Genomic DNA, 143,082 nt, shown 5'->3' with positions numbered 1-143,082 from the left:
AGTGGTTCAGGGACACGGATGCCGAGTTTGTCGACATAGATGGCAAGTCGCACCTGATCCTGTCCAGCCGCTCGCAGGTCCCCATCATCCTGCAGTGGAATAAGAGCTCTAAGAAGTTCGTCCCCCACGGCGACATCCCCAACATGGAAGACGTGCTGGCCGTGAAGAGCTTCCGAATGCAGAACGCCCTCTACCTGTCGCTCACCCGCTTCATCGGGGACTCCCGGGTCATGAGGTGGAACAGTAAGCAGTTCGTGGAGGTGCAGGCTCTCCCGTCCCGGGGGGCCATGACCCTGCAGCCCTTCTCTTTTAAGGAGAACCACTACCTGGCCCTGGGGAGCGACTACACGTTCTCGCAGATCTACCAGTGGGATAAAGAGAAGCAGCTGTTCAAGAAGTTTAAGGAGATCTACGTGCAGGCCCCGCGCTCCTTCACCGCCGTCTCCACGGACAGGAGAGATTTCTTTTTTGCGTCCAGTTTCAAAGGGAAAACGAAGATTTTTGAGCACATAGTCGTTGACTTAAGCCTGTGAAGGTGTGCTAGGTGAATGTACAAGACACGCAGCACTGGCTCGCACGCGAGAGGACCGAGAAAATACATTTCAAAAGAAGCCAGGTGCAGAGGCCTGACGTTAAAACGGCCTTGGGGAAACGTTAGACGGTTTCGAACTTTTAGAACTCACATTTTAATCAGGGATTGCACTTATTGGCTAACTGCATGACATGTCCATCTTCCCATTTCAAATGACGTCGTAAAGCCTGTAATTCCTGACAAAGAGGACAGTAGTGACTTACCATCTAGAAAGCAATGCGCTTTTTTTTTTTTTTTTTAATGAAGGAGAAAATCAGATAAGATGGGGCAGCTCTTATAATGAAATTTTTTAAAAGACCAAACAAACTATGGGCCCTTATCCCATTTTAGCAATCTTTCTGGTAAGGACTCTTAAAGCCAAGGTCAGCTGAAAAGATTTGCTGATGGTAAGTTGAAAAATCGGGTAACACTCAGCATTGCTATTTTGAGCCATCCCAGTTTCCTGACCCCCCCTCACTGGCAGAACCCTGGCTATTCCATTGGCTCATATGGATGCTTGTCATGAGCGTGTCAGCCAAATAATGTTTGACACACTGCTTCCTCTGCTACAAAGAAAATATTCTGCTGACACATGTCTAGGCCCAGCAATGGGCTGTGGGCCCAGGAGGGAGACAAAGGAGTTTCTCTTCTTCTGATGGTTCAGAGCTGACCCTCGTGGCGGCCGGAGCAGCGATGCCTGTTGGATGCCCTTCTGTGACTCATCCACTTCTCTGAACCCATCCTTGGAGCGTGCGGGTCACCAGCAGACAGCCCAAAGACCGAATGGTGCTTTTTACTCTGTCCTTTCGAGCAATAGAACAGGTGTCACCATCTGATGAGAATTTCTGCAGTAAGTCTGGAGCCAAGGAGGACTTGACACACACCTCGATGCACTTTGAAACCTGGAGATGGCCCTTGGGTTGATGCATGCCTTTGCCCTCTGGGCGACTTAATATTTCAAGTAATTGAATAGCAACCTACCTACCTGCCCACTGCCTACCTCCCTGCTCATGTAACAGCCTGCTTTGTTGATTTGCTGATATTGCCGCTGCCAGCGTAGCGCTTTCAAAGGCGCTGTAGCACCAAACTGTAGAAGCCGGGGTTCTCAGGACCGCGCACTCCTCCCTCTCCCTGTTCCTTGCTCCCTCGGGCCATGTGCTGCAAGGGGTCTCATCCTGCACAGGATGTGGGGGGGACCACTGACCAGTAGGGACCAGCTTTGGAGCCAGACACTCTGAATCCCTCGGACCGGGTCTGCACTGAGGGGCCCAGATGGCCTGTTCCAAATGGGCCTCTCTGGTGTGGACCATCAGGAAGAGCGTGGGGGTGGGAGGATTTGGTTTTGTCGAAGGTCCAGGTGGATGCTCTGCCTGGTTAGCTGGTTTTCTTCAGAGAGTATGGAATGAATGCTTTGAGGAGTGGCTCTCAAAGAGGAATCCCACAACCTCTCTTCTAGCCATGAACGTAGCATAATCATTGTACTGTATTATTTTTTTTTAATGATTTTTGTTTGCCAAGTCTTGAGTAGGTAGATGTTTTGCCACAAATATGAATGTGTTTGTTGTTTCTAGACTTTAAGCAACGCGGATCGAGGCAATAAATAGCACTTAGAGAACAACGCGTTGATGTCACAGCAGCTCTCTTGGGTACATTCTGGGACAGGCTGAGGGCTTCCAGCCTAGGACACCAGGGACTTCAGTGAACTAGCTGGTCCACAGTGGTGGTGGTGTTACTTAAGACGTCCTACTAAGCACCAAGTGAACCGGGGGAAAGTGGTGTTTTCATTTTTTAAGCACAGATGGCTTTCTCACCCATGTTTGTTTGCCTTCCTGGTTATTTGAGCTGATTGAAATGCCCAGATCCCTGCATTGGAGGCTGAAAGTGGGACAGCTTCACCATTCCTCGGGCTGTCAAGATGGGCAAACTATTCTTTCTGGCACGTGGGTCCCCTCCGATAAGGCTGGGTGGGAAAACAGCACTTGGCAATAGCCGAGTAGGAGACATTTAGACAGCCCCAGCACTGGGCCAGATCAGAATGATGCTCCTGATTCAGACGTTCGCAGAGAAGGTGACTGGGCCGTTACAGTGCTGCCTCTATGGAGCGGCGCACCAGCTTCCCAGCTTCACCTCCAAGGATGAAATCAGGGCTAACCACGTGCAGTCACCACCCTGGTAACCACTGTCTAGAATCTGGGAACCCAAGGATCACAGGGTGCCAGCTGGGCACGCGGGGCTTGCTGAGTCCAGGGGAGACAGGATGAAAGAAAAATCTAAAGCTTATGATGAAGGTGGGGGTTAGAGGGTGAGAGGGCGGGGAAGCCACCCAGCTGCAATCAGGATTTCTTCTCTTTTTCGTTTTAAAAACTTTTAGACAAGATCCGAGTCTGCAGCCTGTAGAATCCCCACCCTGAGGGAGGAGGTATTTGTTCTGGCCGACTTACTTAAGGAGTGTAGATGTTATTGGCACGAGGTGATGGAAGCTTTGCTTCACTAATCTTACTGCTCCATCCCAAGGGTCGCTCAAGTTTTAAACAATTTCTGCCAGAAGATTTCTTTCAGTAATAATGTAAGAGAAGAAAACCAAGTAACAACAAAAGTCCAAAGCAGAGAGTCCTGGGAGACCATCCCCGTGTAGATAGCTTTAGGAGGGGCTGGGTTCTTCCTCCATTCCTTCCATCACCCACTGGTTGATCATCTCAGCTGCTTTCTTCTTTACAGTCTTGGTGGCTAGGTTCCCAGTCCCTCTACATAGCCATGTGGCCAAGACACACAGTCTTCAAGTGAGAACTTGTCCCCAAACTCTGAGGAATCAGGAATAGATCTCTTATGAAGACTCTAAAAATAAGCCTTCGGTGTGAGTGGCGCTGTGTTCTTGGGCAGTGGATAATAGACTTCCTTGCATTTCAGCAAAACTTTGTATTTTTTTCAATGTACATTTATGTTTATCTCATTTGTTCATAAACAGTTCTTCAGTTTATTGGAGGGCAGATATTATTCCATTTTCCATGAGAAGGAAATAGACACAAATTCGAAGTCATTTGTCTGCGCTAGATTAGTGAGTAGTTTGTGGCAAAACCAGACCTTTCCCTCTGACCAGCAGGCTTTGTATTTTCTTTCCATGGCTCTGCCATGCCCTCCAAATGAAAATGTTTTAATCATGATTTTGAAGATAGCAGCGCCTTGAGAGAATAAAAAAAATGCAACAAAACGTGCACAGCCAGAATGAAAAGAGTGCTGGCTAGGCACCATCCAATCAGCCGGGCCATTTAACAATTAACCACCACAGAACTGCCGTTACACTCGAGGCCCCACTCTTGAAAGTCTTCCAGAAGTTTCAGATAATTTTCTGTTCTAAAGAGGGTTTCGAGTTGCCTCTCCCCCCACACAGCTACGGGAAGGATGCTGAGGTTGAGACGCATCTGGTTCTTGTCACAATGGCCACAAGATAAACAAGAACAGTTCCGGGAGGGAAAAACTGAAAACCTGAGTGCAGGAGTGATGATGAATTGCTCCGGGCCACAGTCAGCCTTCGGGGAGCACACGGGAAATGGCAGGGTTGCATTTTCTTCCCCACAGAGTGAGAGGCTGTGTATTTTTAGGAAAGAAATCAGCGTGGGATGCTGGAGGTTTGGCTGCCAGGAACACTCACGATGGAAATTTCTCCACCGGGGTGTAATGAAAGAGAGATGAAGGTCTGCGGGAGGGAGCCTATTTGCATGCTTCGTAAAGAAAATCTCTCGAGCCGGCTTCCTGATTCTTCTGCACAAGTTTCAGCCCCTCACCCCCGGCTTTAGAAGAGTTCTGTAATTAGGCAGTGACCGGAGATCCTGTTCAATAGCACCCTGGAATAGAATGCAGTGATCCAGCTCCTGACACCGTGAGTAAGATGGTCCAGACTTGGGGGAAAGGGAAAGGAAATGGGCAGAAAAGCAGGGCAGATGGCTGTGGGGAAAACTCTTTGGGGAAAGTGGAAATGAACTGGAAGAAAAGAAAAAGTCATAATGATTTCCTTTGCCTCAGCCAGGCAAGTAGACAGTGGAAAGACCAGGCACATGAACAGCATCCCAATTATTAACGAAGAGAACCAATTATAACGCTAATTAGAATAATTATCTGGGAAAGCTACTGAAATCCAAACAGAGACACTCTTATCCTTCCACGATTCCATTGCCTGTATCAGAACCCTCCTTTTTTCTAGTAGGAGACTCATTCCCATCACGCCCTTTGACTATCAGGAATGAATAAGACCTGTGATAAAATACGCCAGTATGCCATTTGGTACCATTTTAATGTATTTTAAATGCATAACTTAGGCAAAATAAGAATAGTTTATATGTATATGAAAGCAAATTTTGCAGTATGCAAGCTATGATGAATGCATTTAAGGCTGAACACATATTTAGCTCTTTTTGGTAAATAGAGTTAAATGATATGCCTCTTAATTCACTATATTCTGTAAACCTATCAATAAAAAGTAGCTCCTGCCTATTCTGGCTTTGATCTCTGGTCTGCTTGAATACGGATACGTCCACCTGAGCCGTAGAGTTGAAGGGATGCCCACTCCTGGCTGCTGAGGAAGAGTGGGTTGTGCCCATGTATCTTATGGCTCGCTCCCTGTTTAAACGGAAGATGGGCACCACAAGGGCCCTGTGGGTCTTCTACTTGCAAACTAAAAAGTCACAAAATGTCACTGAAGAACTTTCCAGTTGCACCTTTACCTGACCCGTGGAAGCAGAATTTGACGGACTCACCAAAAACTAGGAATCTTTGGGTGTCTCCCGATTCTGCAGGTAAGGAAATGAGATCACAAGATCTCACTGGTTAGATTGAACCATGAACAACTAGAGGGCAGGATTTTTGACTCGCTCTCTGCGTGTCTGGGGGATAACCAGGTACACAGTAGGCGTTCAGTAAAACTTTGCTGCACACCTCTATGTCTTTAATCTAAGGTCCATTTAGTTTAGTTGGACAAATGAAGGGTCAAACACTCAAATTACATATGACCTCATCCCTACTGTGTGCCAAGGACTTTGATGTGCTGTGCTCATTAGAGTTCTTGCTCTCCTGGGACTTACAATCCAGTGAAGAGGAAAAGTCATAATCGCCCAAGGCTATAGTCACAGCACAAGGTCCAGGTAACATTCTGTGTCACAAAGCGGTGTGTGGCTAATTGTGCAATGAATGAAACAGGGGTGATAGCAAATATTTAACTACGGGTATGGCATGTGCACTGAATTTGGTTTTTATTGCTGTGTAACAAATGACCACAAATGTAGTGGCTTAAAACAAAACATGTTCATGAGCTCACCGTTCTGGTGGGCGAGGGGTCCTGGCGCAGCTCAGCTGGGCCCTCTGCTCAGGGTCTCACAGGCTGCAGTCAGGGTGTCAACCAGACTCATTCTCATTTGGATCCTCAACCAGGGAGAGATCGGCTTCCAAGCTCATTCGGGTAGTTGGTAGAATTCATTTCCTTGTGACTATAGGGCTGAGGGCCTTGATTGTCTTTTGTTTTACGGCAGTGAAATTTTTTTTTAATTTACTTTTAATTGTAGTTGGTATACAATATTATATTAGTTCAGGTTTACAACACAGTGATTCAACATTTATATATTTACAAAATGATCACAATAATTCTGGTACCCATCTGTCACTGTACATAGTTATGAAATTATTGGCTCTATACTTTACATCCCCATGACTTATTTTATATCTGGAAGTTTGTCCTTCTTAATTGAGGGCCTCCTTTTCTTGCTGGCTATTGGTCAGGGGGCCTCTTTCAGCTTCTGGAGACTACCCACCCACAGCTCCATGCCAGTGGCCTTCTCCATAAGCCCTCTTACAACATAACTGTGGGCTTCTTCAAGGTCATCGGAGTCGTTGGTATGACATCCCATCACCTTTGCCCTAGTCTGTTGTTTTGAAGCAGGTCACAGGTTCTGCTTTCACTCAACAGATGGAATTATAAGGAAGCCCAGCTGGCGTGGCTCAGCGGCTGAGCATCCACCTAGGATCCAGGACATGGCAGTCCGATTCCTGGTCAGGGCACATGCCCGGGTTGCAGGCTTGGCCCCTGTGTGGGAGGCAGCTGGTCGGTGATGACTCTCTCATCATCGATGTTTCAGCTCTCTCTCCCTCTTCCTTCCTCTCTCTGAAATCAATAAAGATATATTAAAAAAAAAAAAAGAAAAGAGGAAACCGTGGTCTCTCTCTGCTTTCTGTCATGTGAGGATATAAGGGGAAGGTTGCCATCTGCAAGCCAGGAAGTGGGCTGTCATCAGACACTGAATCTGCCAGCACCTTGGTCTTGGACTTCCAGCCTCCAGAACTCTGAGAAATAAATTTCTGTTGTTTATAAGTCACCCAATCTGTGGTATTCTGTGATAGCAGCCTGAACTGACCAAGACACAAGCCCCTATTCTTTAAAGACTCCACCTATTGAGAAATGGGGAAATGCCAAAATAGCACCTTTATTATTGATAAGGGTTATTTTGGAGACTATGACTTATTACCTGCAGCAACTGGGTTTCCTAACACTGAACCCGGAACACAGACAGACATGCCTGGTCGCAGACTTACAGTATGGAGGAGCAGGGGACACTCTTGTGCTCTGCGTGCAGACCCGGAGGGGGAGGGGGAGACTTGCTCTAGCATGTGCAGGTTCTCTGTCCTAACTCACCAGTCACACTAGGACATCCCATTGGCTCAGGTGGAGAGAGGAGCATGCAGGTTGGCACTGGGATTATGTTCTTGGGATCTCCTCCACGTGGAAGGAGATATCAAGAGTAGGAAGGAAGACTTTTTTCCCTTGAACATCAACAACTCAGGTGAAGGCAATGTGTCTTTATATTTGAGCAGGTCTGGGGAGCCCAAGCTTCCTATTTCTTAATGTCTATTGGTAAGTTGTCCACAGAGACCAGAGAAATGCATCTCAACTACTTGGAAAAGATCTTTTTGGGATGAAAGAGACCAGATGACAAGGGAAATTTGCCAGCACTGAGAGAGGACCTGTTTTGCAGGTGACACGAGTTGATAGAATTCAGCTCTGTTCTTTTCCACAACCCCTTTCTAGATTTTTATTTGCTATTTTATCTTTTCACATTGAATATAATGAACTATAATGTCATTTCAGGATCCTGAAGAAGAAACAGGTCAACTTTAAATTTCTTTCAGTAACACAGAAAATCAGGAGAATCTTCTGGCATTTCTTATTTTCAGCAAAGTGGAGTGCCTGCTCTACTTACTAAAAATGACACTTTCTCCTGCCCCCTCCAATCTGCATTTACGTTCTGCGAGGACTGCTGAGGTAGCTTTTCCCCCTTATGTTTACTGCCAGTGTATTTGCATCTCGGTCACAATAACTAACCCAGTAAAACCCTCCAATGAATAGGTTCCAGAATGGCTCTTCCTAAGCATGGAAGTAAGGACAATGGCTTATAGTCATGATGGCTCAGAGGAAGAAAATAGTGGACATTTGCAAAGAAAAAATAAATTAATTCAAAGAAATGTTCACTGAACTTCTGTTAGGAAATTAAAGATGAAATTGATGTGGAATTTCTATAACCAATAGAAATGGGTGTGGAAAGAGGCCACAGCAGGAGGAAACTCATTCCAGAGGCTGTACATGTGTCCATCACCACTGTTTCCCTAGCACCCAATATGTGGCCTAGCCCAAGAGGGTTCCCCAATTAATATTCTCTGAAAGGATGTGATTGAATGAATGGTTGGCACTAGGTAGGTGGTGTTACATCTCTTAACTCACTTATTCTCACAACTATTCCATGAAGCAGGCACTCTCATATCCCCATTTCACAGATGAGGAAATGGAGGCGCAAAGAGGTTGAGGGATTCCCTGGGTCATGCAGTTAAAGATCAGCAAAGCCAGGAAACTGTGGCTTAGAGCTGTCAGGTAACTTGCTCAAGTTCGTGGAGTGAGTAAGACCTGGGATAGGAACACATCTAGTGGAACTCCAGAAGATGGTGGAAAATGTAGGATGCCCTGTTAAATTTGATTTCAGATAAATAACAAAAATTTAAAGCATAAGGATGTCCTAGCTATTGCATGGGATATACTTATGCTTAAAAATTATTCCTCCTTCTAATATTCAAATGTTAACAGATACAGCATCCTGTATTTTTATTTGCTAAACCTGGAGACTCTAATCCAGAACCCACACTTAGTACATGTGAAGAAAAGGAAGCCGTCGAGGGCTAAGCAAGTTGTTCAAAGTCAAGTAGCAAGTGGGTAGCTCAGCAGGAATTTGAACAGAGCTATCTGACTCTCAAGTTGAGACCAAATAATGCTTTCGACAGGCCAGGCTAAGAAATAAAGTCAAGTTATACATTGACTTCCACACTATTCAAACAGGTAAAAAAATAAGCTTCTGTACTTGTCCTCTGATTAACCTAATATTTTTTATGGACTCGACCCCGCTGGGTAATGAGTAGATGAAATGTAGGCCAATCCAGTAAACTCAGTCTAATGGAACAATTTAAATACTCTCTTTAGATCATCCAGGCTGTGTTAAGTTAAACGTACCATTTTTCAGATTCCCTCCCTCTGGGTGTCTCCTTCAGGAGGCTTTTCAGGGTCCTTGTGGCAGATGGAGTGGGGTAGGATTTTCTAGATACTCCCTGGCCTTTACCCTGCCCTGGTTTGGTATCTGGCCTTGGGGCCACTAAGATCTGGCTGATCCTATATAATCTCCTGAGGGAGATTTCCTTGGGTAGGTTTCCTCATCTGAAAAATTGTGGTTGTAATGGTACCGACCTCACAAGCTGAATTCAAAGATTAAATGAGATAATAAATGGAAAGCACTTCAAGCAAAGCCCCACATTTAGCAACTGTTCAATACGTCACATGTTGCTGTGTTGGCCAGGCCCATCACTGGATCTTGGCCATGTGCCCCAGTCCTAAGCATTTACCTGCAGTGGCCTTTTTGTTCCCCTTGCAGTCCACTCTGCCAGCCCTCTCAGCACCTGCGATCACCTCACCAGGGCGCACAAATGGTGGGATCCCCCAGGGCCAGAAGTGCTGCTTTGCCAGGGCTGTTGTCCCTCACCTTGTGCCATGTAGGAAGAGGCCTCTTGGTGCTCCCCCTAGACCTGGCAGCCTCTGCAGTGGCCCTGTAGAACCCTTGGCCCTCCCCTCAACCTCTGCAGCACCCCCGCTCCCCCTCCAGGGCCTTGCCCCTGTTTCTCTCCTCTTCCTTCCACAATTCCCAAAGTAGAAGGCATGGGCTTCTTTCTCCTCTGTCTCATGGTAAAACTATGATCCAGTTGGCCAATGAAACCAGAGGAATTAAGAAAATTTTTCCCTTTTGACAGCGCCTAGTCGTCAGACTATTGTCTTGCTAGAGAGGTCAAGGAAGGCAGTTTAGAGATTCAGGTTGATGAATGGTCTCTTTCTTCAGGGTGGACCTTGCCCTTGCCTTCCCTGGGGCAACTGTGAGTTGTTATTATCCCCAGGAGAAGCACTCCGGCAGGTCCACTAGGTGGGGATGTTGTAGAAGGGAATCGAGCCTCAGATGCCTGAATGTCCCAAGGTCCTTCCTGCCTGGGGGCACCCGAGAGGGTGACCTGGCTGACAGGGCTCTGAGGGCACCTCTGGGATTCCAGCCTGGGGCCAGGGCTCTGGATTTTTGCTTTCTCATGACGACCCCATGAGCAGTGCAAGTCCAGACTGGGGGTTTCTCAGAGCATGTACACCCCTGAGAACTGGCAGCGTGAATCTAATTTAGGGGCCACGTCACAAGGTGCCGAGACTCACTTCTAGTTGGCGCACTACGCTTGTGCTTCCCCAGGCTCGGCCAGTTGAATCAGCCACCAGGAGCAGCAAAGGTGAGTGAGGGAATAGCTATAAAAGGAAATAAATGTTTCTACCTATTAAACGAGAATGTGCCTGACTGAAGAGTTATCAAGAGTGGAGAGCATGTTCTGAAAAGCCTGCTTTCTAATAGTATTGTGTAGGTTGGGGGCTGTTCAGAGGGACAGAGAGGCTCAATCAGGCCTCAGTAGAAGACCAAGGAGTGGGCATGTGGTGTACATGACAATGATGTAAATGCAGAAAGCAAGCTAGGGTTTCGATTATGAGCCACAAATTAAAATTCAATTATGTAGGTGACACAGGCTGTATTTTCCAGATTTGGCCGCTGCAATACCTCCCATCCAAGGTTGGATTGGGGTGGGCTTACGGCTTACTTGCACCCAATAAAACGCAGCAGAAGTGGTGCTGTGACTTTCAAGGCTGAATCATAAAAGATGAGCTAGGTTTCTCTGTTGCATGACAAATGACTACACACGTCGTGGTTTGTCACGACACTATCATCGCACGCTGTGGGTCTCATGTTCGGTATGGCTTAGCTGGGTCTCTCAAGGATGAAATCAAGGTAGTGAATGAGCCGTGTCCTTTGCAGGAGGCTCAAGTGGGGAAGGATACACTTCTGAGCTTCCTTGGATTTTTGGCAGAATTTACTTCCTTGTGACTGTAGACTTCACGGCAGTTGACTTCAAGGCAAGTGTATTAGTTTGCTAGAGCTGCTATAACAAAATACCACAGATCAGGTGGCTTAAACAACAAAAATTTATTTTCTCACAGTTCTGGGGGCTAAAGCTTGAGATCAAGGTGCCCACAGGTTTGGTTCCTTCTGAGGTCTGGCTTGCAGATGGAGGCCTTCTTGCTGTCCTTGTCCTCACATGGTCCTTTCTCTGTGTACACACATCTCTGATGTTTGTCTGTATGTCCTAATTTCCTGTTCTTGTAAGGTCACCAGTTGGATTGGCTGAGAGGCCACTGTAATGGTCTTCTTTTAACTTAATCATCTATTTAAAGGCACTATCTCCAAATAGTCACATTCTAAGGGTTAGGGCTTTGACATAGGAATTTAGAGGAGACACAGTTCACCCCATAACAGCAAGCAATGGACAGAGGGAGTCTCTGCCTCTTGGAGCCTCTCACTTCAGGAAAGGTCTAGACCTTCTTTCATTCAGGATCATGAACTCAAAGTTCAATGATTAGAGACATTAACTGCATCTGAAAAATCTTCACATGTTTGCCATTTACATAATCATGGGAGTGGCAGCTCATTGCCCTACCATAGTCTATTGGTTAGAATTAGGTCACACTTCCTGCCAATCTCAAGGGGAGGGAATTCCACAGAGTGCAGATATTAGGGGACAAGAATCATGGGGCTTCTCTAGGGACCATCCACCACAAAAGATGTTACAGCTTCTGTCTGGTTGCTGGGGCACCCACCTGGAGCTCTGTGCCATGCTGTGAGGAAGCTCAAACTACTCCATGTAGGGAGACCCCCTAGAGAAACCCTGAGCCTACATGAAGAGAAAGACATGTCCCGCACCCCAGCTGCTGCAGCCTCCCTCTCTTGCAGCTCTAGCCCCCATATGACTGCACTGCAGGAGAGACCCCAAGCCAAAGCCACCTAGTCATGCACTTTCCAAATTCCTGGCCAATGGAAACAATGTGAGAGGGTGAAATAATCATTGTTTTAAGTTACTACATGTTGGGGCCATTGTTCATGCAGCAATAGTAACTGGAATAGCAGGCATTCCAAATGGGAAAGAGTTCATGTATAACTCTCTGAGATCAACATCATACAGGATATATCTATTCAGCAACCCTCCCTGGCCTCCTGCATCCTGGCCTCCTAGCCTCTCTGTCCCCTGGACCCCCCCATGTAAATTCCACAATAACAGGGCTTTGTTTTTAAAAAATTTATCTTTATTGTTGAAAGTATTACAGATGTCCCACTTTTTCCCCTGAATTGACCCTTTCCACCTTGCTCCCACCCCCACCCCAGGCCTTCACCCAGTTATTGACTGTGTCCATGGGTTATGCATATATGCATATAACTTCTTTGTTTAATCCCCCCCCCCTTCCCTTTTCCCTCTGAAATATGATTGTCTGTTGCATGCGTCAATGTCTCTGGATCTATTTAGTTCGTCAGATTCTTTTGTTCATTAGCTTCTTCTTAAAGAAGACCCTTCAACATTTCCTGTAGTGCTGGTCTGGTGGAGATGAACTCCTTTAGCTTTTTCTTATCTGTGAAGCTCTTTATCTGACCTTCAGTTCTAAATGATAGCTTTGCTGGGTAGAGCAATCTTGGTTGAAGTTCCATGTTTTTCATCACTTTGAATATTTCTTGCCACTCCCTTCTGGCCTGCAAGGTTTCTGTTGAGAAATCAGCTGACAGTCATATGGGTGCTCCCTTGTAGGTAACTAACTGCTTTTCTCTTGCCACTTTTAAGATTCTCTCTTTGTCTTTAACCTTTGGCATTTTAATGATGATGTGTCTTGCTGTGGGCCTCTTTGGGTTCCTCTTGTTTGGGACCCTCTGTGCTTCCTGGACTTGTAAGTCTATTTCTTTCCCCAGGTAGGGGAAGTTTTCTGTAATTATTTTTTCAAATAGGTTTTCAATTTCTTGCTCTCTTTCTTCCTTCTGGCACCCTAATAATACGAATGTTGGGCCTCTTGAAGTTGTCCCAAAGGCTCCTTATACTATCTTCATACTTCTGGATTCTTTTTTCTTTTTGCTCTTCTGGTTGGGTGTTTTTTGTTTCCTCATATTCCAAATTGCTGATTTGATTCTCAGCATCCTCTACTCTACTGTTGATTCCCTGTAAATTATTCTTCATTTCAGTTCCTGTAGCCTTCCTTTCAAGTTGGTACTTTATTATGTCATTGATTTTCTCAGTTGTTTTTGTAATACTCTTACTAATACGGTTGAGCATCCTTATAAACAAAATTCTGAACTCTGAATCTGTTAGCTTGCTTGGTTCTATTTCATTTAGTTCCTCTTCTAGAGATTCCTTCTGTTCTTTCCTTTGTGACATCTTTCTTTGCCTCCACATTTTGGCTGCTTCCAGGTGTTTGTTTCTATGTATTAGGTAGAGCTGCTATGTCTCCTGGAATTTGTAGAATGGCTCTGTGTAGTAGGTGTCCTGTAGGGTCCAGTGGCTCAGCCTCCCCAGTCACCTGAGCTGGGCCTTCTAGGTGCTCCCCTGTGTGGGCTGTGTGCCCTGTCCTGTTGTAGCTGAGCCTTGGTTGCTCTTGGCGTCCCTGGGAGGAACTGACCCCCAGGCCAATCGGCTGTGAGGACCAGCTGCAACTACAGCCAAAGAGCTACTGTGCTGGAGACACCCCTATGGAGCAGGATTTACTTCAGTGGAGCTTTGGTGTTCACCAAGTGCACCCCTTGAGTGTCACTCATGGGTGTGGTAGGGTTGTAATCCAGCGTGGTCAAGTCTGACCACCAGGTGCACTGCCTCTGGGGCCTCCCGGGAGGTGCAAAGTCAGCCTGTGCCAGTGCCTTGCCCAGGGCCCCCCAACTACACAGCAAACCGTAGTTGGCTGCTCCTTGTGCTGGGCTTGGAGGAGCCCAGGAGAGGCCAAGCTATGAGCCAGTGCAGCTGCCGCTAGTGCCAGGCCTGGGCCACTTATCAAGGTGTATGGGGCCCGCTGCTGCTTGTTTGAGAGATTTTAGGAAAGTCCTAAGCATGGGGCTCGAGAGGCCACGTGCACAGAAAAGCCCCTGGAAATGGGCTGGATGAGCTGCAGGTGTGGGGGCGGGGCCTCCGGGAATCACGGGGCGGGGCCAAAGGTGCGAGTCAGGTGCTGGCGACTCAAACATGGCGCCTGCTGCCGGCTGTGCGGTGAGGACTCGCCACAGGAGCCATGGCCTCCGCCAGCCCTTCTGCCTGGGAGGAAGCCGCCCTCCGCCTCTCGCCCGGATCTCAGGCAGGTTAGTTCCCCCCGAGTGTCCCGGGTCCTTTCAGGCTGCTGCCCGGCGCTGGGCTCAGAGGGAGCGTCCGAGTGAGTCCGTGCCGGGCCCTTTAGAGGAGCTGCTGGGGCTCCCGCAGCCTCCGCGACCCTCAGGGACAGTCCCCGCTGGTTTCACAGCCCGGAGTTGTGGGGACGTCTCTTCCCGGCCTGGAGCCCGGCCTGGGGGCTGCTGTGGGGCTGGGACCCCTCGCTCCTCCGGGAAACCTCCACCGCCGAGATTCCCTCCCGGGTTTAACCTGTGGCACCGGGTGTGGGCCGCGGCCTAGTCTCTGCGATTCAGCCCCGACCCGCCTGCGTCTCCACCCCTCCTACCAGTCTCTGTGCTGCTTCAGCTCCCTGGTTGTGGGGCTTCTGTTCATCCAGATTCCAGGAGGCTCTGAGTGATGGTGGTTCTGTGTTAGTTGTAATTTTGATGCGATTGCAGAAGGCGGCGGGTATGCGGTTACCTCCGCCACCATCTTGTTTCCTCTCCAGGGCTTTGACTCTTCTATCAGTGTCTGCAAGGGTTGGGTCCTCAGTGTGCATGCATTATTTTAACTATCCACGGCTGCTCTAACAGCTGGAGGGAGACCAGAGTAGAAAAAACAAGCGTTCCGGGAAGGCCAGAAGGTCAGAAAACCACACAGAAATAGAGCCGAGCTGGACCTTGGCGAGCGCACAGTTCAATGCCACGTTTAATCCTTGAGGAAACGGGGCCCAGAGTAAAGGACTCCAATGACACCAGGGTTAACGGTAGAGCCCTGCCTGGAGCCAGGTCCCTGAGCCTCCTAGGGTCCTGACCGCTAGGTCACATCCACACAAAGGTGCCCACATCCACGCTGCTCCCATGGTCTTCCGCAGGAGCTTTGCCTGAACTTGTACACATTGCAAGATGTTTTATTTTTATAGGCTGCTCCTATTATTTCTCCATTAAGATACAGTTAGGGCATTATATTGATTTTTAAAAACTGTGTGGATGTAGGTTTTTATGAATGAGTTTCATCTCAGGAGAGTCATGGGATTGTCTTGGCTGGGTCCCCCGGCAAGTGGGACCTGAGCCACAGGCTTTGTTGGAAGGGGTTGCTGTTGGGGAGTGTGATCCATGGGGCAGGAGTGAGGATCAGGAGGAAGAAGTGGGGTGGCTGGTGCGATGGGGGCTGCCTCCCGATCCCACTAGGACAGTCTAAGTGGCCGTGTGGACTGGGTTTCTGAGCTGCCTGCAGAGGGATGAAAGGGAAGAATTGATCCTTTAGCTCTCATCTCCCTCTGGCCATAGTTGGCCTTGCAGACATTCACTGTTGCCCACTTCTGGATTGGATAGCCTCTGGGGGTGCCCTGTAGGGTGGCGTCAGGATGTACGTTCTCCCAAGGCAGGACAGAGGTGCGTGTCCCACACAGCATGTTCTGTCACCCCTGCGTAAAGCTGGGCAGGGTCTGCCTGGAGCTGGTCCCAGCAGAAGTGGCTGGAATTAGAGGTGAGGCCCAAGGACTTTAAGGGGCAGTCACGAATAGTCTGCCTGACCCCAGTCCTCAGTTCTTTCCAGTGCAGACAGGTGTCTGCAGTTCAGACAAGGGAGGCAGCTCAGAGCCTCTGCAATGAGCCTGTGGCATTTCTGACTAATCACGTGGTCTGGATTTCTCATCTAGGAAACTCCATCTGCAGCATCAAAGTCAGAGGAGAAGTTCAATGGGCTTTTCTATTGGGAAAGAACTGAACCAAAATTCATTCACCTCTGGGAATGAATTCTTAGTTGCCCAGGGTTTCCCACTTCCTCGGTGCTGCAGTGGGTGTCATATGTGTTCCCCCATGGGCCCTGAATATATAGAGGTTAGAGCGGGACCTGGGAGCTTCGCCTGTCAGGGAAGATGCCACAGAAAATGAGCGGTTATCATTTGCTGAGAACGTAATGTTTCCAGGCACCAGGCTAAGCACATTAGACCCATTTTCTCACTTAATTCTCACCGCAAATCTTTCAGGTAAATATTATTCCCATCTTCTAAAGGAAAAGGCCTGGCTCAAAACCTTTCCACAATATCCCACTGTCTACACCAGCACCATCCAATAGAAATGTAACACAAACTACAAATGCTCGCTACGGCTGGACTTTCCCACTTCCTAGTAGCCACATTTTAAAAAGTACCAAAAAACAGGTGAAATTAATTAAAACATCTTACTTAACACAATATATCTAAGGTGTTATCATCGCATCATCTAACACTATGTAATCAATATAAAAAATATTCACGAGATTTCTTCTGTGTGTGCGTGTGGCGAAAATTTAAAGCCCAGTGTGCAGTATTTCACACTTCTGGTGCATCTCAGTCCGACTAGCCTTCTTGCCAGCGCTCCAGGTCTGCATGTGGCCGATAGCTTCCATCCTGGACAGCACCGGCCTAGGAAACGTGCTCAGCTGGGTATTTGAAAAAGTACAGGGGAGTCGGGCTGTCATATGACTGAGGGATCACCAGTTGTTCTCAGTGGGCAGAGATGCTGAGGTCCTGCAAGACCCTTGACAACCATGCAATGACCAGGACAGTCCCAAAGAGGGTGAAGAACTGTCCTGCCCGAACGCCAATATGCTCCTATTGAGAATCACTCCTTTGATTCATGGAAAGTGCTCAAAGCAGTGCATGGCTCATAGGAAGCACTCAATGCAAGTTTATCATTATTATTGTTAGGCAGTCAAGTCCAGACTTCATCTGGCATATAGTTGTTATAGCTACTATTCTACTATATAGGTTGTGTGTGTGTGTGTATGTGTGTGTGTGTTGGGGCTCTTTATGTTTCATTTCATTGGTACTCAGATTTGCCATTGGAGTAGGAGATAAGTATTATTAGTCCCATTGTACAGATGAGAAAACTAAGGCCAGAGGAGTTGAACTGCTTGCATAAGTTCACACAGCTAGTGAGGGCCGAGCCATGACTTCATCTGTCTTGGTTAGAGATTATTTGTAACTCTGGGAGCCAAACCAATACCAAGGCCACAGGCATCATGGTGGAAGCAGACCCATCTTCCATTTCCAAAGAGCTGCCAAGCCCTTCCATGGGTGACACACCAGAAAACAATTCTCCCCGCCCTAGGCCTCAGGCTCACCGCACAGTTTCCCTCCTGTCCTAGAAACGAGCTTGGAGCAGCCGACAGAGAGAAACATACCGTGCAATTGCAGCCTCAACAATGACAACTGATGAGGCACAATAGCAGGATCTGGCCTGTAATCAGCCTCAAGCTATACTCAGCTATTTAGGCGTCCATTCTGCTGGCTCTGAGAGAGTGCGGGAGAGGCACACACCCCTCAACTTCCGCGCACCACGCGGAAGAAGGACCCCTTTGTGACAGCAGCACAAATTACAGCCCCAGCAATCTGGAGTCTCAGCCAGAGCAGATTCTTCCCTCCCCCAAAAGAAAAATCTGTTTCAGGCTTAATTATAGTCTGTCATTACCCACAATCTTGTAATGACCCAAAGTCCCTAGCAAAATGATAATAATAATAAAAAAGATAAAGAGAGAGAGAGAGAGAGAGAAGGAGAGAGAATCAATTCAAATATCAGCTGAAAAGACTCAGACAAGTGCTGGGAAGGTTGGTGATGGTGGCATTCTTCAGAAATAATTGTGGAATGAGGATCGGAGCTTCAGAATGGCAAATAGTCATTCTGGCTCTATTGTTAATTTAGCAGGCCCAAGGGCTCAGTGTTAACTTTACTCACTTTCTGAAGCTTTAATCTTGTTGCTCCAAAATTCACCCGGTAAAATGTAGGAGCAGCTCCCAAGATAAACCGATGCCCAAAATCGAATGACCTAGATTTAATAGGATAATGCTTCTTACTTAGATCCTGAGAGGATGCACTGAACAGACTAGAAGTGTTCAGTGATAGTTATTGGCATGTTAGCAAGAAGATGCTGAGGTCTATCAGAAGACACCTTTTAAATCAAGTTTTCTTTGTCACTTTCTATGGACTGGACTGTAATTTCCTTTCAGGTACAGCCAACCACTGGGGGCTCCCTCTTGTGGCCATATCAGGAATGGAACTGTATCAATCCCCCCCGCCCCCCCCCCATTCACCCCCAAAAGCAAAACTGAGAAGACCAAGCTGGTGGGTCTGGGATTGGATACTAGAGAGGCAGGTGTTTGGAGAGTCTCAGATATTATGCTAAATCTTCCTGGAGCCTGGATGTCCTTCTGAATTCATGACATTTTGTGAAATGATGTGAATGGCAGGAGAAATTTCTTCTCCTGTTTAAATTCTTCCTTAGGTATTTTTCGTAAGTTATTGTGGAAATAATTATTTTATATTGTATATAAAATATATGTATTTATATTGTATGGAACATGGTATTTTCCATTTATTGCTCTGTGAGAATTCTTCGAGCATCAAAGAAACATTTTAAACTTTGTATTTCCACAGGAAGGTTTTTGATGTGATTCTGGGATAAACACCAATGCATTGGACGTAGAGTTTGGTTTGGAACATGGAGCTGACAGAGAGAGTTGAGTGAGTTCCCAGCGAGGTCCCCTTCACTGGAAAGGCTGCTGGGTCACAAAACTTGGCCACCATTTCATGCAGCTCCTCATTTTCGTACCATTGCTCTCTGGTTCCAGGAATGAAATGATGGCATGACTTACCCATCAGCCCTGTTCCCTGATTTTGAAACCACAGGGAGTCTTCTAGGTAGTGGGAACAAGGTTAGGAAAGAAATGAGTTAGGAATCATTATGCTGCAAATAACAGAAAAGTCAACTCAAACTAACTTAAACAGTACATGGAATTTATAGGTGCAGATAAATGAGAAGACTGGGTAGGCTTCAGGTAAGGCTTGATCCAGTAGATCAGAACCATCGCCAAGGATCCCATTTCTCCCTATCACTCCTCTCTGTCTTCGAAGGTGTAGCCAGCACTATCTGTGCTTTTCCCATTTCCCCTCAGCCCTTCTTGAAGCTCACTTGTAAACATTCTCCATATACTTTAAGGAGTCCCTACATCTTTCTTACTGAGGGAATTCTCTGTCCCCAGAAGTATACTCAACACACTGGAAATACCAGAGAGTTAATACCTCCAAACTGACCGTCAATTTTAAAAAATAAATGGAAGTTAGTGAATAAATAGCTAGCCTACTAACTCCTAGTGGGATGATTATGGTATGTGCTTCACTCCATGTCTCAAAGTCCCCCAAGGAGCTGAGACCCCCGATGCCCACAGTGGTCTTATCAACCCACCCTTTATTGGTTTCCATCCTTTCCCTGTGTCACATCCCTACTACTTCAAAGTGCTTTTTGGGGTTACCTCCCCCCAAATCGCTTGTACCCAAATCCTTGTCTCAGGATCTTTCTGGGGTAACCTTGCTTCCAGAAAGGGGGCAATGGACATTGGACAGCAGACCACAGAGGTCACCCTATTGAGAAATCCAGAGGACATACCCCACTCAGAGAAGCCAGAAGAGCTCCTTTCTGGATGTGGTCCTTTGAGGGAAGGAAAGCAGTGAGCAAAGTAGATTAGAATCTGCCTCCAGATTGCCAGAGGTTTCACCATGACCATTGTATAGGATGTGGAACCCATTCGATTCTGTAGAGTATGGTGGGGGGTGAATGGCAGGAGACAGGATGGGAAAAGGGAAGACATTCCTTTTTATTCACAGGGAATTAGACACAACCACCGAGCAACCAAAGCAGACTGTTTTCAAATGCTGTCCCTCCCCACCCCCATGGCCTGATCTGAGGTTTACTCCGGACTCACAGATCTCCCACACCAACACACCACCCCTCAAATGTAGACCAGCAGTGTGCAATAGAAATATAACGCTAGCTCCAAATGCAAGTCGCATATGCAACTTACAATTTTCTAGTATTCACATCAAACGAGTGAAATGAAATGGGAAATTAGTTTGTGATATATTTTACTAAACCCAATGATCACAGATAGCATCCTTTCAACAGGTAATCAATATCAAAATTATTAATGTGATATATGCATTATTTAAAAAAAATGCTAAAAGCCTTCAAAAGCTAGTGTGCATTTGCACAGAGCATATTTCAGTGTAGATTAGCCATATTTCAAGCGCTTAGTGGTTACATGGAGCTGGTGGCTACTGTGTTGGGCAGCACAGTTTGGAACATAGCTTGTTGCTATGTAAGTTCATAATGCTTTCATGTGCTTATTTCCATTTGGTCAACATTCCTAAGAGGCAGACCCCTTGGTATTATCATCCCCACACTGATACGACCTTAGGGGGGTAGGTATTATCAGGGGATGTTTAGCTATTTTATACCCCTTGGGGGTAGCAGGGGTGGGGCTTGAGCTAGATTTTAGTTCTGTGTGCCTTCCATCATATGACGTGTATTTCACCTGGATTCATATCATCTTTTTTATCCCCTTCAGTTTCTAGTAGCTGCTAGACAAGGCGACATCTCCTGGAATAGCTGACAGGGAAGTAGTGAGGGATCCCTTGGTGGAATTCAAGGAATTTTCATCCCTCTGGGTTCTGAGTTGTGTGGGGATACATCCATGTGGAAGTGGGGGCATGGAGCCCACAGAGTCCCATGGCTCCTCCAGGCCTGTGAGTCTCAAATCACAGATGGCTGATTGGTGGGTACAGGAGTCGCACCTGCAGGTCACCTTCGGGAGCAAACTGTCACAAGCAGTCGTGCCTGAGGCTGACCTAGTTTGACAGTGGGCCGCACACAGGTGCTCCCCTTTTCAAAGATTTGTTCCAGGTGTTGTTTTCTCACAAACCATTCTATTTGCCACTAAAAATACTCCTCCAAAACAGATGTGCAACTGACCGTGACTCTCAGCAACAGCAGCCCAGCCCAGGAGCTAGGGAGCACTGAAGCCTCCCCTTGGGCCTCTGGCTCAGGGGCCACATGGGAGCAGGGCTCCACCTTCCTGTCCTAAGACAGGCAGCGCTGGTCACTCCCATCGCCCCCAAACAAATCCCTCTCCAAGATATGTGCCCGCCTGTGAAGAAGGGCCTTTCACTCTCCCTGGCTGGCTGTGAACAGTATACATGCAACTCTTCAGTTGCGACAGAGAAAACTCCATTCAGATGGAGTTAATCTCTCTCTCTCTCTCTCTCTCTCTCTCTCTCTCTCTCTCTCCCCCACACACACACACACACACACACACACACACTCTCATGCGCGTGTGTTGCCTCAATGAGCAAAAATTCAAGGGATAGCTTCAGGCACAGTTGGATCCAGGTGTTCAGTGGCTCACCAGAATCTGGGCTTTTCCTGCTCTTCTTTTGGTTCTGTTCCCTCTGTGTTGGCTTCACTCTCAAGCAGGTTTTCTCCTTAAAATGTCAAGACGGCTGCCAGTAGCCTCAGGCTTCCATACTCTTACTCTGAGTTCAACTCAAAGAGTGTTGCTTTTCTCTGATAATTTGTAAACAGTTTTATTGGGGTATGATTGATATATAGTAAACTGTCTGTATTTAGAGCGTACAATGTGATAAATGTTGATGCCCATATACACCCATGTAGCCATCACCACAGTCAGGAGAGTGAGTATATCCATGACCAAAACCTTCCTTTCTAATTCCCCCTGCTCACTCCTTTTCTTCCATCCCAAGTAACTACTGATCTGCTCTCTGTCATGTTATATTGCTGCATATTCTAGAGTTGTACGCACATGGAGTCGTCCAGTATGTATGGGGGGGGTCCTGGATTTTCTAGTTTAATTAGCTCTTATTACTTCCTATTGAGGCGGCTGACAGTCTTCTTGTCCTTAATTTCTTGGTAATGCACATTAAATGGTACCCTTGCTGTCTGTTCATAGGTCTTGCCTTTAGAAATACCAGGTCCTATGAGCCAGGGGGTGGTGGTGGAGGCCTGGCGTAGCTGTGAGTGTGGGGGTGTGAGTGTGGGGTGTGTACTGTGAAGAACTGAACTAACAGATTACCAAAATAATTCGCATGAATAGCCTGAAATGGCCTAGAGCCGGTTCAGTCCACAGATTCAGCCTGGAGAAGGGAGTCAGAGGCTGTCAGCAGCCTTTAAACAAAACAGGACAGCTTTAGAAGTCACTTTGAAAGTCTTTACATATGTTAATAGAGGGTCACCCAGGGGGTGAGTTGGGACCATCAGGCCTGGGGCAAGTTCAGAGAAATCCTTGTTATGGGGTCAGGCTGGGTTAACTAGGTTTTCCGTCATCTCACAAGAAGCACTCCGCTTCTCCCAGCAAAGGGAGAAATGACTCAGCACAGGTCCAATTAATGTGGTAGAAGACACATGAACACTTTGAGGTTTATATTTTTGCCTCTCAACATTCTAACAATTGCGCCCCAATTTTTTCAGAGCCACCTCTAGAGTCTCAGACATTCATTAAGCTTCCTGTCATCTTAGGGGAAGATGAAAGCAGAAACGGTTTTCCTCTATTTTTAAATTAAATGCATTGGGGTGACATTGGTTAATAACACCATATAGGTTTCAGGTGTACAATTCTATGATACAGAATCTGTAAATAGCATTGTGTGCTCACCACTCAAAGTCTACTCTCCCTCTGTGACCATATATTTGACCCCCTTTCCTGCCCTGCACCCCATTTTTCTCTGTTTTGGGAGGGGGTGATGTCGTGTAACTGAAGTTTCTAGAAGAATTTTATCTTTGTTTCTTCAAAATGCCTCCTTCAAATGTAATCTAGGTATGACGCTCCCCCCTCCTTTCCTTTCCACCAGGGGGATTTGATTTAACTGTCTCTCATGCCCGGAAGAAGTTACCTCGCCACTGCGGAGCCATGGGCCTCCCAGGGCTGACGGAGACCTGCGACAGCCCCTTCAGTCGGAGGTTGACTCCAATGGCCCTCCAACCAGACGCTCCAGCAGCGGTCCTTAGTCTTTGCCCAGCTGCCACCCACTTGCCAGTCCTTTCCATGGACTGGGCAACAGTAGGAAGGGGGACAAGCTCTGTCAATGGGGACGTGAGCCCTTTGCTGGAAGGCCGGGCGGATCTCACGGAGTGTCACAGAAGGATCAGTTACACCTCCAGTGACCACAACTGTCTCCTAACAGAAATTCTCAAATCCAATCTCCTTATAAGAAGTCGTTACAAAAAGACAAATACTCTATGAGTCCACCAATTTGGGGTGTCTGAAGTAGTGAAATTTATAGGAACAGGAAGTCGAATGGTGGTCACCCCGGGAATGGGGAGTTATTGTTTTGGGGAATAGAGTTTCAGTTACAAGATGAGATGGGGGTTGGGGTGGGGGGCTGAGTAGCAGAGCACAGAGGACTTTTAGGGCAGTGAAAATGCTGTGTTGGACACTGTAGTGACAGGTACATATCATTACACATTTCTCCAAGCCCATAGAATGTACACCACCAAAGAGGGAACAGTGCTATAAACTATGGTCTTTGGGTGACAATGATGTGTCAATGTAGGTTCATCACTTGTAAGAAATGGACCTTCTGGTGAAGGAATGTTGATGATGGGGGAGGCTATGCATGTGTGGGAACAGGAGGTGTAGAGGGAATCTCTGTACCTTCCTCTGAATTTTACTGTAAACCTAAAACTGCTCTAAAAAGTCTTCATTCACCCACCCCCTAAGTTCTGGAGATCTGTCTCACAGCAATGTGAACACCCCTAGCACTACTGTACTAAAAAAGTGGTTACGATGGTAAACTTTATGTTATGTGTTTTTACTACAATAGAAAATACTCTTAAAAAGCCATTTACATTTCACCAACTTCCAAACCCAGTGGCCCCAGACAGCTTCTAACAGAGTATGCGTACCTATAGATAAAGCCAGATGTTCAAGGGGTGGACACATGTACACACCACACGTGGATGTGAACACAGATGCCCCATAATACGGTTAGGAGGGTGGAACTGTGATCTTCTTAAGCCCAATGGAGAAAAATTGTTGGGGACCCTGGGAATCAGTGGTCCTGAACCCTAAGTGATGAGAAAGGGGAGGCTCTAAGCCAAGGGTGGTCTAGTTGAGCTGAACCACTGAAACAGAGGGAAATGGGCACCCCCGGAGGAGAGGATTGTTGCAAAGGGAGAAAGGAAAGACCTTGCCCTTCATGGAAGCTCGTTGTCCTCCAGTGTCCAGGAGCCACATCTGAATACAGCGCCGACCCTCTGTGAAGACCTGGACTGTTAAGATGCAGACTAATCATCATAATGCCTGGCCCTTAAGTGGCACCTCTTCCAGAAAGGCTTCAAAGAGCTTTACCAAGTACTGTTCCAAACACAATGCTGCCTCTCCAATAACACTGTGTGGTATAAACAGCCACAAAAATGATAGAAAATGAAACATTTAAACACAGCCACCATCGCAGGTGCATTTGGGATGGGAAGTGTACTTGGTCGGAGAAATCATTATCAACGAGCCTTTCCCTCCTTTTCTCCCCTTTAAGCCACCATAAAAACCAGGGTAAGTTACCATGAAAAGCTATAATAATGCTAATTTTGTTCCCATTTCCTGGCTTTTTCCACTAGACTTGAGGCTGTTTAATATGACTTTAAAATTTTCTTCCATTAATAATAACCTTTCTTCTTGGCCTCTGCTCTTTTGAAGTTGTATTATTATTTCCCTCTGTGACTGACTGCAGCATATTTGCTGTTCAAAATCAACTCCCAGTGCATGAAAGCACATTCCCAAGGGCCACGCTGTCCACCTGAAGTTTAAACACTTCCAGAGATGAGTGGGGAGGCATCATTCTGAATGAACATTCAGGGCAGCTCGCCCTGAAACCTCCCCGGGACCAGGCAGATCTGGAGCACGGGGGTGCATCTGAATGGGGAGGCGTGCGTCTGATCTGTCACTCACTGCCTGTAGTCCTGGTGACTGCAGGCAGGAGTGTTACCCACACATGCGGTAATCACCCAGCAGGGGCAGCAATTTCCCGCACACTCTTGCCCCCGGTCCCTTTCCTTCCTCCCCAGCGGGCACAGCTGCTTTTTCTCCAGAAGGGGTCCCTGAGCGTCCATAGGTGCTGAGCTGGGGTGTCAAGGGAGTCTGAGTTCTTGAAGGCTGGAGCTGAGAAGCACGGGTCACACTCTACTCAGAACCGAGAGTTAGGTCAAGTTCCCGTGGCAACGTAGGCCTGGTCCTTCTTATCTGAGGCCCCAAGGGGCTGTTATATGTGCCTCAGACCCATCCTCAAATTGTGAAACAAGTTTGTCACTTTAATAAACACAGCTTGCATAGCGGAACAAACCTGTTTAGTGAATCATTGAGTAAATGAGTCAATAAAAAAATAAAGGAATGGTTTTCATTAAGCCCCACTGTAACCCTAGGAGGTAAACACTATCGGTATCCCCATTTTATAGATGAGAAAACTAAGGATTGGAGGAGGTAAGCCCTTGCCTGGATCTCAGACCAGGTTTATGGCAGAGCTGAGATCCAAATATTTCTCGTCTTCCAAAGCCTGAGGTGCTCCACCTCCCTTCCAGCCTTGTGCCCATTGGCCACACTTCCACCTGTAAGCCCAGTTGGTTGGGGGCCGTCTTGAAGTATTTTTACAATGCGGCCACCAGGAAATGAAAACAGTGAAGGGCATGGATGTAGCGCATACTCTGTGCCAGGCACTGCTCTCAGTCCTTTGTGTCTGTTAATTAATTAAATCTTCACAACACTCCTCTCAGGTAGGGTTAGAATCTGCCTCTACAGATGAGGAGACTGAAGATAAATATATTCCTCGTCAGCAAGTGGCACAGACTGGACTCAGACCTGGGCAGTGTGGCTGCGGAGGTCGTGCTCACAGCTTTGCGCTGTCCCCTGGAATGAGGGCGATGCGCCTGCACATCCCCCTCTGCCTCGTGGGGCCGAGGAATGTTGGGACCATCCTTGTCTCCCCATTAGGAGGAACACGCTCCCTTCTTGTCTCCCCAGGTGGAGAGAGACCACCCAGAAGAGTGGTCCTGACATGCAGCTGGTGCCTCTCTGATCCTTGGCATAACCCATTGACTCTGTCACCCATCCTGCTCATAGCCACTTCTGCCATCCTCTCTATGGACATGCAGGTTTCTAAAGCAACCATCCACCTCAGCCGAGAGCCCTGGGGTGTCTGTACCTGGGTCCCTGACAGCATCTTGGGGGCAAGGCCATGTCCGTCTCATCCTTCTGCCTCCTCCCCCTTCCTCCAGACGGTGTTGGGTCCTAACTGCACAACTGACTGTTTTTGCTTGGAGGTGGGGCTTCCCTGCTGCCACGGCAGTTGACAGAGCCAGAGCCCCCATTTGGCGACTTCGGTGCAGGCAGGAATGAGAGCTGTCTACAGGGCCCCCTCTCCCAGGCCGTGAATCACACAAAAAGTATTTGGTTTTTGTGTCTGTGGAATGTGTGAGCTCCCTGAGACCAGGAATCACATCCTATTTATCTCTTAACCTCAGAACATAGCACAGATTCTGGCCCATTGAGGTGTTCTGTTGATGACAGTTAATAAGTGAATAAATGAATATAGGCACTCAATCTATTTTGATTACATTGGATAAGGGGCCCCCCACCCCCACCCCCCAGGTGATGACTTGGAAAGGAACAGTTTGGAAGTTCCTTCCTGCACGAGACAACCCAGCCTGGGGGGTGGGACATATTGCGTGCCTGCCCCAACTGGAGCAGCTTCTCCCTCATCTGTTTTACCTAAGAAATTTCTGTAAAGCATCAGTTCAGGCGGGAAAGAGATGTGACATTTCCATGGGGTCACTGGGGAGAATTCAATGAAGAGGTTATCTACAGAGGTAGAGTTCAAGGAAACCCCTAAGAGATGATGAAGCTCTTGAGACTAACAAGAGCAGTTGCTGCCCACGTCTGAAGGGATAAGGTTGGGGGATGGTTCTGGAACCCAAAGGGTCAGAAAGAGAGGTGGGGCTGAAGGAGAAGGCCACCAGGCAGGGACGTGGCCACTGCCAACCAGTGACCTGGCAGGGAGAGAGCTGGGGGAATATATACCTTCATCTCTCACTTCTCCCATCCTTCTGGGTTCTCCTGCTGGGTTCTCCTACTGGCTGACACTGAGTTCTCATAGGGAGCCTTTGATGATGTAGTCTCAGCATCCTGGAGCTCGGGGCAGGGTGAAGAAGGCTGGTGTCTTAGTCCATATGAGCTGCTATAACAACAACAAAACAGTCAACCCATAGGCTGGGTGGCTTAAACGGCAAACATTTATGTCTCACAGTTCTAGAGGCTGGGAAGCCCAAGATCAAGATTCCAGCTGATTCAGTGTCTGGTGAGGACCCTCTTCCTGGTTCACAGACCACTCTTCTCACCGTGACCTCACATGGTCTAAGGGGAACAGGAGAGCCCTCTGGGGTCTTTTTTGTAAAGGCATAAATCCCATTCATGAGAGCTCCATTCTCACAGCCCTATCATCTCCCAAAGGCCCCACCTCCAAATACCATCACATTGGGGGTTAGGTCTCAATACATGAATCTCGGGGGATCACAAGCATTCAGTCCATAGTGACTAAAGTATAGGTCTGGAGAAGCAGACCAAACATCCAACACTGTAAGAAGAATCCGTTGATTAAAAGCCTCCCACTATTAACAAGACAAGACAAAACAAAACGTTGAAAATCATGGCTCTCATCCATCCCCCTTATTTCACAGTGAGGTAGAACATAGGGTCTTGAATTGATCCAAACTGCAAACCTAGAACCCTAGCCACCTGATTGCATATCCCTCATTTGCCCACAAGAAAATCCTTCTAGCTTTTTCCTGCAGACATACTTCAGAGTCACATGCTTCTCTAAGCATTGGTGTTTGCAACCACTTGCTGATTTTTTGTGATAGGTCTCTTAAATCACCTGCTATAACCCACTGCCTGGCCACTCCGATGCCTCTGAATTTACAGTCCCACTTAGTCACATCCAGGAAAGGGGCTCCCCCCATCCCTTCAAGCCCCCAGATTGATTTGGTGCTCACAGTCACTGTTATATTTTATACTGAGCCTTCTGAATCAGTTCATTGAATTTCAGCTGGAGCTATATAAAATCTTCTCCACTGAAATTATTTGGCCATATTGCGGATGGTTCTGCCATGATCTATCAATGCCACTAACTATCAGCAAAAAGAAAAAAATTATCCTTCTTTTCTTGCATTGTAATGAATTTTCTAAACTCGGATTGAAACTTGGAAGGTGCTTTACTGGATTTTTAATTTTTAAAAGGTAGCATTCTGTATTTTAGATGAAATACGCAAGGTGGGCGGTGGCAAATTTTGGGTATTTGCTGTGCTGTAGAGAGCTGCTGGGGAAAGCTTGGCTGGGATTTCTTGGGAAGAAAGGATGGGCTTGGGGCAGGCTCGTGGGAGTGAGGTTTGACTTAAACACGTGCGATTTGGTGCAGTTCAGGAGAATGGAGCTTGTGAGGCAAAGAGCAGGTATGAAAACCTGGCTGAGGTTATTTCAATGCATTCATGCACTGATAAAAAGAAAAGAAGTTGCCATAATCTATCTGAAGGTTTGAAACAATACATGATCATCTTGCACAGGACCCTGATTTCCAGGTCAGGCAGGAAGCTATTGGCGCCGACTTTATAATAAATGGCATTGCAAAGTGGCTTAGGTGGAGGGAACAGATGGTGTCCCAAAGAGGAGGAAATTTACAGTTCAGGGGGAAAAGCTATGCGTGCATATGAATTCTTAGATACCACCGATGACTGTGTATGAGAAACCCAAGTCTTAAACTCTAAGAGTACATCTGGAGTTAATATAAATGAGAGTTTTACGGCAAATCTTAGATTGATGACAGAGTTGGAGTTAATATTAAGTCGCCTAATAGTATAACAGAGAGGAAATTCTCACCTCCTGGTAGGATGGCGTCACCTCATATTCACCAGGACTGTGGTCTTTTTAGACAGTCACTTAATATGAGTTCCCTCCTCAGGGGAAAGCCTGTTAGTTCATCAACACTGTGTCTTCTCACCGTCTCTACCATGGGATAGACAAGGGCATTTTAACCAATGGAAGACAAGCAAAAGTATTTTAAAAATACCACTTCAGAAAGCACACTGCTTTTATTGTAACATGTGCATTACTTTTATAATTAGGGAAAAAACACCAAGATACTTTAATTGAAAAATTGTTATGTTTGAGTGATAAAAAATTGAAGAAAAAGGTTAAGGACTCATTCCTCTTCTACCCAACTAAGCGTGGACCACTTCCAGGACACACATGAAGGCTCTAAGGCAGAACCCCTCCTGGTCTCCTCCTCGTTTCTGGCGGTTGCTGGCGATCCTGGCGTTCCACTGTTGGCAGATGCACCCACCACTCAGTCTCTGCGTCTGTGGTCACGTGGCTTTCTTCCTCTGTGTCTCTTCACTTCTCAGAAAGACACCAGTCATCCTGGGTTTAGGGGTCACCCTGATTCAGTATGACCTCATCTTCGCTAATTACATTTGCCAAGACCCCACTTCCAAATAAGGTCTGGGGTTCTGGGCTTCTGGGGTTCTGGGTGGACAGGAACCTCGTGTGTGAGGTGGGGAACACTATTTAACTCAGAAGACTCATGAAATGTAAATTCTCAGGCCCTACCCTAGACCTATTGAGTCACAAACTGTGGGAGTGGAGCCGAGCCATCTGTGTTTCAGCAAGACCTCTGGGGGACTTGAAGTCCTTCACAGTGTGAGAACCAATGTTCCAGAAGGAGCTGCACATGCATCTCCCAATGTCAGCATTCAGGCTTCATAGAAAACATATAGAAAGCTATCACTTTAAGGAGAAAGCTCTCATGAATGGGATTCATGTCCTTATAAAAGAGACCCCAGAGCCATCTTGTTCCCCTTGTGCCACGTGAGGGCACAGCAAGATGATGGCATCTATACTCCAGAAAGTGGGCTCTCACCAGGCATCAAATCTGCCAGTACTTGCTCTTGGACTTCCCAGCCTCCAGAGCTACGAGAAATACATTTCTCTTCTGCATAAGCCACCCAGCCTATAGTATTTTGTTATGACATATTTTTATGGTATTTTGTTTTAGTAGCCTGAACAGACTCAGACACTGTTTGTTTTTTCCTTCACAGCAATTATCTCAGTAAGAAATCACACAATTATTAGTTCAGCTGCGTACTGTTCATTATCTGTCTCTCACTCTGGAATATAAACTCTGCGAGGAGCAGGACTTGGTCCTGTCCACCACACCATTCCCAGGGATTGCTTGGAACAATCCCTGGCCTATTTTAGGACTCAGTAAATATCTGTCATGGGACACCTGGCTGCAAAATAAATAAGTGAATAAAAACTTGTGCGATATAAAAATAAATACTTGTCGAATAAATTAAAATACCAAGAACCCTAACTGATACGTGAGCCTTACTTTTCTGCAAAAATCATGTCCATCTTCGTGGAAACATTTTTCTTTAAATCCAGCAGCCTTTTAAACCAGAGATCTCTATCAAGGTACTAGGAAAACTTTAGACTTTTTGTTTGTTTAGAAAATACTTCGGGTCAAGACCTGGAGTGCATTTTAAGGCGACTCGGGCATTATTACCATACACTAGGTAGTGCAGAGCAATCCTGCGGGCAGGTTAATGACAAAGTACCACTTAGTCCGAGTCCTTTCAGGACAGACTTCTCCTGCCGCCCAGCTCCTCCCATTTAAATACATACAAATCTCCACTGTAACTATAGAGCGTCTAAGCAGGGGCTGACAGTTCCTTATTAATTCCTGAGATCCCACCAATTTTTCCATCATGGCAACCCAAGAACAGTCCCCCCCCCCTTGTTAGTCATGGAAGGAGGTCATTTTCTAGTATTTTTCCTCCCCGACTCACTGGCCCTCATTCGCGTAAGACACCAGCCACGCCACAGCCACACTGGGGAACGCCCTCCCCTGACACAGGTCGACTGCGCTTTCATTCATGCCTGGTTGGACCACAGAGCCATACTTAGAGTGAGGCTCCTCTCCCTGCTCGCCCAATCCCAGTTCTCTCTAAGTGAACAGGATCTTTGCCTTTCTGACTGTGGACATGGGAGACTGTCCACTGCGTTCCTGACACATCCCTCTCACTACCATCTCCCTGGTGTCTCAGGTACTCTCCCCTATATGTTTCATTTGGGGAGCCACATTGCTAGGTTGTCATTTAATTTTCCTAAATTTAGTCTGTAGAAGGCTCAAGGCCAGTGGAAGGGGATTACAGCTTACCAGGAATCCACATTTAAGCAAAGGGAAGTCCTCTCCGGGGATCTGGATTTATTTACAAAGTTTGGGGACTCAAATGAAGACCAAATAGATTGAGCGGCCACACTTCCCTATTGCAACTTAACAGTCTCTTAAGCACAAAATCAAACACAATGTAAATAAAGTGGCTCAAGTCTTTCCTCACTGTCTTACCTTAACTTCTGCTGCCTCCTGTCTTGTTATCCCCTAGATGTCCCCAAAGACCCCATTTTATCTTTTTGAAGACCTGCAGCTTTTTAAGGAGAAACAATCGTATCTCCAAAAATGCTTCCTGATACTTCAGAAGCAATCTGCAATGCAGAAGGTTGTATTACTGAAAGATCAGATCTGTAATCGTGTGTAATACCTTTCAGAAAACCTGTTGTGTACCTAACACTGTACTTGGCATTATGGGAAATAAAGCAATAAATCAATTTTATATCTTAATCTCTGCTAATAAGGGACTTAAAAAGACAAGCCGTAATGTAGTGGAGTAGTTTGGAGCATGCACTGTGGAAGTGAACTGGCTGCACTAGAATCCTGGCTGGAATCCGGTTGGAATACTTAGCCTCTGTGCCCCAGTTTCCTCATCTATAAGTTGGACACAGTAAGAGTAACTACCTGGCCAGGGCTTATTGTGGGGTTTTAAATAAGTTAATACATGAAAACAGGGGAGTGGTCTATAGTGGTCCTTATCTATTTTACATAGGTAAGGGTGTGTGTGTGTTCATACAATGTAAAAAATACCTATTATAAGGAAGGGGCACAGAGAGTGCTATCAGAATCCAGAGGCAGGAGACAGTGTTTGCAGCTGGAGGGAACCTGGGAGGCGTTCTAGAAAAGTAGCAAAGGCGGAAATGCTCACTAAATACTACATTTGATTCTCCTGTTTCCCAGCTCTTTCTTCAGGGTCGCATGACAAGTTCTGGCCAATGGGATGAACGGGGAAGAGCTGGGCTTATGTGGCCCCTCCTGTTGCAGCGAATGAGAAGGCCACCGCTCCCAGATATTGTAGCTACAAATGGTAAAAAGGCCTTCAGCCTGGGTACCTGAGTGTCAGCGTGGAGCAGAGACCTCCTTTGACTCAAACACACACACACATAAAACCCAACAATGGATATGCAGCAGGAGCAAAATAAAACCCTTTCATATGTAAAACCATTGGGACTTCAGGCTTAATTTGTCACTGTTGTGTAACCTTACCTGTCTTGACTAATATAAAATTTTATATACATTATAAGAAAACCAAAAATCATGGCTTTTGCACCTTTTCCCAGAAATACTAAAACCTGTTATATCGGTGAAGGTAATCCTAGCTACTGGAACAAACCCAAAACTGTGTAATGACTCCAATATGGTAGACATTTATTTCTTATACAACATCCTAAATGGTATTCCTGACTGGTTGGTGGCTCCTCTCCATGTGATGACTCAAGGGCCCAGGCTCTTTCTATTTTGTGACTTTGTCATCTTGCAGACGTAGTCCCCAAGGACACCAGGCTGACCGGTATCAAGCTGGAGAGAGTGTGGGAGGTCATGTATGTAGGTGCCATGGGCCAGGCCTTGGTGCAGTACCGATCATTCCTGCTCACTTCCCTTTGGCCAGAACACACTTTAGGCTCTCCTTTAACTGCAAAAGAGGCAGGTCAATGCCTGTGCCTCCAGGAAGGAGAGGACAGATGTTCGGGGAGTAATAGCAGGCTCTGCCACACCTGCTGCTGTCCCCAAACACTTTCCTCTTGCTATATGTCTATCAAAGAGCAAGTTAGTAACCCTCTAGTTTCTCGATCTTTCAATAGACATCAAACACCTGCTCTGTTCAAAGCATGTGCTTGGCAGCTGGGGTGTGAGGGATGTAGAAAAGAATGCAACGGAAGGTCTCCCTCGGGGAGTTTATAATCTAGTAGAAGAAAAAAGATATACACGTGTGTGTGTGTGTGTGTGTGTGTGTGTGTGTGTGTGTGTGTATGACACAATCTCCATGAGAGGTAAGGCTTCTGGGAGAGGGGTCGATGGAGGCTTCTGTGATGGGAGGGGTTGCTGCAGGCACAGAGGAAGGGAATCAGGGAGTGTTTATGGCAAGAAGTCAGATTCAATCAGCTGGAGTGAAGGGCGTCAGAGGGGAGGGCAGGTTTAAGCTGGAAGTGTGTTGGGTGCAATGGCCTCACGCTCACTCATCACACACCAGGAGTGCATTTCCGAGAGAGGCTGTTCAATCACCTATCTCCACAGTTTCTACCCCCTGCCCCCCGCCTATTTTTCATTAAGCAGGTAACCTGCTCTCTTTCCACTTCAAATAATTAGGAAGATGATTGTGGAAATGATAGTGGTGGCGATGCTGGTGATTAGGAGGGAGAAGAGATTTGGGGAAATTTCCTAATCTACCCAGAAGTCTTCCTGACTCACCCTGAGAAGAGGCCTCGAGCTCCATTCAGGAGCTGCCCTGGGCCGGGTTCCGCTCCAGGGAGCCCACCCGAGAAAAAGTGCAGCAGATTACAGGCTGCTTTTGAGAACGAGAGGAGCAGGGCTGTGGGACACTCAGTTTGGAGCACACAGAAGTCACCAAGCAGCACATTTAGGCCAGCTCTGAATGGGACCAAATATTATCGCCAGACCCCAGGGCTGAAAACCACCCGGGTTGGGACTGCTTTTCTGCACCCTCAGCTTTTCCAAGAAGCATCGATGGATACGAGTCAGAGCACCACGCTAACAAGGGCGCTGCTTCTTCATTTAAACCAGGCCGGCGGACCAGCTAAGTGCGTGACACTGTAGCAACCTGGCAGACGAAGGTGAGCAATAATTCTGGTTCGCCTTAGTTGAAATGTCCCCTAAAAATGGGACGTGTGCTGCCCAGCCCATCACACGGAGTGCTACCTGCGCCTCTTACTCTGTTCCTTCCTTACCTCCCAGACTCATTTCAGCCCCCAGACCCATCAGGAATGACAGGGAAACACCTCTACTCTATGAAGACCATGGCACATCTCCACTGGTGTCCTGGGGCTGCCACAACAAAGCACCACAAACTTGCTGGTTGAAAACAACAGCTACTTACTCTCTTGGAGTTTTGGAAGAGCTTTCAAAGCAGAAGGAACCATAATTGCGGAGGCTCTGAAGTGGGAGGGCACCTGGCCAGTGTCGTTAGAGCAGAGAAAGCGAGGTTAAGGGCAGTGGGAGCTGAGATGAGAGTTTTGGACAGCCTAGTAATGGTCAAGGTCACACATTATCCGTGGTGAGGAGGCAGCGGGTTAATTAAGAAAGTGAGAGAGACACACATCCATTCTTTTGGAATTCCTAGGCATCCTTCCAAACCACCTTGTGTCCCTTTTCCCTGACTCTACCCCCCCTTCCATCTTGGACAGCTGCCCCATCTACACACATTACTAATCTTGACCTCTTTTGTGCCAAACCATACACTGTACGTCTCCCTAGAAAAGCACTTAGCATGTTGCTTTGGACACTGTAAGTACTGAGTGGTATTTCCTTCTTTAGCTCTTAAAATCCTTACGACAACTTTAGGGATTTCCACTGCAAATCAAATTCGAACTGAGTTTTTAGAGAAGACCTAGTTTATGTACAAAGACATAAAGATGGACTAGAATCCTCTCAAAGAGCTCTCTTGCCGATGCTGACTTGTAGGAACAACGCGTTCCTGACATTTTCAGATTTGCAAACCAGAGAAAGAATCTGATCAAAGGGGGAAAGGGTGAGGATTTTATAAAGTTTCCGTGGTGCCATCTCTCTCCAGATTGTGTTTTTATTCATGGGGCGAAAGGAAGGAATTCACGTAGAGTACAATCAACTTCGAATCAACTTGGGCATGGGTTCCTACTTTTTGTCCAAGTCAAGCCTTAGCTATAGAAAATATACCTGTTCTGTACAAGAAATCTAAGGAACTCTAAAGGAATCCAGAGGGATGCAGGAAATTTTGTGTAGTGTGTGTGTGAATGTGTGTGTGCATGTGTGTGGGAGAGAGAGAGAGACTGAACTCGTGTATGTTGGAGACAGGAGGGAGTGGTTGATCAAGTTGACTTGAGAAAGTGTAATGAGCATTTGACTGCTTAGACAAATATAGAAATAGTACCTAGAGAATGACATCATTATATGGGAAGGGGCCGTTTATAAGCCGGACACTTCAGGGTAGGAGAAGGTCTCAGCACCTGCTTTAATAAACCTTACAACTATGTTTATGAAGATTTACACATATAGAAGTTTCGGTAGTTTTCTCAAGTTCCTTCCCTTTGCTTACAGTTTGTCATTTTTCCATGTTTTTGGACGCAAATAAATGCAGCTGTTTGCTCTGTGAGAGCTATGGAAAACGCATTTATGCTGCATTTAAGCTAGAGAATGTTCAATTGAGACTGAATTTGGCTCCTTGCCTTATGTTTCTTTTTTTTTTTTTCCTAATAACATAAGGTCCTTCATTGATGCAAATGATGCTATTGACTCATCAGCATGGTATAGCAAAGAAACAGGGGTCTGGGCATAAAAACAACTGTGTTTCAGTTCTGCTTCAGCAGTAATGACCTTCCTGGATGAGGCAGGTTATATTTTCCAAAGGTGACCTCAAAAATCTCTCAACCCACATTCTTCTTTCAGGAGGAAGAGTCTATGTCCCCTCCTCCAGAATCCAAATCGGCTTGTGACTTTCATGCAACTAATGGGATGTGGCAGAAGTGGCCATGCATGACTTCTGAGGCTGAGTCATAAAGGGCATGTAGCTTCTGACTTCTTGACCAGAATTTCACACTGGGGGCCGGGCTGCCATGTGAGAAGCCTGACTATTCTGAGGGCACCATGCTGCGAGGAAGCAAGCAGAGCGGAGGAGCGGGGCACAGGCGCCCCAGTCAGGAGCCTCGCCTCCGAGGTCTCCCAGGCCAGGCGCCAGGCTGATTGAAAAGCCTTCAGATAATCCAAACTTGCAGTTGTGGCGTCACTTCCAACCTTCAAGTATTTCCAGCTGAAGCTCCAGACGGGGCATACACAAGCTTTCCCTGCTATGTTCTTTCTGAATTCCCGATCCACATAATCTGTTAGCATAATATTTTATGCCACTAAGTTTGGAAGCAATAGGAATGGAACTGGCAGCAACAGAAACAGAAAATCTGGAGTCTAGAAGTGGGGCAGCTACTGTAACAAAAATCTAAAACATGGCATTAGCTTAGGGACCCAGCGGCAGGTGGGTTCTGGAAGCCCTTCATGAGGGCAGTTAGGGAGACCTCGAAGGGCCTCAAGGAAGAGTGCTGATGAGGGTTTAAAGCAAACTGAGGAAAATTTATTAGAAACTGAAGGAAAGGAGATCCGTGTTATACAGTAGAAGAAATTTCAGCAAAACTGTTTCTGTGGTAACGTATAAGTAGAAAATATATCTATGTGATCTAGTAAACTTGATTTTCAGGCAGAGTATTGAGGGGGCTGCCTGACTTCTAGTTGTCTATAACAAAATGAGAGAGGAGTAAGATAGACTAAAGAATGAACTTGTAAGGTAACTGACCAAGGTTTGGAGTTCAAGCTTGTGGCCACAGAAGTAAGCAAAAGATGAACTTGCCCAACTGTATCAACCTACAACCTTGGCTTCATAGTTATTATGCTCACAGATCAGCTGAGCTCACCCCACCAGGCAGAAGGCTTCCTGACTTTGCGCTCTACGGGCCATCTTGATGTCACCAGGGACACTTCTGATAATAGAATCTCTCTCTTTAAAAAATTGGTTTATGGATGAAAAAGTCCCAAGTATATAGGATGCTGAGTTTAGCAGAATTTGTATGTAAATTGGTATTTGGCTGGTGATCAATCTTGTGCTAAAAATGGAAAATCAATAAAAAAAAGAGAATCTAAGGGGAAAAATAAGTTGTAGACATTTTTGGTCCAATGAGTTTCCAAGTCCTAGGACACTGCCTCTGAGACCAAGGTTACCGTCTATTCCAAAGGGGTGTGCAAGAAAACCAGACGATCATCTCACATACACAGAATATAGCTGAAGCTCCCGGTGAGAGACAAATTCCAAAGGCAATGCTTCCCATTGCACTTTCTGGGAAAGGCCTTTGCAGTATCTCCTTGGGACTCAGAAAGGAGTCACCAGACATGAACAGAAGTTCCAGGATCTGTCAAGCTGCAGAGTTCACTGGACTACTGGAGGGACAAGAGCTAACCTCATGTGCTAGACAGTGACAGCAGCAAACTTAAGGATACTGAAGTAGCATGAAAAAGGAATAGATGAGTAAAAAAACACCTCATCTCAGTGCCTTCCACTAGATATTAAAATGGATGGGGACAATCCATTCTATTTGCACAGTAGAAAGGTATGGATTGCATGGGTGAAGGGCAAATGTTGCTTAGCAGCCCCAATTTAAACCACTTCTGATTGAAGTAAGGGGGGCAGGAAGCCTTGGGGATGGCTAAGTATTCATTGAGAAGCTAGTGGACCCGGATAATTTACGTAGGTGCCTAGTTAATTCTGTCATACAGAGATGTGAGAAGTCTCATTGAAAAGAAAACAGCTGTTACAGGTTGAATCGCGCCCCCTCACCCTCCTCAAATATTACCAACCTGTAAGCATTGGGAAAGAGCCAGGGCATGGGGAATCTAAAGTCTGGGCTCTCGCCTCAGCTCTGTCCCTAACAAGCTTTGTGACTTTTATCACTCCTGGCCTCTCTTGTATAATAAGCTTCCAGATCGCTGAAATTCTTCATATTTCTAATGATCTATGGCTCTGTAATCTCTCTTCGATGATATGAACACCACCTTCACTAACCTTTTGTACGGAGTTCCATTCAAATGCTAATTTCTGCTTTAATTTCATAGAGGCACAGGTCTTCAAGGTCATCGGGCCCAGTCTGCTCATTGTATAGATGAGGAAAAGTCACAGAGGTGAATATGTCCCAGCCCGCACACTCACTGCTTCGACCCAGTCTCCCTTTCTAAAGTTTTTGTCCAATTACTCCTTCCTTCACTTTGGAAAGGGGTCACTGCTTCCCCTTTTCTAAATGCTCTGGGATTTGGTGAGTAAACTTGCCAATGTGTGCTTTCTGTGCCTTTGTAGTCTTTGATCTTGCCCTGTCCCAGCTTTCCACATGGACCTGGTTTTTCATTTTTTGTGTTTTTTATTTTTTTCAAAGATTTTTTTCTTTTACTTTTTTTTATTATGGAAAAAAATATATCAAAATTTGCCATTTTAACCATTTTAAGTGTACCAAACGGATCTAGTTCCCACGGTCCATTCCTGGTCCTTGAAGCCTGTATGACCCATCATATCTGAAGAGGCCAGTTCTGAAACATCTCTCCACATTTCTGCAGAGCTCAGCTGCTGGAGGCTACTGACTAAGAGCCTTGAGGACAGAGGACCAGGTCCAAACCTGGTTGTCATCTCCATGGCCTAGTTGAGTGTATAAATGCTCAAAAATGGTTGTCGTAGACTGAGGAATCTCAGAGGGAAGGTGGGGGCAGGAAGAGATTAATGAAAGAACTTATATGCCTATACGCATAACTCATGCACACAGGCAATAGTGTGGTGAAGGCCTGGGGAGGGGGTGGGAGTGGGGTTGAGCAGGTCAAAGAGGGCAAAAAATGGGATATCTGTAATACTTTCAACAATAAAGATAAATTAAAAAAAGAATGTTAGTCATGCCCTGGCTGAGTTGGTTGGAATGTCATCCTGTACACCAAAAGGTTATGGGCTTGATTCCTGGTCAGGGTACATACCTAAGGTTGTGGGTTCAATCCTCGGTCTGGGTGCATACAGGAAGCAACAGATTGAAATTTCTCTCTCTCCCCCTCTCTCCCTAAAATTTATAGGCATGTCCTCGGGTAAGGATTAAAATATTTTTAAAAATTAGAATTAAGAAAAAATTTGTCGAATAAATAAATGACCCTATATGTTAAAAGAGAGTCTCCTAAGACTCTCTTATATCATCTTAAAATTACTTTTCCTGTTTCATGGGAACAAACAGAGTTAATAAATGGCAACTACTGTGTCACATGAGTGCCTGTAAGGGGCATATATGTGCCTCTCTCTCTCCAAAGGTGAGCTCCTCAGTGCGACGGCAGGGACATGATAGGCTCATAAATACCCCTGGTGACAGTCTCTTTTTAGAACTCACGTTTACCTGCCATGCTGTGTTTCTGTTAGAGAACAAAGAGAAATTTGCCCTTTGGTGACTGAATGAGGTCAAAGCATTATAATCGGTGTCACCAAGGGCTGACAAATTCTGCCCCATGAATGTAATAAAAATGAGCAGATCACTGCCATCCTTTGAAACACTGACTCAAATGTGCCCACAAACCCTGGCCGTGGGCTCCAGCGGAACACCTCTTTGTCTGCCTCCAGGCCAGGGGAGCCGCGGCAGCTCGGGGCCCACAACTGGACATTGAAAGGAATCACAGCTTTGGCAGAAAGCAAGAATATGTGTCTTTCATGGGAATGAAGGGACAGTAAAACCCTTTGGCCTGGCTCTTTTTCTGCTGTCTTGAATCTCTTGTCTCACTGCAATTCCAAGTTGCGGAGGAAGGCCTGGCCCAGAGAGACTGCCCGCAAGCTGTGAACGGCTGTTTGCTGTCACGGTCATGGCCAGGCCAGAGAGGCTGCGGCCAGCTGGGAGAGGTGCCTCTTTAGATAAATGCCATGACCTGGTTTGGGGGGAAGATAAAACTCAGCCTTCAGTGTTGTGAAGGACAGCCTAATGGACAGTAAATATTTTACCGGCTCCGGCCATTTATATGAAATGCCACCTTTTCACCCTCTCTAGCAAATTGTTTTCTTTGTTTTTTCTTTTTTCCTCCCCAAGCCCATTACTCTTTCATAGTTCAGAGCAAGAAACAACATTTCTGTCACTTCCCTGGCCAATTCTGTGTACACAGTAGGTTCTAGTTAAGGTTAATTTTCTTCTTTTTTCTCTCCTGGCCATCTCTACTGGATAAAAATTGTCCCCCCTACCCTAGGACAAAAATCAAACAGGAGGCCAATGTAGGTGATTCCACTTTAGACAATCATCAGGCTTTTTTTAAAAAAATAAGCCTTCCAGAGCGACAGGGTGAGTCCCTCTCTTGGCCTGAAGTTGAGGCCAGTGGCCCCCAAGTCGGCCGCTTCTATTTTCAGCTCCCCAAGTCCAGAGAGTGGTAACCTCGCCTCCGGGAGGGCCACGCAGCCAGCCCGCCAGCAGCTCCCGCCTGCAGCCTCTCTGCATCTACATTTCCATAAATTTACATCAAATTTGTGCTGAATCATATCCCCCCCACGCAGAAGAAATGAAATACATTATCAATAAGTACAACAAATTTGAATAATCTGAGAGGCGAGTGACTTTCCCTGTCTCTTTTCCATTTAACTCCTTCCTTGGACCACTGCTCACTCCACTCCCCCTGAGAGCCTATGTTGTCTTTGACCCCAACCAACCCTGTGCCCAAGCTTTTCCACTTTTCTCCCCTGGTTCTTGATTTTCTGGCCTCTCATTAGGAGCCCCAGACCCCCCATCGCCTTCTGTCTCTCTTTTCCCATCTCGCCTCCTCCGGCAGATCGCCCATTCCTGCTGACATCTCCTTTCCCCATCCTGGAACTCTTCCATCAGCAGAAGGAGCTGCCCCTCTGCTTTTGCTAGTCCCCGCCCCTGCCCCACAACACCCCAGCCAATCATGCCCACGCCTGGGCCCCCTCAGGATGACAATTTCGGGTCCCCAGCCTGCCAGGCCATCATCAGCCCACTCAGTCATTTTGAGCACCTCCTGGTGGTTCAGCGGGGAGTGGAACTTACTTCCACCCCCTATAGCTGGGCTGATTGGCAGCCAGCGGGGCTGGGGGGAGCAGCCAGCAACTGATTGTTTGCTGCTGGGCAGGGAGGGCTTAGTGAGGGCAGAGTGAGGGCCCAGGAGCTCAGGGGGCTAAGAGACAGAGGATGCTCTGAGTCAGGAACCTGGCCAGGATCCCCTGCCTGCCTGGCTGGTGTCTGACTGCTGCCCCTGGTAGAAAAATAGATGAGGCCCTTTGCAGAGTGTCCCCAGGTAGGGGGAAGAGAGGAGGTTTATCTTTTATTGAATTGAGGCCAGGGGACCTCAGGTCTCAGGGCTCTGCAGGAAGCCTGACTGCAGTGCATCTTGGCACCTGCAGTCTCCTGCCCCTGGATGAAATCAAGAACAAAGGAAGGCATTTAGTAACCAGCCCACAGGGGCTCCTGGCAGGACCTGTCAAAATGGCCCTCCCTTGACAAGAGCAAGAATTGGGGACCTTGGCTCACATGGAGCTAATTTAAAAAATACATCTATAAACCACAGTCATTATGAATCATTTTCTTTCCAGGTCCATCAAACTGGGTTTCTTAATTCAGGCAGGAGAAAGTGACTTGGGAAAGGAGTGGCTGAGAATATTGCCCAGTTGTATAGTTCAGAGAAAAACTGAGCCAAAAACCTCTCCTAGAGACTTGCTTCGTTTCCTTTAATGAGAACTCTGACGTTTTTGCTTGGGCAGCCAGAATTTGAACTGCAAATGCTGTCGAGAGAAGTTGTATCAAAAGCTTTAGGGTTCCCCCTGTGTGTCTGGGGCTCTTGGGACTTGGCCAGAGTCATCCTGCAAGTCAGTAGAAAACCTGTAACAAGTTCACGTTGTCCTTTCCCAATCTCTCCAGAGATTTTGTTGGTTTCTTTCATCAGTATCCGCTGGTTCAATTTCTTAGATCAAGCTATTTTGGAGTTTCCACATCTAAAACTCTCTTCAACTTCTGAAAGTGAAAAGCATCCCTCACAAGCATCCAGGCACTTCTTCTAACACTATGGGTGCACATAAATAAATAAATAAATAAATAAAGCTGGCCCTGGGGCTATGAATCTATATGGGAAAATTGGGTCCTTAGAGATTTCTCAGAGAGCTAAGGGAACATGAGAATAGAGGCTAAAAAATAAACGAACAAGCAGAATGGAAACAGGCTACAGAGAACATACTGCTGGCTGCCAGAGGGGAGGGGTTTGGGGGCCGGGTGAAAGAGGTGAAGGGACTGAGAAGTACAGATTGGTGGTTACAGAATAGTCATGGGGATGTAAAGTAGAGCACAGGAAATATCGTAATAACTATGTGTGGGGCCAGGTACGTACTGGAAACATTGGAGGGACCACTTTGTAAATATATGATTATCTAATTACTGTGCTGTACACCTGAAACTAATACAAAATAATACTGAATGTGAACTGCAATTGAAAGATAAAATAAAAATTAAAAATAAATATCCTCTGATGTGGACTTTCAAAATACGTAATTAGTATTAACAGATTTTTTTTTACATTTACAAAAGGGTGGAAAATACAGAATAATCACGCCAAAGTAAAAATCAACTCCCCCCCCCCCCCCGAGGAAATGCGGAGAAAAAAATATGAGAAATAAGCTAAAATATTTATAACCATTTTCCTAGGTCATGGGAGATTTTACAGTCTTTCTACAGCAAATCAAATAAAATGCCATTTAACTTTAAAACAAAGAAAGAAAATAGAGGCTAAAGTCATGTGTTGATACTTATAGTTCCACGTGGGAAGTTTAAGTCAAGGAAACCTGGTTATAAACTGGTTCTGTGCAAAGGGACTGTCGGATGAAACATTTCATGTACTGCTTTCATAGGAGGTAAGGAGAGTTGGTCAGCAGCTTTACTTATTTTTTTTGAAAAAAGCTAACCAACAATATAATTAGCTTTGTTTTTGTCAGCCCAGGCTGCTGTTGATGAGGTGTCTAGAGGCCTTCTGGTATAGGTGCCTAAAAGCCTAAATGGCATTTAATTATTATTATTACTCAATGTCAGGCTCCATAAATGAAAAGAGATAAAAAAGAATTGCTTGCAGCAACACTGCCTTGGTTTGTGATTTCATCACATCTCACAAGCTAAGCAGGTTCGAGCTGGCAGGTGGGGCATGAAACCTCTAAGGAAAACCCAGCAACGGGAGATGCTGTTTCAACTGAGTGGGAAGTTTCTCGACATGCAGGGGAGGGAAGAGGCCTGCCACTCTTTGATTTTCCTCCCCAGTTTTATTTTAAAATACCTTCAACATTGGCCAACTAACTTCAAAGGAAAGCAAATAGGAGAAATGGCGTCGCACAGAGAGTTGTTTTAGTGGTTGGTATGTGGCCTCTAATGTAAGATTGCTTGGCAGCTGGTGGCCGGAAATATCAGGGAACATTCCCAAGGAGCAGAGGTACTGAAAGCCTCAGCTACACATGGCAACTGGAAGGGGCAGGATGCTTTCCCACCTGAATGCCAGCCGAGAGCAAGGCACAGAGCAGGAGGCAGCGGAAGGCAGATGGACCAAGTTATGTCCAGTCTTCCCACAGTCTATTTCATCGACAGGTCAGAAAGAAACCAGATGGTTTGCCAGAGGGCAATATATTGGCAGACAGTACCTGCTTCTTCGCATGAGACATCAGGCCGTTAGGAGCAAGAGCTTGGCGCAGAGTTAACCCTAGACGTTCAGCTCAGGGATGACCTTCTTTCCACCTCCTTGGATTAAAGAGAGAATAATTAGGTGGCCCAGCGTGGTGAGACCAGAAGCCTTAGGTGCATTCTAGCCCCTCCTTTTTCTCTTTTTATTCCCTAGAGCAAAACCTCATTGGTAAGGTTTGTAAACCCTTCAGGTCCCAGGACAGGGACCATGGACTGCAATGGTATTGAACCCAGGTTGAGTATAGTATTTGTGTACAACAGGCACAGAATAAAGGTGCTGACTAGCGGTGTCCTAATCCCTGGCTGCCAGATCTGTTGTAGAATCTTCTTTAGATGAAGACCCAACAGGCCGTGATACCAGGGGCTATTGCTTTTTAAGTGCTGCCAGGGAGATTTCAGGCCATCCAGGCTCTTCATCGCTACCGTCACCATTTATATGTTATTTGTTGATATATAGCAAACCCTCCCAAACACTGGCTGAACACCACAGCAGTTTATGTAGCATGTGATCTGTGGGGCAGCAAATTGGGCAAAGCTCAGCTGGGTAGTTCTTCTGCTAATGTCATCCATGGCAGCTGGGGGTCAATGGCCTCGCTCATACACATGGCAGTTGAGTTGGCCATGAGTCCATCATCCTGCAGGCTTGTTTCTACGGTGGGGACCACACGTTCCCAAGGACATGAGCAACAATAAGTTTGACTGCACAAGTACTTTGCAGGCCTTTTTGTGTAGCATATTTGAAAACATTGCATCAGCCAAAGCAAGACACCTGGCTGATCCAAGGGTCAAAGTTACAGACATTGGCTGGGACACAGGCAGGAAATTATTCACGTAACTTTGCAAACAATCTACCACAGTAACCAAAAAGGGCCAACAACAGGGTTCAATCTTTCCAGCTCCCAGGGGTGATATTTCATTTGCACATTTCAAAGATGCTGAAGAGGGCCTCCTGGAGCCAGATGCCCTAGTTGAGCCTGTTTCTCCACTTTTCAGGCCTCAGTTTCTCCATCTGATAAATGGGAATAACATCCACCTCACAGGGTTGATTCAGGATCAATAGGGGCTAAAAGTAACAAATAAATATTGGCTGTGATGCTTTACACCTGTAAAATGGGCTCACAACTTCTTCTCAGCTGACCTGCTCATCTCCACTAGCAGGGCTTCTGCAGGTAAGAAAGCTCATTATTGTTGGTGGTGCCTGAGAAGGTTCTAGGTGGCAGGGAAACACCTTGAATAACATCAGCTACTGTGAGGCTCACCTGTGCTGTCATTTTCTTTCAGTGCTTCCTCTTAGAGTGATGCTTTAAGGCCTCTCCTGCCACGTGTTAAGCATCACACTCAGCTTTTGGACCTATTTAGAATTCAGTATCATTTTATTTTTAATTTTTACATTTTCTTTCTATTTATGACAGCTGACAATTTAAGAAATAAATATAAATAAACCTTAGTAGCTTGAAAAACAATGTTAAATACATAACGCCTGCTTCATTCATTCAGGTGCTCAACAAATCTTCGAAGAGCGCCTGCCATGTGCCAGGCCCTGTACCCATCTTTCACCGGGGAACAGGGCAGAGCCCCCTGTTGCGCTTACAGCCTCAGCGCGGGAGCCTGGGGCGGTCAGGAAAGGGCTGGGATTGGGGATGCGCTTCTTGTTGGGGACACACAGGTGCCCGTCCCGCCTGCTGCCCGGAGCCTGCAGAGCGGCAGGGCCGGGGCCAGGGGTCACCGCCGGCTGGGACCGGGCCGCCTCCCCCCGGAGCCCGGCGCGGGCCGGGGTCGGGGTCGGGGTCGGGGTCGGGGTCGGGTCCGGGCGCCGCGGGGCGGGCCGGCCGGGCCGGGCTCCTCCTCCCTTCCTCCCGCCGAGGCTGACGTCGAGGCGACAGCGCGGGCGGCCGCTGGAGGCGGCGGCGCAGCGACTCCGCGGCTCCAGGCCCTCGCGGGCCCGTGGCGGCGGCGGCGGCGGCGGACGCGGAGGAGGCGGAGGGCGGCGTCCATGCGGCCCGCGCGCGCCTGCAGGAGGAGGCCATGAACGGCGACCGCACCGAGAGCGACTGGCAGGGGCTGGTGAGCGAGGTGAGGCCGAGGCGCCGGCCAGGCGGGATGGGCCGGGCCGGGCCGGGCCGGGCGCCGCCAGCCCCGGGCGCGTGCTCCCCGGTGGCCGAGCGGGGCCGGGGCGCGCGAGGGGGACGCGCACCGGGTGGCCGCGCGCCCTGCCCCCGCGCGCCCTGCCCCGCGCGCCCTGCCCCCGCGCCCCGCCAGGTGCGCTGTCCCTGCCGCACGGTCAGGTCCGTCCCGGCGCCGCTCTCCTCCACGCCATCTGGTGACAGCCTTTGGGGAGGGGCCCTCCCTCCGGCAGGGCTTGGCCCAGGATTGGAGAGCGGCCGGGATCCGGGAGAAGGAGCCAAGCCCCACCTGCCCGCCTAGTCACCACTGTTTTGGAGCCAAGCGATTGGATGCCCGGTGCTGAAGCGGAAAGGTGGTGCCAGGGGGAAATCCGGGCCCTGGGGCACCACCCGGGCCAGGAGGCATTACGCGCGGCGGAGGTTTGGGGGGATAGTTCAGGGTCCTCCGTAACCTTCCTTCATTTACTAGTCAATTAAATCAGCACGTGTTTACTGTCGGCCTTTTAAGCGAAACACAGGTGCAGAGTCGTTTGATCTGTGGAGCAGAGAACACCATGCCCCCCTATTTTGTCATAAACACCCCAGGGTCCAATTTGGGGGACTCCTATGCTATTGCCCCTTCAGGCCACCCTGAGAGTTTTTGGCTTGGGAGGAGCTGCCTGACTTCTCCAGGCAGAGGGATTGCTGATGTCTCATTCTCACAGGCAGGTTGCTTGTCCTGACTTATCACCACCATTTGTGATGGCAGTTACGCACGTCACCGAGCCCGGCTGACCACGCACCAGAAATTCTCCCTTCTCTCCCTCCTGAGACCTGTCCTCCATCCCCAAGGCCCACTGGGGCTTCTTTTCCTTTACTCCTGTGCACACATGCAGCTACTGACTTTCTCTTCTAAATATTTTCTGGGCCTCCAGGTCAGCCTGATAACAGAAGTGAATGTCTAATGTGTGCAAAGCATTGCATTTCTAAAGAGGAATGAGATGTCATAGCTTCTTCCTTAGTTTAATTTGTATACTCTTGGTTTAGTAATTGAAAACTCCTAACTGTATACTATTATGATACGTTGTATTGCAGCCTGTCCCCATGTCCCCTCACTTTTCAGGCTTTGTGTCAAGGGATGGATCCTCTGGGCATCTTTTCTCTTGGCCCATCAAGAATCATACCCAGGAGTCAAGGAGGCTGGAGGTGGTCCTTCGGAGAAGTCCAGTGTTGGACTCTGAAATAGCAGCAGAGCATTCACCCTACCGGATGCCGATTAGGAGTCTGGTTCATTGCCAGGTCCTTGGGATTCAGTGGTGGAGAGAGAACCTTTCTTGCCATCAAAGGACTCCTGGAACATATGGTACAGTTTGGGAGGGGCCTTCCCAAACTATACTGATACTAAGAGAATACACAAGAATGGAATGGAAGGATGGAAGACCAAAGGAAGGAGGTGCACTGTGTTGTGATCCGTCCGCCTCCCTGCTAGGCTGTGTGCTTTATTTGGCTTTCTTCTTGTGGCCTACTGAGCCCCATACACAGCAGGTATGCTTGCAGAATCAGTTGAGATCCAGGACTTGTCTTGCCTATCCCAGCTGCGTTTCTCCAGTGATGCCTTCTTGCCTCCCACAGACATTCGTTACAGGCTTAGGATGTGGAAGGCACGCAGTGAGGGGCTGGGGGATGTGACAGTGAATGCAACATGCTTCCTGCCGTCACGATAGCTAATAGCTATTTCTTGTGTCCATCTTCGATGTTAAGCATTTTACATGGCCCATTCTCATTGTGGCAAAAGGGAGAAATTATTTCTTATTTTACAGATAAGGAGACTGTGGCTCAGACAGGCTAAGGAACTTCCTGGGAGCCCCACAGCTAGAGGGGCAGAGTTGGGAACCCTGGTCTGCCTGACTCCAGCGCTTGGGATCACTAGGCCACACTTTGTGTTTTAATCATCTGTCCCTCTGTCTGTACCCTCCCCTAGATGCTAGGTTCTCCAAGGGAGGGGACCATGTCTTATTCATTGTTTAATCCTCAGTGACTGGATTAAATGTTTCTCAGAAGATGATTTACAGATCACCTGCATCAGAGTAATTTTAGGAGGAAAGAGCCCAAAGAGCCACTCTACATTTTGGGGGAAAATGCAAGAGTTTGAGTCTCACCACAAATCTACTGTAGTGCATTGAAATCTCCCTCCCCACCCTCCAGTGGATACACTGACCTAATGCCCCTCCCCCTCCCCGCATGAATGTGAACTTATTTGGGAATAGGGTCTTTGAAGATGTAATCAAGTTTAGAATCTCAGGGTGATATCGTCCTAGCTTTAGGGTGGCCCCTAAATCTGAGTGGTGTCCTTGTAAGAGAAGATAGAGTTGAGACATAGAGATACAAAGGGAAAGGCTATGAGAAGATTGAGACACACCCAGAGAAAGGTCCTATGAAGACAGAGGCAGACGTGGAAGTTATGCACCCCCAAGCCAAGGAATGCCGAGGGTGGCCCGCAGCTACCAGGAGCTGGAAGAGGCCTGGGACACATTCAGCTTCAGAGCCTCCAGAAGGAACCAATCCTGCTGTCACACTGAGTTTGGACTTCTGGCCTCCCCATCTGTGGGAGAGTGAATTTCTGTGTTTCAAGCCACCCGGTTTGTGGTAATTTGTTATGGTAGCCACAGGAAACGAATCCACAGAGGGCATGCAAGTGCCTGAGGCTGTAGCTCCAAATCTGCCTTTTTCACAAACTGAGCCACCCAGGTGATTCCCCTGCCCACTCAAGCTCAGCTGGCCAGGTGTGGACCGGGCTTGGCGTGGAGAACTGGCTGGTATTCTGCCAGGTGGATTTAAGGAAGAGCATAGTCAGTGGCCAGAGGTGCTTCAACGAGATTTTGGCCCCCAGCCAAAGGAACTGAGGAAGCCGCTCCCAGACATCTGAGCTGGGCCAAATGTGCTTTCTGACACACTCACACCTATTTCTGCAGAAGTTCCCGTTTCTACCTCCCATGCGGGGTCCGCACTCCAGTTCCCTTCCTGCCCAGAGCCCTGTGCTCTCTTTCAATCAGTTTGCTTCCTTAGCTTGCCTCTAGGAAGCAGTTTTCATTTAAAATGATTCTACAGAGATCAGCTTTATTTTCATATTTTCAGTGTAACAAGCTAAAATTACAGCCTTCTCGCAGGCCCTGGAGTAAACGTGGCTGTGCATGTGAAAGGGGCATGGCTGGTGGTCTATTTTGAAAATTAAATGTCTGGGTAGGGGGAAATGTTCTTCTTATCACCACCTGAGGTGATCTTTCAAAATCAGAAAAATCTTGAAAGGTAGCTGTGCGGACAATCAATCACTTTTTTATTTCCAAGATAAAAATCCTGGTCATTGCTCAGCCTACTGCCCTATGATAAACCATGCCTAATTCAATTTCACTGTTTTTGAGTTTTGGTTAATTAATTAGATAGCAATCACTGTTGTATTTTTTGAATGTGTTGTATGCAGCGGCTGTGAGGCAGGTAGAAGACAGTACAGCCACTGACTTTTGGAGGAGACCCTGTTAAGAAAATGGAAAGACAGACCACATACTGGAAGAAAATGTGTGAACACATAGTTTACATCTGGAATATATAAAGAACCCTCTCAACTCAATACTAAGAAAACAAACAACCTAATCTTAAAAATGGGCAAAATTATTAACAGAAACTGCACTCAATAAGATATCTGCATGGCAAATAAGCATATGAACAGATACTCAACGTCATCAGTCATTAGGGAAATGTAAGTGAAAACCACAAGATGCTGCAACACACCTATTAGAATGGAAAAACAAACTAAAAGATGAACAAACCAAGTGCTGACAAGGGTGAGGAACCCTGGACGTCTCATATGTGGCTGGAGGAATATAAAATCGTCTAACTACTTTTGAAAACAGTTTTGCTGTTTCTCATCAACTCATACATACACCTAACCGAACAACCCAGCAACCCTACTCCTAGGAATTGATCTCCTACTCCCAGGAGAAATGAAGACGTGTTCATACAAAGACTTGTATGTGAATGTTTATAGCAGTCTTCTTTATAATTGCTGAAAACTGGAAATAATCCCAATGCCCATTAACTGCTGAGCAGATGAACTGTGCTCCATCCCTTGACAGAATCCTGCTCATTGTTAAAGTGGAACAGACTACTGATCCATGCAAAAAGTTGATGAATCTTAACAACATTTGGTAACTGAAAGAAGCCAGAGACTCAAATGTACCTATGATAAGATTCTGTTTACATGAAATTCTTGAAGAGGCAGAACAAAAGCCAGATCACTGTTTGCCAGAGCCTGGGAGTGGGGTGAGCGGATCCACTACAGGAGAGCATGCAGGAACTTTGGTGCAATGGACATATTCTATGCCTTGATTGTGGGGATGGCTATGAGACTGTAGGTCTGTGAAAATTCATAGAATGGTACACCTGAAAAAGGTGAATTTTTCTCTATTTAAATTATCCCTTTAATTTACATAGAGAAATTAATTTTTTTTTTAAAGTGGGAAAAGGGTATTCAAGACAGCTCTCGTTACAAAGCCTTTACTCCTTACCCCTCTAATTCCTTAGCCCCCCAGCTTTCCATCACAACTAGCCATGCTCCCCACCTCAGCCCCCTAGTTCTTACTCTCCTCTCCCATCCCATGCTGACTGGGCAAAGCTCAGTGTTTATTCTCAGAGACTCACTGGTAACCAAGCTCCTCTTCCTTGCACTCTGATTCTGCCCTTTTTCCAACTTTGAGATCTTTTCTAGTCTTTTTTTTTTTTTTTTTTTTTTTGGTGGGGGGGGAGTGTCATGGGGAAGGGATCTATTGGGGAGATTCTTCTGTGCCCTGATGTCTTAAGTACCAGGCCTTCAAAATGGAAAAACTAGTCACGTTGTTACCGGCGTTCTACTGGGCGCTCCCCTCCTTGGAACACAAAGGCAGAATGTCTGGCTTCTACCAAGGGACAGGACTATGCAGAGAGAAGTAGCGTAGGGGTTGCAGGAAATGGAGGAAAGATGGATAGATAGGGTATCAGTTAATATTTCAAAGTATTACTTATATTAATACTATTATTATTAAATGAAAAAGTGCACAGTCTAGTGAACAATGTATCTTAGGCACGTATTAAGGGGTTGGCGAGGCTTTATGAAAGGAAAAAGCTCCTTAGGAGTGGAACTTGAACTGGGTCCTTCCCTTCTGTTTGAAGAGGACATGTGCGATCATGGCAGGAAACAGGCACGAACACTGGGCTGGTAGTTGGCCTTTGAGGAAATGCTCCAGATAAAGACAGAAGCTAGTAGGGTGAGGTAGAGCAGACATCAAGGTTGGCTAGCCAGGTGCACCAGGTGGTGAACTTCAGAAGACAGAAGGGGAGCTGGCAACAGAGACACTGAGTGCTGGTCTAGCTGGAGTACAAGTTGATGAAAATACTTGGGATTTGTTTCCACTGAACTCAACAATCACTGAGCCTTTATCATCTGCAAGCTGTTATTTACCAACTAAAGACAAATTTGGTAACTTTGCTAGGAATCAGGGAAAGACAAGTTAAGATGAGAGATCAGTAATCTAGTTTTTTCTGTCACCATCAACATTCCCAAATATTCCTATTGGCACCTATATCCTTCCACTTACCATATGGTTTTCTAACTAACCCTTGACTTGTCTCTGTCACCACTGGACCCAAAAGATTTAGAACTCCTTGAAAATAGGGACCACATGCTATCAACTTGTGACCTTAGCACTTGGCAGTGTACCTTGCCCTTTGTAGGTGCTCAGTAAATGTAGAATATGTGAATGCTTGGATGTTTGAATGCATGAAGTGGATACAGCATCAGTGGGAATAGAGAAAAAGGCATGGCAATGAGACATTTTTAAAGGATGACCTGTACAGGATTTCATAGCCAGCTGGCTTGGGAATATGGAATAGAGTGAGTCCCACATGACCCCTGGTGGGTGGCTAGAGAGTGAGGTGCTGGGTATGAGAGAAGGTTGGGGGGTGGTCGAGAGGAAGATGAGTGCTGTTTAGAACTCTGCATTGTTCCGTTTCCCGGGAGCGCTTGAACTCTTCTGAGGCAAGTGCAGTGCTTACTGGGAGCGTTTTTGATGAGCAGCTCTTCCTAGAGGCAGACTAATTCCAGAGAAAGTTTATTAAAATTAGCGTGTGGGGGAAAGTGAGCACAACCGCTATTTTTATCTGATGGGATTCATGTTCTCTCCTGTGCAGGGAAATTCGCATATGTGCTTCTAAAATGGACAGTTTCTACCCTTATTATGTTAAAAATTAATTTACTGACTCTTACATTGAATAAAGTAATTGGCTGAAGATTAGGAGAGGACTTTGGCTAGTCCCTGAATGAAAATGACGAGAGCGAATGACGCTTCTTACTCACAGCCTGGTTTTCCACCAAGAAAACCTTCTTGGGGCTTTGGGTATCTCAGGGCAGGGGACTTTGCTTAGTGGAGAGTCTGTCTCTCGCCCATCAGGTAAAGTGGCGCCAGTGGTAGGGGATGCCTGGCCCCAAGGAACACAAACCTTTGGTTAAATATTTATTTTGAAGTCTTTGCATTTTTATTTCACCTCTTCTACTCAGTTTCCATTATCTTGTGCTATTTTATTATAGCACACATCTTTTTAAAAAAGAAATTATTTTGAAATGTTTATTATGTTCAGAACAAAATGTAATCATAATTTAAGAAATACAAAATGAAGAGAAAACAAAACATCTGAGGAAAATAATTACAATATTCAGATATTGAATGAAAAGACACTGAAAAAGAGTACTTGTTGAAATAGTGATGCCTGATAGAACATTAACTAGATTATTAAAAGTTGAAAAAGCTACTATGTTATTATATAATGGCTAGTAGCAGCAATATTTGATCTGATGAAGAATGATTACGCTTCCTATGAGACTTGCTTCGGGAAAATCAGGTTTTGAAACACTACACATCTTAATGATGTTCAGGTTATCAGATCTTCTTCAAGCCAGTCTGCCCTCTCTCTATACAACTGACCTATAGAGCCACCTTAAAAAAACAAAATGCTTTTCACCAGGTTCTCTTAGTCAGAAGCCTTCCATGGCTCCCCATTACTGGTAGTCAAGGCCCTCCTCGAACTGGCCTTGACCTTCCTAGCCTGTGTCCCACTGCTCCACTCATAAATCGGCTACTCCAGCCGAACGGATGCCACGCATTCCAGCTTCCACCCTCTTTTCACGCCCTCACCTCATGCAGGTGGGCCTTCCACGTCTCCCCTGCCACAGCTTTTCCTACCGGTCTTCGTTGGTGGAAGGGGAGCCCACACCCTCATAACGTCACCCAGGCTTGAAGTAAAGCATATCCTTGGGTGAGGGTTAAAATAATAATAGTAATAATAAAATAGAATGGTAAGCTTCATGCGATGGTTCAAGAGGAGCAGGACCTGAGTGAGGACACTGATAGCGTCCCAAACCGACCAAATTCCGCCGCATTTAAGATGAGATTACATTGTGAAAAGTGTTTTAAAGTCGCCAGCCCTCTACAGCTGAGGTGGTGGTCCTGTCCTTGCCTGGGCTTTAAGAAAACCCTTCCCGGCCCTCAAAGATGCTTCTGCAGAGAGAGGTGATGTGTCAGCTGCCGGCTGTCAAGAGGATGCCACTGAAAATTCATATTGATGGAGCACAGATTGACGGATCTGCTGGCTCTGCCATCTGCAGACCCATGACCAAGGCAATATTGGAGGTGGCAGGGATGGGACTCCCTTCTCCTAGCCTGCTCCAATTTGCTTTTTAATTTGCTCCAGCCTGGTGAGTCCTGTCAGGGTCACTCTGTCACCTTCTCTTCTTTCCCAACAGTCTCTGGTGTTCCCAGACCTTTGAGCACAATTGTAGCTTCTCAATCAAATCCTGAGGACCTTCCATCCCCACGGCCTCTTCTGTGCACCTCTTAATCACCTTCTGATGCCGTACCCCTCTTCCTGGCCCCCAGGCCAATCTTCTGCCCGAATAGTTCGGCTTTCCCCATTTGTACCCCTCTCTGGCTGCAACCACTCCACTTTCCTCATTTGCTGGAGTCTTGAATAGGCCTCCTCCTATTAAGCTGCTGATGATGCTCAGGAAAAGACAGCACTGACAGTAACCCTCTCCCCCCTGGGTTCTTGCAGGGGCCTCCAACAGCCTTCCTGCCTCCTGCATCTCCTCCGGCCTTTCCAGCCCACCCAAAATCTCGGGTTCTGACCCTTCCTTGTTCAAAGACCTCCATAGCTCTGATTGGCTCTCACTTTGGTTCAGACCCTGTTGTCATTTAACACCTTTCTTACTTTCATCTAAACCAGACGTTCCAGCCTTTTTTGCATTTCCCCTTTTCACATGTCCCACGCCCTCTGTCTGGAGAGCTTGTCCTCTTACCCCTCCTCAGTCCTCTGCAAGGCTTGGTCATGACCACCTTGCCCCGCAGCTGGAAGCCCCCTTGCCTTCTGTGACTGCCTAGCATCTAAGCCCGCCTCTGCGACTGGGGTCCCCCGGCCGCCTTGTGTTGGAAATATTTATTTTCCCGCCTCGCCTCCAGCTGGGAGTTACTCCTAGCAGGAAAGGGCTGAGTCATCTGTGAATCGCCCACTGTGCCCAGTGCAAAGTTCCTGTGTGTAGTTAACAAATTTAAAAGAGATGACAAGCCTATTGGGTTCTCAGTTAACACTTGAGTGGAAAAACTACTGAATTAAAACAAGGACAACCATTTATTTTTGTCAGAACACAATTCTTCTGTTTCTTTCCCCAAAATCCTCTTACATCCATTTGATCTCACAGACCTGAGTTTCAAAAGATTGTGATCTTTTAAAGGTAGTTGAGCCAGATCTCCTTTTAATACGCTCTAAGGGATTGGTGAATTTACTACAAGGCCGTTTCTTTCTCCTTTCTTTTCCTTCCTTTCTTCCAAACTGGAATTTTATGGTCTCAGACATATTGCTTGGAAAGAGTCAGACAGAGGCTGTGGGTGGAAATCATTTGGTTGTAAGGAGCTGCTTTCTGTGATGGGCTCTGACCTGTGTTATGGTGGCTCTGAAACACGCCAGCCCTGAACTCTGCTCTGGACTATAATGTGAGCTTCCTCCCAGGCCATCTGCCACCCACCGTTGACTCTTGTGCAAAGAGACCGTGTAATTTCTTTGGTTCCTGTGGTCATCGTCTCTTCATGAGAAATAATAGAAAGAATCCCTTACATTTGACTTTCTTCCCCTGATATTGAAGAGGACTGACTGTCCTGGGCACTTTGCTAAAAGTTGGAGTGCAAAGTGCAGCAGGATTTTGCCACCTTCCTCTACATTCCCTAATCTAATCCCCATAACCACCTTGTCAGTTAGGATGACTTTCCCCTTAAGGAAGCTTCCCAGAAGTCCCAGGACACCTCTGCTTCCAGCACTTTGTATGTATGTGGGGGTCATAGTAGGACCTATGTCATAGGGTCTCATTGTGAGGATCAAGTGTGTGAAGTGCCCACACAGTGCCTGGTCACAGGTGATGGGAGAGGAGTCTGCCATCTGTGTTTTGACTGATGCTTCCTTGGCCATATCTGGGACCTGGGCCCATCAGGCTTCAGAGGACATTTCCTACCAAGCAGACAGCAATCAGTCCTGATGAGTCCATAAAGAGGATGATTATGGATGTTGGTGATGGTGATAAAGATACCTCTTAGTAAATGCCAGCTAATGCCAGGTACTGGGCTAGACACCTTGTTTTAGTATCTCCTTTAATCTTCTCAAGAACCCTATGATGTAGATACAATCGTGGTCATTTTACAGATCCGGGGTCTTGGGCTCAGCAGGAGATGGATTAATTTGCTCAAGGTCATTGAACAAGATGTGGCAGGGCAAGGACTGGACCCCGGGAACATTAGATCCCCTACACTGAAGGTTTCACTTGGGACCACCATTGCCCTCACTACCCTTTTAGGTCTCTGCCTCTGAAATTGCATCTCCTTTGGGAGGGTCAGCCACTTCGTCTTGATGGTACTATCTGTAGTGATCCTGATTGTTACTGAATTTTCTTTACTGAAAGAGAAGTGCCCAAACCTTGACATTACCTGCAGCAATGATGTCTGTGTGCCCTTCTCCAAGGAAGTTTTTAGGTGTCAGGTCTTAGTTCTGTACTTGGAGAAGAGTAAAATGGAGCAATCTATTTTATTGTCTCTTAAATACTCTCCTGATGAACGGTGATGACAGAGGTAGTGGTGGTTGTGGACACATGGACTGTCAAGGAAAGAGAGTAAAATCATGCCCCATATTGCCTTGAGGTCCACTGGCGATATGTAGCCAATGAGGATTTTGCCATCTTCCCTGAAAGCCATAATTAACTCAGGCACCCAGGGGAGCCTTCGCCAACATAGTCAACTCATTTGCACAGTTATCAGTCAGAGAAACAGACCTGGACAGAGTCCCCGCCTTAAGAAATATTTACAATTTAATCTGTCCTCTGAAATCTCCAGGGATTTGAATCACCAGGATTGCACACCCACCTGTGTTCTGGAATGAATCTCCACCTAACTTTTTGCTGTGGGGCTGAGTTCTGAACTGACAGTTCTCGCTGAGGAAAATTTCTCACCAGTCACTATTGCCTGGAGTTGGGAGAAAGTGAAAATGACGATGAAGTGCAGGAGGAAATTATCGGTCTCAGAAAAATATGAGCAAGGTGTAAAGAGAGGGGAAAAAACAGCTCCCAGCCGCCAGCTTCAGCTGGGGAAACCTTCACCCTGCAGGCAGAAATTTGGGCCCAAGTGGCCCTTTAGTGATGACTCCGTGGTTCTCATCCAGAGAGAACCATTGGGGGAGCTGTAATGATCACGATTGATTAGCATCTGGGCCTATGGCGGTAAGAGCTTTATTTACTTGGATAATTAAAGTGGTGATGGATTTGCATGGCTGATTTCAAGATCTCTAGTCTGCAGATGATGCCTTTTGGGGCGGACTGGGATGGAACAAACACCTCCTTGCTTTAGAGTATCTGCACCTGACTCAAGTATCTCAGAGATGGGAGCCGGCAAGTTTCCCACAAGTGCTGCGTCTTGAGTTGAATCTTCAACTTGAGGGCTCTGGCCCTTCCATGGAACTATTCATCCCGGCAGGGGGAGAATATTTTTCAGGAAGGCAGTGTCTGCTGGCAAACTGAGGAATAGAGGTGGTTTTCTTTCTTTGAATAGGACCGACACAGTTCTTATGACTGTGATAATAAGATTCGTGCCTTTAGAATTTATTGTTGTTGTTTCTTTTACATGAATTGTCTTACAGAATCCTTAGACTCTTCTGTGAGAGAGGCAGGGCACTGGCAGAAAGGGCATGGGACAGGCCTGGGTTCAAATCCCACCCTCTGTCCTTACAAGCTGCATGACTTGTTTAAACCTCTTAGAGCCTCAGTTTCTTGATCTGTAAAAGGAAAAATAAGATTACCTTTTGGGATTGCGATGATTAATGATTCATATATGTGAAATGCTAAATCATCTTGGGTGCCCAATAGCCTCCAAATGATGATGGTTATTCATATCATCGTTTATAAAAGAGGAAACGGAAGCACAGAGGAGGTGAATGGCTTCTCATGTCCAGTGGAAGGTGATGGCAGTGAAACCCACGTTTTACTCTAAATCCCAGTTGCTTCTGTTAATGAGGCCTTTGTCTCTGTACCTTTGGAACACCTTTTATTAAAGGACAGTCGAGGAATCAATTCTAGTTCGGCAGATGCCACCCCTTGAGCCTCTCAGGACCTCATCTATAGAGTGGAGGTGCTGCTCCAGGTCCCCTCTGCCTCATGGTGTTTGGGGCCAACTAGAGAGGGTAAGAGCTGATAGATATGCAAGACAGGATTTAGGGTCTTCTTATGATTTCTTTTTGAGACAAGGGAAAAATGAGCCACCAAAAGTTGTCCACGCCTTCCTGGCTTTTCACTGCTACCCAGCCCACAAGAAGAGCCCTCTGCACCTGAATTGAAGGATCATGTAATGAAATGGCCAGAGAGCCCATCACATGCCACATGTGACTGTTGTATAATGTCACTGCATGTGTGAGAATTGGCGACACGGCTGTGGCCTGTACCCAGCGTCTCCCAGGCCCCTGGCAGCCCGGATGGAGGAGGGAGAGCCTCAGGTGCCGGGGTAGTTTTAGTGCTCCATCTCGAACGCCTGCTCTCTGAAACAAGCCGGAATCTCACGCCACCGTCAGTATCTCCGCCCGAGGCAAGGTCCGATGGGCCCAGCAGTGGGAAGACGGCAAACCCACTCTGGGCGGCGGTGGTGTTTAAAAATACACGCGCTCCTCAGCAAATGAGATGGGGCTTCCCAGCCTGTGTGAGGCCAACTAGAAGGAAAGCCAAACTCTTCCCCTTGCATTTCCTTCTCTTTATGGGCCTGAACCAGCAGGGCCACTCTCTGTAGATCGTAGAGACTGAGAAGATGGGGAGAGGGAGGAAAGGAGAAATAGCAGGAATGAAGGATTGAAATAGATATTCAGGCAAACCTTCCTTATTCACAACTCCAGTTAACCAAGACTGTCAGTGAATCCCACATACCCCCCAGCTACTATAGTTCACATTATAAACTCTCCCAATTACCTGAAATCTCACTTAACTTAAATTTCAGCACATCCCCTGGGGCATTCAAATAATCAAAGTTTGCCTGTCGAAAATAATACCGGAGAGGGAAACCACCAAGACGACTCCTAGAAAGATAGATTATTTTAAAAAATGATCTTAGAGAATGGCATTAGAAACATAAGTTACCAACCTGAAATTGCTTGTTACCTAAAAATTACAGAGGCAGACACAGATTTAGACAAAGGTTGTGGAAATGCCCAGGAAGCTGTACAATTGGAGGCTGAGGTGTGGACAGGACAGGAGAGACACATAATGAAGGTGCTGGCCAATGTGTTGCGGGGCTGGGATTGCTGCAGGCCAAGGACTTCAGCACAATGTGTGCCAGGGCATGGTTGGCCCCACGTGGCATTTTATGCTACAGATGCCTTAGCTCAGTCTGGCCAGGTTAAGTATATATGCATCTCCAAGTGACAGTCCTTTATGCCTATCTAGAGTGGTGAATCTGTAAGACTTTAAAAGCTGAAGGTAGCTAATTGAGTACATGGCCATGTGATGTAGGGAGGTGTCCATTTTAAGTGATAAAAATGAAGTTAAATACAAATGCCATTTGGTAATCCTATAGGATCTATCCTGTGACCTCTCCATGAACATGAAATTTATGTAACTGGACTTTTTTTTTTTCCCTGAACATGGTGCTAAAATGGGATTCAGAGATTTGGGCTTAATACATTGATGGCTACCTTACAAAAATATATATTATAAATATATAAATAAATTTTTATATAATAGGTTTATATATGTTCTTTTCAGCTTAGTGAAAACAAATTTATTTCACAAATATTTATTGAGCGCTCATTCTGGGCCAGGAGCTGTGCTGGGCTCTGGAGATGCAAAGGTGAATGAATGACCTCGGCTGCAAAGGGGCCTCGGGCAGGGGGTGGGTGGCGGTGATGCAGTGTGTACTCTAATCAGGGTGTACTCGTGGCCATCAGGAGCTAGCTGTTACTCTGCCCCAAAGGCGGCAGAGGGCTTTCTAGACAGGGACTTGTAAGCTGAGTCCAGGACAGGGTAAGAAAGAAAGAGAGGAAGGAGATCGAGGGCGGGGTAGCTGTAGGTGGGACTGATGGCAGGAAAAGTCCGAGAGGTGGACTGCGGGCACACACTGAAGGGCTCTTGTTTGCCAATCTCCTTGATGAGATTTTTAAAGAAGAGTGCGAGGACCTAATTGATGGTTTTCAAAGAGACTGGCACCAGGACTAGACAGGTAGGGAGACAAGAGGAGGCTGTTGTGATGGTCCCGGCCAGCGATCACTGGGCAGGCAAAGTTGGGGTCCGGGAATAGAGGGAGTGACTTATTTGAAGTTAGAGAAGTTGTGTTGATTGTTGAATCGGGTTTCTCCGAGCTGATTATTGGACGGGGAAGGAGGTATTCCTGACGGGGGAGGGAGGGGAGGACAGGAGGAGGGCAGTAACAGAGTAGAAAGTTGAGGGGGTCCAGGGAAGCAAAAACCTCTAAGAGTGAGTCTGCAGTTGAGAAGTTTCTTATTCCTGAGCATGAACCCTTCAGCCACATGTGTTCTTCAGCGCACTGAGAAACCTTCTGGATTAGCAGGCCGTGTTCTTGCAGCGGTTAATGAGAGCTCGCCCAGTCCCATCAGTAAAAGTCTCCAAGGACCTGGAGTCATTGTTAGACAGAGGGGGTCACTTGCCGGAGAGATGTCCCCTCCCTGACATCCCGCTACCTTCGTCTCTCCCCGCAGTTATCTGGTTGTAAAGCCATCCAAATAGTAATGTAGGATGTCAGATAGTCATTTAATTATTATGATCTTCCTTGTAGCAATTATGACTTGCTTTATTGCAGATAACAGTAAACGGGTAGATAAAAGCCACTCAGTAGTGAAAATGGTGATTTTGGATTCTTCAGATGATAAGTGCAAGGCTGCTACCTTCATGGTGTCTGCGGGCGGGCATGAATTAACATCAACACATGAGTTATGAGCTCTGCTTTAAAAATGTAATTGGAATGCAATTCAAAAGAAAACTGTTTTTGAGAGGATAATAAAAATATTTCATGATATCTAGTATATATGCCAAAAACTGGGCATATTTTATCAAGTTTATTCCATTTAAATTTCACCGATTACCCAGTCTAGCTGGTGTGTGGTCTTTTCCTCTCTAGCCGGTAGGTGTACACCCCACAACAGCTGTGTAAACTTCGCCACTCTCACTGTGTTTCTGTGTATGATTAATAGAAACGCCGCGATTAATGAAAAGAAAAGGAATTGTTATTAAATACCCAGTTTCTTTTTCAACCTTTATTCATGGGCCGCTAGAAGGGGAACCTTAGCAAGGTTGAGAAAGAAGGTGGTCAGTAGAATGGATCTGCCTTGGTTACTGTGATGAGCATTTATTGTTTTCTTACTTCCCAGCATTCATTTCTCTTTCTCAACCGCACCCCGGTTGGGAGGGTGTTACCACTGGATGTAGTCTGGAGGGACAGATTGGAGGGACATGCTCTGGGTGTCCTGTCCTCCCCCAAGGCAAAGGATGGCAAGTGATCTGCTTTAGGCAGAGAAACAGGAAGACTGAAACACAATCGAGTTTGGTGGCTTCTGACCTGAACTTTCTTCACTGAGACCTGGTGGTCCCTGGTCCTGCCTTCAGCCTCCAGAGTCACCTCGCTGTTTCTAACATTATTTCTCTGTCTTCCTGCTGGTTCTGTGAGTGCCAGTATCCTTCCAATAGACTCCTCTGTGAGAGTGTCAGTTACTATTGCTTAAAGCCCAAGGATCCTAGTTGGTGTATGCAGAGAATGGTCTGCCTCTGCTGCTTATTACCTTTGTGATGGAGAAATAGACCTCTCTGTGTTTCAGTGTCCTCACCTCTAAAATAGGGCTAATCTTACAACCTGTTGCATAGGGCAGCCGCATGGATTAAATATGTTTCCAGTAGTGCATTTAGCACAACTTAGAAAATAGTAATGTTCACTAAATAATGGCTGCTGCATTTACTGTTATAATCAAATAAAGGTCTTCTCATTATTAGAGTTCCTAACAGTGCCTGGCACATAGTAGACATTCAAAAAATACTAACTTGTTTTCTCCTTCCTCTGTCCCCAAAACAAACCCAAACCTTCCTTTTCTAGGGTTAGAGAGGAGAGCAAATATCTCTGGGCCTGACACTGCACATGAATTTGACAAGCAGAATGACACCTCGACTAAAAAGTAAAACAAAGGCATAAGGAGAACTGAGTGTATATCCCTTGGCCCCCACCTGAGTGACCAGAAAGTGGGACATTTTTCTGTGATTTTCCCTGCTCAGCTCAGCCCTTTTGGATGTGGTTGGGTGGCCACATGACCCAGTCACCCACTAATGTGATTCTTATACCAGCTGCCTTGGCTGAAGCTAAACCCAGGCGTGCATTGGGCAGCAACCTGCCAAACAGTATTGTGCCAGACAAGGTGATAACTGACCCCACATAAAAACAGCAAAGCCAGTATTTGCTCTGTAGGCCTGACAGATCAGATCCAACCGCAAGACCCAGAGTGTGTTGGCAAAGTGGGGGCCTGAACCTCAGCCACTTTCCCTTCCCCATGTGAGCTTGGCAACAAATTCTACCCAAGCTGTACAGTCCAAGAGAGTGTATACTGCATGATTGTCAATACAAGCAGATCCAGGGAAGAGCCCCCAGACTGAACATCGAACCCTGTAAGCAGCGGGTGGGAAAAAGTTTTTGTCCCAGTTGTCATAGAGTGTTGACTATCAAGTGAGAGAGTGTCCATGACAGTGTTTAAATGCTATAAAAATAATACTTTTAATTTTGAAAAAGTTTACAAAGCCATATTTTAGCACATCCCCTTTCATTTCAAGCTCACAGTAACTTCAGCGAGGTGGGCAGAGCAGGTATTAATTAATCAGAGTTGTGCCTCAATCCCAAAGAACTGGATAATTATTTCCATTACATAATGGCCTTTGTTTAGTGCCTTTTATACCTACTTATCACTCAAAACTCATTTCAAGCATCATCTTCTCGGTGTAGCTTTTCCTCCCGGCCCAACACCTATCCCCCAGCCTTACCCTTGCCCCTCTCGGTGACTTTCACTAAATGTTTGTTGACGGAATGAATAAATGTGCAGGGTGGCTTATTATAGAATAGTAGTTTTCAGGCTTTTTAAATGGCGGTCTGCAATAAATGTGTGAAAACAGGTACACACATATTTTAAAAAAGTTTCATGAAACAATACTTGCCTTTACTGCATGGGATTCATACTGATATTTTCTGTCTTATTCTGTACCTTTTTTTTTTTAAATGAGAGTTGTCCTGGCTGCGTAATTGGGTTAGAGCATTGTCCCGATACACCAAGGTGGCAGGTTTGATCCCCAGTAAGGGCACATACAAGAACCAACCAATGAATGCAGAAATAAGTGGAACAACAAATTGACGTTTCTCTCTCACTCTCCCTTCCTCTCTCTCTCTAAAAAAAATAAATTTTTAAAAAAATGTTTAAAAAGAACAAAATGAGGGTTGCAATTGAATGGATTTCGCTACCCAGACTAATGTATCGTGACCCACAATTTGGAAAACACTGTATGGACTATGCCGGCTGCCAGGACCCTTGTTCTTTGTGTTATCTGTGAGGTTTTCCCAGCTCCAGCATTCATGCTCATTCTAAAGAAAAAAAGAAATTAGGAGGCTGTGGGGATAGCAATTCAGCACTATGGCAGCCTGAACATTTACTGCATGGAATGGACTTTCAGTTTTTCCTGGACTACATGAGGAAGTCGAAATCTAATAAATGCTTAGGCTTTGGGCAATTACTGTTTGAGAAAGATTTGATTTTAGTCACACATATGTCATCGAGACCATGTAGAGATTTGCAAGGGTGACTTTCAAATAAAAGTTAGGTTCCCTGTCCAGAATCCTTGGGCCCCAAATGTTTGAGATGCAGGAATTTTGGGCGCCCGAAAGGCACTGCGTAGCTTGCTGTATATTTTGTGTCATCCCCAGTCGAGGCGGGCGGCAGCCTGCACTCAAGCGCATTGATTTCCCTCAGCAAATGTATGAAGGAATCTTCACACTCAGTGGCATGAAGACCGTAAACGCCCTCGCTCCAGCTGAGGTCATTAACAGTATGAATACGTTTGCAGTTTTTAGAAATTTGGGGGTTTCCAAAAAACCCATAAGGGATATGGAAGTAAAATTTTGTTCTCCAGGTTCCATGTTTCTCCTTTTCAAAATCAACAGGAACCTTTACCCCTTTAGGAGACCAATGCTTGGCTTAGCGCCTAACCCATAGAAGGCACCCAGCGAGTATTTGTTGAATGAATCTTGGAGACCCACCCACTACAGCTTACAGAAAACCCCTGTTATGACCAAGCTGCTTTGGAGGAGAGCCCTCCGGCTCCCCTCTGCGGCCCTCTGGTCTTATCCCGCTTATTACGTGGATGGAAACCCATTGCTTCCACTTGGCTGCCTCACAAGGAGCAGAGGGGAGAGAGGCTTGTGGATTCTTTTGTTTTTTTCCCCTTTTCCATTTTTCCCCTTGCATCTGAGGAGAGGAGACGCAGGCCCACTAGTTTTAGAGAGAGGGGTTTGGGTGAAGCAATAAAGGTTTTACTCATTTGTTCTAGGTCTAAAAAATAGCTAAATTCAAAACTGTCCTTTCTTAGCTTCCTTGTGTGTGTGAATCCCAACTCCAGGAATATTCTGAGTTTTGGGGGAAAGGACACAGAATGCTTTGTTGGTCAGGAATTAGGGTTTCACAGACTTGGCTCTACAAAGATCTGGGTTCAAATCCTGGCTCTGCCAATTCCTGGACACATTGCATAAACTTTAATTTAAGCGCCACGTTCTCATCTAGAAAATGAAGACAAAAGGTGATCAGATGTGGAAAGCATTTGTCATGAAACTTTGTTTTTTCTTTTGTTGTTGTTAACAGTGAAATGTTATTCTTGGTCATCTGTGTGGTGGCTCAGCAGAAGCACAGAGCAGGAGCGAGTATAATCTCCCCCAGTCTCCGACCCCCCATGCTTTGATATGGACTATACCAGTCAGGATGGGCTAAGTTATGATCTAGTAACAAACACCCCCAATCTCTGAAACTTAACACTACAAAAGTTTATTTCTGGATGGCACAGATTTCTCTGTGGACCCAAGTGACTCTCCGGAGCAGTTGTCTGTGTGTTGGCTCCATGCCCCGGGCTCTTGTGGCACCTCCACAGCAATGCATGCTTCCAGAGCTGTTGCCACAGGGAAGGAGAAAGCTTGGTGATTCTTACCTTGACTCTTAAGTGCTTCTACCCTGGAAGTTTCTCATGTTTCTTCCAGTCCCATTTTATTGGATCAAGCAAGTTACATGTCTTTGCCTTACTTCAAAGTTCCTCCACATGTCTGGAAGCAGAGGAGAACTGGAAATCTTGGAGAGAGACACTAATGTTGACCACACAGACATTAGCCTTTCCTCACTCTATTGTATCTGCTCTTGCAAACATATCTCTAGCACCCCTTCCAACCAGTGGCGGAAGCCTGCAATGTAGAGATTCTGGCATTGCCACAGTCGTGAGTGATCTTTCGAAATCACTGAACCAGCTCTGTCCTAGACAAGGCAGAGGAAGCAGTTTTTGGTGCTTGAAGCGAGTCATACCTCCAGGCCTGGAGCCCCTCACCCCCGGCGTTTTCCCTGACACCCTTCAACCCCAAGGATATTGGATGGTGGTGTTAAAATTGTGGGTTCCTCAAGTTGAAGGGTGTGGAAACTGAGGCCCAGGCCGGGTGTGTGTTTTGTTCCTTGTTTTCTGTGGCTTCCCCAGGCTCCCAGTGCATCATGATTAGCTCATCGCTAGACCTGCATCTGGTCGGGCGCCTCCTGCCGCTCGCTGCCTGGTGGTTTCTGCTGCCCACCTTCTCTATCATCTACACTCACTCATCTTGTGTTAGGAGCCCACACGTCCACACTCGCTGGCCTGGCTTTCTGTGCTCTTCTTGGTCCCGTCTAAGACTGAGGAGCAAATCCATGAATTTGCTGGTTGGTTAGATCTCCAACAGGAGGACCTTCAGGACCTTTTTCTTTCCTTCCAGGTCTTTATTGTTTGTTTCCAATTAGAGAGATAGGAAATGGGACCTCTTAACAGCTGCTGTCACAGGGACCAAACTGTCATCATTTTAAAATGAGAGTGAGAAATCCCACCCCCTTCCCCAATACCCCACCAATGCGCACCTCCCAGAGACTCCCATTGTTACTTTATTGAGACTCTGCGTATGTAGGATCTTTGGTCAGATGCAGTAAAATATAGTCTGTGCTTATGCTGGGTTTAAAAAAAATAATAAATTTATTGAGCTAACATTGGTTAATAACATTATATAAATTTCAGGTGTAAAACATTATAATTTGATACCTATATACTCTTGTGGGCTCACCACCCAAAGTCTAGTTTCCTTCTGTTACCAAATATTTGACACCCTTTACCCATTTTTCCCTCCCCCACTCCCCTTTCCCTCTGTAACCACCATTCTGTTGCCTGTATCTGTGAGTTTGTTTTTGTTTGTTTTGTTAGTTCTTTTGTTACTTTTTGTTTTATAGTCTCACATATGACTAAAATCATTTGATTTTTCCCCTTTTCCATCTCACTTATTTCACTTAGCATGATATCCTCAGGATCTATTCATGTTGTCCCTAATGGCAATGTGCCATCTTTTTTATGGCTGAGTAGTATTCCACTGTATATACGTACCACCGCTTCTTTATCCTTTCATCCCTTGATGTACACTTCGTTTTTTTCCACGTCTTGGCTATTGCAAATAATGCTGCAATGAACACAGTGGCACCTCAACATCACTAGTTATTTGGGAAATGCTCATACTTGTTTAGAACCCCTCTGTGCTACAGAAGGTGGCACAGACACCCCCAGGATGATTCTGAGACCATTCCTTGGTCCTGAACTTGTGGGTTGCTGCTAGCCTCTCAGTCCTTCCAGACGTTTGCAGCTGGTTCTAACTTTTGAGACACCATGAAGCTGGAGGTCTACTGAGCCTGGGTTTTCAAAATGTAGATGGGAGTGAGAGTCACCTGTGCCATGTGCTCACAGTTCAGATTCCTGAGCCAGTTGCCAGAGACTCCGGTTCACTGGGCCTGGGCTGTGGCCCAGGAATCTGCATTTTCTCAAGCATCCTGGGTGATGCAGAGCAGTCTTTTCCAGGGCTCCTTGTTAATGTGGCCACACCGGGGGGAGGCGTCCCACCTTCAGCCAGGGCAGCACCACTATGAGCTGCTTTAGAAATGAGGTTTCAGCCTAAGATTTGTTCTACTGATAAAAATAATTGATGTGGAATAAAATTATTAAATGTCACTGTTCTAGACCATAGTAAGCAGAAGGAGCATCCAGCAGTGGGTTTGTAAAGACCAGCCTTTTGTGGGTGTGGCTTCACCTGCTCTACAGAATGCATTTGCTTTCTTACCCTTTAGTGGAGTCATAACTGTTCTGTTTTCCATGCCCTGAGGGGAACCGAGCTGCAGTGACCCTGCACCTCGTATCCTGGTCACTGGGTCTTTACAGAGTCCCCTGTGCCTGTTTTCTGCCAGGTAACTTAGACCCAAGGGCAGGGAGTCACGGCTTCCGAGGACCAGGACCTGGGAGAGAAACGACTTTTCTCTTGGACCCTAACTGATTGCAGTTCAAGATCAGGGAACATGAATTTCCACTTTGCCAATAGTGGTGGCCCTGACCTGTTCCCCTTCAGTAGGCTGGATGTTACAACTCATGTTGCCTACTGCTCCTTACAATGTCCCCACGCCACTGGGATTTTCTTCCCCAAAGTCGGAAGACACTGAGTATCTTTGGAGCCTCAGATTTGGATCTGATAAATGGAAGGGACAAAGGTGGCTGTTTTGGTGCCACTAATACTAATAGCACTGACAGTCGAGGCTGCTGATTACAGACGGAGAACTGAAGGCACAAGGGCAGCTCTGTTCAATTGTGTGTAAACGGTATTTTTTTCCTGTGAAATCTCAATACCTCCCTTAGGACATAGCAGCTTAGGTTTCTCAGCCACTCGCCTTTGATATTTACTCATTGGGGATTTTACTCTTGAGAAATCACTGTGGCAACAGAACCATTTTGCCTCCATGAAGATGGTGTCAAAGTCTTAAAATCCAGGACATTTTAAGGCAGGATTCCAACCTCATTACTGCCCGGAGTAAGATTCCTCCAAGGTGGAAGCGTCCTCTCAGAACTCAAATCCGGCTCAGAATGGCTTTTCTCTCCCCTTTGTTTTGGAAGCTAAGCAATTACATTTTTTTTTTTTTTTTTAAGAAAAAAAAAAAATTGTGCTCATGCACAAAACTCTCTTTTTCCCCTTTCATTTATTTGAAATTGAACTTAACAAAGTCGGTTCCGAGCAAGCACTATATGTGAGTAATGCTTTTTGTCCATAAAAGAGCATTGACTCCAACGTTTCGGGAGTGCTGATTCTCTCCGCTTTGTGTGAGCGTCCATAATGACAAAGTGCTCGTGTCAGAGTGTATAATGAAACTATAAATTGTTTTCATGAATGCTCTGAATTTGGTCTTTTACGGGGCAAATTCAAAAGGTATTTAATGCCACATTTCACATACGTGAACAGCACCAGACGGTGCCGCACACCCAACAAAGGTAGAGAAGGCCCGGGCAGGGCTCGCGCTGGCCCGTGTGCTGGGTGATTGTCAGGCGGGGTGGTTCAAGGCAGGGGCGGGGGGGAAGGAGGGACAGGGAGCTTCTGCAAGGTACACCTGTTTGGGGGTAATTCAAAATGTGCCCAGAGTACTTAGCTCAGAAAATTGGTCTCTGGTGGGACAGGGGAGGCTGCATTAGAATCACAGAAGCTGTGCATATCTTGGCCAAGTCGGTGAACAAAAATTCTTAAGTGAGAAAATGTCTGCTGTGTTGTATGGACAGGTGCAATCTTTTGCAATGATTTGTGGTTCAATTAAGTTATTTTTCTTAACATTTTTTGTGTGTTTTTAAAATTATAGAAGCCATATGGGTTTATTTTAGAAAATTTAGAGAACAGAAAAACATAAAAAATAAAAATTTTAAAACATGCACGTAATTTTGCTACCAAGAGGTAATTGCTGGTAATATACAAATATCTTATTAAATGTCTTTCTGTGTATATCCTTTTGTAAAATTTTAACAAAATTTTACATAATCGTATCTGGATATAGAAATCCTTTTTAAGCAAATTGGGGTCCAGCTATCTATTTATTTAGCTATGGAATTAAAAAAAAAATATTCTACTGTTTTACTTATTTGTCAGTGAAATGGTTTGATCTGCCCCAGTTTGACAAAGCCCATGAACATCCAAGGCTTGGGTGCTGTCATGAGGGATAGGTCAGGTCTGTAGCAGCCTTTAGGTGCACGTGTCGGTTGCTAACAAGCGTCTCTGGGGAGTATGATCCGGAAAAACAAAACAAGCAGAGAAACAAAACAAAAATCCCACCCCTGCAGGGTGTGGTGGATGGAGTCCCGTTGACCTTCTGACCAGGCCTGGATTTATTTTGCAGTACCTGGTGTGCAAAAGGAAGCTGGAGAGTAAAAAGGAAGCCCTGCTGATCCTGTCCAAGGAGCTGGACACATGCCAGCAGGAAAGGGACCAGTACAAACTCATGGCCAACCAGCTCCGAGAACGCCACCAGTCCCTGAAGAAGAAATACCGAGAGCTGATCGTACGTATTACGCCAGGGTGGCTTCCCTGTTCCCTCGCTGGCACAGCAAAAGGGCGTTTTAACATGCCGTTTATTCAAGAAAGGGTTGAACTCCAACAGTTCCCAAGTGGGAAAGTTAAGAAGTGAAAGTCGTCAGTCCTATTTCCAGTCCCAGCCCAGTGCCTCCGGACTGCTGGCTCCCACACCTGGGAGACACACGTGTGTCTGTGTGTGTTCGTTTATCCATTTGTGCCTATGGAGCCTTTTTAAGAGGATTCGTATTATGAATCTGCACTGTCTGCTACAGAAACCACACGTGGTTATTTAAACTCCATTTTTAACTAATTAGAATTAAGGAGAATTGAAAACTCGGTTCTTCAGTCTCATTGCATTTCATGGACTTAATTGGCATAGGTGGCTGGTGGCAACTGTAGTAAGCTGCATGGCGATGGAACGGTTTCATGGGGGCAGCTATATAGGATGTGTCCACCCCTGCAGGGTCCTGTTGGACAGCATTGTATAAATGTTGTTCTAAAACTTGCTCCTTTCCTCAACACTTTTATTTTGGACATCTCTCTAGGCCATACATACACATTTAGTTCATTTTTAAACACAGTTGCATAGTAATATTTTCATAATTTTTTAACCTTTCTCTAATCATGAGCATTTAGGTTTTCTCTAGGGTTTCTTATGGCAAGATTTTTAAGGATTTAAATGATACCAAAATGGAGGATACCAAGGCAATGTACTGTTTTGCATTCTTGCTTCTTTGTTTCTCATGGAGACAGCCTCTTTTTAAAGTGCTGAAACTATTGCTAACATTTAACTGTTTGTGCTGGGCTCCTGCACTGCCCTGGAACAGAAACAGAGTAGAACGATTCCTCGGGTTAAAATAACGTTGACCTGTAATGGACAGCATCAGATAAAAGTGTACTCATTTATTGAGCGTTTACTCATTTACCTAAGATATTTGAATTCCTGGATGACCCACAAGGGAGAGAAATGGAATCCTTTGAAGACAAAAAGTCTGATGGGACTGGAAGTTCTCAGTTAATTTTCTTTTATTTTGAGCATATTTTTTCCACCCCCCCCCCCAAATTATTCTGTTGATAAAGAAAACTCAAGTGTGTATGTGTGTCCATTAATATTCCTTTTGATCTATTTAAAGAGGAACTCAATTGAAACCAAATGAAATAAAAGTTTGGCTCTGCTCAAAAATAATTTTGATAAATCTAGTTTGTTTGTTTGTTTTGGCTCACATCGTTTTAGAAAATATATGGGTTTGGTCTTAAATGGAACTGATTCCTTAGAGGTTTTTCCAAAATAAGTCTGGCTCAGGTTATAGTTAACTTTTTAAAAGCACATTTGAGCTTGGTTCAGCACGTTACTGGTTGCACGGGGTGGGACTTGGGAGGGCCTGAATTTAGTTCATAGTTTGGTTCAATGTAGTATTTGTTTCTTTGTAGGATGGAGATCCATCACTCCCCCCTGAAAAGAGGAAACAGGTGAGACTTATTCCTGATCTTGGGTAACTCTTGAATTGTTCGCATTGGCGCCTTACAACTGTTAGGGAGACGGGGGAATCCCACACGTATAGAGAAATCTTTTATTTTCCAGAATCCTTTTGTCCTACGGGGAAGAGTGGGTGGTAGGGCAATTCTGACTGCAGAGAGGAGTTGGGGTGGGGGGGAAGGGTGAAGGAAACCCAGTGAAGTCCAACAGGGTGGAAGGGGGCACCCCTTTCTTGTTGGGAATGCTGCTGGGAAACCAGGAGTTGAAGGTGCATGACTATAGCCCTTCAGCTTACTGTTCCAGGATGGACTCTTACTGTTCCATGGATGGGAGAGTTTTACTGTTTGTCTTCTGCCACTTCAGATTTTTAAAGATTTTGTATTTTACTTTATTTATACTTCATTATAGTGAGCATACAATATTATATTAGCTTCAGGTGTACAACATAGTGATTCAACATTATATACCTTACATGTGATCACCACAATAAGTCTAGGACCCGTCTGTCACCCTATAAAGTTATTATGATATTATTGACTACATTCCCTGTGCTGTATATTACATTCCCATGACTTATTATTTTTTTAAATATGTTTTTATTGATTTTAGAGAGAGAGGAAAGGCGAGGGGTGGAGAGATAGAAACATCAATAAGAGAGAAACGTCTGTTGGCTGCCTCCTGCACGCCCCCTACTGGGGATCAAGCCTGCAACCCCAGGCATGTGCCCTGACCGGGAATCGGACAGGTGACCTCTTTGTTGATGGGTCGAAGCTCAAGCACTGAGCCACACCGGCTGGGCCCCATGACTGATTTATTTTCTAACTAGAAGTTGGTCCCTCTTGCTCCCTCCGCCTCTCTGCCCAGTCCCCAGCCACCTCCCCTCTGGCAACCACCAGTTTGTTCTCTGTTTCTATGAGTCGGTTTTGTTTTGTTTGTTCGTTTGGTTTGGTTTTTTTAGATTCCACATGTAAGTGAAATCGTACAGTATTTGTCTCTCTCGTTCCGACTTATTTCACTTAGCATGCCACCTTCTGTGTCCATCCGTGTTGCTGCAGATGGTAAGATTTCAGTTTCTCCGCCTTCCTGAGAGATGTGCCATTGCGCATATGTACCATGCGTTCCTTGTCCATTCATCTATTTGTAGGCACCTAGCTCTTCAGGCTTTTAAAAGCCATCTTGCCAGCAGAACTCACAGGCCACTCATGCTCTTTTCTCCTACATGGTAGCTAACATTGTTTATTGAAAAATTCAGTGTTTCCCTGTGGATTTTAGATGCCTGTATGAATGAACATTCTTGGATAGGTACATGGATCAGTTTCTGGACTTTCTGTTCTGTTCCTTTGAATTTTCTATATAGTCCTGTGGTTGTACCACATTATTCTGGTTTTACTTTATAATACTTTCAACATCTGTTTGGGCTCATCTCCTTCCCTTTGCTCATTTTTAGGAAGATAAGTATTTTATTAGGTCCTCCTCTGATCTCACAAACAACCCCCTAGCCCCCCCAAACCCATGCCTATTGGTATTTTGATTCAGAGTTTTTTAAATTTATAGATTAAATGGGGGACAGTAAACATTTTGATATGATTATGTCCAGGGATATTGTACATCAAATTTCTTTTAATACAGTTGCATACGTATACACATATATATTGCTTTTTCCAAAGATACATTTGTTAGGACTTTTCTTAACTTCACAGTTATTCTGTACTGACATACCCTATATTATAGCCCCTTTTAAAAAATATATGTTCTTATTGATGACAGAGAGAGGAAGAGAGAGGGAGAGAGAGATAGAAACATCAATGATGAGAATCGTTGATTGGCTGCCTTCTGCAGGCCCCTGACCAAGGATCGAGCTGAAACCCAGGCATGTGCCCTGATTGGGAATTGAACTGTGACCTCCTGGTTCGTAGGTGAACACTCAACCACTGAGCCATGGCGGCTGGGCCTAAATTATAGCCTTTTATGAGCTTGAAGGGAGCCCAGATGATGGTGATGTTGATGGTGTGTGTTCCATGCCATGGGAAGTCTCTGCACCAGGGCAGGGCTTCAGAACTGGTGGATGTACTTGTCTGATCTCTTCAAAATGGTAATGCCTAATGCGACATCTTGATTTTGTTCATTGATCATATACCTGGTACTGCATATAAACATCTTGGGTTCATTACCTTTTGATTTTTGATGCTGCATAAACAGTATGCCCAAGACACACACACACGTACACATGCATTTACCCTTAAATAGCAATTCAGCCCTGTGGTGACCCCTTCAGTCATTCAGTTCTACTCACTCCCATAACTTCCTTGCTATTTTATTTTATTATAATGCTTCAGATTTGATCTAAAGTCAAATTTTTCTATGGAGCTGATTGATTTTTTTTGGAAACAAAATTACATGGAAATTGATCATTAATGTCTACAAATTGGGATCCCTCATCTGGAATTGCTATGTGCTTTTGTTTTTGTGGTTTTGGTGGCTATGAGCAGTCATCTTTGGCATGACTTCAGAGTTGGTTAGTATTCATGAAGGAGTTTTACAGTGTAAATGAATTCACATTCTATGACTATATAATAAAAAATTTACATTGACTGAGGAGAATCTGATGAATTCCAGGAAGTGTGTCAAGTTGCATTCTTACAGCTCCAAAAAAAAACAAAAACAAAAAAACACAACAAGTTCAGTGTCCTACATTGGCTTTGTAGCTTTTAATATGGTGTTGAGTTTCTGTCCCGCTAGGATTTGGTATGGTGCTTTGAGCTTGCACTCTGCACCCTTCCTGCTGGGGTTGGAACAACTGACTTGCTGCATGAGGTAGGATGCATTGGGGTGGAAGTGACAGAAATTCTAGACTGCTTAAACAGTGCAGGAATCAATGACCTTGCATAACCAAGGTTCAGAGGTAGTGCAGGCTTCAGGTGCTAGATGGTCGTCATGTACTGGTTCTCTCCACTGTGCTATGCTTAGCAAATAAAAATAAAAATAAAAATCCAGGGCACCCAGATAAATTTGAATTTCAGATAAGTAATACTCTTTCAGTAGTATAAAGGTATGCCCCACATGCATTATTAGAGAGATACTTATGCTAAAACATTATTCATTGTTTATCTGAAATTCAAATTGAACTGGGCATTCTGTATTTTATCTGACCACTCTACCACTGTGCCAATTTTAATGTCAGCTTCCTCTTAGCATAAGCTTTCTCCTAAGGCTGGTTCCCCTAAGCAGGAGAGGCAGAAAACCCAGCCATGGAATATAAGTCTAACTGGGTGAGTGTTGGACATACTCCCATGCCTGGTCTACTAGCATTCACCAGGAGAGCACTATACATTTAGTGCCTTAGATTAAGCACCTGGGATGGAAGAGCTATGAGGGAGCCAGCAGTGACCTCCATCAAACTAATTGTGTGGCCTTGGGAAGGTTGCTTTGGGTGTCTGAGTCTCAGTTTTCTCATCCATAAAATGGGAGAAAGTGGTGCCCACTGCCTAGTGTGGCTATAAGGAACAAATGAGATATAGCAAGTGGAGTGTTTTCAGTTCCATTTCTCTGGACCAGTGATTCTTACACTCTTGAGGATCAGAGAAATCTCTGAGAATACGATGAAAGCCATAGCCTTTGCTCCAGAACTGGGACACATACATGCCCACAATTTTTGCATTCAGTTTCCTAGATTAAGAGACTGTCTGCATCCTGTCCATGGATCCTTGGGGTTCCTTGGACTGCATTTAAGAGCTGCTCCTCTAACTGTATTAAGGGTTCTTCTCAGATATAAGTAGAAATACTATACCCTCTGTCTTTGTAGTGCTTTGTGCTTTTCAGTGATGATATATGCACGATGAATGGCTGTCTGGCTGGCTGGATGGATTTGTGGATAGATAGATGGATTGTAATCACCCAACTATCTTCTGAGGTCACACTGGCAAGTTACATCTTTCGAAGAGTCTCAAGGAAACATGACGGGTGTCATGGATTCAAATTTAACCTAACCACTTGCTGGCTGGGTGATCTTGTGTAACCTGAGACTCAATTTCCTTCTCTTCAAAATGAACATAATAATGCGACATCAAGTTCTTATGAAGAACTGGTACGATAACTCTTATAATGCTGACTTCCTTGAACTTGGTGAGTGCTCCATGGTGAGTGCAGAAACGGACTGGCTACTTTTTATTTTCCCTGTAACTTGTCCGAGGTCATGCAGTAGGTTAATAGAGTAGGACTAGAATCCAGATCTCCTAACTTGTGGTTCATGGCTTGAGTTCAGGTGTTTTCATTCTACGTTCGATTCTTAGAATGTTTGAGTGGGGAGGAAGCATAATTAATATTTAATCCAACCCATTCTGAAAGCCCAAAGAAAAAATGCTCTATTTGAAGCCCTGTGCTTGAGAGTGGTGGAGAGCCAGAAACTGACCTAGGCATTGCTCCCTAAGCCAGTGTTCTTTCCTGCAGCAAACAATATCTGCTTTTTTTTGTCTCCTCCTCGGAGGACAGACCAGAACTTTCATGGTTGTGGTGCTAGAAATATAGTTGTCGAGGTTTTCTTTTAGAACTTAGGATCCTTCTGAAAGCAACTCAGTTTCCAATGGTAAATCATCCCTTAAAGAACCTGTGAAGGAGTCATGACAGCGGCGATGCTCTAATAGCTTCCATGGACTATTCAGATGGGTTTTTCTTCCTGATACTGCAGGCAGAACCATGCCCGGAGCACCTCTCTGCACTGTAGCAGAAATCACTGAAAGACCTCAGGTGACCCTAAACAAGCAGCCTCTCCAAAGGAGACAAAGGGGAATTTAAATGATCTTGGGTTAATCTTATAAAGTGGGATTTGGGGGGGGCAGGTCACAGCAGCCCACTTTCCCCATGCAAATTCCTCCTTGAATAAGTAACCAGAGGCAACTTTGTCTTTTCCAGTTTTGATTTCACCCAGATGAACCACGGGAGGCTTCCTCCGGCGGCCGCAGGAGCGAATCTTTGCTTCCTTCCCTTAAAAAGCGATGGCTTATTTAGATGTTGACATGCGCCAGGATGACAACCCTGGAGAAATCAGAGCATGGAGGGGCCCTCGGTGAGGTGGGAGGGAGCCTTTCACTTCAGTAGCAAAGTTTCCCGGTCAATCTTATTTTAGTCCCCGGTGACTGCGAGTCAGAGCAGCTTTGTGTCTGTGTCCCGGTTTGATGCTCGGAACGGAAAACTTCCTTCAGAGATCGCGAGCGCTTTGAGATTTTCCTTTCATAACACTTTGAACAGTGAGTACGACTTTACTGTCACACCAGGGAAACTGGGAAGACATCCGGGGTCTAGCCTGTGAGAAATATCCCAAAACATTCCGGTAACTTCCTTCTGAGCCCTCATGCCTCCTGCTATAAGCCCCTAGAATCCTTGCAGCAGTATTGTGAGGAGGGAGAGGACACCCTCCAATTTACAGACAAGGAAATTTAGACTCAATGAGTCTAAAGAACTTGGGAGCTGTTAACGGAGCCACTAAGTGGCAGATGCAGAATTATAATGAGCAAGATTAAGGAAATATTTATTTAAATAGTAACCTATTGAAAAGTGTTTGCCCCGGTCTGGAAATGCATTTATTCGCAAGTGTGTGTTTTGAGATTATGCGGTGGGAGTAGGCTGCTGAGGGCTCCTTGCACAGCCAACAAATTTGTATGGAATAATCTCTCGGGTGGTTGTTTTCTGTAAATCAGAAAGCTGTCGCTGTAGTCGAGGTCATCACTTTGGCAGTTGCTATGAATAGGGGGCCCTTGCTCAGCAAAACAATTTTCACTCTATTACTATTAACACAGGAGTCGCCGTAGACCAAAGCAGCCGAGTAGAAATTGCAATTAAATTTGCTATCAATCACACTTCTCAAGTAAGCTTGATGTTTCATCAGATGTGTTTTTCCCCCCACATAGTCTAGTTTCACGTAGTATGTTCCCCTACTGAAGGTGTAGGTTGAGGGGTCCAGAGTATCGAACTTTTTAACACCACGTAGTTGAGCAGCATTTTCTAAATCTGGTCTCGGTCTCTTTTTCTGTCTCACACTCTTTTTTCTTTACTCTTCTTGAGGAAGTGCCTAGGTCAAGGTTTTACCTGTCTCTCTCTGATTTCCCCTCCCATTTTTGATTTCCAGTTTTGCCATGTCAGCAAATGCAGAAGTGAGGCCCAGGGCTCTCTGGTAATGCATCATTTTTACACTACGGTGCGGAGTAACTTTTCTATGGCTAGGTTAACTGAAATGCTGTCCATCTAATGGATTACCGAGATGCAAGGTGATTGAGGGATTGTTCCTGGAATGCTGCCCTTTCCTCTCCTGGTCGCTGGTCTGAATTATTTAAGGACTCGGGTGAAGACACGGACTCTTCCCAGTGTCTGGGCTAGCGCCAGGTTGGAAGGTTAATCGTAAGCTTTTCATCACTTTCTTTTCATGGTTTTATTTTTCCTCTGCCCTCTTAGGTTCAGTGAATGGGGGGGCCTACTGATTTAACTAACGAGAGAGAGATGGACAGGAGCAAAAAGCATATGATTTTATGAATATTTTAGGGGGAAGGGAGTTCACAGAAAAGTGAAACTCAGAGAAGTGATTTGACTTGGGGGCTTATATATCATTCTAACCAAAGGATGGGGGTTTGAGCTTTAAATGATGATAAATTGTGGGAAAGTGACTAGGAAACACATGTGGAAACCGATGGGAGATGTGGGTTATTTTAGTTAGGGTTGGTCACAGCGTCAACTCGCAGTCTCCTGTGGTGTGAAAAGAGTTGCTCTCCCCTTCCTGGTACTGGAGATGATGGGACACGCTCGCAACAGGAAATTTATGCCCTGCTTTTAGCAGAAAAGGGAAGGAAAGAGAGCTCTCTGTATCTGTTGATTCTCAATTGCCTTCAGCTCAAAATAATCCTTGTGACAAGTGGCATATTTTGAAGTGACAGTTCTGATCCGCTCATAACCATCTTTTCATTTCTTACATCAGGGAGAAAATGGTACATGTGGATCTTTTCTCCCCATCTCAGAGAGTTAGGGCTGTTTCCTCCAACTCGTAGCCCGGAATCCCGTCCTCGGACCCAGTGATGACTGCTTGATCACTGAGAACTGGAGTCCTTAACCATGTCGTCGTCGCCAAGCGCGATGCGTCATTTTTAAAAAATCTCCCATCACTTTTTGTAAGTTTAAAAAGCATCTTGTATCTAGAATGTAAAGCGTTCTGATGTATTTTGTGGCATTTCTAAGGGAATTGAAGCGGTGGTAGAGGCAGGAGCTCGAGTTTAGGGTGCAGCAGGACCTGAGGAGGGCTCTGGCCCACAGGATGAAGCAGCCTCAGTGGGAGTTTCTGCAGCCAGATGGAGAGAGCGCTGGGGTGAGATGCTCACTGGCCTCTCGCCTCCCAGCTCTCTGCCTTCACAACAACTGTCAGGAGCTGTAGTCTTCATCTCTGTGCAGAGAGAACTTCCATGAGCCACGTCGTTCCCACAGCGGGGCTGGCCCGGCAAACGGGTCTGCAGACCTGAGTGGTAACTGGGGGTTGAGCTCCTCCCCGACAGAGGGGGTTCTGTCGCAATGGGGAGCTGCAACACACTCTCAGCCTCAGGTCACCTGGCTGTATTTTCATCAAATCTCTCTTCCCTCCCTTCCGCATCCTTCATTTATAGATAAACTTCTAGCCGAAAAGAGTGACTTAAATACATATGGATTCTGCAGCATATTCCACGGTATTCAGCATTCCACTATGATCAGAGCTAAAATGTCAACCTTTGCCGTCGGCTCTGGCTAGATCTGAATATTGAAAAGAAGCTTCTTTTTAAGCCTTTTCATGTTTTGCTATTTATGCTCTCACCTGCCCCAGAGATTTAGAGGAAATAAGCTCTCGGTTTTGTTTTCTTTCCCTGTGAAATCCTTCCCAGCGCCTGCCACTGTCTCCCTGCCATTTCCTACACCCAGTGCTGCTATTCTAAACCGACGGTCGCAGAATCTCTCCCGATAACGCAGAGACAGAATTCTCTAGAATCCCTCTCAGTAACACGGAGACAAAATTCCCTGCAGGTGACGAGTTATGAGCAGGCCTCCCGTGTTCGCTCGGTGGGCTGTTACAGTGAATGTGTGTGAGTCACGGCTGTTATTTTTGGTCCAAAGAATTGTGAGAATTTTCTTCCTCTATTTTGGGTGCTTTGAAATGGACTACTTTTCTTTCCTTTCTTTCTTTTTGCTCTTTAAGGTGTTAGGCACCCTATCAGAATAGTCATTTTCTAGTTTTCAGAGTTATTGTTTCGGAGTTGAGGAGGTGGAAGGGCTGATGACTAGGAAAGAATTGTGTGCTGACAAGTCCTCCATCCTGTGACATGTAATAGAAAATTACAAGTCACTTGCTCTAACGCGGGACACCCCCCCACCATGAGCCTACCCCAGGGGTCAGTTTTAAAGCTGGTGTCGATTTACTGTGAGCTCACGTGGAAGCAATGTGGTTCTGATTGACTGTTCTGCAGCGCTGTAGACACGCCTGATTTTATTTTGGATAGATTTCTTCTTAGCCAGGCTGAGGAGTGAATCATGTTTGACAGTCACATCACTGGGTCTCTGAATCGCTGTTTTCTAAAGCAGCCCTGTCCTCTGCTTTCTGTGTCACTCGAACCTGGGAGGTATGCACCAGGTTCCCAGCATGTTCTGATGTCTAAATCCCAGGGAGATCACGGAGCTCAGCGCTGTTCAGAGTGAGGCCCAAGGACCGGGGCCAGGCTCGAGCTGCTGTTGCTGGACAAGCTAAGTGCAGAAATGAAGTGTAAGTGTTCGGAAACTTGGATAGCAATTGGACAGCAGGATTTTTGAATCTAACAAACACTTGGGGTCTTGATGTCTTCTTAGACTCATTTTCTGAGTAATTGATTTCTATTGTGTTTTGCAAATGTACCGGTTTGTGACGGAGTAGAGGTAGAGAACTGGTCTTTCACCACAGATGGAATTGTACGGATTTAGATACTGTGATGATGTTGGTGGGTGAACACCCACCCACCTGAGGGGCTCAGGCTGTTACTGATTCAAAAAGGGAAGGTTAGGGACATTGTAGTTTCTCAAGTTGTTTCTCTTCTGTGAAGTTTTCACTGTTACTCTTACCAGCATGTATCTTCGAGCATCTCTTTCGCCGTTTAGGAGAAGGTGGGTGCTGTGAGGTGAGTTCTGCTGTGTGTCCTGACGATGGGGTGCTGAGATACCTGACCGTGCGCAGGGGGTGGCGGGTTCCTGGGAGGCTGCCTTCAGCCCTGGTCTCCTCTCCCCTCCGCTGGGCCGGTCACTGGGCCGGGGCCTGTCCCTCCCTCTGAGCTAATGTCTGGGAAATGTTCCAGAGCTGCGTGGAGGAAAGGCAGAGGCTGCCCACCTGTGACAGTTTGTGCTGAGGAAGGAGCGCTGTGGGATGGAGGGGAGGAAGCAGGAAAAGAACTGAAAAAAAATTCCAGAACTGAATCATCTCTGTCCACGTCACTGTAGCCTTTGGGGTGAACTGCCCTCCAGAGTGGAAGTTTCTCTGTGAAGGGGAGAGGGAGAGAGGGAAGCCAGTAGCTGGACCTTCCCCCTGGGTTTCCACAGCTCTCACTCTCTCTCCTTTTTCAAGTCTTGGCTGAGTGTGGCTGTCCCGGCGAGGCCTCTTGTAGCTCTTTCCCCTGGCGCACTCAGTTCCCTTTGCCTGCTTTATTTTGCTCCGTAGCACTAACCATCCAACTACTGGGTCATTATTTATTTTATTATAACATGACACAATATCATCTGTTAAAATGTATGTTTACAAGGGCAAGGGGTGTTACCTGTATTGCTCACTGCTGTAGCTCCAGAGTCTAAAACAGTGCCTGGTGCATGGTAGGTGCTCAGTAAATATTTGTTGTATGAATGAATAGATGAGTAAGGAACAGTGAAGAGGCGGGATCACAAAGGAGCCAACTGTGTCCAAGGAGGCGGTTCACTGCATGCGCACAGTTGGACACAGCGGTTCACTGCATGGCTGAGCTGGGGCAAGTGGGAGAACATAGTCAAGGGGAGGCAACGAGCCTTTACCAGCGCCAATGTGTGCCGAGCACTGTGGTAGGTGTCCTGTGTTTATCACTCAATTCTAGCGTCAAGTCCTCACATGAAGTATGTCTGGTGACTCCATTTTACAGATGGGGACACTCAAGAGGTTAAGAAACTCACCCAAGTTTGTTCACTCAGTAAGTGGCGGAACTGTGGTCCAACTTAGCCTTTCTCATTCCATCGAGAGAAATTTCCAGAGAAAGTTTGTTGGTAACAGTGTCTCTACTTTCTTTGCATTCCTCCCTGTAAAATGGGCGTTAACTTTCCTCATCGTTCACCAAATTTTCATCTGCCAAGGACAGAACTTGGGAAAATTGGAATGCAAGTATTACAAGATATGAACTTTGCAAATATGAGGTAGAAAAATGAGGTCACACGATTGAGTAATGTCCACGAATGAGTGAGTAGAAATCAGGGCTTGGTTAAACCCAGCCCACGGGGAGGAGGGAGATTTTTTTATGCAAGACTGCATGCCGGGTACTGGTCAGTGTTGGTCATTGTTGTCATTTATTCCAGATTCCTCCCTAGGCTGAGATCACAATCTCCAGGCTCAGCATATTGCCTCTCATTAAAAAAAAATATTTATGGAGTATCTACTAGGCGCCTGAGGTAGATCAGTCGAGCAAACCAAGTTCCTTACCCTTCGTGTTACTTCCATTTTAGTACAGAGGAAGAGGCAGGAAATAAGTATAAGCCGTAAACCATAGAGTGAACTACATGGTATGTTAAAAGGTGACAAGTGCTACAGAAGAGATGAAGATGTAGCATAGGGGAAGGGCTTGGAGGTCAGGGTGGAGGTGGGCAAGTGGCAGTATTAGAGGAAGTGGTTTAGGGCCTGGAAAAGGTGAGAGTGTGAGCCAAGAGGTGTTCTGGAGGGAGAGCATTCCAGTGAGAGAGAACAGTGCGATAGCGCTGAGCTGGGATCATGCCTGATAGATACAGGCAACAGCAAGGAACGTACGGGGAGGGAAGCTGATGGTGTAGGGGTACCCTGAGGGCAGAGGCGCTAGATACCCCGATAAGATGGAATGTGGGGGATGAGATAGAGCAAGGAGTCAAGGATGAGCCCAGGTTTAATTTTCACATTCTTTCGCCTTTATTCTCTGTTTAGTACCTCACATAACTGAGTATTCCCCAAAGTAGTAGCATTGACGTCTTTGGAGATTTAGCCACTGCAGTTCCACTCGTGTCCTAAGGGCTCTGGACCTGAGTTTCTTCAGCTCTAACACGGAGGGATGCTGCAAGATAATCTTTAAAATCCCTGTGTGATGATTCCTGATCGATTCCTTTCCAGGAGTCGTATTCTGATTGCTTGCCTCCTTCCCTCCTCCCTTCCCTCATCTGTTCATCATGAGTCTTTAACACATTTGCTGGAACAGAGGCTTCCCGCATCTGAGGACGCAGAGGACAGAATCTCTGCCTTTCCGTAGCTTGCAGTCTCCTCGCTAACGTTAGACAAGAGCATGGTGAGTGAGGTGAGAACTGGAGCAAATGACAGCTAGCAAAATACAGATAGTACCACGGAACGGGAAGCCACGCGAGGCTCCGTGGATTGGTAAGTTAGGGGCTTGAGTGGATGACAGCGTGTCCGTAGCTGGGAGAGCGAGCAGTTCCAGTTTGGGGAACCCGAGGAAGGGCTCGGAGCGTGGTAGACGGTGCGTGCGTGTTATGGGGAAAGGGCAGTGATGGAGGGAGGTGAAGTGGGATTGAGAGGGCGGGGAGGCAGCTGTTGGACGGCCTCCCACACAGGCTAGAGGGCTGCGGTCAGCGCAGGATGCGTCTTAAGGAAGGGGTGATGTCGTGAACATGGGACCGGCAGGCGATTGTCCTGGCTCTTTGGAGATACAGAGGTGGGAAAACCAGCCCAGGGGACTTGAATTATCTCTGGACCCTGACTTCTGAAATTGTGGCTCATCACTCATCTCATCTCTGGCTGATTCCTTTTGTGCTCAAAATTCTAGGTATTGAGGTAGCGAAGAAAAGTTCACGAAACAAGATCTATTTGAAGGAAAAAAAGCAACAACAATGATTTGAACAAGAAAATGAAACTTTTCCTATATTGTTGACCCAGATTTTGTAATTAAACTCTGTTCACTTGCAAGATTTTTAGTGGAGAGCTCTTAAATTTTTTTCTTTTTAAGTCAAATACAACCCGCTCTTTTATTACTTGTCTGTGAGCCATTGTGGAAACAAAGGTCATCCCCCCATCAAGGTTCACGGCCAACTTCATTTCCCGCATGCGGTCGTATTGGCGTGATTTGCACACTCTGCATTCATAGACACATTTACTCTAATGGGCTTTGTGTGGTTCAGCAGGGCTTGGATGGCAGCCTCCCTAAGCCTAATAAGGCCTCCCATTTATCCACTCCTCCTTTTCTGATTGTATTTCATAATGTGTTGATATTTCCAGGCTAACCTTGTACAACTATTGAGAGATTCTCAGGACCGAAATAAACATCTGGGAGAAGAAATTAAAGAACTTCAGCAAAGGCTCGGAGAAGTCCAGGGTGACAATAAGGTACCGTGAATATTTACAGGGAAAAGGCTCTGCTGAGTCATTGTGCGCCAGAGGTTTATGGAGAGCTCATCAGGAAAATGCAATGCAGCATTTGCTGAAAAATTCATTTTAGATTTTTACATTCGCAATAAAAATCCACAGTTGAGTATTTCTTATCTTTATGACATTCCCTTTGTGCGTGTTTGCGCACGTGCACGTGTGTGTTTCTGGGTTGCTCTAAAATATTGTCCCAACTCGTCGTCGAAGTTTCATTACGTTCAGCTCGGTGGTAAATAACATTGTGGTTGAGGCAAAATAAAACCCAAATGCTATACTTTCCCCCGTCTGTACAAATAATGGATTTGTGGCTCAGATGATTTGGAATTATTCACATTCGGTTTTGAATTTTAAGTAGTCATCCTACTAATTATGTTCACATAACCAATTTATTTTATTGCTAAATTTGGCAATTTGTATGGAACATTGCTCAAAATCCACTGCTTGGTATTAATCAAACTCCCCTGTTGGCAACGTTAATTATAAAATATGAACTCATAAACTCCAAACTAAATGTGCGCTCTCTCTCTCCCAGCTGAAGCTGAGCACCAAAGTATAATAGAGAAAAGGAAGGACTACTGAAGTTTAATTCCGTCCCCACAAACAATTTCCCATTTTGCCGAGAGAGATTTATTTTCTATTCCCTGCCAGAGGCCGCTTCTCAACAGAGATGACCGTTGGAATTTAACTCAAGAAAACGACCTGGTGGGGAGGAGGTGCTGTCATGGGAAACGGTTTTTAAACTTGACCAAGTTCCTTGACAGACTGTGGTGATGGTTATTTTCTGGGAGTTGTTGGTTGTTGGAAGGCACCGTTTTGAATGATGTTCACTTTTTAAAAAATGCACGGAAGTGCCTGCTTCCCCAAGAACCTCTTCCACAACAAAAGATCAGACAGGGTTGTGGGTTTTTTCAGCCCTCACCTGAGGTTATTTTTTCCATTGCTTTTCAGAGAGAGTGGAAGGGAGGGAGAGGAAGAGAGAGAGAAACATCGATGTGAGAGAGACACATCAATTGGTTGCCCTGACCAGGGCCGGGGACCGAGCCCAAAACTGAGGTACGTGCCCTTGGCCTACATGAACCCTGGACCCTTCAGTCCTCGGGCTGATGCATTTACTACTGAGCCAAACGAGCTAGGGCTCAGACAGGACTTGAGTGTACTGCTGGCTTGAGGCTCCCTTTGTGGGAGGTTTTCTTTACATAGGCTCTTTTCCACTTCATCTGCCTCTAAAAATTTTTTTACACCCCTTATATTTAATATTTACTTGGAAAATTAGGCTCTACTATTTCCGGTCATGACTAAGGGGTGGGAAAGAATGCCGGAGAAAGGTTCTAATTAACATGGGACAAGCTAATCCGGCCTCTGGTGTGGTTTTATGCAGATGTAAAGGATTTAAGCTCTGTAACCTAGGTGTTTGGTTGGTAATTAAAGGCCAGCCCTTCTCTGTCACTTCCTCAATTGATAACAGCAGAGCAAGATTTCCTAGAGAATAAAGTGACGTTTGTGCAGTAGTTTCCTTTAAACCCCTAAAAATAGGACAGGGATTTTGGAGACATTATAAACACACAAAATACTGAAACATTTTATAATGTGATTTTTGGATTCATGGTTCTTCTCGACTGACTGCTTTTTTTTCTTCTTGAGCTACTCCCATTTCCAACTTTTCCTAAGTACATCTCATCTTTTGGCCACTTTTAATTGTATCTCCTTTTAGGTGTGAGATACGTATTTTAGGAATTGATGTTAACAACTGATATTTCAAGGAGAGAAGGGTGTGTGTGTGTGTGTGTGTGTGTGTGTGCACATATGCACAGGAGTGTATAAGCTTGTGTGTGTGCACATGAATGTGTGAGTGTATGTGAGTATGTGTGTGCACATGTGACTGTTCAAGAGTGTGAGTGTGAGTGTATGTGAGTATGTGTCAGTGTGTATGTGAGTGTGTGAGTGTGTGAGTGTGTGCACACATGACTGTGTTTGTGAGTGTGTGTGAGTGTGTGTGAGAGTGTGTGTGTAACACTAAGCACCAGTCCAGGCTTCTTTTGCTTTGACACAGGCTGAACTTCATGGTTTGCTTGTGCTCTGGGTCTTTACTCCAGAAGCTGGACACATTCATTTATCAAACTTTGTTTTCTCAGCCAAGGTTTAGAATTTAGTGACTCAAATTCATGGCCTGTGAACTAATTTGCCTGCCGAACGTGCAGGGAGCATGTTATAACATTTAGCAGACCCCACTACCTCAGTGTCCAGCCTCCCCCTCAAAAAGCACCAGCCCCAGTGAGCCCCAGTGAGTTCATTTATCTCATTTGCATCTGAAGTTGTAGAGATGGTTTCTTTTCAATCCTCTGTGAGTCATGATCATCCCACCCTCCCCCAACCCCAGTCATCAGCATTGAGGCCAGATTACTCATTTGATAAGGATCCCAGGCATCCTGAGAAACTTAGAGGCCCCTGTTGAAAGTGGCCGTGACTGTGTGATGGAGAATGGGGTAACCCTTCATTATTATTATTTTTATTCATGTCACTCTCTCCTCCAACCTTTCTGCGGTCCTCTGAATCCAGTCCCACCTTCTTGCCAGAGTGTGCTAGGCCTGCCATCGTTTGGCCCCTACTGGTTTCTCCAGCCACATCTCTAATCACTAGTCTCCTCACACTTCAATGCTGCAACAGTAATTTAGCCCCTTTGCTAAACTGAACTGCCTTGTGCCTCAGGGCCTTTGCACCTATTGTTTGCTCTGTCTGGAACATTCTTCCACTTTACTTCGCTGGGAACTCCTGCTTATCTTTCAGGTCACAGGTCAAATGCAGCCTTCTCGGCCTCTTAGGGGCAGGTCCTACAGGTGCCCATAGTGTCCTGTTCTCTTCCCTCTGCTCCCCAAGGGTAAGCTCTTCTCAGGCCAGATTCCTGACTGGTATACTACTGCATCCCTAGGAATTAACATTCTTAGTTCCCAAAAGGTAGACATTATTTGATAAACCCTTATGAAGGAATGGAATGGAAAAGCGGGTGAGTGCATGAATAAAGGGAATGAATAAAGGGAATGAAAAGAAGAGCAAAAGTGTTCAAAAAAGGAAAAAGAATATGAGGAAATAAGTGGACTTACTGCCACTCTGGTTGTCATCAGTAATTCTCCTCTTGGGGAGAGGAGTGTGGTTAGAAATTTGGAGAAGGGAGCTGGAAAAGCAAACTGTTTCATCAGAGCAAAAAACCCCACCCCCACCCCACCCAAGGTGTGAGACCTTGGGAAGCCCCGTGGAGAGAGCATAGGGTTTGGATGCTGAGCCCTGGTGGACACGGGGGAAGGTCCTTCCCATTGGCTGGCTGAATAGCTAAAAAAATTCAAGAATACTTAATAATTACTGCTGTTGGACGCCTCACTCCCCACCTTCCAGAGGGCTGATGGCATCATTTTATGAGCGGCCATTAAAGTAGAAGCTTTTTATCTCCTAGTTGCCATTTTAACTGATGACCCTTGTCCAAATTTGGGAAGCCCAGCTTCTGGATGTTAAGTACATTTAAGAAACAAGGTGATAGGAAATTACTTGCCTTGGGCATTTTAAGGTAGACTAATTTTTCCATTTGTTCAGCTAGAGCCTTGTAACCCTATGTGCCATAAAGCATTTTCAAACAGCCTCTTGAAAGATTTGTAGCCACCTTGGCTTACAAACAGCTTAGCATCACGTGGGGCTGGGGTGTGTGTTCTGTGATAGCGTGGGGGGTTCCTGCGATCACACATCACCTGCTGTCCCTCTGAACAGTGCCCAAGAATTTCCTGGGGCTCCCGGATGGACATAAACCGCCAGTGCAAACCAGATGAAAGGTGTGAGGAGGGAAACCTACTAGACACCCTCCCCTGCCTTGATAATTGTAGTTCTGACAGGCTAAAGAGGAAAGAGGAGGCCTGTGGGGCTAGGAGGACACACACCTCCTCAAATCATCCTGAAAAGGGGCTCTCAGTGCGTCAGTTTATAAGGGCTGAAGGCCAATTAATTATGTGGAGAGACCCAGATCATGCTGGGCCTCGGGTCTGAAAAGCAGCCTGCTGAGAGAGTGGCTGCCCCCCTTCCTGCCCCAGAGGTCTGCCTGCTTCCTCTTCTGGGCATTAGGAAAAGTGTGGGCTCAGGGGAAGGGAAACCAGGAGGAAGGAGGTTTCTGAGAATTTAAGGATTAGTAGGAGTCAATCAGCAGAACTAGCAGAGCACATTTGAATCACAAATATCCAAAGGTGAGCTGGTGGACCAGCTGGGTCTCCTGAAGAGGAAGCCTGGCTGGTGTCGCCTTCCTAATTTCCATGATGGAACTACCGATGCCAAGACAAATATCAGGCCACCACAGCGAAGTCACTGAACTTGAAAGATGGGCACTCCAGGAAGAGCCAGCCCAGCCCGCCACTGCCAAGTGGCACCGTGTAGCACAGCAGGTCTTTGAATAACGTCATTTCATTATAAAATTAATGAGGGGGAAGAAAATCACTTCCTGGCTGGGGCCACTGTCCGTGTGGAGTTTGCATGTATTCACCATGTCTGCGTGGGTTTTCTCTGGGGAGTCCAGTTTCCTCCCACATTCCAAGGATGTGCACATGAGAGTCTACACTGCCCCACTGAGTGGGTGTGGGTGCGAGTGGCGATGTGCCCTGCGATGGAAGGCATCCTGTCCAGGTGGGTCCCGTCCTGCGCCCTGAGCTTCCAGGTTAGGCTCCGCACACCTATGACCCTGAACTGGAATCAGTGGGCTGGAAAAGAACTATCTTCACTCGTTTCTATTCATCTTTCTTAAATGTATGTATAGTTCACGTTTATCTCAATACTTAATATTATAAGCATTTGCGGTCTTTATTTAGAAATTTGGCCATGTTTACTTAACTGGTTTATATCAATTAGCCTATGATAAAATTAGTTTTGCTATACATTGTTTTGCTTCAAGTCAGTCTCCAAGAACCTATGGATGATGTTAAGTGAGGACTTACTGTTTAGTCCAAAAGGTCCATCTTTAAAAATGTTTAGACCCAGGTTTATATTCTAGCTCTGCCAGTTACTGTCTGTGTGGCCTTGGGCAAGTCAGTGTTCTCTTCAGGCCTCAGTTTCCTCATCTGCAAAAAGGGAATAGTAGCAGCTCTGATAGAACTGTCGTCCGGTTTCACCCCTCACTCATCAACACATAACTGGGGACTTGCTATGTGTTGATTAATGTCCTAAGATTTAAGGAAACATGAAGGAATGTCGAAGACAAGGTCCTCGTTCTCACAGAGCTTAGGTTCTAGTTGGGAAGAAAGAGTGTAAGAAAAGGAATAGATGAGTAAGATCACTGGACAGTGGTTAGTGCTGGGGACAAAAAGAAAGCAGGAACAGGAGGTTTAGTGATTGTGTGCACACGCATGTGTAATATTAAGTGTTTGTAAAGTGCGTAGCATAGAGCCTGGTACCCAGGAAGCACTCCGTCGAGGACAGGCGTCGCTGGTATGTTTAGCACGACACAGGCCCAGATCGAGTCCCAGCAGGAATCTTTCAGGGTCTTCCTTCCTGCTGATCGACTGTCTCCAGTGGGCTGGGTATGTGCCTCCCCACAGGGACAGAGACAAGAGACTGGGAAGAGAAGTCAGGCTGGCGATCCCCCAGAACTCAGCCTCCTTGCCCCCACTGCACGCTTCGCCAGCACCCAGCTTTACTGCCTGCGTGCAGGGTTCCTGGAAGCTTCCTTGCACTGTGTGCCCCTTGTGGAATAAGCCTCCGATAGATGCGCCAGGAGCTGCACCTCATGTTCCCGTGGAGACAGCCAGCAGCTGGTTTTCCTGTCCACTTGCCTTTGCTTTCCTTGGTCTTGTGGAGTGTGGCACGTTAGCGCAGAAGAGCAACAGTGCAGTGCGAGGTAATCCAAGCAAGAAGGTTCCGGCGGACACCGCTCCTGACGGTGTCCTGCATTCGCGCTTCCCCGGCCAGTTTAAATGGAGCTGTTTGTGACATTGCACAAACACTGGGTTTTGCCCTTAATAATGAGCTTTATGTTACACTGGCTGATGTCTTTCTGTACCTCTGTTTTATCTGGTGTTGGCACAATATAACGATAGAGCCCTTCTGCAACCATACCTCTACTGACGTAGGACTTTTGGATAGATTCAGGGAGCAAACCAATTAAGTCAAAGCCACGAGCCAATAGAGACAGACCAGTGAGCATGCAGGTGACTAATTAAAGTATACTTTGTTTAAAAAGAAAAAGAGCTCAGCTGTGGATGTTTGTAATGGTCCAGGATGAGGGATCAGAGAGCGCTTCGTAAATGGTTCCTTTTTATGCTTTAAAGAAGCACAGAGATGTCCCATCCTGTAGGAAACTCAAATGAAGAGGGCACTCCAGTGAGAAGCTCTCACCGGCATTACAGAAATTAATTACAAAGAATTGAAATGAGTGATAAGGGCCCTTCACTCGCTCCAGCCCCATCATATCTCACTCTAACTGGGATCTTGACTGTGAACTACAGGTAGCATTCAGCTGGTTCAGTGAGCAGCCAGACTGGTTCAGTGTTCCCTGATGTTTTGTTGGTAAATGAGTTAGATGTGTTTGGTCTCAGAGACCATGTTTGAGTCTGTCCTGGCTTAGATGAGCTTGCAGCCTGGATGGCCCATTTAACCAACGCAGCTCGGTTTTGGACTTTAATCCCATAGACCATGCGTTGTAATTACACTTCTTAATAGAGAACTGGTTCTGAAAGATATCTCAGCCCCAAAGTTATTTTATAGTAACCATATCCAACTTTTACTAAAGTTAAAGGAAACTGAAGCAGCTTTAGAACTGTTCGGTGGGATACTGTAAAGATTGTCGCTCTGGGAACCGTGTGTACTGAATTGTCTGAAGGTTGTTCAGGGACTTCCTAGCTGTGTGATCTTATGTCAGTGGCTTGACTTCTCTGTGCCTCAGTCCTTATCTGTACAGTGGAGATAATAGTAGTACTTGCCGTATGGAGGGTGGTTCAATTCATTTCAACACATCTTTATTGAGAACCCGACTACATACTCATGGGGCTTCCTTTCAAGTGGGGACAGGTGGACAGTAAGCAAATAAATATTTATTTATTAAACAAACTTATCATATTCCCTAGATTCTGAGATGCACAGTTTTCACATTTGAACAGCTCTGATACAGTCGGCGGTATCACATAGTTATGATTGGCACTTCTTATTCTCTTTAGAGGCATAATGGCAGGTCTTCAGAGTCAACAGAGACTTACGTTTGAGGAAACACGCTAGTCCCTCCTTATCTGTGGTTTTGCCTTCCACAGTTTCAGTTACCTGTGGTCAACTGTGGTCCAGAAAGATTAAATGGAAAATTCCAGAAATGAACAATAAATTTTAAATTGAGGGTAGTTCTGAGTATCGTGATGAACTCTTGAGCCACCCTCCTCTGTCCTGCCTGGGACATGAATTGCCCTCCCCCCCCTTTGTCCAGAGTCTCTGCACCGCAGACACTCCCCGCCTATCAGTCACTGAGTAGCTGTCCCGGTTATCAGATCATGATGTCACAGTGCGTGTGCTCAAGTCACCCATATTTTACTTAATAATGGCCTCAAATGACAAGAGTAGTGATGCTGGCCATTTGGATATGCCGTAGAGAAGCCGTAAGTGCTTCCTTAAGTGAAAGGTCTGGATGTACAGGAAAAAACATGGTACGTACAGGGCTTGGCACTACCCGCAGTTTCAGGCGTCCACCATTGGTCTTGGAACGTACCCCCGTCAGATAATGGGCACCGCTGCATGACGTACGATGCCAGAAGGCGCGGAGTGCTGAGGAAAAAACAGGCTCTGTAGAGTGCAGCCGCGGTGGAAAGCGGGGCACTGCTTATCGGGCGGTCAGGGGAGGAGTATCCGTGCATGTGCCCTTCACACGGAGATCTGAGGGAAGCGTGGTGGGGGGTGGTCAGATAACCCAGGGTGAAGTGAGGAGACCCTGTAGCAGAGTGAGCTTGGGGTGACAGAGGCCCAGCCTGGGGCCAGTGAGCCTTTTGCGAGGGTGAAGTAGGAGAAGTTACACAAAGCACAGAGCACGCTCCACGGTGGGGGCTCTGCGCACTGTGCACTATGCTTGTTGTGATGGAGGAGGCAGCGAAGCATGCACTCTAGAACCCTGGGCTGCCAGGGCCCTGCCATTTGTGAGGTCTAAAGTGGGCAAGTTACTTGGTGTGTCTGTGTCTCAGTTTCTTACCTGAAATTGAGAATAGCAGCAGTACCTCATAGGGTACTAGTTGGACTTACGTGGGCTAACGTGTGTAAGCACCCAGGACAGGGCCTGGCGGGTAGTTTTGCATGGGGGTTTGCTCTGAACGTTAAGAGTGCAGCCTTGGGCGAGGGCTACTACTGAGCTGAGCGTGTCCCCTGGTCAAGGAGACCTGGCTTCAGAGCCCTGTGTCAGCCCCTCGGGGTTCTCACCTGCAGAGAGAGGAGGACAGTGTCTGCCTCCTGGAGTTGTAGAAGCATCAAATGAGAGGTTCCTAATTTAAGGAGCACTCGGGGACTCCCTGTGGCGAGCCAGACACTGCTCCTGGCCAGGCTATTTCAGTACAGATGACAAGCAAGGCTCCTGCTGCGGAGGAGCTGACAGTGGGGAGGCACGAGCAGGTGAATGAGGTGACATCTGTAAATATGATGAAGACAGTGGGGTAGGGCGGTGGGAGGGAGAGTAACTTGGGGGTGAACAGCTTCAGTGATGGTGTCCAAGGAAGACTTCTCAGAGGAGGAGACATTTAACCCGAGACCTGAAGGAGACAAAAGAAGTGGGTCCTGGACAGACATGTCCAGGGAAGGCTAGTCCAAGGGCAGAGGAAGTGCAAAGGCCCAGGGGCAGGCAGGAGCATGGTGTATTTGAGGCACTGAAAGGAAGCCAGCGCGGCTGGAGAACAGAGGACGGGGAGATGGTTAGCAATGGGGTCGGAGGGTGGACAGGGAGCAGCTCATTACCTCCTAAGGGCTGTGGCATTTATTCCAGTGCAGTGAAAAGCCACTGAAAGTATCATGTGGAGGAAACTTCTAGCATGTTATTTGGCCCAAATTGGGTGCTCATTAGCTGGGAAACATCGATGTGCACTAATGAGCGTGTGCACGATGATCTCCCAGAGCCCGGGACAAAGAAAAGGAAACTGTTTTTATTTTTATTTTTAAAGTGATAAATGCTTTTGTTTAAAGCCAGATCTGGACTCTGGTATACATGACAGAGTGGCCCACTTGGGGCCTTTTTACACTCTCGTGTTCAGTTTTATCGAGGGTATCTCAAAAGTCAGGGGCAGTTGGCAAGGGTGTGGAGAAAAGCTGCAGGAGAAGTGAAGACAATCAGGACCTTGTTTGTTATGTTTCCCAGCTCAGCACTATGCCAGGTGAATGTTTAATAAATGCCTTTCGGTGCTGACCTCTTCCTAGGCGTGCTGTTTGCATCAGTAACAGGAGTGGGGGGTGAGCAAGGGCTGGCACCTACACCCTGTTAACAGTTCTTTCATCTGGTCCTCCCAGGAACTCTGGCAAGTAGAGTCCCTTCACACGAACTGTGACCATACCAGCTGTGATGGGGATTTCACTTGCAAAGCTCTGCATCAACAGTATAGTTACATCCACAGTGAGAGTCACATCAACAGTGCTCCTTGTGGTATGTCAGCGATTTTCAACCTTTTCCATCTCATGGCACATGAACTAATTACTAATCACTAATTACTAAAAGTCCGTGGCACACCTAAACATATCTTTTTTGCTGATCTGACAAAAAAATAGGTATGGTTTGTATTCATTCACGCTGGACGGCTCTTGTGTTGGCTGCTGTCATTGTTTTTATTTGACAATCTCAGGGAAAAGAGGTCGGTGCCCCTGACTAAATAGTCAGGTGTTGTATGTTTTAGGTACTCTGGAGGCACACCGGTTGAAAATCGCTGCATTGTACCTTCCCCTTGGACGATGGAAGCCCCAGAGTGGAACTGTGCGGTGTGCAGGCTGGGCAGCTGGAGACAGCTGTCCTGTCTCCGAGGCGGCTTTATTCTTACAGACTGAACGTGGCCCCATAAGATCCATCATTCAACCTAATCCCCAGGGTGATGGTACTGGAGGTGGGGCCCTGAGGAGTGACTAGGTTATGACCGCAGGGCTCTCACAAATGGGATTAGTGCTCCCATAAAGGAGACCCCAGTGAGCTCTTTTGCTCCCTCTGCCACGTGGAAAACAGCCATCGGTGAACCAGAAAGCAGGCTCTCACCAGACACCAAGTCGGCTGGCACCTTGATCTTGGACTTCCCAGCCTCCAGAACTGTGTGGAATATGTGTCTGTTGTTTGTAAGCCACCCAGCCTATGGTATTCTGTTATAGCAGCCTGAATGGACTAAGATAATTCCCATTTTTAAAAAAGTCCCCTGGGGCCCAGCGAGGTTAGATGGCTGCGGAACGCAGGGCTGGGATTAGCAGAAGCAGGATCTGAGCCAGACAGCGCCTGGAGAGTGTAGCTGCTCCCGCCCCGGTGCCTGTCACTGTTGGGAGGGGAAATGGAGTCAGGAAAACGAAGACAAGCGGAGAGGGAGCGTTGAGGGCTGTGGGGAGTGAAGCCTGAGAAGAGATCCGGGAAGGAGCAAGTCAGTCCAAGCCAGGGGCCATCAGGGGGACCAGAGTTTGGGTGGGGCTTCGGGGGAGCAGTTGGACTCGATGGGCAGGGTGCAGGATGGGCACCGAAGAGCCATTAGGTCCCATCATTTCACAAGCAAGTCCCTCAGCCACATCCCAGCTGCAGCTGCACCTCGTCCGTAAGCTGACAACTCACACCCGTAATTTACTCATAAACGTTTATCTCCATCTAAGTCACCAAATGAATGCATCCGCTGATGGCAGAGCGTGCGCCGTGGGGCACTGATCCTTGTCAAGGGCTGGCGAGGGGAGGCAGCTGAGGAGCTTCGACACCACGTTTGGGGGAAGTAAGTGCCCCGAGCAGTTGCTTCCTAGCCGGTTCCAAGAGGGGAAATCAGGGGAAATCGGCGCCATCGCCTGAAGTCTGCAGATAAGGCCAGCCTGGGAGCCCTGCGTTCCCCAGCTGGGGGTCTTTGTGGGGAACTCATGTGGAGGATGACATTGACCGCCATCCTAACAATAATCATAATAGCAGCTAGCATGCCTGGGGCACTTTCTACGTCCCGGGGGCTGTGCTAAGTGTGGTAGAGAATTCCCACCTTCTCTCACTTAGGATTAGGTTCTGAAGTCAGCCTGTGAGAGGCAGAAACCTGTGCCTAGTCAACATTCCCCTCGAAGGACCCTAATTTGTCCATAAGTTTCAGGGCACGTGGTTGTATACACCTGAACAGTGGTATTAAGTATAAATATGAACAGTATGATTTTGCCCATCTCTCAGCCTAGGACACTGAAAGCAGGGCTGCTAAAGCCACCCAGTTTTTCAAATTTTTATTTCAGTCTTTCTTCTTTCTCTCTCTTACTCTTCTTTTTCTGCCCCCCATCTCATTGCCAAACACATATATTTGAATGTCTTAAGTTGAATGTGCATTTAATGCAACTCTACTTTCTGTCACCTGACAGTAAAAAGCTATGCTATTACTGTCATATTTTTCCAGTGAAGGATACTAAGGCTCAGAGACATTAAGGCACATGCTTGAAGCTGCACAGTTCACAGACTGTGGAGCCAGGACGTGAACCCCTTGGCAGAGCGCCCCCAGAGCCTATGAGCTGTCAGCTGGGAAGGCAGGAGACCTCTTGCTGGGCCCTGCTGTTCCTGCTGCAGTGGCCTCCTTGGGTCCCTTCGGCTGATTGCACCTGAGTGTCAGACCCAGCTAATGATCTAGCTATTACCAACTTGGGCCTCACTTTAAAAATAAGTGTTTCAACCATCTAGCCCTGAGATTTAATAGCCGATATTGTATGCACATTAAACACCAAATGATTGTTAACATATTTATTGAAGCTTAACAGGCATCCAGTATATAAAAGATGACTCTCTTATATGGCTGTCAGACCTGAATAAACATGTTTAATAATTAATTGGCATTAAGCAAACATAATCGTGTGATTCTAAATTAAGTGTTCAGTGAAGTGGATTGTGAATGGGAAGCCACAGTAGTGTTTTATTACTTAAAGTTCAGGCTGTCAGTCTGGCTTTTCATATATCAAGAAAAGAGCCCCACTTTCAAAGTCAGGCCTCAGCCCTCCTGTTGCCTCAGACCACAAAAGGCAGAAGCCTACCTATTCCTAGACTTTTGAATTGAGAAAAACTTATTATTTGGTTAGCTGTTTGTCTTTCTGTATATCCACTTAGGGTTCTGCTAGTCCTGAGACAAGCAATTGTGTAACGTGAAAGAATTTTCATACATCAGCTTTCCGTTGAATTAACCAGTGCTGCTACAAACTCTACCCTCATACCCGCCAAGCCCAATACAGCTGATTCTCATTATTTATCATAGTCTAAAGTTGCTGCAAACACTGCATTAACAAATACTGAACTACTGCTCCTAGGGAAAATACAGGGTTAGGTTTTTCAACCCTCAGAAAGAAGATACCTGCCAAGAAGGGCTCCTGTGGCTAACTGGACTCAAATTTGAAAGCAGAGCCTAGCAGCCATTCGTAAACAGGGGACTCTCACCCAAGCCATACTTTAGGGAGAAGCCTGCACTAAACCGCCTGCTCTTGCACTGTGTCCCTGCCATCGGAGCCGGCCCTTAAACGGGGGGTTCCTGAAGCGCCGTTTCAACAAATAGAACTGAGGCCTTCCCTATTCAATCAGCTGAACAGCTATAGCTCCATTAGCATTTTCACTGACCAATCAGAGTGTGCTTCTTGGACCAATCAAACTTTGAAGATTTGGAGTCCTCATTTGCATGAGGACTGACCAATTGGGGACCAGGGCTGGGACTTCTGTCTATATAAGTCAGCTCCCCTCTGGCTGAGGGGGGGAGAGCAGTTTCTCCCAGCCCTGAAGTATCGCAAGCGAGTGGTTTGCACTGAATAGTTTCCTTCTTCACCACACCCCAAATTGGGGATTCCTATTGGCACTGAACTGGTGCCAACATCAGCTGACAGGTTTCTGTGAGCCTCTGGTCACAACATTTTTGTCAAAGGGTCAGTACATAATTTTGTTTTCTGTGTGTGCACATTATTTAATGTATAGTGTTGATTCATTAACATTGAACTCACAGCCAGTTGCACTGTAATTCACTCTTGATTGAGGCTTAGCTAACATGCATATTTTCTTGGTAAGACACATCACAGCCTTCTTGTGTGTAGGAACACTAGACTGCACTTCAGCATTATGCATGGCGGCCGTTTTAAACAGCAAAAATCAAAAAAAGCATAAAAATGTGGGAAAATGCAGCACCAAATAGACCATGGAAAGGACACTTGTGTAGAGAGCAGAGTTCTGTGCCTCGTTCAGCCTCAGCTGGGAGCCAGGCTGACGGACAGTTCACAGTTTTTGCAACTCTGCACTTGTTCACCCATGCCGGTGCGGGATTTGGAAGTGCTACGGGTGTTTATTTTGAGGTTACAAATAAATTTGGGCAAATTTGAAAATACAGAGTCCTTGACTAATGCGGCTCGACTGTGATCAGATTCCGTCAAGCACAGCTCTCTGTGTACAGCCTCTGCCAGGTCTTTCCGTAAGCTGTTCTGCTGCCTGGAACATGGTTCGCCCAATCCCACTGATGCTTTAGCACATAGTAGGTGCCCAATAAATGTCCAATTCAACCGAGTAGTTTTTAAATAAGGACCCCAAGTCGATGTCATTGGAAAATGCTCTTCACTTTTCTCCAGTTGTCATTTCTTTTCAAAGTTTGTTGTTATTTCAATCTAGTGAATATTCTACCTCACCTTTCAGCTTTCTATCTCTCACCTGCTCCTAAATCCTTCGGAGACTTGAAAATAAAGCCATTTTCTCTACTGGCAACAAATCCCTCAAGATTCAAGAAGCAACAAGGAAAAGTGTGCCCCAAGCAGACACTGCTGGCTGAGTTGGATTTGTGGGACAGGGAAAAGCAGTCCCCAGGACCTCATTGTATATGAAGCCCATCCACACACCCTACAGGGAGGTGGGGGAGTCAGGCTTACAACCTCTTTAAAAGAAGCATCTGGAAGCCGTACCGCAACTTTAAAAAGTCCCTCTCATGGCAACCTGCTTGGTATTAATGGGAACACAAGGGGTCCTCTGGGACCAGCGGTGGAAGGGGAAGGTTTGGCGCTGCAGGTGGAACCTTGGCGCTGCAGTCTGGGGAAGCGATGAATTCTGTGGGGATCTTTTGGAAAATTGCATTTCTGAAGACTGGAATTATATCCCTAAGGATTTAAAAACATGTAAATAAACATGTTATGAAAGTCATACATTCTTATTTTAAAAGTTAGAAAACTGCAAGTGTTGGCAAGGATGTGGAGAAAAGGGAACCCTTGTTTGCTGTTGGTGGGAATGCAGACTGGTGCAGCCACTGTGGAAAGCAGTATGGAGTTACCTCAAAAAATTTAAAATGGGCCTGCCATTTGACCCAGTGATTCCACTTCTGGGAATGAATCTGAAGAAACCCAAAACATTGATTCGAAAGAATATATGCACTTTACAATAGCTAAGCGATGGGAGCAACCCAAGTGCCCATCAATAGATGAGTGAATAAAAAAGCAGTTGTACTTATGCACAATGGAATATTACCCAGCCATTAAAAAAAAGAATGAAATTCTACCATTTGCAACAGCATGGACCTAGAGGATATTATGCTAAGTGAAATAAGTCAGTCAGAGAAAGACAAATACCATATGATGTCACTGATATGTAGAATCTAAAGAACAAGGTAAATGAACAAACAAACAGAAACAGACTCATAGACACAGAGAACAGACTGATGGCTGCCAGAGGGGGGGTGCTTGGGGACTGGGTGAAAAGGTGAAGGGATTAGGTAGTACAGATCGGTGGTTACAAATCAGTCATGGGTTGTAAAGTACAGCGGAGGGAACATAGTCAATAATATTGTGATAACTATTAGGACGCCAGGTGGTTACTGGAAATATGGAGGGAGACCACTTTGTAAAGTACATGATTGTCTAACCACGGTGCTGTACACCTGAAACTAATACAATGTAATATTGAATGTACACTATAATTGAAAAAAACTTAAAAATTAAAAGAAAGAACAGATAGCATACGCCCATACACACATACACAGTCTCACCATCACCTAAACAGACACATTTTAGTATTTTGATATATTTGGTAATTTTTTTCTTTTGTTGATGGATTCACAGTATAATTTTAGTCCTGCTGCATCTAGAAGTTGGTATTCTTCTTTTCCCTCCATTTAATGTGGCATTCGAAACACGTCAGTGGGATTACATAGTTCACATTGCCCTTATTTAAAACAGCTACAAGGTAGCCCATTAATTGATTGCCTTATAGTTTTCTAGCAATCCCACTATTGTTAGAGGCTGTTTCTAGTGGTTTTACTCTTTCTATAAATAAAGTGCAATCTACTTTTTCTTTTTTCCTAAAGCTAGTCCCTGTCTGGGATTATTCTTAGCCCAGACTGTCAGAAGTAAAGTTACTGGATCATTAGGTCGGGACATTTTTAAGGCTCTTGATAATAGAGCCTCATTGCTAGGAGTGTGGAAGCATGCTTATCTCAGCATGTGATATCATTTTTTAAAATGTTTGCTAAGTTTAAAAGAAACCCAGAGTTGGTTTCCTCACCATGGCTATACTACACAAATGCCCCTCAAATGCCCAGGCCTGTGTTCCTATAGCCTTAGACCATGTATGCATGCACACATGTATGGGCATGCATGGGTAAATACAGTATTTTATTTATTTATCTTCACTTGAGGATATTTTTTTCATTGCTTTTCAGAGAGAGTGGAAGGGAAGGAGGGAGGAGGAGAGAAGAGAGAGAAACATCGATGTAAGAGAGACACATTGACTGGTTGCCTCCCCCATGTACCCGGACCTTGGGTGAGGAGCCAACCTGCAACCCAGGTACCTGCCCTTGACTGGGAATCGAACCCGAGACCCTTCAGTGCACGGACCAGTGCTCTAACCACTTAGCAACACTGGCCAGGGCTACAATATATTTTTTAAAAACTCATGATATTGTAAGAAATGACTTTGTCTTGTTTTATTCCTGGCATCTCTTGAAAATCTTTCAAAACTTTCTGCCTAGTATGCTTGGGTTTTTGGGTTTTTTTAGAAAATCTATTCTTTTTAACTCTCTCTCTCCCTCTCTCTCTTTTTCCTACTAATGGAAAATGCAGCTCTTGAGGATGACAATCGCCAAACAGAGGCTTGGAGATGAAGAAATCGGTGTGCGGCATTTTGCAGCCCATGAGCGTGAAGACTTGGTTCAGCAGCTGGAGAGGGCGAAGGAACAGGTTATTGCTAACATCTGTTCAAAGCAGGGATGGATTTGCACAGCTGGACACATCACAGAGAAGAGTGGGCTGTGTCCCCGTTGCCCAGAGGGTGTGGGGTGTCTGGGATGCGAGTCGGGCGGGGGGGTAAGGAGGATCCGAGCCCAGAGCTTTTCCGTCCTTGGTACTCCACCAGGTTCCCAAGCCGCCTGTGTGCGTCTGGCTTCCAGCAGGTCTGCTCTGTTACTTTTGGTACCAATGCTCTGAGCACAACAAGAAACTCCCCCATACCCAGGATAGACAAGGAGAGAACAAAACGTGACAAACTGGCCTTAATTTGCAAGTTTCCGCTCAAATGCTGAGCAGTGTTTTTTAGGCAAAATCTCAATGGGTAGAGTCCTAGTTAGGGAACAGCTAAGAGAGCCTAGACTTTGCTTTCCTCCTCTTGCTAATTGGTTTTGAAGAGCAGAACAAGATTTCTGGGTCTAGAGTGGGTTGAAAAAGCGTGTGTTTGTTAGACACTGGCTGCTGTTGCCAGCGTCAGGTTTGCCCTCTCGGAGCCTCTGATTTTAGGGCACGCCGCCCTTGGTAAGGGATCAGTTGTTTTCCAAACTGGTGCACCCCTCCTGCCTCAGATAGAGTAAGTGTCTGGCAGGACATCGCCCCCTTCCTTTTAGCTTTTATTGTATTCCAGTGAGTGGCTCTTACGATTTTATAGCATGCGGTGGTATTAATAAGCTCTCTAAAAGTCAGTCAGCCACGCAAAAGGCTCCATCTCTGGCCGGAAAGCCGGTTGCTGTCTGAAGAACATCTTGAGTAAGGGTGCTTCCTCTGGTTTCAGATTGAGTCCCTGGAGCATGACCTGCAGGCGTCTGTGGATGAGCTTCAGGATGTGAAAGAAGAGCGGTCCTCCTACCAGGACAAAGTGGAGAGGCTCAACCAGGAGCTGAACCACATCCTGGGCGGCCACGAGAACCGCATCATCGACGTGGACGCCCTGTGTATGGAGAACAGGCAGGTGGCCGGGCCCGGGCCTGCAGGCGGGTAGGATGCCGGCTCCCCACCGGCCCGCAGGCCGGGAGCTATTTGCCGCCCTGTTCACATTTGAGAAAATTGCTTCACAGTGAAAGGAAAGTCACAACCCCCAAACAATGGTATTCGTGTCACAGATGATTAGTCGTAAACATCAGAAAAGAAGCACCGCACACCTACACGCCCACGTGTGCCCCTTTCTCTCTGCCCCCAGTTGGGCGAGCGCAGGGAACCAGTGAAAGCTGCTTGTGACTGCTGTCAAGGAGAGAGGAAAGAATAAGGAAATAAATTGAGAAATTCCCGGAGCTGCTTCTGCTCCCCGAGGCGAATTTCAGTGTGTGTATGTGTCTAACTCAATGTTATGTCTGGCGTCGCCTCTTCCCGCCTCCCCTCCCAGTGGAATCATCTTAATGAGAATTATGTGAAAACCGTGTGGCTATCCCTTAGGGGATCTCTGCACAGGGCTCTTCTGAAGTGGGGTTTCTGTGATTTGGGCATATTTGACCTTGATCGCATCCACTTAAGCAGAGGTCACACAGAGGCTCTTTCCTTCCCTTCCCTTCGGTGGGGAGAAGGCATTATATGTAAAAGATGGCTCTTCAGGCATGTGCTTTTCTTTTCTCCCCTCCTATCTGAGTGTATGTTTTTTATTTTGCCCCCAAACACTATCTAGTTGTTTTGTGTTTTTTTCCAGGTACCTTCAAGAGAGATTGAAGCAACTTCATGAAGAGGTCAACCTCTTGAAGTCTAACATTGCCAAATACAAGGTAGCAGAGCCATGGCTATTGTACATCTAAATGCCATCCTGTTTAAGTTTCTTTTATGTGCCAAAGATATGTTAGTGCCTGCCTGCCCTCCCAGGGAGAGGCCCAAAGGAGCTTGGACTGAGGTAGCCCATGAGAATTAAACCCGAAACAGCAAAACAGCTTTGGGGAGAGCTTCTGGTGTTGCTGTTATCAGGACAGGGTGCACGGAGACCCCAGAATCTGGACGCGGCCCCTTTGCAGCCTGGGTCCTTACGACATGGGCTTTGCTAGACAATGTTCTGTCATCAGATGCTATTTGTCTCATAATCATCCATAAGAAAATGGTTTCTGAGCCAATAAAAAACAAAGATTAGGAAAAATCACCATCCAGACCATCATGTTCACGTCACCCTGAAAGGACAGAATGTCTAAATTTTCCCCGCTGTTACTCCGTCTCATTCCAGCTCCATTAGTTTGATAATATCTATTTCTGCAGATGTTACTTGTAAGTGTTATCATTAGAGAAATCTCCTGAGTTTCTCTGCTTTGAAAATAGATTGATTTCTCCTTCTGAGGGTGAAGTTTTATGGCAGTCTAGGTGCTTGGGAGAGAGAGAGACCCTTCTCATTTTCCTGGCTTTCGACGTGGGCTTTTTTCTCAGAACTCTCCATGCTGTTCCTCCTTTCCGGGGTGTGGGGGTCACACTTTAGTTTATACCAGTCTATATATACACCCACGCAGCCAAAAAAGAATGCAGCTTTTAAAGATGTATAATTAATACATAATTTAAAAATATGTCAGTATGCATTCATTTAAGAACATTTATTCAGTTCTTCTATGTGCCAAGCACCGGCTCTAAAGCATGTTTCAATTTTAATGTAAGAGTCCCTTCTAGGAATGACATTTAGGTGCCATGCCACATAGGTATTTCCCTTTCTTGTGTTCATGGCAGGTATCGCTGATTGATCGTGGCTTTTTTTCCCAGACCAGCCACAGATTCCTTCCAAATGCCACTAATGACTTCTGGGCCTTGGCACATGAAAGCTAACCTGTTCTCCATCTCATGTCTACTCAAAGAGGTTCTCTTAATCAGTGACTGAGATCTGATAATTTAACCAACGTTCATTGAGTGCCTTTTATGTTTGGGAGAGGGTAAATGCTGTCATTCTGCCAGGCACCAACTCTTTAAAAACCTCTTTATCGGGTCCATAAAGATCTGAACCCTTTGGCAGGGACTCAGAACTTAAACAGGTGGGCCGGCATTTGGAGTTTGCCGCGGGTTCTGCTGTGCTGAATTGGGAGGATGCGTCTAACCGTAACTGGGTATTTTCCCATTATTGGCTCTTCTGACAGAGGTTTTCATTTTTCTCCCGATGCTGCTTTAGAATGCTCTTGAGAGACGGAAAAACACAAAAGGCCAGGGTAAATCCAGCAGCAGTGCTCTGACGGGAGTCCTCTCTGCAAAGCAAGGTAGGGCTCCTTACTCTCCAGGTGGACCACTTAGGATCACAGACCGCTAGAGCTGTCAGTCGCATCTCGTCTTGTGTCCTGGGAACCGAACTGATCCTTAGAAACTGCCGCCTGCATCAGAATTCCCAGGAGGGCTCATCAGAACACAGATTACTGGAACCCCCCCCCCCCCCGAGTTTCTGTTTTAGTAGGTTTGGGATAGACCCTGAGAATCGGCATTTCTGAGAAGTTCCCAGGTAATGCTGATGCTGGTTTGGGGGCCCTGCTTTAAGAACCTCTGCCTTAGCCTTGGCCGGTGTGGCTCAGTTGGTTGAGCATCACGCTGTGCACCAAGAGGTCACAGGTTCGATTCCCAGTCACGGCACACACCTGGGTTTCTGGCTCCATCCCCAGTAGGGGGTGTGCATGAGGCAGCCCATTTATGTTTCTCTCTCATCGATGTTTCTCTTTCTCCCTCTCCCTTCCTCTCTCTAAAAATCAATAAAAATGTATTTAAAACAAAACAAATAAACAGACCAAAAAAACCCCTCTGCCTTAGAGATTTTCCTAATAACTAGCCCTTATTTGTGTCCCTTCCCCTGCACTGTGCTCTTCTTTCAAGAATGTGGTCCCTTCTCTGATCACCAGTTTAGCATCTCCGAGTACATGTTTCAACCTCATTGAATTTCCCTTTTTCCTGGCCTGTTTGAATAGAAGTCTCCCAGCTGCTGAAATCATTTTATCATGGAACATGTGCCTTTTTCAAAGAAGCTTTTATTGATTGCAATTTTGTTTCTCCTTCTTGTCGATTCCGATGAAAAATAGTGATCTTCCAGGAACAGTCCAGGGGAGTCAACAGCAGAGAGCTTGCTTCTGACACTTGCTATTTGGGAATTCAGTTTTAAACGCAAGCCTCCGGTTGAACATGCTCGACTGGCCCACTTTCTGGCTGTTGGCAGTGCAGACAGCAACAATCAGATGGCAGCCTTAATCAGAGCACGCGTGGCTTAGAAAAAGGTTGCATCTCGGCTTACCTAACAGCCACAGCCCCTTTCCGGGCAGCTTCTTTTCTTTATTCCACTTGGAAAGGACACACTAGAATTGTTTTTTAAAAAGAAAACTACAATAATCTATAGAAATGGGAAGTAGCCCGTCTATGTTTAGCTTCGGACACTCTTGACAGCATAGCATCTTTGAAAGCTGAGACCCAGCTTTATCACTGCTGTGGGGAAAGCCAGTCACGCTCAAACACCACCGCCGAGCAGTAAATCTGGGCAACCTTCCTAGACAACCATTTGGCACCCTATTATGAAATGCCTTTAACGGATAACTTCAGACCCATGCAAACATTTTGCTGCAAGAAAGCTCTTCCCGCATTAGTTGTAATAAAAACCATTGGAAACAACATATTTATTATCATTATTTATCTCTACATGAACTACTAAGCAGCTGTTACATTTTGCTTTTGGTGATACTCAGGATGCAGCATCAGGTTAAGTGAAAAAAGCAGAGCTTTTTCCCATTGTTGAAGAAAACTGTCTGAATTTGTATATCTACCTATAGGCATGTAGTGCTTTTATACTGTTTCCTTTTTTCTGTCCGGTGGGAGTACTCGACAGAAAATGTAAGCCTCGGGTTGAACACGCTCGACTGGCCCACTTTGTGTAATCCCTTAGTTTACCCTTTCTAAAATGTGCATATACAAAACACATTTTGTAGTTTAAACAACCTCCTAAATTGTCTTGCTACCCACTAAAGGCACCGCGCTGGGAAACTCTGATGTAAAGGATTAGAGTCATTGTCATCAGCGTGGCCGCGTGACCGCCAGCCAATGTTTTTCATCCAGCTGCATCTTGCTTTCCTGTCCGTGAATTGAGGATAAATGTTACTTTCTGGGTGGATTTTCGTTATTGTTCATTTTAAGTCTCAAATGAGTAGTCCGTATGAAAGTTTCTTTGAAAGTGGAAATACTGGACGAATGCAACAGGTTGTTACCCTTTTAAAAACTGTTGATAAAAGTCCACGAGCGCTTCCTCCTTCCTGTTTAACCCGCACACCGAGTTTAATTGTGTTGTACTTTTGACCCTCGAAGTGGACTCTTCCGAGCAACGCAGCAGCATTTAGAAGCTGGGCCCCCTCATTGTCCAGGAAGGGCTGACCCGGGTTTGCATTCCCGGGCTCCAGGTGCGTTTAAGACTGACTTGTCAATGTTCTACCCCCCTAGTTCAGGACCTGCTATCTGAGGATCACGGATGCAGCCTGCCAGCTACTCCGCAGTCCATTTCTGATCTGAAATCCCTGGCAACGGCCCTGTTGGAGACCATCCACGAGAAAAACATGGTCATCCAGCACCAGAGGCAGACCAACAAGTAGGTGGCTGGACCTTTGGGCAGGGGGTCAGCAGGAAAGATGTGGGCGATGGCCCATGCCTAAAGGGCAGCGGGTGGGAACCCTCAAAGCTGGAAGGAAACTCCTTAAACTAGAGCTGTGCTCCTGCATTATGACAGCACCTTGGCTCTCAGCTGAGGTCAAGCAAGCCAATAATACTGGTCACTGCTTATTGAATGCTTACCCTGAACGACTCCCTGAGTAATGCATATTAAATGGTGATTTTTATAGTACATTTGCCCGGGTAACTCAGCCTACCTGTCCTCCAGGTCTCCTTTAGGGCAGGCACCTCCTGTCATTTTAACCTACAGCATGACTTTGAGGGGCTCTGAATGGCAGAAACAGCCAAGCATCCACTCAAAGGCAGCTGGGCCTGCAAGTGAGTCTCATGTCGCTCTTCAGGATCAGCAAAAAAGATGGTGAAAAGGAACAACAATTAAAACAATGTCTTATTTGGTTATGAATATATTGACTGTGTTGGGCAAAATCAAGCACGTTGAAGTAGTCATTAGAGGTGACAGAGCCAGATTGAAATTGTTTAGAGAGTGGTGAGTAAACAATAAATTAAAGCAGTAAACGCTGCAAATGGCTGGCTCGTAGGTCAGCACCTTGTGCTCAGGACGGCCCTGCACTTGGTCTAATGTTCCTGTCTCTGTGTTAAAATTCTTAATTATTTTTCAGCAATTTTCATTTTGCAATGGGCCCTGCCAATCATGTGGCTGGTCCTGCTTATAGGACCTTCACCCAGAACCAAAATGAAAGTATGGAAGAAGTGAGCGGGCAACGAAAGGCTGGGCTTCCAGCAAGAAGGGGAGGGATCAGGGAATTGGGCCCTGGAAAATGATTGAGAGTATTGTAAAAACAAAATAGAAAGAAGAGGAGATAGAAGTGAAGGGAAGATCGAGCAGGAGATTAAGATATATATAAAAGAAGGCAGGGAGCAGTGGAGGGAGTCTGGGCAATCTCCAAGGAATGACAAGGGTAATTTATTGACAGAAGTTTCAAAAATTCTTTTAAAAGAAATCTTAACCAAAGAATGAAACAGCCAGAGGCTGAAATGTAAATGCTTCCAAGGGGAGGGAGAAGGAATGGGAATCTCCCCAGAACAGGCATGAGGTTTCTTTTTGCAGGCAGAACCCCTGCAGTGATCCACGTTGCTGTTGACCTGACACTCCCGCCTCTCTGACAGGTGGATTTCCTAATGTGTCCCTAACATTTCCTGCTGCAGCCACATGCATTCCCAACTTCCATGGGCTTTCACCTCTTTTGAGAAAGACTGACATTTTCATTTTGACAGGTTTATTTTTGCTTTAATGCACCTTTTCATTTTTAACTATTTAATAATTTTGAACCATCTTGTGGTTCACATATAAAAGATTAAACAACGGTATACAGCAGGTCCTTGAATAACGTTGGTTCATTCAACGTGGTTTTGTTATAATGTGTTGATGTGTCATGTAGGAACTTAACTCTTGTTTATATCAATCAGCCTCTGGTAAAATTGGTTTTGTTATGTATCATTTTGCTTAAAGTCGAAGAACCAATTGAGGATGTTAAGTTAGGACTTATTGTATCTCCAAACTACGGATGTCTCTTAGCCACCCGATTCCTCTTCCTGGAGGAAACCACCATTCCTCATTTCTTATGGCTCCTTCCCAAGCATGCACATATAAGCAAATGCATAATACATTTATATAGACACACACAAATACTAATGTATATTAATATAGATTTTTTTTTTACAAATAGTAGCTAGTATACATTTTTAAAAAGTTTTCACTGTTCTGCACTTTGCCCATAACAATAGATCTTGAAGATTGCTTCGTATCAGTACATAAAGTACCTAATGTGCCATTTTTAATACTTAGAGGGTCTTAAGTTTCATACTTTCAATAAGTGTTTTATTTGGGAGCATGTAAAAAACTAAAACAACAAATGGAGTGGGGGCTAAGAATAGAATGTGAATTTCATCTACTTGCTGTTGTCCCCATGATTTAGAATTTTGTAACTAAAATAATAAGATAGCTTTGTTTTGGTGGAGCATCGTAAGTAGGAATAAAGATATTCTGTTCTGGAAGTGTGTTTTCCACTGACTGTTAACCACCCACCCCTTGAGAAGGTCAATGGGAGCTGTCTTGAAAAGTTGATGACTAAACCAAGGACTTTACATTTTGAGAGGATGTTCATTTAGTAGGCATTTTGCTTGAGGTATTTGTTGCCAAAGAGTTGGCAGTTGTCTGATTATTCCTAAAGAAGAGATGAGGCTCATTTGCCTTATAAACAGACGGCAAAGCATTAATAGAAGGGGCAGATGTTAAAGTCCTGTTTCATTGAGCACCACATTTAGTTCTCTGGTCCTTCTCAACAAACCATCGCTTTGCCAGTGGTGGGGTGGTGGTGGTGGTGGCGGTGAATTTATGAAGATATACTGGCCTTTTGCTACCCTTCCTGCTGTGCCTAAAACTGTTTACTGCTCTTCCCAGGCCAAGGGTAAATAGTTTGGAAGTTAAAGATCTTGGTAGCAGCATGAGCGGTCATGGATCAGAGCAGAGATTCATAAGAAGGCCACCTGGGTGGAGGTGGGGGCAGGGCTATCTCCAGGTCTGTGTAGAGCCACAGTTACCTGCTTCTTCTTCAAGCCCTGACTTTCCCCAAACCCTCACTCAGAGTTTTCTGCTCCCTGTGTTGTCCAGAAAGCCAGGACAGAGGCACAGTGGTGGCCAGCTCTTGAGTTAGCTCTGTCTTTATAGATCCCCTTTGATGTGGTTATTATCAGAAACTGCTACTGAAAATTCATCCAGAGTCCTGATATCTTGAGGATTTTCCTAGACTATTAGGTGGACATATGCTGAAATCTCCCATATCTTAATACAAACTGTAGTTAAACAAAAATTTTGTTTAAAATCTCCCTTATCCTACAAAAATAAAAATCCTCTCTCAAGCCGGTGTGTACCTCAAGCTACTGCCCTAGCTATCTCCTTTTATTCCCTGCTAAACTACCTGGAGAGTCATCTATATTCACCGCCTCAATTTTCTCATAGTCTGCTTTTGTCTCACCCCTGTCACTTGGATTCTGGATTTCATTGCCTCCACTGAAACATCTCTCTCCAGGGTTGGGCACATCTTCTTTTTGGGGGGGGGGCACATCTTCTAAGTGGCCTCTTCTAAACTTTCATCTAGAAGAATGACCACTTCGAATAAGACAATACTCACCACACCATACTACCTGGCACTCTCTCTTCCCTTGGCTTCCAAGGCCCCACATTGCCCTGGCTCTCCTCCTCTATCTCCAGATATGCTTCTCTGGTCCTTTCTTGCCTTGCACAGGAGGTAGTCTAGGCCCCTGTTCTTCTGACTTCTTCCATGTGGTTGGTGAACAGATCCACTCCCCATCTCTGCACTCCCAGATCTTTCCTTTCTCCCGTATGTCCAGATGGATATCCTGTAGACACCTCCCATTCCTCACCTACCTCCTGGTTGCTTCCCCATTCCTTTGACTTTCCTACATCCCCACTGGCTTGTTTGGGGCCTTATCATCACCAACTTGGATGATGACCTTCTAACTGGTTTCTTCCAGTCCCTTCTCAACTTTGCATCAAGAATACTTTTCCTAAACTTAATTATGCTGCTTCTATGCTTAACACCCTTCAGTATATCCCCAATGTATAATTCTTAACATTGTCAATATGGCAACAAGATAATTAAATCTGGGTCCCTACAGCCTCTCTGGATTCATCTTTCATTTACCCTTCGCTTCGGACCCACAGTTCTACTGAAGGACTAGTGTATTTCAAGGCCCAGGTTTTGATTCTGGCCCCTGACGTCGCCAGTTATGTCACCCTGGGCATATTAGTTGACCTCCCTGGGTCTCACTTCCCTCACCTACAAAATTAGGATGGGGCCAGGGATTAAAGGAGATAATAGCTGTGCAGTGCTTAGAGTAATATCTGGTTGATAAATAACAGCTGTCATTAAAACCTTCCACTGGCGCTGTGTCTGTATGTGCACCTGTGTGTCTGTCTCCCACCAGGCTTTTTAGTCCCTCAAATACAGGGACAGGATCTGCTTCTCTTCATTATCCCCTACAGCCCTAGTAATTGTTAACTTGGTCAAACTGAACTGAATGGACCTTGTTCCTCCACCCACCATCTCTATCTATAAATACAGCCAGCTATTAACACTCAAATAGCCCTCTTCTCTCAACTGGGCTTCATCACGCCACGTTTGGTGGACCACCTGCCATAGTCTTTCAGTGTCAAGCCAATCAGGAGGTCCCTCTTTGTCACTGGAAGCATCTTGGGTTATATTTGGCAAGTCAGCTGTGGTTACATCCATATTTCAATATAAATGGTTTTTAACGAGAATTTGCTCCAGGCATGAGGAAGTCTGTTTCACATTGTCATTACTGGGTATTGGTTAACAGTATGTACTTCGGAGGCAAACAGAGGCCTAGGTTTGTGAACCCTGAGAAGTAAGAAGAGCTCCTGGTGGCTAACTGGGCTCAAATTTTTAAAAACTTTAAAGATCAAAAAAAAAAATCAAAAGCGCCTAGTAGCCATTTCTGCACAGGGGCCTCCCAGGCAAGCTACAGTTGGAGAAGCCTCTGCTATGAAAAAGCCTGCCTGCCTCGGCTCTGAAGGGCCTGCCTGCCTGCACTGTGTCTCTGCCACCTGAGGCAGCCCTTGAAAGGAGCTCCTGGAGTCTCCTTTCAACCAATAGGACTGAGGCGGTCCCCATCTAATCAGAGCTGCACAGCTCTGACCAATCAGAGCAGCTCTATTCTGGCCAATCAGGACAGTGCCTTTGGACCAATCAAACTGAGGATTTGGCACCCACTATGCCTGGGAATAGTCCAATCAGGGACCAGGGGCGGGGACTTCTGTCTATATAAGTCAGCTCCCTCGTGGCTTAGAAAGCTCACTTCACTGAGGACTACCTGGCTGAGCAGGGCCGTGCACACAGGGTGGCCTCACGTCCTCACACAGCCTCACAGTTTTCTCAGCTGTGCTGTAACACTGTTTAACTGCTTGTGCTAAGTAAAGTTTCCTTCTTCACCGCACCCCAAGTTGGGGGTTCCTGTTGGCTTTTTTTTTTTAATATGATTTTTTAAATTGATTTCAGAGAGATGGTGGGAGCGGGAGAGAGAAACATCAATGATGAGAGTCATTGATTGGCTGCCTCCTGCATGCCCCCTGCTGGAAATCAAGCCCACAACCCGGGCATGTGCCCTGACGGGGAATGGAACCTCGATCTCCTGGATCATAGGTTGACGCTCAACCACTGAGCCACACCAACTGGGCTCCTGTTGGCTTTTGAATTGGTGCCAAGGATCCTGGGTTGACAGGTTCAAATCCAGACTCATCACCAGCTGAGTCCTGCTTGTGGTTTTGGTCAAGTTAACTAACTTCCGTGCCTCTAGTTCCTAATGGGAAGAGTAGACTATGGTGGGTAAGAGCACTGGGTGTTGGGAGAGGACAGACCTTTGAGTGCACTCTGTGTCCTTGGGCAAGTTGCTTAACCTCTCTGTTCCTTAAGGTTCACATGTGTAAAAGAAGGGTAAAAACACAATGTGCACTGCAGGGTTTGGTCAGGTCTGATGAGATAATCCCAGTCTGGTAGGTGTTCAGCGTGGACCTCGATTCATATCCAGGGCTTGGGAAAGATTAGTTTTGCTGTTTGTGTTAACAGTAGCGTAGTTGCTATTGTTATTGGTACTATTACTACTAACACAACTTCTGCTGGGTCCATTTTACTGCCTGTAGCCCTGCATCAAATGCCTGGGTCAGGCCAAAGAAGAAAACAGTCACCACTTACAAAATCAGACAGGTCCTCTGGAAGTAGATTGTTGGGAACACCAGCAAATTCACCTCACTCCATTTCTGGGAGGCATGGCTATTATCTGGGAACATCAGAAGAAATACAGCCAAATGTCTCTCCACCACGCCTTCCAATGTCGTCTGACGCATCCTTCAGTGTCCACAGAAGAGTTAAGCCTTATCTTTTGTTTCCAAGAGGCAGCCACACACGAATGATCTGATCTCGTTAAGAAACAGGCGTCAACCTGAACGTGGCTGTGATTACATCTCAAACCCATCAGCTGCTGAAAAGGGAGCTAGGATCAGAAGGTCTGAGCAAAATATTGAAAGTGAGATTATGAAGAATGGTGCTTATTGAGGGGTCAGAGTCAGGAAAGGAGATAGACCCAACAATTGGAGTGAAAATGGAAAGTAATTGATAAAGACTTTGCAGAATTGAAGACTTAAGGAAAAGAGAGGCAAAGAAAAGCTCTCAGTCCCTAGATGAAGGAAACCACAATAGTCATGTCAAAGAGTTTTTTGTGAACGCACAGGGAATATTAATTAAGATGCTGTAAGTCGATTCAGATAAAATAGGATGAATTCAAAGCCATATACATATGTGCAGATGGATACATATTCATGTCTGTATCTATGTGGGCATGTGCAGCTATCTCAGGAATATAAAGAGAGCCGGGAGAGCAATCCTGGTGTTCGGATTTCTCCTGTTGAAAGGAATTGAAACTTTGCTATTAAGACTATTTCTGCATCATTTTAGCACAGCAATGCAAGAAAATTCCCCAAATAATATAAAGGCTGATTTTTCTATTTTCAGGCCAATGAGAGTGATTGAAGCTTTAGGTGACTATCAGGTCATTTCCCACTATACTTAATTTTGTGTGGAGCAAAGGAGGGGAAATACGTGCCCACATTGATGTCTTTTCATGTGTACAGGCTAAGTTTGACTTCCAGGTAAACAGTGTTGTCTTTTCAAATACACATTTCAGAACTTACATATCAATGAGGCGGAATGGTCACCTTGGAAGGCAATATCATTATTCTGGTCATTCTGCAATTACTGAGAGTTCTTTAGAAATGTCTATTTTTTAAATTCTCTCCATCGATAATTACAAGCCACGAGAAAAGGAAAACATTTCTTTAACCAAGTACATTTTGAATATCTACCAGGCATTATGCTAGATATCAAGCAAGAACTGGACATTGGTCCGACATAGGTTAGGTCTAAGAAGGCAGATACTATTATTTTATTGACTCAAAGCGACATTACCAAGTATGTTCACCCATGGTATTTGTTAGACTTGATAGTTTCCAAAACTCAGATCTACCTTCAAAGAGCCAAGGTGTGACACTACTATGGGTATTCCAAATTCACAGCCATTTTTAGCAATGAGCAATTCCTAAGTAGAAATTCTGTAAGACATTTGGGCAATGGTGGAATAATTGTTTAGCTTCTCAGAGGAACTACCTCTTTGGGAGAGGAGTCACTTCAACGGCAACATTTTAGTATTTTAAAAAATCATTCACTTTATTTTTATATGTATTTTTAATAGAGTGTGTATGTGTGTGTATATATTCTCCATTTTTAGTACATTAGTCTCAAAACATTTTCTGTTAGTGCACTAGTGGGTTTCCCAAGTGGCCTGTTCACACAGCCTGGGGAGCTGACGACATGCTCATTAATCTGTCTGCTGCCATGTTCTCCCCTTTTCCAGAATCCTAGGGAATCGGGTGGCAGAACTGGAGAAAAAATTAAGAACTCTGGAAGTTTCTGGTTTGTGGAGCCTCCCCGGTAAGCAGAACTTCATAAAATTTGTTTTCTTTTTTTTTAAAAAAATGAAGTGCGCTCATGATTTGCAAAGAAGATTCTACCTTTTCAGTGTGCTTTTATTTGAAGATAATTGCTGGGAAATCTACAAGTGCTTTAAACTTAGAAACCATCATTTTGGAGGGAAATCAGTGAAGTGCAATAAATATGCAGGTTCTTGTCTACGTAATTATGAACTTTTGCTAACTTGAATTCTGAAATTGTCACTGTGTGTGCCTATATATGTGTGTGTTTAAAAAAACCCAGCTTTGTGAATATAGTAAATTGCTTCACTTTTGTTACCCATAAGTGTCTTATAAAGATTTGTTCAATTTAATCATCACCCCTGCAAATGAATGTAAGAATATACAAATATTTATTCCATTTCATCATAATCCTAAAAATGAAAATAAGAAAAAATAAATGTTCTAATCCAAATGCACTTGGCAACCTCCCCTTCCTCTCTTTCCCCACCCCATTTTTAATGTAGCTTGAAAATAAAAATTTCCCGTGGAGATCTTTTTTTCTCACGGTTGTACCCAGTATGAGGAAACTCTGATGTTTCACTTTCATTAGCTGTATTTATTGTTTGTCTTGGTGAAATACCCCTTTCATGAGACCATCCCCCCCTTTTCCTTACACGCTCCAGAAACTTGTACTTGACCATTTTCCATCACCTGCTCTGCCCCTCGAAGCAACATTGTACGTGTATTTGCTACTTAACTTTTCTGCACAAGCGTCTGTACCCTTGATCTGTATCAGTCGCTTCCCTGTAACGTACGGGGAATGAAAATTGCCACAGGGATGTGAACAACAACATGTTCCTTAATGTAAATCTGAATAGGTGCCTTAGGTTGCCTGGAAGAGTGTTTCATAAATTGGAATTTTTAGCAGCGATTCCTTGAACTCGATGTCAGAAGACCTAACAGAGCTAATTAGTGGCGAGTGCCGTCCTGGGGATTTGAATGATCCATTTTGCACAAGAGCCTTTTGATGCGGTTAAAACCTTATCTTCTTTGAAGGCCTTTTTTTTATTGCATTGAATTTCAACACAGTCGGGCAAACTTATCGTGTATTTGTGCAGTCAGATTGCTATTTCTGGGCATGTACTGGAGTTTTGATTTTTTTTTCCCCCCCTCTCCAAATGACTTTGTGAAATTTCACAATGTTTTATTTCTACAACTTATGTAAAAAGCTGGAAGTTGAATAACAACGAATGCCGAGAATTTTCTATTTCTGGTGATGTTTGGTCTCGGTTCCAATGGCTATTGTGCAATAACAATTGTTTCTTTCCTTCCGTCTGCTGCCTGAAGGCCTGAGCTACAATGTCTCAGTAGGATTTGGGAGTATGTTCTATTCGAAATGTCTGTGTTTGTGGCTAATATCATTAGTGCATTAATATTGTCCCTGCATGTAAATACATAGAAATGCATTTCCTATGTATCCTTGCACTTCCCCTGATTACAACAGTCAATTGAAATGGAGAATTCAATTAGTACAAAGCAAATACTGAACGGTGGAATTAGCTTTGAGGGACCCGGCTGGATGGGTTTTAGGCCATGGCCGTGTTTGTTCTAATCTCTGGCCTCCACATAGATACAAAGTGGAAGGACAGGAAAAAGAGTGGCGGTTTCCCAGTGGAACAGCACTGCCCTGGCACAGAGAGGAAGGCTACAAGGAAGCACCGCCTTGCGATCATTCTCAGAGCCTGGCGAGGGTAGGGGGTGGGCCTCTCCCCAGATAAATCAGGCCGGTCCTTCTGCCTGCTCACTGTTCTGTGGCTCCGCTGAGGGTACTGACTAGGGGAGCACGAGGCAGTGTGTCCCCCTCCTCCTTTCCCCAAGTGGGAGCCAAATCCTAGTGTCTCAGCAGCTGGAGGGAACCGAGTCTCTGGTCTCAGAGAGTTGCTAGCTCGCTCTCACTTATCGGCATCTCGAAAGCATCAGGGCCTCCTCCAGTAAGTCAGCCCATCAACATGCTGCTCCCTTTTCGAGCGTCGTCGCTGCGAACTGAGTTTTGTACCAGGGATTCTGGACGTGCCCCTCACCCCTGCAAGAAGCCACAGCCCCGTGAGGGAAGCAAGATGGATATATCATCAGGCAGTGGGAGGAAAGCGGGAAATGGTACATAGGGAAGTGCTGAGTGGTAAAGACGTTAGTGTGTGAGGTGTCGTTAAGTTCTAGACCTGCTGGACTCGGAAGTACAGCTGAGAGCAAAACCTTCAAGGGTGGCAAATCCTCGGCGCAGGTCACCCAGTACGCATTCCCAGGACAGCGGCAGGCACCGTTAGTCAGTAGCATCCCTCTTCTTTGGTGACCTCACATGTGGCCCTCAGGACAGTCTTGCACCCTTGGCTCTCCAGGAGGCCACCTCCCGGTCAGAGTCAACATGTGAGAGAAGACCTTTTCCCCTTTCCTGATCTAGGCGGATCCCCTCACTTTAGGTAAGGAAGTTTTCTCCAGAGAGCCCAGAAGTTAGGAGATACCTGAGGCCACCGTGGCTGGTATTAGAATCATCTCACGTGCCAGCTGTCCCAGGGAACTACAGTTAGGAGAAGACACCATAGGGCAGATCAGACCAGCTGGGGAACGGTTCACAAAGCAAGTCGGATTGGAGGAGAGGAAGTCGGAAGCCGGAACAGTCTCTTCCGAGACACCGAAGGACAGGAATGAAGGAGCCAAGCGCTCGTTGCCACCAGGCAGAATGGCTGCAGGGCTTGGAGCATGCTGTGATTTCCCTTTGGTCCCTTCTCCCTCCCTTCTCACGCTCCCAGCCAACAGGATCCAGCTCTTGATGTCTGAGAGAGTTGGGGCAAGCTTGGGATCTTGCTGGGAAGTAGACAAGTTTGACAAATGTCACGGCCTGTGGAGAAGTCATCTGGATATCAAAGCACATTCCACGCTGTTTAAGGGTCCCTGAGAGACAGAGAAGGTGTGGGGCTACAGCAAGGAAGCCAGAGGGTGGGGCTGCCGATGGACCGGGGCCCTCGGGAAGGACTGACCCTCCCCCTCCCAGGCCCTCCCCGTCGGCCTCCCTCTCCCAGCCCTGCGCTGGCCTCTGCGTGGAGGAGGGTGCTTGGGAGCTCTGGGAGGGGGTGTCCTGGATGTGCTCATGCTCTAAAGAGAGGCACCAAAAGCTGGAACACATCTGGCAAGAGCAGAGCCTGGCTCTTGGAGCTTTTCATTCTAATTCTCTCCTCTACTTGAAGCATCAGCCTGAGGAGGGAAATGTGCATTTTGAAAGTTCTTGGTCCGTTTTAGAGGAGGAGATGAGGGATGTTGTGTTAGAAGGAATCAGGGGGCTTCCAGAAGCCCAAACACTGGTTGCATGGAAGGGCCTGGATGAGCTTCTACATCAGTTGTGGTTTGACTCTAGTTTGTGGGTCACCCTTGCCCCATGCCTCACCCTCCAGTCCTGCAGACCAAAGGGAAACTAAGACCAGCCATCAGATTAGAGCTCAGTGTCGTCGATTTAGACGGAATCTAGACTGAGTTAGAAACAATAGAACTGGGATCTTCCTAAGAAAGATCTTTAAACTCTTCACATATTTTGTAAGAATGACCAAATCTTGGCATTTTGCCTTAAGATTAAGAAACGAGCCCCCCTCCCCCCCCCCGTAGGCATTTGGGGAGGTATTTCTCTCCTCCCCGGTCCCCACCTTGATTGGGCCTGAGTGGATGGTGGCTTCTGTTGCCCTTCTCTCTGTGCTTGTTACTCAGGTTCTCAGAGAGGTTTAGCGTTGCTAGTTCCAGCAATTTTGAGGGACGGTGTGGAATGGATGATGCCCTGTGGTTTGAGAGGGCCGCAAGACATTCTACCCTGGAGAATTCCTCACAACAGGAACGGCTGAGGATCTCAGCCAGCTCCCAGTTCTGCCCATAACTTTGATTCTTTGGCCACCAGGGCAGAGGGCCCTGGGAACGCTGGTTGGGACACAGAGGGACAGAGTGTGCATCTTACTGAGTCCCCTAAGGCTAGAGAGCTGCCAGCCTACCTGCTAGAAAAAGATGGGTTGTGAAATGTCGTCCTTTCCCTGGCTTGAGGATAGTAATTGTTGCCTCGGTGGAAGGAAACAAAAGCAGCCCATCCTGAGGCATCAGCTCTGGGTTGATAGTAACCATGAAGCCCTCAAGGTGTTTCCAGATGGTATCTTTGAAGCTCAAAGGGACCCTGATTACATTGACTTCATTCTGAGAGTCTCTTAACAATATCCCAGTGGTTCTTTTTGGGAAACCTCTCCAGACTGTGGCCCTGAAGATTTCTGGATTTTTTTCCATATGTAAAGAATAGCTGTTCTGGTGGAGAACCTCAGGGTGGGCTCCTATCAGATTCTGTTCCTCTGGGATGACCCTCAGCTAGCAGAGCAAACAGAGTTCTGTGGCTTGTCTGCACCCTGCCCCGCGGGACATCAGTATTCCCAAGAACGCACCTGCCGTTTATTCAGACATTTATCAGACACTTATTAAGCACCTATCATGTGTAAACTCTCTCCTGCAGTCTTGGAAATCAAGTTAATAAGACAGGGCCTCATGGGAAGACAGTTCTGTAAACAAATTGAGGACTCCAAGGTAGAGTCCAGGTTCACCAAGGGAGTGGAAGTCGTCACACGAATCCAACTCCGTGCTCCGTTGAACCTGACACTGACTGAGGTCAGAACTGTAGAGCCTCTGCCCTGAGCCCGAGACATCTAATGACTTGGCTTTAGAAAGGGTCTTGTGCAAAGCTGGACAGCTGAGGTTGGAGCGCAGGCTAGGACATGCACCCTGGGGTGTGGGGTTGGCACGGTGGTTCCCACCGGGAGAGTCCCAAGGCCTCACGGAGCAAAGTCTGGGATCCATCCCGCCTGGGCTCCCTGCACTGCTGTGGCAGCTTCGCTTTATGTCCACACGTCTCGTGTCTGTGTTCATGGTGCTCATGTTTCAAAGCCGGACATCCCTGCTCTTCACTCCGTAGCTTGCCATGGCCTTAACAATAGCGTCGTAACGGTTTCCCTTTTCTCCTCTTTGCCTCGGGTCCTTTCTCCGTCCACTTAGGGAGGTCGTACAGATAGATCAAAGGTTTGGGCTGGCCTGGGACTGTATGTCCTAAGAGAGAGTTTCCTTATGATCGTTTGAGGAGCCTCGTACTACCTGACTTATGACAGTTATTATCCAATCTTAATGGCCAAATCAAAGCACATCAGATACAGTGTATGACATCCGATCAGATACAGCGGCACTGCGTATGACAGTGCTATGGAAGTGCCTTGTAAAGTAATCATTTTAATAGGTGACAGTTACTGAGTGCTGTCTAAATGCCTAAGTGCTTGCCATGAATCAGTTCGTCAAAACCACCCAGCAAGGCGGGGGCTGTTATTTGTACTCATTGAACAGGTGAGGGCTCTGTGGCTCAGAGAGGTTAAGTGACTTGCCCGAAGTCACGCAGCTAGCGAATGATGGAGTCCAGAACCCAGTGCTGTAGGGTGGCTCCAGAGCCCACACTCCTAAGCACTCTGATGCTGCTGTTACTGTTGTTATCATTATGGTCTCACCCTGAGCAATGCCATGCAGTTTCTGGCTGACATACAGGCTGCCTCTTAATGGTGCATTTGTGGACAGCCATGTCCTGAGCAGACTCTCAGGACTCAGAGAGAGCTGTGGCCTGCCCTCACCCTACAGAAAGGGCCTGCTGCCCATTTCCCTTCCCCGGTGTTACCCAGGACTGAAGAAGGTGCCTTGTCCACCAGCCAGTCCACTGTGTGGGGGGAATGCAGCAGCGACTCCATTGAGGACCTACCATGTCCGTTTCTCCCTTTTCCGTGACAGGGGGCAAGGACACCATACTGTTCAGTGACTCCACTCGTCCCACCATGCAGAGGTCCAGATCCCCACTACTGAAGTTCGTCGAGCAGCCCGCTGAGAACACAGCAAACCCCAAGGATGGTAAGCACCCCTCGATTGCTTCATCGTTGCTGGTCTGTGCCTGGGACAGAGGAGGGCTCAGTGGACATCAGTCCCTTCCCCTTCTCACAGTTTCTGTGGCACTGCTGGTCATCCCCCATGTTCATTTACTCCTTTCTCATTGCTTCTATTGGTTCGACTTATCTGGAGCTTCCAGCAGAAAAGTGCAGGCCCCTGTCCTCTCCGCATGGTAGCACAGAGGTTAAGAGTGAGGGCTTTGTTTGCTGAGTGGCTTGGGTTCATATTCCAGCCCCATGTTATACTGGCTGTGAGAACTCGGGCTAGTAACTTCAGCCTCAGTCTCCCTACTTATGAGTGATGGTGTCAACATCAGGGAAACCTTGACACTTGGCCTGGCACATGGTAAGTGGCCTGGGAATCAGTTGCATGGAAAACAATCTCTTGACACTTGGCCTGGCACATGGTAAGTGGCCTGGGAATCAGTTGCATGGAAAACAATCTCTTGACACTTGGCCTGGCACATGGTAAGTGGCTTGGGAATCAGTTGCATGGAAAACAATCTCCTCCTCTCCCAGGCGTACTTTCTGGAGGCGCAGGGTGTTCTGAAGGGGACCATTTAGGTGCCAGGTGAGCCAGCAGGTGTGAGAGCAGATCTCTTCCCATGTGTCAGTCTTATTTCTCCAACTAAACTATCCCTCACATCTTTCTAAGTTTGGCTTGTCTTCTTCCTCCATCCCCAGTATGGTTGCCAGCTTCCAGAATGGCCCCATATGCCCCCCTCCTCCTGGTATTCATGCCCTAGTGTGGCCATCTCCTGCACTGTGTCAGGGTTAATCTATGTAACTTACAGAACGTGGCAGAAGTGACGGCGTGTGACTCCCAAGGCTAGGTCATAAAAGACATGGGGCATCTGCCTTGTTCCCTCTGTCTTGGATCATTCACCCTGGAGGAAGCTGGCTGCCATGTCATGAGGATACTCAAATAGCCCTCCATACTATTCATGTGGTGTGGAGCTGAGACCTCCGGCCATCGGCCATGTGAAGGGGTCATCTTGGAGGCAGATTCTCCAGCCCCAGTCAAGCCTTCAGATGACAACAGTCCTGGTCAACATTTGGCATACAACCTCATGAGAGACCATTAGCCAGAACCACCCAGATTAACTGCTCCCAGGCTCCTGAGTCTTAATGCTGCTAAATGTTGAGGTAATTTGTTACACAGCAGTACATGACTAATACACCCAGCATGTGGTGTCATTTCTTTCACAAACATCTACATTTCCTCTCCATCCTCTCTTGCTCAGAGTCATGCCTCTAACCATCACCTCTATGAAAATATTCTCAAAATTCCCCCACCCTGGGTTGATCTACGGAGTTATAGTCCCACATTTCCCAAAGCTCAAACTTTCCCACCTAAATACTCCATGAACTTCTCAACTTTGACATCACCAACTCTTCCTGCCACCTCCCTTTGTCGTCACCCTCTCAGCTACCCAGGTTTGAAACCGTAGTGTCATCATTGACCAATGTCAACTTTCCTTTCCCATCCACTTCTGGTCTTTAGCCAAACCGTTCCTTCAGAGATTCTTGTATCTCCATCTACCACCTCTGACTTGGTGCAGGCTCACTTTACCTCCTTGGCAGGGTTTCCATCCTAGTTTTCCCGCCTCTCAGAATATCCTGACTTCACCCTGCTGCTTTAACAGGAAGCCTCTGGAGCACAGCTTTCCATCCCGTTTATACCTGCTCAGAATTCTTGAGTGGCTCCCAGCTGTCTTCCACTTAAAATCTCAGCTCTGTGACCTGGCCTGGCCTGCCTTTCTAACCTATGATTATGTGACATGAAAACTGTGCTTCAATCAAATTGTACTAGCCAGCTGAACCAGTTAGCTATTTTTATATAACAAACCACCCCGAAATGTAGAACTTAAAGCAACAACCATGAATAATTTATCACAAGCCTTTGGGTCAGATGGGTGGGTCTGCTAATCTGAGCTGGGCTGGACAAGCTCACTCACACATCTGGACAGCTGTGTTTTGAAGCCTGTGCTAATCATTCATCATAGTGCTGGAATGGTAAGAATAGAAGCTCAGGCAGGTCTGAGATTTCAAGAGAGGTTCCCCAGGCACACACAGGGAGGATTCCTGGAGAGAGCTCCTGACCTGGGTGGGTCACACACTGGCCAGAGGGCAAGGATGGGTCATCCCAACCAGCAGCACATGGCTATTGGCAAGGCTGGTCTGTCACACAGCGTGGCCCATTGTGCAGTCTGGAACATGTCTTGGCTGGTGGTCATCCCACGCCAGCATCTGGTATCCACATGGAGAGCCGAAGTCCTCTATCGGCTCTGGGCTTGCTGAGCCCCCAGGTGGGCCGGGGCCTGCTGAACCGAAATGGAGCCTGAGCCTGGCTTGATTTTCACAAGAGTGGCATAAGTAATGGCCTGATTCACAATGATAGCTTCCAGGGCTCCATCATTAGCTCTCATTGTTCCAACCCCACCCTTTGGCAGTGCCAGGGGAGCGAGGAAGTGTCTAGGCCGCGGCTGTCAGGCCTGGGATCGCCTCCTCACTGCTGCGTCTCTGATTAACCCCAACTGAAGGCACAAAGCCCATCAGAGACCAGTTAGCAAAAGAAGACGAATGTCCCTGTTGGGCCAATGGGATGGAGGGAGAATGCATTTTTAGGGAACTAGCAATCTTTCCTTCAAAGAGCTACTGTTTCTTCATTTTTTTCAGAGAAAATATTTTTTTCTTTCCACTCTATTTGTGTCATAATGCATTTGTATTGGTTGATTGCCTCATTGTTATTAATATGTGTATTGTTATTAATACGTATTAATGATACTAATTCTGTTGGCTAAAACAGCACAGAATAATTACTGTTATTTATAATAATATTTTCCTACTCTGGGCCAGTTCAGAAATCTTTCTTTTATGAGAACGGCAATGCTATGTGTCTGTTCTCAAAGGGAAGGTGAAATTCCCAGAACTTCAGCACTAAAGTTCCAGAGTCACAGAATGAAAGGAAGGTTTTGCTCCCACTGCCAGTCACCAGAGGTCCTCGTTTGGGCTGAACAGTTGTGGCATTTTTCAATAACTTCTCTTTTCTCCTGGTAATGACTTGAGAATATTTTTTAGCTACCTGTTGGATAAACAAAAGGGAGGAATGTTTTGGTAAATCTTCTACAGACCCATTAACCAGCCCTAGAGCCTGGCCCTTGTATCTTTAAGGTCCTGAGGTTCTGAAAATCTAGCCTTTCTCAGAAAACAATCCCCAGTAGAACCGAACAGTAGCATTTCAGTCTTGTCCATTCCCTTTTGCAGCTGCATTTTGACTTCTGATTATAAACATAGTGTTGCTCCCCTCCCCGCACCCAAAAAGCAGTTTAAAACTTCTCCCTGCTAATCTCTGGGGCTTGCCATTTTCCAAAAGGCTCACACGTTTGATTATGAGCAGACTGTCACCTAAAGAAATGGCACAAGGCAAAGTGCCAGTGACCAAAAGTCCCCAGCGTAATTTAGACCCCCCTCACTTAGGTGTAAATTAAGGTAGAGAAGATTAACCTGACCCCCAGTAAAAACACTGCAAATGGTTTAGGGGTTAGGTTGTTACTAGTAAGGTTAATTAATTTTTCAGGGCCACCAGAGTCTACTGTTAAGTGTCCTGGAAGAAGTAACGTCATAAGAGTAATTTCCAAAAGGAGTTTATTCATCTCACTCTGGTGAAAACTATAGCTGCAGAAAAGCCCGTCATTCATTCCTCTTGACTAAGGCATCTTGCTCAATTCTGGAAACTTGCTCATTTTGACTTAGCCTTTCCCATGTCCCCTGTACAACCACTGTAAAAATTTTTATTTGTTAGTGTGAGAATTATGTGATTGCTTCCCTGAGCTAACTCAGAATTAGCTAAATGTTTGTGTGAGTTAGAAATCTCTTCCCCCCCCCCCCCCCAGAAAGTGTCATTTCAAGAACTTTTAGGGTAGCAACCTGAATACAACCTGGAACAAAGACCATAAATTCAAGGATTGCTTTATTTATTAATGAATGGTGTTTAAATATACTAATATAGTCACTTATTCATGAATTAGTGTATATGTCCATAGATTCAAACATTTAATAAGCTATTTATTGAGTTCTACTATAGAACACAGGCAACGTTAAAAAGTTAATCAGGGAAGGTTTTATACCTTAGGTGGTTTTGATAAGATAACTATATATAGGTAATCATTTAAGGGTAAAAAGAAGTTCTATATTCCCTTGGAGGCCCAGACAAGCCTTGTGGGGATTAGGACACGGGAGATTACTTCTGATTGGATTTATCAGATAGGCTTCGTGGAGGTGGTGGAGGCACAGCTGACTCTTGAAGTTGGCCATCTGGATACATAGTGGAGTGATGGTCATGGAGGAATCAGCCGCCTAAGCAAAGGTGCAGCGGGCTGGGCTGGGATGCCGTGAAGGTTTAGTGTGGCTGGAGTCTAGGGATGTAAGGAGAAGAGCTGGGGTGTCGGTGGAAAGGTCAACGATGTTGGGCCATTGAAGGCCTTGAATATCAGGCTAAGAGCCTGGGCTTTGTTCCTGTGGCAGTGGCAGTCTTTGAAGGTTTCGTCGCTGGGAAAGGCATGGTCAGATTTGTGTTTTAAGCTCACACTGTTTTTCAAACTGTAATGTGCACCCAGGTTGCCTGGGATCTTGTTAAGATGCAGATTCTGAACCAGAAGGTCTGGGGTGGGGCCCAAGAGCCTGCACGTTGAACAAGGTCCCAGGTGATGGAGCCGCTGCTGGTCCAGGGACCCCACTTTGAGTAGCAAAGCTTTAGGGAGAGTCCCTCTCCCAACAGGTTGGACTAGAGCAGGAGACTAGAAGCAAAGGAACCGATTAAGAACTAACATAATTGTCCTGGCTGAACAAACCTGAATAGTTATATTTTTAAATCAAGGCTTGCTTGATGCATTCATTTATACATTATGAATTTCATTGTAAGTGCAAGAAACAGTCTCATTTTCAGGTACAATACTTACTGAGGTCAGTGAGTTCTCAGGAAAGTAATATATAGTTGTCCAGGACTAAATACATGCTTCAGAAAGTACAGTGTGGATTTGGCTGAACTTCTGTCCCTGGGACTTTTTCTCTGGATATCAAGAAGGCTAGAGATAAAGGAAACGGCTTCTTCTGGAGGCGAGAAGCAGATGTGTATTGGGAGGACAAGAGAGGTCCTGGCTGTGGGACGGCGGTCGTAGCCTGGCTGGCTGAGTTGAGACCCACAGTCGTCTTCCCCAGGGATGTCAGCCCGTCGACTGTTCAGTCATCACTCTGGCCACAGTCGTCTTCTCTTCCTTCACTGCGCCTCACCCTTCCTCACCTTAGTAGCTTCAATTCAGTCTCACCAACATTTCATTTCTTCTAAAGTTTCTCACAGGTGTTTTTTTTAACCAGGGTTTAGCCATTTTTAAGTTCCTTAAAACTTCAAACACTATTTTAAGTAACTAAATCCTCAAAAAACACATCCAGCTTTTAAATTAAGTAAACGGATGCTCAAAACATGTCTTAGTGTTTATTTTATTTTATTTTTCAATTACAGTTGACATTTAATATTTTTTTATATTAGTTTTAGGTGTATAGCACAGTGGTTAGACAATCATATAATTTACAAAGTAATACCCTCAATATTTCAAGCCTCCACCTGGCCCCACACACAGTTATTACAATATTATTGACTATGTTCCCCATGCTGTACTTTACATCCCCATGACTATTTTGTGACTGCCAATTTGTACGTCTCAATCTCTTCACCTTTTTCACCCAGTCTCCAAGCTCCCCTCCCCTCTGGCAGCCATCGGTTTGTTCTCTGTATCTATGGGTCTGTTTCTGTTTTGTTCTTGTGCTTTGTTCTTTAGATTCCACATATAAATGAAAGAATACAGCATTTGTCTTTCTCTGTCTGACTTATTTCACTTAGCATAGTACCCTCTAGGTCTATCCATGCTGTTATAAATGGTAAGATTTCATTCTTTTTCAATGGCTGGGTAATATTCCATTGTGTATCTGACCACTGCTTTTTTATCCATTCATTTATTGATAGGCACTTGGGTTGCTTCCACGTCTTGGCTATTGTAGGTAACGCTGCAATGAACATAGGGGCGCATATATTTTTTCAAATTAGTGTTTTGGGTTCCTTTATACCTAGAAGTGGAATTGCTGGGTCATAAGGCCGTTCCATTTTAAATTTTTTGAGGAACCTCCATACTGTTTTCCACAGTGGCTGCACCAGTCTGTGTTCCCACCAGCGGTGCACAAGGGCTCCATTTCACAACATTGTTGTCAACACTTGTTGTTTGTTGATTTATTGATGGCAGCCATTCTGGCAGGTATGAGATGATATCTCATTGTGGTTTTAATTTTTATTTCTCTTTTGATTAGTGACGTTGAACATCTTTCCATATATCTAGTGGCCATCTGTATGTCATCTTTGGAAGAGTGTCTGTTCAGGTCCTTTGTCCATTTTTTAATTGGACTATTTGTGTGGGGGGGGCTGGAGGGGGTTAAGTTGTATGAGTTCTTTATAAATTGTGGCTATTAACTCCTTATCAGAAGTATCATTGGTGAATATCTTCCAATTACTACGCTGTCTTTTTATTTTGTTGATGGTTTTCTTTGCTGTGCAAAATATTATTTAGTTTGATGTAGTCTGCTTGTTTATTTTCTCTTTTATTTCTCTTGCCTAAGGAGATATGTCAGAAAAAATATATATATTGCTAAGAGAAGTGTCAGAGAGTTTACTGCCTATGTTTTCTTTTAGTTTTATGGTTTCAAGTCTTTTATCCATCTGGAGTTTATTCTCGCGTATGGTGTCAGATAATGGTATGGTATCCATTTTTTTGCATATGCCTGTCCCATTTTCCCAGCACTATTTATTGAATAGTTTGTCTTGACCCCATTGTATGTTCTTGCCTCCTTTATCTTATATTAATCGACCATACAGGCGTGGGTTTATTTCTGGTCTCTCTATTCTGTTTTGTTTACCTATGTGCCTCTTTTGTGCCACTACCATGCTGTTTTGATTTCTATGGCCTTGTGGTATATTTTGATATCAGGTAGTGTGCTTCCTCCAACTTTGTTCTTTCTTCTCAAGATTGCTGTGGCTCTTCGGGGCCTTTGGTGGTCCCATCTACATTTTTGGATTATTTGTTCTGGTTCTGTAAAAAATGCCATTGGTATTTTGATAGGGGTTACATTGAATCTATAGATTACCTTGGGTAGTACGGACATTTTAAAGACATTAATTCTCCCTATTCTTGAGCACAGTATGTGTTTCCATTTATTTATATCTTCTTCATTTTCTTTCCTCAGTGTCTTATAATTTTCCAAGTACAGACCTTTTACTTCCTTGGTTAAATTTATTCCTAGGTATTTTATTTATTTTTTGATGCAACTGTAAATGATTTTTTTTTTTTTAGTTTTCATTTCTTTTCTTTTCTTTTTTTTTTAAATATATCTTTATTGATTTTAGAGAGAGGAAGGGAGAGGGAGAGAGAGAGATAGAAACATCAATGATGAGAGAGTCATTGATCGAGCCCACAATCCAGGCATGTGCCCTGACTGGGAATCGAACCCCGATCGCCTGGATCCTAGGTCAGTGCGCAACCGCTGAGCCACGCCCAGCTGGGCTAGTTTTCGTTTCTGATGATTCATTATTGGTGTATAAAAATGTCAGTGATTTCTCCCTGAATATTTGTTTTGTATCCTGCTACTTTACTGAATTCATTCATCAGTTCTAGTAGTTTTTTTTGGTGGAATCTTTAGGATTCTTTATATAAAATATCTTGTCATCTGCAAATAATGACAGTTTTACTTTTTCCTTTCCAATTTGGGTGCCTTTTGTTTCTTCTTCTTGTGTGATTGCTGTGGCTGGATCTTCTAATACTGCGTTGAATAAGAATAGTGGAAGTGGACATCCCTGTCTTATTCCTGATCTTAAGGAAAATGCTTTTAGTTTTTACCTATTAAGTATGATTTTAGCTGTGGTTTTGCCATATATGGCCTTTATTATGTTGAGTAAGTTCCCTTTATTCCCACTTTGCTGAGAGTTTTTACCATAAATAGATGCTGGATTTTATCAAATGCTTCTTTTCTTTATCTATTGATATGATTATGTAATTTTTATTTTTCATTTTGCTTATGTGGTATATCACATTCCTTGATTTACAGATATTGAACCAACCTTGTATTTCAGGAATAAATCCCATTTGATTATGGTGTATGATCTTTTTAATGTATTGCTGAATTCGGTCTGCTAATATTTTATTGAGGATTTTAACATTTATGTTCATCAGGGCTATTGGCCTATAATTGTCTTTCTTTATAGTGTCTTTATTTAGATTTGGAATCAGGATACTGCTGGCCTCATAAAATGAGTTTGGGAGTCTTTCCTCCTTTTGAGTTTTTTGGAATAGTTTGAGAAGGATAGGTGTTAATTCTTCTTTGAGTGTTTGGTAAAATTTACCAGTGAAGTCATCTGTCCAGGACTTTTGTTTGTTGGGAGTTTTTTGATTACTGCTTCAATTTTGTTGGTTGTAATCCATCTGTTCAGATTTTCTGTTTTGTCTTGATTCAGTCTTGGAAGATTGTATGTTTCTAGGAATTTATCCATTTCTTACAGATTGTCCAATTTGTTGGCATATAATTGTTAGTAGTATTTCCCTATAATCTTTTGTATTTCTGTGGTGTCATTGTCACTTCTGTTCCATTTCTGATTTTAGTTTTTTGGTCTCTCTTTTTTTCTTGACAACTCTGGCTAAAGGTTTATCAATCTTGTTTATCTTTTCAAGGAACCAACTCTTGGTTTCATTGATCTTTTGTACTGTTTTTTAGACTCTATTTCAACAGGTCCTCTTCTTAAAAAATACCTTTGTGCATTATATTGAAATAGAAATAGATCAGATCACACATGTGATAATATTGGTACATGTTGCAGAAATTCTAGGCTATATGATAATTCAAATGTTTTAAAATTTGTCATTTTTAGATTATATCTACTTTAGATTTATGCACCTCTAAATATTCAATCTTTCTAAATTATATAAATAATCCTCAAAAATTCATATAATTCTTAAAAACAGTCATCATATACCTATCACCTTCCAGTACAGACACAAACCAGAACAATACTGTAGGATTTCAATATTTGAAGTTCAAAGACCAGACAAAACCCATCCTTGGCATCTGAAGTAGGACACTGGTCACTCTTGGCAGAAGTGACTAGGAAGGAGGTTGAGGGAACTTAGACTGGGACATGTTGTAGGGGCTTGGTGATACTGTGTTTCTTGTCTCAGCTGCTGGTCACATGGCATGTCCAATTTGTGAAAATTAATTGAGCTGTAGACTTAGGATTTGTACATGTCAATGTATGTTATACTGCTATCAGGAAAACAGAGAAAAATGAGGAATTATGAGTTTTTAACATTCTTGAATGCTTAGAATGTTCCAAGCACTGTGAACAAGTCAGGTGAGATCCCTGTGTTAAAATGCAGAGCACCAAGCCTAGCACAGAAAAGCACCTAATAAGCATGAACTGGTATAATTCCCTTTAGAGAGGGGGAAACCAAATGGTGCAGGCAGACTGAAAGGCAGCTGAGAATGGACAGAAGGACACCTACAGGTGGGGAACCGTGGGAAATGGGGCTGCAGGGTGAAGCAGGGGCAGATCAAGTGGGACCGTGTGAAGAACCCAAGCGAAAGGAATAGAAATGTCTCCTAAAAGCCACAGAACTCCAGCAGAAAGTTTTAACAGGAAAATGCATGGCCAGACAGGTCAGCTGCCTTTCTAACCTTCCTACAGTTCGGCCTCAGTTCTCCAGAGTTCCAGCTTCCAGCCCGAAAGCACCCCTGCATGCATCTCATGCAAGCCGATGGCAGTGGGGTTCTATCTGGTTCCATTGGGAGGAGCAGGAAGTGCTCCCCAGCCCACCCCCTGGAGGCGTCGCCCAGCACTGAGCCTCTTCCATACATTTCATCACTGTGTCCCAGGGCTGAGAAAATCTCGACTTCTGGCACCCTCAGAGTCGGGTGTTGGATTTATGTGTCCAGGTGCTAAAAGCTCGCTCCCAGGTGCTTCCCACTCTTGCAGCCCCACCTTTGCTTGTTAGGTCTGGAAGGGACCTCAGAGAGTCCTGCCTCTCACTGTGTATCAGACAGGTCCCCCAACCACAGAGCAAGGGAGTAGGAAAGTGGGGGCCAGGCCCTGGCTCTCAGCGCTCCGAGTCTCTCCCGTCTCTGTCCAGTTACAGCTGGAGAATTTATATTGTACAGAGAAGGGGTTTAGGGAACAGTTTAGCTGGGGGCAGGGGGAGCCTGAAGCTGCTTTTGCATATAGTAGTTTTATTTGAAATTGAGGAAACTTCAGCATCTACACCAAAGAATGAGGTACTGATGGACAAAGGGTGGGGGACACTAAATCCCTCTCACTGCACAGTCCCCCCCCCCCCAAGGCAGACAGAATCCTCTTCATTTCTAAAGGGCCCCAGGTTGCTACAGAACATGCAAAACCTTTGTCCGCATGTAAATATTTAATGGGCCCAAGGAGCCAGGGCTAGAGAGTGAAGCAGGAGGTAAGGAGGGGCCTGGAAAGGATGGATTGTGAAGTGGCCCAGGCGCTCCCTTTCCGTCCCTCAGCGTCACCGTAATCACCAGAGTGCCTGCCGCTTTCTTTCTGAAGCTGAGTCCAGTGTCCCCCTTCAGCCGGGGGGCTGGGGGCCCAGAAGCATTTCCTGCCTCGGCGGTGACAGTGGCAGAGGCGGGAGGAGAGGGGAAGGGAGGGCTGACTCCCAGCCAGAGGTCTGATGCTGTCCTCCGTCCGTTCCAGGGGAGGCTCAGACGCAAGAACAAGATGAAAGCTGCGCCGCTGCCGAGGTGTTGACAGCACCCGAGGACGCTGGGAGGCCTGCTGTCAGCTCCCCCGCAAACCAGAGCCGCGGGGGCCAGCGCGAGCCCTTTCACCCTGCCCTGCCCCGGCTGCCTGCCGAGGAAGGAGAAGCCAACGGGCTCCGGAGGGAAACGGTGACACTGATGGAGGAACAGGCCGCTGCGGAACCGGGCGGGGTCGGCGGCGACAGTCCCCTGGAGGGCCTGAGGGACGACAGGGGGCCGGGCCTGGCCTCCGGGGGGCCGCTTCCCAGATGCTCCTCTGAGTCCAGCCAGCCCGCACCCGAAGCTGCCACCCTGGAAGATGGCAAGGAGCCTCCAGAGGCCGGAGGCCCAAGGAGCACCATGAAAACATGAAGGGGAGAGGGACCTGGCACGGTGACACATCGAAGGCACTGGGGACGGTAAAGAGTTCGTCGTCAGAACAGCTCTCCGAAGTCGCTTTCTCCTAAAACACCTCCAAGTCTGCAAGTGAGAAAAGACACGGGTCCTGTCGCACACTGTGACTACTCTGATGCCAGCACAGTTTGATTTATTAAATGCGGGTCCTCAGGCTTCTAAGTGTCATCTCTTTCTGCCGAAGACGCACCGCTGTGAACATGGCCAGGCACGGAATCGCGTCCGCCATATGGCTGGGTTTTGGCATCCGTCTTTCTGTCAGCATTTGTTTTATTAGAGATAAGATTTTTTTTTTTATTAGCGTTTAATGTTGCCAATCAAAATTATGGGAAGAGCTTGAAACCAATGGGGTTTTTAATCAGATCTGCGTCTTTGCAACAGTTAGGCAGCTGGAGACCAGGGTGTAATTGAGCATAATGGGTCCAGAGGGCCCGCCTGTCCACTTCCTCGTGTCAGGTCCCGGCAGGACCCCCCTCATGGGTGTTCTTGGCATCCTGCCTGCGGCACTGTCTGTCCTGGCACCGGCTGGCAGGTGGAAAGGGGCTTAGGCAGGCTCAGAATGTGGGGCTTCTGGTCTGAAATCCACAGCCCCTGTGGAGACCTGTTTGCTGACGGCTAGAGCCGAGTGTTCCAGCCTGTAATTCTGCAGGATTAATCGACTGGACTGATGGGGGTTGGGGGGTGAGAAAGGAGGGTGGGGACTCCAGGGGTGTTTTGATTTTTTGTTTTTGAAATAAGATGAAGGCCAGAACCTGGAAATGCTGCCTCTCTCGTTCGGCCTGTGCTGCATATAGGGTTTTACGGCCATGTGGGATTGGAGCAAGATACAGCTGCTTAGGCCCATTCAGTGTCCCTCCCCACCTGAAACCTCGAACCCTTCACTCCAACAAAATGTGAAGGCTGCCTCCTCTGTGCCCCCAGGTACAAGGATTTTAGAGACAAGACACAGAGCTCATAGGGTGGATAGAGAGAAGAAAACAAAATAACTTTATTCCAGCCTGGTGAGGGGGACTGTGGAACCACGCACTAGCTCCAAGTGTGGGAAAGGAGGGAGTGGTCACCCCCACCTAGTTCTTTCCTTGGGGATAAAATGAGCTTTTCTCGGCAGCATCTGGCACTGCAGAAAACTGAAGGCTCATCGAACGATAGAACATTCTTTGAGCTGAACTCAGTTTCTTTCCCCAGGAAGACCTGATATCAGTTCCCAAAGCTCAAAACACTCTGAGAACCAGAATCACTCCTTTGAGAGGCTCCTGCAGGAAAAAGAGAGGCTCCTGAGGTGGGAAAGCTGGAAAACCCATCCTAAAAACCAGATGTTTACACCAGGATTGTGGTCCAGGTGTGAAACCTGCACATGCGTGGCCAGCCCACCCTAACGCTTCCGGGCCACATTTCATCTCCTGGGCTGCTCTGCTAGCAGAGCAGGAGCCTGCAGGGATTTGTGCTGTCTCACTCTGAAGGGGCAAAGTGCAGACGAGAAGGTCCAGTCCTTTGCCTTGTGCACAGCGTGGGAAACCTCCAGCTGCTTTCTTTCCACTCACTGCAGGTCCCCCCACCCCCGCTGGGGGAATGGGGCCATGCTGGAGTCAGTGCACTGTTGTTCCTGGTGAGCTGGGCATACCCGCCCCCAGCTGCTCCAGCTTCTCCCCCCTCCCCAGGCCCCCCTAACTTCCCCTCCAGGGAGGCCGCTTCTGCAGCTGCAGAGCCTGCACAGCCCAGCAGCCACAGAAATCATCTTCCTGCTGCACTAGGCCTTAATCGTCTGCAAATGTTCAGCATTACTGCATAGGACGCCAGTCACCGAAGGAAAACACAGCCAGATTTAATACAATAATAACAAGAGGAAAAATGTCTCCCCGCAGAAGCTCTGGTTTTGACACACAGTCCGCCAGGTGCACGTCTTTAGGGCCTGTTCATCACTTTCTGGAAATCAGGCTTATAATAAACCCCCAACACATCTCATCATGGGCAGGGAAACTGCCATGAGCACCAGGGAGTCTGGGGTTCAGGGCAGGGAGGTCACAGAGAGCGACAACCTAAACCCTATGTGTGCAATCGGCCTAGAAAGGCTTTGTGTTATTGAGATGACATTGTGGCGTTGGAGCCAATGAGTTGATCCTGTTGTATGTGTAACCCTGACAACACCCTATATACATGTGATATTGTCCCACCTCTGCTGTCCCCACCCAACACGATTCTTTTGTCCCACGGGCATTAAAGAGAGTTTCAGCGATTACTTATGGTTGTCTTTTGTCTTTTTAAGAGTCACTGGGAAAGGCTGCCGCGTTCTCTCCCCTATTCCACCAGATAACCTTGCATCAGTCGGTATCCTCAGCTATAATTCACACTTTTTGTTTAAGAAACTTGGACAATAGAAAAATGAATTCTGTTCCACAGCAAGGACTTCAGAAGTAGGGCATTCGGGGTTTGGCTTATTCAAGGTCATCAAGGATCTGGGTTCCTATCTTCTTGCTCTGCCGCCTTGGTGTCAGCTACTTCCTCAGGCTAACAAGAAGGCTGCAACAGCGCCAGGCATCACCTCTTCTCACATCTGTGTTCAAAGGCAAAGGGAAGTGTCTCCTTCTTTGTGTGTGTGTATGTGTAAGAGCAAAACACCCAGTTCTTGTCACATTTCGTTGGAAAGAATTGTCACACGCCTATGTCTAAACCAGTCCCTGACTAGAGAGAGAGAATTAGTCATGGGTTTAGGTTCATCAAGATCACTCTCTGAATTGGGGAGGGGCCTTGTCCCTGAACATGCAGACTCTAAAAGGGTAAACACAAAACAAAATCAGGTCTTGAGAAATAGAGGAGAGCTGAGAATAGATTTGAGGAGGTCACCAACAGCATTGTCACTGAACCCCACGAGTCCGGTTTGGTTTCGTTTAACCCTTAAAAAGCCAGACTATTACGTTACTGATGAGAGTTGAGTTTGGGGAGGGGTGGTGGCGGTGGTTTTGTTAAGAAAAATGCCATCTCCCCTCTCCTCTCTCCTGGCTTCTTTATCATCTGTCCTGTTTTGCAGCTGGAACGCTCCCACCTTTGTTTACCTCTTCAAGTGTGTCTGTCCTTCCATTATTTTTCCAGCCTGGTTGCCAGCAGAATGCAGAGCAGTCTGGATAAATGAAACGGAGCTGACAGGTCTCTTAATGAAAGCTTGTTTGCACACACCGCATTGTTTGTGATCTCCCTGTACCTGAGAGCCTGTGGGTGAGGATTTTTACATATGACTGTTAGTCGTTCTTTTAATTAAGGCCCGTGGAAATGGATTGGATTTTGTAAACCAGGCATTTCTCATCCCTAACTCCTTCCCTCCCCACGCCGCCTCTGTCCCCCCCCTTTCTTCGCCTCACAGGGCCATTCCCCAGGTCTCCCTAGCTGGGAGGCTCCCGGTGGCACTCCGCTCAGCCCCTGCAGGAGCCTCCTCCCAGCTGGCACTCTTAAATAAGCTAAATTCGTTTTCCCATCATTGCTCCTTTGCTGTGCCCTCCCTCCCAAACACACACCACCGTCACAATGCGAAGTTCTGAAAAGGGGGTGCCGGTGCTGGTTGGGCCCATTTTGGAGCACATTTTCGGATGTGTTCTTCCAACCGGAGCACCGCACCCCGATTCACGGGGCATAAAAGGTTCAATCTCCTCTTTAAGGGGTTTCAAAGACCCACTGCTTGCTCCACGGGGTTATCTTGACTGTCTCTTTAAAATTACAGCATGCTTTTGCTCCTCTTGGGTTTCTGCTCCTCCAAAAACTGGTGTTTTCTCCTGGCTCGGCCGCTTTCCTGCAGCCCAGGGCTGGCTGGGTGCCTGCCTCTCTTTGACAGAGTTCTCTACTTGAGCCCCTTCTCCCTCTGCTTTCATTCGGGAAGGCTCCATGTGGAACAGTCTCCCCCCCTTAATAATACCGAGGGAACCTTAGGATGTCAGAAAGGCAGAGGAGTCCCCTTAACTCACCGCTTTAATATATTCCCTTTTTCCAGGTGTCTTTCTAAACAGAGAAAAATGTGAAGATCAGAGAGATGCCATAGAGAGCTCAGTAGTGAATCTAAATAGAAACGAGAAGCCGAAAAAATAAGAAGGACCCATCTCTCGATATTATGATTGCTCACAAAAACAAAACAAAACGTGTTGATATAGCATGAAGGCAATTTAAGATGATAGATACGGACGCGCTGCCTTCCATTTCGTATCACCTCTTTGCTAAATGGGAATGGTTTTGAATGCATAGTGAATGTCTGCGTAATACCGACAAGTTTGACTTTCCGGAACCTATGTGAGCCCAGGAATATACATATTTTGAGACGTTAGCCGAGGCCAGTGATAGCCTATTAAATTCAAAACAATTGGCTTAAAAAAGAAAGAACGAAAAAAAAGCCCTGGCTGGTTTTGCTCAGTGGTTAGAGCATCAGCCCTCGGACCGAAGGGTCTCGGGTTCAATTCCTGGTCAAGGGCGCGTATCTCAGCTGTGGTTCGATCCGCCCTCCTGGTCAGGGATCGTGTGGGGGGCAACCAATTGATGTGTGTCTCACGTCGATGTTTCTCTCTCTCTCTCTTTCCCCCTCCTTCCTTCCTTCCTTCCTTCCTTCCTTCCTTCCTTCCTTCCTTCCTTCCTCTCTCTCTCTCTCTCTAAAAATCAATGACAAAAATATCTTTGGGAGAGGATTTAAAAAAGGCAAAACAGCTGCTATTTTGTAGTTTAATTTAAAGAAAGAAGTAACTTCTATTCATTTACAGACCTTGCTTTATTGGATTCTGTGATCATCATGTATCATGACTGTATCGTTTTTGTTACCTGAAATAAAACTGTGGTAATTTTCCCGATATAGATGATTAATTATCTTTATTATTTAGGTCATTCTCTCTTTCCACCCTAGCTGCAGGCCAATCATAGACTGAATGTTTCTTCATATTGTAGCAACTTATCAGTTACAATCTGTCACCTAAAATTATTAGCTCGTATGCTCGTCATGAAAATTATGGAGAATGTAAAGATTTTATACATTCAGTCAAAAATGCCAGATCTAAAATCAGTTGGTTTATTTCCTGCAATCTTTCAAGTTGACCAAAGCACTCACTGATTTGCTCTATTTTCTTACAGTTTTAGTATTTCCGTATATATATGCACTGAAAAGCCCAACTCAGAAAAATCTGCAATTCTGAGAAAAAGCTTATCCTAAACATCTAAAGATAGCATTTCTAATTATTGTCTACATTGTGTTTAAACTGTGCGAACTTGAGCATTATTCTCACTTTACCAGCTGTGTCTAGGTAGAGTCATTACATCAAATGCTTCTAATTTTACAAAAAGAAATCAAAACAAGTGTGTGTTTAAGTCTCGGTGACAAATGCAAACCCTGTGAGTCAAATAGGCAAGCTGATTAGCAAGCTGGCTGGGAAGTCAAAACAGCAAATGTAAAGAGATTAACAAAACAGATCTGTAAGAGGAGAGGGGTGAAAATAGCCTCCAGGGGCCAAGTGGGGTCCAGAGGGTGTGTTTAGTGGCGCACGCCCGCTTCTGTGCCAAGAAGCAGGCACCTGCCTTTATGGCCCACTATCTTCCCCTCATCTTAGGTCCCCTCCCCACAAGTGCTGGGATCACCGAGTTTCTCTCAGGCAACCTAACAGCTGCAGAAACCTTCTTACAAACCTAAGGGGTGGCAAACTGTCCTTTACTGGAATCTTTCTAGTTGCATGGCACTCAGTACCTTACAAGATAGTCCAATCCATTAGTAGGACCTATTTTTCTGATCTCGGCCAGGGTTATTATTTAGACAGTTATTAGATCCTTAGATCTTCATGTTATGCTATATTCCTTTCCTGAATAATACTCGATTTAATACAGTAATCCAATGGGATAGTCTTATTTTACAAGTGAGAAAACCCAGGCCAGGAGAGGTGAAGTGACTTGCTCAGGTCACACAGCTTGTACATACGGCAGAGCTGGGGTTCCAAACAGGCCTTTGTAGCTGAGCCTGAGCTGTCAACACCATTCCTTGGCCCTGACAGTGGACTGGAATTTGCCCTTGTATTATTTCCTCTATGTTTCTTGACTCTGGAGCCCCATGGAATAGTTTAACAATTTCATTCCTATTGATGGACAGAATAGAAAGGAGTGGGTCTGCTGGGGTCTCTCTTTAGTCGGGGCGGCTGAGGTAGTGAAGAGAGAAACTAAGAACAGAAGGTGCTGTGGTCTGAGTGTCCCCCCAAAGTAAATATGTTGAAATGCTAACCCTCAAAGATGATGGTAGTAGGAGGTGGGGCCTTTGGGAGACCCCAAAATCATGAGGGGGGCTGGAGGGATCCAGGGGGTGACTCTCAGGAGTGAGATTAATGCCTACGAGGCTCCAGAGAGACCCCTTTCCCCTCCCACAGTGTGAGGACACAGTGAAAAAGCACTGGCTGCGAACCCCAAAGAGGTCTCTAACCTGACCATGCTGGGGCCATGATCTTGGACTTCCAGCCTCTGGAACTGTGAGAAATAAATTCTGTTGTTTCTAAGCTACCTAGTCTGGTGTGTTTTTGTTTGTTTTTTGTGATAACAGTTGAAACAGATGAAGACAGAAGGTAAGTGATGAAAAGTATCAGTCTCCTTCTGAAAAATAAACCCAAACCTCCCTGGAAGATCCTGAATTAACCTAAAATCTGGGCGGCAGAGTCAAAGATGGCCTGTTTGGGATTTTATTCCTCTCCATCCTGCGTCCCTATGTAATTGCTGCCCTGTTTTTGGAACTTTTAATTGTGGGGATAGGTAAACACATCCATTTGAGACCAGGAAGTTTAAAGACTCAGTTTGCTAATTCCCTTTCTATGCTGTCCGGTACAGTTCAAGTTAATATTTCAAACCAGTGAGAACCAGTTGGTGGAGCAAAGTCACCCCAAAATAATAGCCTTTCTCTCCAAATGTCAGTTGGGTTCAAAGAAAGAATTTTCAATAACAAGCTAGTCATAGGAAGAGGTAAAAATAACCACTGGGGATGGGCTTCTGGCTCAGGCTCAGTTTGTAAGAGTCTGGGAGAAACGGGAGCTGCCTCCAACTAACCAGGGTGGAAAAGCCGCAGCTGGGAAGGGAGTCTACCCCAGGAGGTTGAAAAGTTATTGTCAGAACTTTTATTCAGTAAATGAAGGTGGATACGCAAGACCGATCTAGCCTGTGTGCAGATGGTAATTTTCAAAAAGAGGCTGCAACTCCAACAAGCTTCGAATTAAAATCAGCCGGCCTTTGGGCCCCACTGCTTCCAAGTGCCTTTGTGTGGAGAAGAGCATTGTCCTGCTTGTGAGGCCGCTGATTTCCTTTGCCAGCACCAGCCTCCCTGTAACTTGCGCAGTGCCACTGCTCCACTGGCGGGTCTCGGCCACCTGGGAAATGGACCTCACCTGCACTTAGAGGCAGATGTGAGGAGCCACAGGGCCCGAGCCAGTGGCTCTAATGTCAGAATCACCAGAAGCATATTGCAAATAGATCTCCTCTCCCTTAGGGTTCCACAGCCCGGGGATGTAGCCCAGGAAGCTGAATTTTTCCCCCTCTCACTTCCCACCGGGGACTGAACATTGTTGCTGGCAGAATTGGGAAGGGAAGGGTAAGGAGAAGTCCTAAAGGGGATTTGGGAAATATCTTTGCTATTTTCAAATAGTAACTGAGCCCGGGAGAGAAGCCTGAAACAAACAACCAAGGCCCGGGTGCGGTTCTGAGCTGCTGAGTTTTTAATGTGCAACGTGAAGACTGTCGAACAGCCCCGAGGGGTGTCTGCTCCCTGCGCGGTGGCGGTGCTGAGACCAGCTGGAGGCCGGGGGAGCCACCTAGCTGCAGGCGCCCCTGCTGGCGGGGCCACACGCTGGTGCTGGTGGTGAGGTGGGCACCCGAGGCGGCCTCAGGGCCCGTCTGAGCGCGCCCAGGAGGAATCTAAGGGGGGGTTGGGGGGGATGCGGTCCTTAGTGCACAGAGTTATCTCAGGGTTCATGGGGTGAGGGTAGGGTTGTCAGGGTAGAAAGGGAACTCAGGCGTCTAGGAGACCCTCAGGGTAGGTGGGGTAGATGGTAGAGGGGTGTACCCCTGGGGGTTCCCAGAGCTCGGGGTGAGGGTGCCTTGAAGGTGGGGGCTGCCCTTCGGATGGAGGGGGTGTTTCAGCATATCTGGTTGGCGATATCAGGGTAGGGGTCACTTTAGGGGAGACCTCGGCGGTGGACAAAGTGTCTCTGGAAGGTTAGAAGGTGTCTCTGGAAGAAGAGAGAAAATCAAGGTGGGCAGGGTCTGGGGGCACGTGGAGGGGATCTCAGGCTGCTCAGAGGGGGCCGGATCACGGAGGGGCCCGGGCGCTCGGGAGCGGCGCCACCTGCAGGGGGCGCTCAGGCGGCCTTGCACTCGCTCTCGCGCCGCCGCTTCTTGCGCTCCGCCTGCTCCTGCGCCTGGCGCGCCCAGGGCGCGGGCCCGCACACGCCCACCACGCAGCAGGCCAGCCGCCGGCCCGCGTTGCCGTTGGCCAGGCTGGCCGCGTTGCCGCCGCGGCCCAGGTCGTCCTCGCCCTCGTGCACCACGACGGCGCGGCCCAGGATGGAGTGCGGGCCGCTGAGCGCCGCGCCCAGGCCCGGGCGGTACTTCCAGAGGCCGCCGTCCCGCACGGCGAAGTTGCCGAAGTCGCCGGGGTGCTGCGGGTGCTGCACGCCCAGCGGGTTGTAGTGCGGCCCGGTGGAGTCACAGCCCTGGCTCAGGTCCCCGAACTGGTGCACGTGGATGGCGCGGCTGGACACGTTGGGCTCGGCCGGGAAGCCCTCCAGCTGGAAGAAGGCGTCCAGCCGCGCCGCGGGCGCCAGCTGCCGGAAGAGCACGAGGCCGGTCACCTGCGGCTGGTCGGCGCCCAGAGTGGCCGACGGCCGCACGTGGCAGCAGGCGTGCAGGGTGGCGTCCGGGCCGCCGCCGCCCGGCGCCCGGCGCCCCAGCACCTCCTCCCAGATCTCTGTCACTTTGGCGTGCATGTCGCGGATCTGCTGCTCTGCGTCGAAGCTGGCGCCGGACGCCTCTGCGCCCACCCAGGCGTCCCCGGAGCAGGCCACCAGGAGCCAGCAGGCACACAGCAGCGCCCTCATGGCTGGAGTCCGGCACCTGCAGGCGCGGGGGGGGGGGGGGGGCTTAGTCAGCAGAGACCGGGAATCTCAGGGACCCCAGGTGGTTGGATCCCACCCATCCCCACCAAGGGGCGTCTTTGCCCATTCGTTCTTCCAGCCCATGTTTCTCCAGGTCTTACTGTGTTCTAGAAACTGTGCCAAGTACTGTGCTTGTAAAGATGGATGACACAAAACTCTCCAGGAACTCATGGGGATCTTTCTGAGCCACGAATCTGATCATGGTTCTCCCAAGTCCTGTCTTCATGTGTGGGGAGTCCTCAGAGCAAGGGGGAGAGGCTCTCAGGGCACATGAGAGGGGACCCCAGGGCCCCTCCTCCTCTTCATCTCCTCTCCCTGCTGCGCTAAGCATCCTGCCTACAGTCTGTTAGGGCTGCCCCTGCCTTCTTGGTCTTTGCAGAGCTGTGCCCTCGCTCTGAAGTGACCTGTCCCCCTTCTCTACCCTGGTCGGTAGACTTGAAGACAGAAACTCTGTTTGATTCATCAGTAGCCCTGTCATCTCCGCCGGCACCTGGCAGTGGGTAACGTTAAATATGAGCCAGGGATTGAGAGGCTGGATTTGCTGTGCCGAATGTGGATATTAGTTGGGAGGCTTGTGTTGGTGGAAGTTTTTAAGCAGAAGAGTGGGTGGTGAGAGAGCTTTTAGTTCCTTCAGTCTGGCAAGAGAAAGGACGTGGGCTGGACCTTGGGGATGGAGAGGATGGGGGAGAAGGAATGGGAGTCGCCTAGGCAGAGATGCAGACACAGAGAACGAGAAGTAGTCAGAGGGCAATGAGCTAGGAGGCTGTTGCAGTAACCCAAGCCAGCAACGAGGAAGGCGTTTTCCAAGGTGGAGACCGCAGAGGCACAGGGGGCGTGGGTTGGGGGGACATCGTGGGCAGCCCTGCGGGGAAGAAGGCGGAGCAGCTGAGGATGACTGAGTTCCCAGGGGAGACTGGGTGCCCGGATAGTAGTCCGAGGCCCCGAAAAGGAGGAGAGAGGGGGAGATGCTGGTGCGTGCCCAGGTGGGATGTTCAACAGACAGCTGGAAATGCAACCGTGGCGCTTGGAAGAGGCAGTGTAGCTGGGAAGGGTTCTCAGGGTTCGTTGCACATGAGATTCTGGTTCTTAAAAATCAGAGGCCTAAGATATTCTCATTCTGTGGGCCAGAATTGTCTTTTTTTTTTCTTTTTTTTTTTTTTTTAATCCATCAAAGATTCTGGGACCCAGCCAGGGATTTTGGAGTCAGATGCAGATTTGAATCCCAATCCCAACATAAAGTAACTGCAACATTGTCGGGAAAGGTCTGACTATCTCTCTCCCCCACCTTCCTCTCTCTCTAAAATCAATAAAAACAAACAAACAAACAAAAAAACATGTGTCCTTGGGTGAGGATTTAAAAAAATAAAAGAATGGATTCGGAAACTCGCTGCCTAGATCTGAAACCTGACTCTGCCTTCTGCTCTCTAAGGGTTAGCTGTTACTGTTATTTTATTGCAGAGCAGCAGAGAAAATGCTGGGCCTCAGTTTTCTTATCTGCAAATACGGATAATTACGCTTCCTTTGGGGGTTGGCTGCGGGGCTTAGAAGAGACAATCAGAATTGCTAACATTTCCTGAACACACGTGCCAGGCACTGTTAAACACAGTTGGCACATGTCAGTTCATGTGAGCCTCACGAGAACTCTGTGGGGTCGGTGTTATTTTTACCCTCATTCTGAAGTGTGGACACTGAGGCGCAGAGAGGCGAATGTTCTGCCCAAGGTTACAAATTCAGTAACAGTTGAGGACAAGATTGGAAACCATGTGGTCTTCTCCAAGCCCCTGGCTTAGACATCACCACACTGAACAGCTCTCATCTAAGGCACTCAGATCCTGGTACCTAGAAAGTTCTCAGCAAGTGGCAGCTCTTTTCTCAGGGAACAGAGAAAAACTGATGGAGGTTTCAGGCCCATCAGCTGAGAGATGATACTGAAACCATGGGAAGAAGAGCCGGGAAAGGCTCCAAGTGGGAGTGGCGGGTAGGGGGAAAAGCCCAGAAAGCGACATCTGGGGAACCACCTCTGGCATGGCCTGGCGTGGCTTACTACCCTGGAGTCCGGGAAGGGGCTGCCGCAATGGGGACCATCCCTGCCAGACCTCAGCCTCCAGCTTTCCATCACTGGGGACCGCCCCCTCCTTCTGAGGCAGTCCTACCCCTCCAGGAGGGCTCCACCAACTGGAAAGTTCTTCCTTAAAAACATAGAGCAAAAACAGACTGTTCTCTTTCAAGAACACTTGGATAATAATTAACATGTTATGGAGATGTTTTTCTCTTAAGAGAAAAAGATTCTTCCTGAACCCCAGGTAAGCCCTGACTCCTGGTTTCTTAAGCCTTGGGCTTCTGTCCCTCGAGGTCAGCTCGCATGGGGCTCAACCTGCCTGCACAGCCTCCCCCTTAGTCTGAACTGTGGATGGCCAAGTGGTTTCTTTGGGACCTGCTCTGTGCTGGTCTGGAGCGGAGACAAGCTCATTCCTCCACTCACTCTTAGAAGGAGCCTGGCCATGAGCCTGAGCCGCCTCCCCTAAGCAGGGGGCGTTTTCTCAGTAGCTCCAGCCACCTGAGCCATGCAACACCCAGAAGGGGCATCCTTGCTCCTTCCAGATGCGTCTTTACTAACACGAAAGTCCTCTGGGTCTGGCCCTGGCCGATCCAAAGGAGAACAGCTATTTCTCCCGCTTGCCTCCCTCACCGCTCTCCCCAGCGCCCCACTCGTCCATCTCTGGGAGCGGCCAGCCTCTCTCATTGTCTGTTTCTCTCTCAAGATCAAATCCTTTCTAAGACTAGGCCCGAAGCCCCACCCGGCTTAAACTCTTAATAAGCACACTCTCAGAAGAACTAAATGAACCTCAGCTTGGCACCCACCTTGCCAGCTCTTCCCAGAGAGCTTTCCCGCCCGCGAAGTGGAGGCAGCGCCCGGCAGTCGCAGTCGTCGCAGGAATGCAGCCTGACTCGTGAGGCTGGGCTGTTTGTGGATGTCCCGGAAAGCCAGCCCAGGGGAGTGGTCACCCTGAGGAAAGAAGGTCATTGGGCCAGTTCTGGAGGGAAAGCAGGCCAGGCTGGCCTCACCTCCTCCGTTCCTCCTCCCCGAGCCCCTCCCCAGCCCTGGGTTTCCTGGCCAAGAAATTTCTTGTCATGACTTCACCAGTTTGTACAGACGTAGCCAGTGACCTTCAGCACGCAGCAGCCGGGGATAAAAATCAGACAGAAAATAGCCTGTTTGGGAAGGTGCACAATGGTTTCTTTCTTGAGAGGGCCTTTGCTCTCTTCCGATTTCCTTAGCTATTGACTCATGTTCGCTGGACGCTCCTCCGATGGAAATGGGCACCTGACAGATATACGCGATGCTTCTCAGAACTGTGCTGCCCCCCCGGGAAACGCGAGAGGCAGGTGGGGCGGCACAGGGGGCAGAGCCCCAGCTGCGTCCCTTCCCAGCGATGTGCCCCTGGACCAGCTAGCGCCCTGTGCCTCCCTTTCTTCATCTGTAAAATGGGGCTTTAATGCTAACCGGGACCATCGTCATCAGCGTTGCTGTCGCTTTGTTACGGAAGTGATGGAGGAGCCTTTTAAGAGAGTATGTAGTCTGGGGGAACCTCAAGCCCCTCCCTTGCCCGGTGGCCTCTCCTTTGCCGCTGTGATCCTTCCTCAATCACAGAGATCTTCCAGAAATGGAAGCTTTTCTTCCCCAGAAAAGCCCACGTGGGAAAAGGCAGCTTCCCTGACACCCTGTGTGTTCTCCAGCCTTCCTTCAGCAAACGTCCAGAGGGTGCTCACTGCCAGCCGGGTGGTGCACTGTGTGCCGGTGACCGGAGCTGCAGGAGCGCCTGCCCTCGGGGGGTCATGCTCTTGTTGGGGGAACAGCAGTGTCCACAGGCCCGTCCAATACCGAGTGGGGAGCGCAG

The 143,082-nt window shown here is 46.4% G+C and overlaps 3 protein-coding genes and 1 long non-coding RNA gene across 5 annotated transcripts in view; 2 read left to right on the top strand and 2 right to left on the bottom strand.

The window, feature by feature from the left end:
- LGI2 (leucine rich repeat LGI family member 2) overlaps positions 1–2,185 on the top strand; it is a 26,123-nt gene extending 23,938 nt beyond the window's left edge. The window contains exon 8 of the mRNA XM_081162069.1: positions 1–2,185. This exon is cut by the window's left edge and continues 285 nt beyond it. Within this exon, the coding sequence (XP_081018195.1) occupies positions 1–533 (533 nt within the window). The 3' untranslated portion in view covers positions 534–2,185.
- Positions 2,186–29,140: 26,955 nt separating this feature from the next.
- Positions 29,141–45,162, bottom strand: LOC308561211. Its single transcript, XR_013999447.1, has 3 exons — positions 45,098–45,162; positions 43,799–43,895; positions 29,141–29,207 (listed from the first exon to the last, which is right to left on the bottom strand). It is a non-coding gene; the product is annotated as an uncharacterized lncRNA (long non-coding RNA).
- Positions 45,163–45,730: 568 nt separating this feature from the next.
- CCDC149 (coiled-coil domain containing 149) lies at positions 45,731–132,285 on the top strand. Of its 2 annotated transcripts, XM_081148409.1 has the most exons (13): positions 45,773–45,911; positions 69,026–69,187; positions 70,633–70,671; positions 83,130–83,237; positions 99,504–99,620; positions 100,441–100,613; positions 101,326–101,398; positions 102,763–102,847; positions 105,051–105,195; positions 112,743–112,819; positions 114,148–114,180; positions 118,639–118,755; positions 129,592–132,285. In XM_081148409.1, the coding sequence occupies exons 1-13, from the start codon at positions 45,864–45,866 to the stop codon at positions 130,005–130,007; spliced, it is 1,593 nt and encodes a 530-aa protein (XP_081004535.1). In that variant the 5' UTR covers positions 45,773–45,863; the 3' UTR covers positions 130,008–132,285. The 2 variants fall into 2 exon arrangements, with proteins under 2 accessions (XP_081004536.1, XP_081004535.1); XM_081148410.1 differs by lacking the exon at positions 114,148–114,180 and having other exon boundaries at positions 45,731–45,911.
- Positions 132,286–137,723: 5,438 nt separating this feature from the next.
- Positions 137,724–142,266, bottom strand: SOD3 (superoxide dismutase 3). Its single transcript, XM_081118905.1, has 2 exons — positions 142,046–142,266; positions 137,724–139,142 (listed from the first exon to the last, which is right to left on the bottom strand). The coding sequence occupies exon 2, from the start codon at positions 139,124–139,126 to the stop codon at positions 138,389–138,391; it is 738 nt and encodes a 245-aa protein (XP_080975031.1). The 5' UTR covers positions 139,127–139,142; positions 142,046–142,266; the 3' UTR covers positions 137,724–138,388.
- Between the last annotated feature and the right edge of the window lie 816 nt (positions 142,267–143,082).

Source organism: Miniopterus schreibersii (genome assembly GCF_964146895.1).
Source record: "Miniopterus schreibersii genome assembly, chromosome: 1".
Taxonomy (NCBI): Eukaryota; Metazoa; Chordata; class Mammalia; order Chiroptera; family Miniopteridae; genus Miniopterus; species Miniopterus schreibersii.
Note: the sequence above shows the minus strand (reverse complement) of the source record. Positions and strands in the feature narration are given on the sequence as shown.

What these genes read in the sequence shown, in the direction of transcription:
- CCDC149 (XM_081148409.1), top strand. Translation starts at nt 45,864, where the DNA reads ATGAACGGCGACCGCACCGAGAGCGACTGGCAGGGGCTGGTGAGCGAG. An exon ending in GCCCTGTGTATGGAGAACAG is followed by an intron (nt 100,614 to 101,325) that starts GCAGGTGGCCGG and finishes GTTTTTTTCCAG; the next exon opens with GTACCTTCAAGAGAGATTGA. An exon ending in CTAACATTGCCAAATACAAG is followed by an intron (nt 101,399 to 102,762) that starts GTAGCAGAGCCA and finishes ATGCTGCTTTAG; the next exon opens with AATGCTCTTGAGAGACGGAA.
- SOD3 (XM_081118905.1), bottom strand. Translation starts at nt 139,126, where the DNA reads ATGAGGGCGCTGCTGTGTGCCTGCTGGCTCCTGGTGGCCTGCTCCGGG.